At 37.7% G+C, this 144,179-nt stretch overlaps 1 protein-coding gene and 1 pseudogene across 3 annotated transcripts; one reads left to right on the top strand and one right to left on the bottom strand.

The window, feature by feature from the left end:
• The first annotated feature begins 56,135 nt into the window (after window positions 1-56,135).
• On the top strand, window positions 56,136-58,114 carry LOC101712181 (ubiquitin carboxyl-terminal hydrolase 44 pseudogene; annotated as a pseudogene).
• A 16,119-nt stretch (window positions 58,115-74,233) lies between these two features.
• On the bottom strand, window positions 74,234-143,706 carry Gmps (guanosine monophosphate synthase). Of its 3 annotated transcripts, none has more exons than XM_021253456.2 (16): window positions 143,629-143,706; window positions 118,576-118,757; window positions 114,929-115,043; window positions 111,751-111,848; window positions 107,803-107,906; window positions 103,630-103,823; window positions 103,210-103,375; window positions 100,528-100,679; window positions 99,788-99,961; window positions 97,363-97,468; window positions 87,510-87,625; window positions 84,786-84,911; window positions 80,789-80,904; window positions 76,667-76,797; window positions 75,492-75,664; window positions 74,234-74,353 (listed from the first exon to the last, which is right to left on the bottom strand). In XM_021253456.2, exons 1-16 carry the CDS (start codon window positions 143,671-143,673, stop codon window positions 74,252-74,254), a joined length of 2,100 nt encoding a protein of 699 aa, XP_021109115.1. In that variant the 5' UTR covers window positions 143,674-143,706; the 3' UTR covers window positions 74,234-74,251. The 3 variants fall into 3 exon arrangements, with proteins under 3 accessions (XP_021109115.1, XP_004834555.1, XP_021109125.1); XM_004834498.4 differs by lacking the exon at window positions 143,629-143,706 and adding an exon at window positions 141,881-142,267; XM_021253466.2 differs by lacking the exon at window positions 143,629-143,706 and adding an exon at window positions 127,401-127,448.
• Window positions 143,707-144,179: the final 473 nt, after the last annotated feature.

Raw genomic sequence — 144,179 nt, 5'->3', positions numbered from 1 at the left:
GTCCTCTTTTGGACTTTGTAGCCAGAAAGGACCCTGACCAAGTCCAGAAGGGTGGGTTCTAGCTCCAGCCTCTTCACTACTGTCTCTCTCTCTTCATCTCTTGGGAATTCAAGGCCCAAAATAAAAGGCCATAAACTAAGCAGTCTTTTCTCAGAGTCTGAGGATCATAACAAGTTAGCAATGTTCTGGTTTGGGGTGAGATTTTGCAAGGCTCAAATTCAATGACAGCTTAATAATATACTGGCCAGAGCAAACAGTGGCAAGATGTTTTGTTACCTATCAAGGTGAGATTGTTTTCTCTGATAGTACTTTGAATCTAATTATCACTTCTATAGACCTCTGGCTTTAAAAACCCCCAATTCAAGCCAGGTGTGGTGACACAGCATTCTGGGAGGCTGAGGCAGGAGGATTGCAAGTTCAAGCCCAGCCTGGTCAACTAGAGGAGTCGCATCAGAGATGCTTAGAGAAGATTCACAGAAGCCAGAGTTACTCCATGTAGACCAAACTTAATATCTAGATCATTGAAGAGGGGAAGTGGAGCTGCTACAGCTGTTCCTCACAGCTCAGCCCCTGCCTCTCCAGGGAGCAGCCAGTAGAGAGCATTCCAAATAGCCTGAGGGCATGAACAATAAAGGAGCACTGAGGAGGTTGGACTCCTGGGTCACACTCTGCATATACCAGCCCTTTCTCCCCAAGCCCTCTCCTCTAAACACCAGGGAATGCTGCAGCCCAGGGGCATCCTCTCCAGCATACATCCAGGGCAAGGGAAACTCCTACACATACACCCTGGGCAGAGTGGATAAATGGACAAATAGGGGCTCCCACAGGCACACATATTCCTGCCTGGGACTCTACCTACTCCCCACTGAGAGTGAATCACCTGCCCACTCCTGAAGTTCCAAGCCTATGAGTAAACATGTTGGCAGATTCCTGCAAACCCCCAACAGCATCCAAAGATGTCAGCAGATTCCCCAGGTCCTGGAGGAGCTGTGAGTAGGACCCATGACTCTGTGGACCCCTGCCAGCAAGTGAACCTGGTTGACTCCACCAACAAGCCTAGGGGAGGAGGTTTCCTAAGCCACAGCCATAGCATCAAATTCTTCAGGCGGGAAGGGGTTTATTCAGGTTTTGATTGCAAGGGAAAAGAGGTGAATTTGGTGTGGCTGCCTGCAATCAGACCACGACCAAGGGCAGAAAGGAATTGCGTGAACACTCAGACTTTTCGGTATAGCAGTTGTTATAAAAGGCATGTGTGAGGCCACTTGGAGACAGGCTTTGTGAGGAAAAAAAAAGCCTTATTGCTGTCCAGGTGTGAACAGATTTCAGCAGCTAGCTGGGATGAGCCAAATTTATGTGAGTGGGCTGATGAGAGAGAGAGAGAGAAATATAGTAGCTAGCTGCAAAGAAAACTAAGTTTATGTAGGATTTTAGGAAGGGGCAATGATAATAAGGAATGTTTATGACTGAGGGTCCAAGGACATCAGTACAGGTGTGCAGACAATCACTGGACTTCTTGGAGTCGGGAAGACTGTATATTCTGTCTTAAATTTGCTATGTGGCCATCTGTTCTGTTTAATGAGAATAACATGTTATCTGCTGAGAGCAGCCTGTTCCCTTGCAAAGGTCTCACTCAGGCCAGGCATGACAGCAGTCACATTTTCTTGTTAGAGTATTTCATCTAAGTTCCCACTGGATTTTATTTTTAGGTTTTTTTCTTTTTTTCTTTCTTTCTGCCTTTCTTTCTTTCTCTTTTCACTTCAATTTAGTTAGTGTTTATTTTCTCTCCCTCTTCTCAATACTATTTTCTTTTTTACTTGTTTCTCCCACTCTTATGGCTTGTATCTAGATATCCCCTAAAAGCTTCATGTACTCATAGGTGGGTATTTTCAGATGTGGCTGTTATTTGGCCTAGCCCCCAGTCTTCCCTGGCCTTTTTTCCACTTTAGAGGTACACAAATATATCATCAGGTTCCAACAACCTTGTAACTTACCTCAATCCCAAAGTACACCTTTCTCCTTCTACATAGCATCCTCCTCCTATACCCTACAAATATCTTCTTAAAATCCTCAACAATAACCCTTCAATCCAACTAAAAGACCTCCAACAGACTCTGACCCCATATCTAGATATAGATATAAATATAATCTTTTTTTTTGGTACCGGTGATCAAACTCAGGACCTTGCACTTGCGAGGCAGGTGGTGGAACACTGAGCTAAATCCCTGGCCCTATGTATAGATGAAGATATATATACACATACACAGAGGAACATGGGAAAACTAAGGAACAAAAGACCCCCAAGGTCTCCCAACCCTCCCAAGACAGATCCGGGGGACACTGATGGAAAAGAAAGCAAACACCAGGTAGTAGAGTTCTACAAATTGATAAAAGAGTTAAAGAAACTTGACACATTCAAAGAGGACCCAAAAGTATATGGAATTACAGTAGTATCTCAGTTCACAAACACTTTTGCTTGCAATTTGGTTCACAAATAGAATAGTGACAAAATTTTGTTTTGGTTTGCAAACTCAGAATCAGGTGACAAACATGTCTGCAGGCATCTTTCCCACACAAATGCAAACATGCCATCTTTTCCCAAATAGAACAAATAAAGTTTGTGAACTGAGGTACCACTGTATCATACAAAATGACCAATGTGGATTTGGGGGAAACAAATAAAAAAATTGGAAGAGCTGACCAAAAACTGTTCAAAACATGAAAGACAAATTTACCAAAGATATAGAATACACAAAAAGGTATCAGACAGAAATGCCATATATAAAAAAATTGCATAGAATTCATAAATTGCAGAAATAACCAGTGTGAAGACAGGGTTTCTGAAATTGAGAGCAAAATGGTAAATTACAACAAATTACTGAGAGAAGCCTTAAAAATGATAAGAAAACATGAAAAATTCATCCAATAGCTAGCTACTAGATGACACTAAGAAGACCAACCTAAAGCCAATTGGAGTTAGAGAGAAACTACAAGATAGTACACATGAAACAATAAATTTGTTTCCAGAAATCATAATAGAAAACTTCCCAAGTATGAAGAAAGGGTTCAACACACAAGTAAGCAAGGTTTACAGAACACCAAACAACTATAATGGTACCTTGACTCACGAATTTAATTTGTTCCATGATTCTGGTCACAAACTGAATCAAATTTCCTCATAAGTTCAATGTAAATAAGGTTACTCCATTCTGAATGCTATGAACGTGGTCGCGAACTGATTTTGGTCACAAACCAACTTTGGTCATGGACCGAATGAAATTTTCCCATGAAGTTCAATGTAAATAAGGTTAATCCATTCTGAATCATATGTATTTTTTAACCACAAAATATAAATCAAAGTACAGAGCAGTATGAAGACAGAGGACACTAACCTTGCTTGATGCAGCTTCTGGCATGGAGGATAGGAAGGTGGGTAGGGAAGAAGTTGTTTGGAGGGAGAGACCCCTCCATAAGGACACTGGAGAGATCTCCTTCAGGTGTTTCCTTTCTTCTTTGTCTCTGCAGGGTCAATTTTAATGAAAAATCTGTCTAATGTCACTTGTTTTTCCTGCGCTTCATAACCCTTCAGAAATGAGAAACCTCGTATCGTTTGTCAGATTCAACACTCTGTTACAGTTATGTTGGGGTGGTGCTTCTCAAAGAAATCCTGGCACTCATTCTAGTTTTCCATAAAGGACTTTATCACATCACTGCTAACCTCCTCCCTGTCTTCCTCTTCCTCAGTGGAATGCTCAACAAGCGCCTTCTGCTGCTCACTCTGGAGTTCAAGTTCTTGTATTATCAGCTCCTCTTAATGGTCTTCAAGAAGCTCCTTTATGTCTGCACCATCCATGTCCAGACCCATACTCTTGCCCATGGACACAATCTCCTCCACTAACTGTGCATCAGACTTTTTGAAGTCATGTTCAATGACACATTCTGGCCACAGTTTCCTCCAGGCTGAGTTTAAGGTCAAAGTCTGTGACATCTGCCCAAGCTTTGTCAATGAGGATGATGCTGCAGAGAAATTGAAATGTTTCTTCCAAAACTCTGTCAGAGTCAAGGATGTCTCTTCAGTGACACTAAAACACCTAGTGAAGAGCGCCTTTGTGTATAACTTCTTGAAGTTGCAGATCGCTTGCTGGTCCATGGGCTGCAGAAGAGGTGTCATGCTGGGGGGAAGAACTTGACCTTTATGAAATCATACTCAGCATCCATATCATCCACCAAAGCTGAAGGGTGTCCTAGGGTATTGTCCATCAGAAGAAGGCACCTTTCAGGCAGTTGGTGTCAGAAAGATATTTCTTAATGGTGGGTGCAAACACCCCATACAGCATTCCATGAACAATTACCTTGTGACCCAAGCTTTCTCATTGGCCCTCCACATGACAGGCAGTCTGGCCTTGTTCAAATTCTGATCCTTGAATGCAGGAAGGGTCCGGGAGTAGTACACCAATAGTGGTTTAATTTTCAGATTGGCACTTGTGTTCACACACAGTGAAAGGGTCAGTCTGTCCTTCATGGGCTTGTGCCCCAGCAGTGCCTTTTCCTCCTGCAGGATATAGGTTCCATTTAGCATCTTCTTCCAGAAGAGCCCTGTTTCATTGCAGTTGAATGCCGTGACCTGCACAGCACAGGGTCCGAAGCTGGGGAGAGCAGTGGGAGATGAGGAAAAGACGACAAAGAGACCAAGATTATTCTTGATAGCTGGGACCAGGTGGGACCATAGCCTGATGAGCTAATGGCCACCTGGCATCCAGTGCACTCTTTATTTATAGTGTAGGAAGGCAGGTAACTAGTGCCACATGGCCCACGTGGCCTAGGCTGAACATGATTATCTCGTGATTGAGGCATGCACAGAAAAGGAAGAAAGATACATAATGTAACTGTCTCCTGGGGCTATGCCATCCAGGATCTACAATCTTAGTCAAACAGATTGTGTCTGCTTGACTATCTAATCTATGGAGGAGAAAGGGAGTAGGGATAAGGCGAAAGGCCATCTTCAGGCTCAGCCTGCGGCAGTTGAACACTTGTTGAGTGACGCATCCTGCCTTCATGAATTCCGTGAATTTTTTCTTGAAGACTTCTGCAGCAGCCTTGTCAAAACTGGAAGCTTCACCATGTCTTATTACGCTGTAGATGCCACTTCTCTTGTAGAACTTATCATACCATCTTCTACTGACTTTAAATTCATCACTTGTTGCACTTATAGAGGGGTTCTCCTGCAGTAAATCACTGTGCAATTTCCTGGCTTTTTCACAGATCATAGCTTCGCTAATGCTGTCACCTGCTGTTTCTCATTCAACCACACTAACAAGTTTTTCTGCCTCTTCCAGCACTTGTGTCCCCTGCTTGGTTAACATCGTTACTCCTTTTGTCACATCAGCTCCTTCGATGGCATCTTTATCCTTCAAAATTTTCGAGATTGTTCACTTCACCATCATGTACTCTGAAGTCAGATCAGTCACATGAATACCACAGTCATGCTTTTCTGTTATTTCCTTCTTCAAGTCAATGGTTATTTTCTTCAAAACCTTCTTCTTAGCATTCTTGCTCTGCACTTTCTTGTTACCTTCATTATTGCTCTGCACATTCGTGTCACTTTCATTACCATTCTACACATTCTGGTTATCTTCATTATCTCTCTGCACATTCTTGACACCTTCATTTCTGCTCAGCACTTTCTTTTTACCACCATGCTTGCCCTGCACTCTCTTGGCAGCTATGTTGGATTGAATAATACTGTACAGTACTGTGTGTGCTAAAAAGCACTCAAAAAGGCTTCACAGCAAGTATGTCTGCAACTATGATCTTGACTAGAGGAAGCCTCGGCCACATGTCAGAGTAGGGAAGATGGTCACATTAGTATTTGTGCAGGGAAGATGGCCACAGTCATGTTTATCACTTGATAAGGAGTTTGAGAACAGAAACAAAATTTTGCTGAATGTTTTTGTTTGCAAACTAAATTGTTCACGAACAGAAGCATTTGTGAACCAAGGTATTACTATACAATAAAAAAAGAAGCACCCTGAGATACAGTATAATTAAAATGCCAGATGTCCAACAAAAACTAAAATTTTAAAACCTGTCAGAGAAAAGCAAAAAAATCATATATAAAGATAAACTCATTAGAATTATAGCAGACTTCCCAACACAAACTTTAAAGGCCTGAAGAGCTTAGAGGGAAACAACTTCCAAAGCAGATTAATATACTTGGCAAAACTTTCTCTCAAAATAGATAGAATACTAAGAACATTCCATTAAAAAGTACAACTCAAGAGATTTATAAATACCAAATCAGCACCCCAGAAAGTACTCAAGAATATGCGAGGCAGATAAAGCAAGCCCACAAAGACAAAAATCTAGATGGAATAAATACATCAGGCAAGATAACTAGATAACAAAAAGAGGGGACAAACGAGTTATGAAAAGAGAAAGAGTGCAACAACAAATTGGTCAACATCTCTTAGTAATAACTCTCAGTGTTAATGGTCTCAACTCCCCAATTGAAAGACACAGATTGGGGCCAGGGATTTAGATCGGTGATTCCGCCACCTGCCTTGCAACCGCAAGGTCCTGAGTTCAATCCCTGGTACAAAAAAAAAAAGACACAGATTGTAAGACTGGATCAAAAAACAGAATCCAGGGCCAGGGATTTAGCTCAGAGGTTCCACCACCTGCCTCGCAAGCACAAGGTCCCAAGTTCAACCCCCGGTACCAAAAAAAAACCAGAATCCAAAAGTCTGTTGCATTCAAGAAATTCATATCATCTAAAAAGATATCCATAACTAAAAATCAAAGGATGGAAAATAACATATGTACCAAGACCTTGAAAACAATCAGGGTAGCAATTTTACACTCAGACAAAATAAACTTCAAGCTAAAACTGATCAGAAGAGAGAAAGAAGGTTACTACATACTAGTAAAAGGAATAATCTAACAAGAAGAGATAACATTTGTAAATATATATATGCACTAAATGCTGGAGAACATATCTTCATAAAACAAATATTGCTGAACATAAAAGATAAAATAAACACTAACACAATTGTAGTAGGTAGGTTCAATATCCAACTTTTTTTTCAATACCCAACTTTTGCAAAGACATAGTTCATCTGAAAAATCAATAAAGAAATATCAAAGTTGAACCACACTTGGACATGTGAATAATTAATAGATATCTAAAGAGTGTTCTGTGCTACTGCAACAGAGTACACATTCTTCTCTGTGGCACATGAAACTTCCTCCAAAATAAACCATATACTAGTTCACGACACCTGCTTAACTAAATATAAAAGATAAAAATTATCCCAGTTTTACTATCAGATCATTGTGCAATGAAACTAGAAGTCAATCACAGAAGAAACCATTAAAAAATTTAGAAATATCTGGAAAATTAACACATTCCTGAGCACCCAATGGGTCACATAAGAAGCCAAAGAAGAAATTAAACAATTTCTCAAAGCAGATGAGAATTCCAGTACAACACACCAGAACCTATGGGACATAATGAAAGCAGTACTAAAAGGGAAGCTTATTGCAATCAATACTAGCATTAGAAAAACAGAGCAAGTTCAAATAAATAGAATAACTCAGTGAGGAATCTCAACTCACTTGAAAAATAACAATCTGAGCACAGATTGAAATTAAGAAGGGAAATCATGAAGATCAGCAACAAATCAAAGAGCTGGTTGATTGAAAAAATAAACAAAATAGATAAACCCTTAGCCAATAAAATAAAAGATAAACCCTTTTTATCAAAAGAAAAAAAGGGCTCTCATCAATGCAATTAGAAATGAAAAAGATGAAATCACAACAGACACTGTCAACATCCAGAAAATAATAAGTAACTACTATGAGAAATTATATTCCAATAAATTGGAAAATTTTGAAGAAATGGATAGATTCCTAGATGCACACAAATTACCAATACTAAACCAAGAAGACATAAAATTTTTGTTCAATCAGACATATGGATCAATCGAACGGGATATAAAATAAAAAACATCCCCAAACACATGCAGCTATTTGATCTTTGACTAAGGGGCCAAAAAAAGATAGATAAAACTGTTGAAGTCATGGGCATAGGAAGGACTTTCTGAACAGAACACCAGTTATACAGGAAATAGTACCAAGAATCAACAAATAGGATCATATCAAATTAAAAAGGTTCTACACAGCAAAAGAAACAACAGAGTGAAAAGACAACCTACAGAATGGGAAAAAATTTTTTCCAGTTATTACTCAGAAATGGGACTAATACATAAAATTAGACCCTCCTTAAAATAAAAGATCCAATCAAAAATGAGCAAGTGAAATGAATGGACTCTTCTCAGAAGAAGATGTACAATAGTCAGTAAACATATAAAATCTGGGGATGTAGCTCAGTGGCACCATGCCTGCCTTACAAGCACAAGGTTTTGGGTTCAATCCCTGTTACAAAATAAATAAATACATACATACATACATACATACATACATACATATAAAAAGAGTTCAACCTCTCTGGCCATTAGAGAAATGTAAATTAAAACAACACTAATATTGCACCTTATACCAGAAAGAATGGCAGTCATCAAGAAATCAAATAATACCAAATGCTGGCATGGTTTTGGTGAGAAAGGAATTTTCTACATTGTTGGTGGTGGGAAATGTAATCCAGTAACATTATTATGGAAATCATGGAGATTTCTCAGAGAACCACAACGAGAAATTCCATTTGACAGAAGTATACCTCTTCTAGATATCTCCTTAAAAGAGCAAAATACATCATGTTACAGTGATACATACATACCAATGTTTATAGCTGCACAATTCATAATAGCTAAATCCTGGAAGCAGTCTAAATGCCTATCCACAGACAAATGGATAAAGAAATCATGTTATCTATACATAATAGAATACTGCTTAGCTATAAAGGATAACTATGAGACATCTGTAGAAAAATTAGTACACCTGGAAAATACAATGTTAAGTGAAATAAATCAGACACATAAGCTTAAATACCATATGACATCTCTCATTTGAGTAAGCCAGAGTATAAATAAAGAGCAAAATAAAGGAAATGGAGATAGGTCTTTTGCAAATGGGAAGGGGTCCATTCTAAAGGAGAGGGAATAGGGGAGGAGAAGGGGACGTTAAAAAGATTTGAGATGCATCATGTACATGTACCAAATACCCACAGTGAATGTCAACATTATATATCATAAACATGTACTAAAAATAATTATAATAACAATAATAAAACTGGGAAAGGAGATCTAGAGACAGAGGGAAGGAGGGGAATGAGGAGGGGAATGGTTATAAAAAAGAATCAAGATGTTTTACATTCATGTACCTATTCTCTAAAATGACTGTGAACTTCATGAATTGCAAATATGTACTAATAAAATTTAAATGAATAGGTGAGGTGGGGGAATCTGAGGCTACCGCCACATACAGCCATTGAGGCAACGGCTTTCTCCCCACATGGCCTCTTTCAAAACTGCACTCAAGAAGTATTTATTAAGTGCCTACTGTAAAATAGCCACTAACTGGCATTGAGCACATTTTCCATCAGCAGTGATAGGAGCAGGTGCACACACATTGTGGTGCAGAGCCAGTGACCCTCTTCTCTGGGGCTTGGACTTTGGTGTTCTCCCCATGTAGACTGCCTGCCTTGTTGGATCCATTGGGTTAAGTGTCATGCAGCTATTCAGTCACATAAAATACTAATTTCCAGAAGACACTACTCCTTCCCCAGAGACTCCTTTCACAATGAGCATCTATAGTGTCCCAGTCAAGAGGACTGATGTCAACTTTCATCTGCCAGTGAATCTGTAGCACAATAAACATACAGCTCTCCTTGCTATAACCTTTACCAAATAATTATCATGAATATGACATTTGAGCTCAGCAGAAAAGTTAAGCCCAAAAGCAAACACCCCCACCCCCAAAACCAACCAATCAACCAAAAAACAACTGCAAAGTAAACAATAAACCCGTCGTGTTGACTCAAAAAAAAAAAAATGAATAGGTGGGGATGTAGTTCAGTGTTCAATCCCCAATACCAAGAACAAAACAAAAGTGATTCAGGCAAAAGGCACTAGATGAATGTTGGTGCAAATGGCCATGGGTTCTTCATCCTTGTGCGCACACCAAGACTCCTAGATCTGATGGTGAGCTGTATGTCTCCCCACTCTCACTTAGCCATGTTTGATCCTTGTAGTTCTCCAAGGGCCCTGGCCAAGGCCCTGACAACTCCCTTTCAGAAACAGTAACACTCTCTGTCCAGACTTGTCTTTGCCTTCAAGCAAAATAAAGTACTTGAGCTTATTAAGTTTCTGAGAACCATCTTATTAACAAGGGATGAGTATTTAAAGGTGCTTACATGGTTTCTAGGAAAAGCTCAGGCCCCAAATCCATGCAGTTAAACACATTGGCAGGCTTTTGACAAGCCCAACCATCACAGCCCTTGCAGTGAACTCACACTACACTACAGCCCTTAGGTCAGGCAGAGCTCGTCAGATGTCATTTGACTTCTATATTTCTCTAAGGCACCTCCTTGCTGTATAATCATGTAGGATCCTAGGTGATCCCCAGCCCATACCAACAGATGAATGAATATACTAATATACTCCATCTTCTTATTTTCTTATTATCCTTCTGAACAGTAGAGAAATTAACACAACACTTATTTATATGTCTTTAAATTTCTGTTTTTACTTAGAAAATGCACATGAGCTGTTTCAATGGATGTATCCAACAGTTAAAAACATTTGTAATATTATGGTATTATTAGTTTACATGTATCTTGATTGTGAGAAGAAAGGGAGAATAAAATAATTCAATTTTCCTAAGTATATTATTATGAAACTCAGGTTATTGATGAGAGGCCTCAGGGTGCTTAAGAGGTAGGCATTTGGATTTTTTAATACAGCAACACTATTTATTACAGAAGAGACCCCCTGTGTGTTTTAATGAAGGGAGCCTTCAACTATAGCTAAGGGAAAAGACACTCGAACACTGCAAGCTTAAACATTTTTTTAAACAGCTACTTTACTGAACTGAGCAAGCTATAGACTGCTACTTCTTCTGCCACATGTATTTTCAGGAAAACAATTTGGCAACCTGATTAATCCTCTGCCCCAAAAGTAGCCAACTGTTAGCACATAGAACCCAAACATGTGGCGTAACTGCAGTGTGCTGCAGTTATGATAAAAGTAATAAGCAATTGACCAGTGCTGGTAAATTATTACAATCCCAACCTTGTTGAGAATAAGCATCTATTTCTAATAGAACTTGAAAGAAGGAGAAATGGCTAAATTTAAATCTTACCTAAAAATTCAGCATGCCTGCCTGCCTGCCTCCAATTCTAGGGCCTTCCCACACTGAAGGAAAATTGACCGCATCGATCAACAAATCATTTTTAAAATTTTTTACACCTTTATGGAGATATAATTTACATCCCATAAAACAAGAACACTTACGGTGTATAACTTGATATTGTTTTTGGTATATTTACAGAGTTGTCCAACCACCACCCCCATCTAATTTCAGAACATTTCCATCATCTTGAAAAGGAAATCTCATTTTGCATTCCTTCCTCACTCTAAGCCCTAGGCAACCACTTAATCTATTTCTGTCCTATAGATTTGCCCGTTCTGGAAATTTCATTTAAATGGAATCATACAACATACAGTTTTTGTGCCTGGCTTTTTCTACATAGTGTATTGTTTTGAAGTTTATCGATATAATAGTATATATTTATTGGGGCCGAGGATTTAGCTCAGTGGTTTCGTCTCCTGCTGTGCAAGCGCAAGGACCTGAGTTCGATGCCCGGTTCAAAAAAAAAATAGTATATATTTATGCTTCATTTTTTAATATCTTTATTAAGATTCAAACCCAATAAAAAGTCTATTTAAAACACAGAATTTGATGTGTTTTAGTGTGTTTAAAGAGTCACAACCATCACTACAGAATAATTTTAGAGCTTTTTCATCACCCAAAAAGAAACACAACCCATAAGAAATCGCTCCCCACTCTGCCCCCCCCATCCCCAGCCCTAGATAACCATTGAATATTTCTCTGTTTGGGACATTTATATAAATGAGAGCATACAATATGTGGTCGTCTTTACTTGCTTCTCTTATTTAGCACATTTTCAAGTTTTGTGCATTTTTATACATGCATCAGCATTTTCTTTCTTATTCCTTTTGATTGACAAATAATATTCCATTGTATAGATCCATTACATTTTATTTACACATTTGTCAAGTTGATAGACATTTGGATGGTTTCTATTCTCTGGGAATTATAAGCAATGCTGTTTTGAACATTCTTGTATCTGTCATTGTGCAGACATAAGTTTTCAATTCTCTTGGGTACATACCAAAGAGCAGAATTACAAGGTCATATGATGACTCTGTCTTTAACATTTTGAGAAACTGTCAGATGTTTCCTGAAGTAGTTGCACAATTACATTTCCACTAGCAACATTAAAGCACCTTTTATCACATGCTTACCACCTCTTGTTACTGCATTTTTAAAAATAATTATAGCTATTCTAGTGCTTATAAAATGGTATCTTATTACGGTTTTCATTTTCATTTCCCTAATGACTAAATGAAATGTCTCAAAAAAGTTATATGTCATCTTCTACATATTTATAAATTTTAACTTACATTTAGATTTATGATCTACTTTGAGATGATTTTTTGAGTATAAGATAAATTTTAAGTATTTTTTTCTAATTTATAAATAACTAGGTTTCCCAGCATAACTTGTTGGAAAAAATAATTCTTTCCCCCATTGAATTACTGTGGCACCTTTGATAAAAATTAATTGGATTTATTATCTCAATTCTATTCCACTGGTTTATGTATCTATCCCTACACTGCCTTTATTACTGTAGTATTGTCATAAGCTGAAATCAAGAAATGTAAAATCCTCTTTCAAAATTGTTTTAATAATTCTGTATCCTTTCCATTTCCATGTGAATTTTAGGATCCACTTGCCAATTTCTGAATAAAATAGCCAGCTAGGATTTTGATAGGTATTGTGTTAAATTTGTAGATCAGTTTAGAAAGTATTGCCTATCTAACAATATTAAGCTCAGGTATCAGAAGACATAGGTCATTTTCAAGAGATCTGTATCTGCAGTAAAAATCAAATTCACCTATGATAGGTTTTATAAGGTCCATTCTAATCTCAGTCCATCCCCTAGTTAAATAACCAGCTTTCTCTTGCAGCACCCCTCCCCTTGTCACCTCAAAACATACCAGAAGCCACATCAACCCACCTTGATTTCTGAAAAGCTTGGTGCTCTCTCTTGGCTCAGCCCTTTTCCCACTCACATGTGCACTATACAGCCTCGCCCATGTCAAGAGCTTCCTCCCTCTGTCCTGTCCCCTAATTCACTTCATGTCCTTCACATCTCAGCTTCCCTTTCTCTTCCTCTGGGTCACAAACCCCCACAGCCCACCTTATTTGCCTCTCTTTGTACTTCCACGATAGACTTCAGGTTATTTAATGGAAAACATTAAGACTTGACTTGAAATTAGTTGAAATGTCATGGTTGAAATGAGTGTCACTGGTCTGTTTTAAACAATAGTAGAAATGTGGGCAACTGTTTGTGTGTCTTTAAACATTTTTATCACTTTTTGTAACATTTTCAGGACTTGGAAAAGATATTTTCCTTCTTTTCTTCCTAGTATGTTCCCAAACTATTGTGCCTGCTCAAAGCATTCGTAAGGGATTTTGTAGGATGAGTAATGACCCCCCTAAAATATCCATGTCTTAATCTCTGGAACCTGGGTATTATTACCTTATACGATAACAGACAGGACATTAGAGGTGTAATTAAGCTAAGGACTTTTTTTTTTTTTTTGGTACCGAGGATTGAACTCAGGACCTTGTGCTTGCGCAGCAAGCTAACTAAGGACTGTTTTGTCTTGGTTTTTTGGTACCGGCGATTAAACTCGGGTCCTTGCACTTGCGGGGCAGGCAGCAAACCACTGAGCTAAATCCCCAGCTAAGCTAAGGACTTTTAAATGAAAAGATAATCTTGGATTAACCAGGTGGATCTAATGATGCAAACACATGAATTGGGGGACAGGTCACAAGGGAAATGGAAGAGAAGACAATGTAAAGAAAGCAGACTAGGTTGCCTGCAGCCTCTCAAAGTTATGAAGGCAAAGAAATGGATTCTCCCTTCAGAGCCTCCAAAAGGAATACAATTCTGCTGATACCTTGACTTCAGCCCAGTGAAACTGATTTCAGACTTCTGATCTCCAGAATCCTAAGAAAATAAATTTATGTTCTTTTAAGCCACTAACTTTGTGGTCATCTGTTACAGAAGCAAAAAAGAATAGAATAGTAATGAGTTGGAAATAACCTGCTGTCCAACAGAAGGGGAAACAACATGGATATCCTAAATCAGAGTTTAGTTGGAAACAACCTAAATGTCTGTGGACCGAAATTGATTATATCATTTCTGGTAAGTTTAAAAATAGATGTAGTTTGGTCTTTTTTTAAATACATAAAAATGACCTGGGAAGCTGTCTACAAAGCTGTTAAGGTAGATAAGATAATAAGTATTCTTTGTGGTATTCTTTTTATTTGTTTTCATTTTTTATTTGAAGTGAGCTTAAGGATGCATTGATTGTGTAATAATAAAAGAAAAAAGACAACAAAAGAAATAAGTAACTAAAGAAATAATAAGAAAATACACCCTGGCATAGTGGCACACCTATATAATCCCAGCACTCAGGAGGCTGAGGCAGGAGGATTGGTCAGCCTGGACTAATAGTGAGTTCAAGGCCAGCCTGAATTACATAGTGAGATCCTGTCTCAAAAAACAAAACAAAAAGTAAAAAGAAAGAAAGTACAGGGAAAAGATTTATAATTTTTAATAGTTTGAATGGATTGTTTGATTTCATAATTTCTAATTTGCATACATTTCTAATTTGCATTAGTTTTCCCCTGTACTATTCAGTAATATTTTCAAGAATTTTTCTATCATATAAACTGGTTGATAATTAGTATTTCTAATCTCTAGTTTACATTTTTATAGCTTTTCCATGTACTATACATATCATATTAGAATCTCTGCTACAAGAATGTATAGTTATATTGGAAGACACAATTCCTGCCAAGAAATGATCATTTAGATGTTGAGAATCAACAAAAATAAGTAGAAAACGTGGCAATATAACAGAGAATGTTGAGTTCTACCATCTGTATTTTAAGAGAATGATATGCGGTAGTTCATAAAACCATTCAAAAGCTTTACATATGCTTAGTTTCTTTATTCACATCAAGGTCCCCAGCTATGAGTTCAAAATATACCAATTAAGAGTAGTAATAGCAATGGTAACAATATTAACAGTAAAAATAATAGTCATATACTTCACATTTAATTTGTCTAATCACTTGTCGACCCTTACAAAAGCTATGTGCAGTAAATGCTACTCTATTACTATTTACACTTTAAGCGTGAATAACCTGGAGCTTAGAAAAGTTAAGCAATATTCTCAGGTCACAAAGATCTTTAGTGGTTTAGATGACTTTTCTATTTATTGACCTGTCCATGAGAGGTACAAATAAATAACCCAGCTACCCATCAATATTTAAGAACAAAAGACACAGGACATTACCAGTAGCTCCCTCCCCTACTCCCTTGGAGATTTCCTGTGAAGAGGAAAATGTCAAAATTGCTGACTGACATTTACTCAAAGCTCAAAAGGACTTCTAGTTCTTAAGTATTATGTATCAAGTATTATGTATTAAGTATTATTAGTTTGTTTTTCTGGGGAGGTTTGTCATGTTTGTATGAGGTACGTGTGTTTAAGGTGTACAGCATGATGTTTTGACATTGTTTAGTTTCTTTTTAGGAGAAATAGGTTACTGCACAACTTGCCAGAAGTGACTTCCAATACTCGAGTCATACATCAATGTAAGGCAGTGGAATCAGAATGCATGATTCTGATGTGCACTGAAGCCTTTCTTTTCCAGTCACTATCATCTTGTTTCAGCTTGCTCCAGCTCCCATTCTGCAGATGTTCAAGACAGAGAAATCAGGGAGAAACATTTCATTCTAACAAAGAAAGGTAACTGCATTTTGAAATTCTGGCTAAATTAATTTACCTGGTTGTTCAGACACAGTTGAGTGAAACAGACTAAGAAATCAACCTGGTTCACAGTCCTCTTCTCTCAAAGTTTGTTAAAATAATAAATGCTATCAAATAACTGCCTTGAACCAAGTGCAACTCTTTACACACCACCATTAGGCAGAGATTTTTGGCATAAATGAAATTTTAAATTTAGTGAAAAAACATACAGTATCCCCTGCCTTGTTTGTTCATTAATTCAACTGTGATTTTGAGAGATCTCCAGGATAAGCTGGATTTGCAACTCAGTAACCCACACCAGAATGCAAAATTTTCTTCCTCTCAGAAGTTGCCAGTCTGAATAATGAATATGTGTTTAATTTAGCTAAATATCTAAATGATATTCTAAGATGCTAATATAGTTGCTTTTATAAATATGTCACTACTTTCCCATACATTACCAGTCATATTTCTCATGTTCATTTTCACTATCCATGAGAAAAGGGTTTGCAGAGAAAACCTCAGACTAGTTTCTGTAGAATTTAGAATGTGTAAAGCTCAAATTTATAGCATTTAGAACCAGAGGCAGATCTGTTCCCTGGGTTGGGGAGTGGAGGATCTCGGCCTTAAGAACTAACACTGCCTTCTTCATTGGTTTCACATTTGAGGGATGTGGACAAGATTCTACCTAATAACTAAAAGTTCTCTACAATGTGGGAAGTGACTTTCAAAGCAAAAGAAGAAACAGGGTCGCGGGGCGGGGTGGGGCACTTTTCTGTCCCTGTCATCGCCCCCTGTTGGGACATGTGAGTAGTGTCCTAGCACTACTAGCACAGCAGATTAAAATAAAGAATCAAATACTACCTCAAATGTGTCCTTTCTACTGTGTTTTAATTTCAATTGTATTTCTATAATCGAGAGGAGTGTGAGATTCCTCCTGCAAACATGTCTTGGTAATATGTGTATTTGGTTTGGTTTGGTGTGGGGGGAAAGGTAGCTATTGCTCCTCTTCTCAAAAATTATGAAATTTCTTCTCTGCCTTTCTTCCCTTTCTCATCTTCTTCCCCAGTTTTTACATTTTTCTTTTTCAAGTAATGCTCCAGTCATTTTCATTTTTGATGCAAATATTAGAGTACCCAATATACATTGCAGTGAAATGAAAAATAGCAAATAAAGAACAAGAAAGAAACAGGAAAAGCAGGTAAGAGATATCAGATGCTTTTTTTTTCCCCAAAGGTATTAGTTGAACATAAATGTTGTTTAGTGATCCCTTCTGTTATGGTTTGGGTCAAGCATGTTTTCCCAAAGCTTCATGCACTTATAGGCAGAGCTTCTCTTTAAAGGTTTTTTCTATTGAGAGAGAGAGAGAGAGAGAGAGAGAGAGTTTGTGTGTACCAACTTTAAAATCCAAGTGAACATATATGGATAATCTTCACATCTAGGGAAGAAATTAAATTCTTGTTGAATGGATCAGGTGACATAGGACTGTTGATTTGTTTTACTGGGTGTTACATCAACTTTTCTCTGAAAAAGATGCCCAGTGCAGTAAATGAAGAAACTATCATTTTTTTAAGTTGAGTTTTTAAAATATATTATTCTGTTTATCATAATAGATACTTTGCTTTCTGTCTCATGCCCCCCCAGAATAGAAAATAAAAATAAATTTAACATTATTCACTATAATTATGACATTAACATTTTCTGAAGTCAGTCAACATTTTTTATAATCATTTTGGGTTGGTCATTTATCACCTAAATCCTTAGAAAAAGACTATGATAGTTAACCAATTTATTATTTTATTTAACCATCTCTCTTTTCTCTTTTAACATACATAATCAAAAGTACAGGTTTCAGGTTTCAGCCAGAAAGACCTGAATTATAACAAATGTTACTCTGAGCTATCAGAAAAAAAATGTGAAAATCTTTTAAATAGGCAAATAACATTACTAGATGTTCAGTCTAGCCTATCTTTCTGGATTTTGTATGCCTTTAGGCCAGTGTTTTGAGATATTCTATATCTCTATAAATGTAGGTAACTGATAACAATGCAAATGACTCTTGTTTATACACTACAAATGGAATTTGTAGAAAATGTAGAATTTATAGACTACAAATGGAATTTGTATAGACTACAAATGGAATTTTTTAGGTAGAGTACAAATTGATATCCCCCTCTCACCAAGAAGCAGTTTTACATTTTATTAAGCAAATTCACTGCCTGTATACATGTCTGCTCTTTCAACTCTCTTGAACTGGTTGTACTCATACATCTTACTGGCTCCCCATTCATTAATGAATTAAATAAATCAGTAACACTTTCATTTTATATATATTTTATTGGTATATGTTTTCAGTACACAATGATTACATTTTTATGAGGAGTTAGCACATATGTATAACACATCTTAATTTTTTCCCTTCCCCACCCCCTAATTTTATATAATTGAATAAAATCTTGATTTTTTTTCTACCAGGGATCAAACTAACAACCTTGCACTTGCCAGGCTAGCGCATCACCACTGAGCTACATCCCTGACCCTCATGACTTTTAGCTTATACTCAAAACTATCTTTTAAATAGATCCAAGATCCCTACACCATTCCCTCCACAAGCAGGAATTTTGACGTTCCCTTCAAAAAAAAGGAAACATTAATTCTAAAATCATCCCTCAGGGTACATCACAAGCAAATATAACCATTCACTACCACAAATTTTTATGTTGTTTTAATTTTTCTTTTTAGTATAACTGAATTTTTAAAAATAAATTAGTACAAAGCCCAGTGTATGGTGCACATGTATAATCCCAGTCCTTGTGAGACTAAGGCCAGAGGATTGTCAATTTGATGACAGGCTGGGCTACATAATGAATTCAGTGCTGACTTGGACTACATAGCAAGAACTTGTCTCAAAACAATAATAAATTAGTCCATAAAATTTACATAAGAATTTAAATAAATGTATAAAGCAAAGAACAATGAATTCCAGTGGTAACCAATGTTAATAATTTAACCCTCCCATTGTTATCCAGATAAAATAAAGATTAAAGTGAACATTATGTATGGAGATATAGACTATAAGAAGGAATTCCTGAAAGGGAATAGGGAGATTTTTTTTTTAAATCATTTTTGCCTTAATATTGGAGAGATACCCTGGCTTCTGGATTTGAAGTCAGAAAAGAGGAATTTCATTCATTCTCCAGCTTTGCTTATGCACACCATGTGCAAACACGCTTCAGGAGGCGCTATGCTTAGCCTCTGGAATGGCCCAGGCCATCCACTGTTCATTCACCTTTCCTGGTATGTTCCACTCAGGTTTTGGATGTTGGGGTTGTTCCCTATTTTGGTCCTGTAGCTTAATTCTTATTCATTACACAATCCCTAAAACACATTTAGAGACTCTCTGTCTGTGTTCAGATTTAATCCTGCCTCAGAACATGACTTTCTTCTTTTCTTTCGAGAAAAGAAGATAGATACATATGCCAAAACCTGATAAGAAAGTGAAAAGCAGCCCTGCTGACAGCCAAACCATGAGGTTCCCAACTGCATGTCAGCCACACTCACAGAATAGAAGCAGCATCTAAGTGGGGCCACTCCATGCCCATATTTGGAAGGAGTCTCAGATAAGGCCACTCTGCAATGACAAAAATGATGAAACATCCCCCCCTTCTGTCCACCATTAGTGACTGCTGCTCCTTTACCTCAACAAGAACTTCCATCTTAGAGATAATTGTGATGAAGATACACCATCACAAAATTGTCCCTTCTTCCTGAAGCACCCAATCTTGAATTAGCTCCCACTTCCCTGACCACCCAATGCACCATCCAGCAGTCACACACATCCTATAAGAAGCTTCTCCCAGCTCCTCACAGTTCCTTTGGGTGCTTTCAGTCTAATTTCCTTGTACTATAATAAGTGTGTTCCTGATGATCTCAAACAATTAAGCTGTGCATTGGTTAGGGATAGTGGCTGTTGACACCTAAGCAATGGACAGTTCTGGATCAAGTGACAGGCTAGCCTAGTACATTGTTTCTCTCTCCTAGGTTCATACACACATCATGGATGATGAGACTAGAGAGACTATCAGAACTGCAGGCAGAACAAGACCTGCATCCAAGTCCCAATCTTGTTATTGATTAATCTGTTAATTGCTTCTCCAAGAAGTGTGGTTAGGAATCTCCAATCCCTAAGTCCTTTAGCACCCCCTCAATCCCCTTCTCTGGCTGTCACCATGCCTGGATTCACCTTCCATCCTCCCACCTCCATACACCCTGGCCCAACTTTATTAGAGAGGTTAAAACTCACAAATGCCACCTCAAGGCTTCAGAATAGTACTACCACCCTCAGAAGCTGACCCCTAAGAACCTGTAGCTACACTGGCTTTGCACAAGACCAGCAACTTTGTAAGGTGTAAAGTCAGCAAGACACTGGATCTGTCATTAAGAACTCTGAAGCACTGCTAAACTCATCACCAAAAAATAAACCTTGGGATTACAGATTCAGATCCAGACCATTTATATTTCCACCAGAAGCTGTCCAGAGCCATCTTCTTCTCAAGAATAAGTTAAGTTAAGGCTCTGGTATGGAGCTGAGATTCACCATTCTAGAAAGTGCCCCTTAGTGAGGTCCTGAATGGCTTTCCTTACACAGCTATCCATTTGGGGATGGTTTCAGTCAACAGAAATGTTTTAATAGCAGTTAGCATGAGAGTGGAAAGGTCTCTGTCTTGGATCACAGAAGATTCTGCATCCACTACTCAAATGTGACCACCCTACCTTAGCTAATCTTGAACACCTCACTGTTAGATATATGGACCAGAACCTAACTTTCACTAGCTTCAGAACCCTTGTTTTCCACTGAACCTGCTGGCATAAAATCAAAAAGGATTTTAAATGACTGTTTCAAAATGAGGCCCATTCTAGAGATCATGCCAGTGTTGACCAACCATTATCAAATAACACATTCATATTCTCCTGCCATGATCTGTACCTCAAATAGCATAAAGATATTATACAATTGCAAATGAAAATAAGGAAGGTCTTCAATTCTTTTAATATATAGTATGGTGAAAAAATTGCTTTTCAGTGCATACACATTAAATAGAATCTCTTCAAGCAGATTTCTATTGATGCTGTTATTTGCAAACCTTGGAAATAGCATGCTCTATAAGCTGTCACAGATGGAACAAACATTTGTACAACTTTCAGCTGAAGATCCTATTGGAGGCCTAATGTCACTATAATATTTGTGTACATGTGTGTGTGCTTTAAACCAATTTAAAAAACCCAGCATCTGATTTTTCCCAAAGAGAATAATTGTTGCTTTATAGAAAGGCTTCTGTACATCAAGTATAAATGCAGTTTCTAAGGAAAAGTCAATTTTCCTTTTCCAGAATTGGTGGTGATGCAGACAGAAAAAGTAAACTCATGCCACATCAGTTTCTTCTCAGAGGCATTTTCTCTGGTGGTTTTATGAGAGTCTGAATTTCATCCCCCTAGCTGGACTGCAAGCTCTTGAGGACTAGGACTAAGCTCTCTGTACTTCCTTTGTGTTCCTCAGAGGCAGCCATAGGGAGAGCCCAATATTTAATGGGCTTTTAAGGACCACCTACAGTACCTCCTTTAATTTTGTTAAGCGATTCCAAACACAAATATTCCTAATTCCATTAAGTAAACTGAGTCTCAAAAGTTTAAGACACTCACGACCACAAGGTTACTATACTATACTACCTCATACTACACTACATGGCACTGTGCCTTCCACACCTCACCACAGTTCAGTATGAACAGCAGATGATTCTTACTAAAATCTAACAGTTCATCCTACAGCAGGAAAGAATGTAGGTCAGAGTTGTAAGGCACTCATATTTTTTCTCTGTTTCTAAGACCATCAGCTCCCTATGAAACGAGTTTTAAAGCCATATAATAAATTGGTGAGAGACTGGCAGCTTACTTTCCAGCAACTACTCATCTCACAAAATCATGGTCAAAGCAGTCCAAAAAACACAAAATACATGAATTCATCACAAAAGGCCAACCTAATAATTACCTGGTGAGAAGTGGAGCCATATATCTTACATATATGTTCATAAAATACTCACTGAATGAGTAAGTGGCCCTAGACTAGGAAACAAATTTTGTTCTAAGTAGTATGAAATCCCTTCAGTTACTTCCAAACTAGAAACAGTAACATAACCAAAAGATAGTGGAGGGGATGAAAGATAAAGAGAGAAACAGTTTCTTTTTCTTCTTTCTTGCTTTTTTTTTCTTTTTTTCTTTTTCTTTTTCTTTACAAAATCCCAGCACTGTGATATGATCTCTTTGGCTGGAGGGGTGAGCACAGGAGACAGCAGATGCTGCTTTGCAGCCAAGTTGGAAGAGTTCTGCAGTTGTTCTTGGCTTTAAGGGCCTGAGGCTGCAGTGTTGCATTACATTTTGGCTGAATTTTTCTGCTTTAAAGACTGAACTAGCTAAACATATTTGGAAACCCAAAGGTTGAAGGAAAATGAAAAGTCTAATAAATCCAGCCTGCTGAGAGGCCCTCTGCTGTGAAGACTGGCAAGCATTGGATCCTCATCCTGTGTGTGTGTATTTTCTCTAAAGATCATGGTTGCTATAAAATTTTTATATGATAAAGGCCAGCAGGGGCCTCCAGGACTTGTAAATGAAAGGCAGTATGACTCTTCAGCAATCCACATTTCAGTTTAACATGAATGCCATTCCTTGGAGGGTGCTTCACACACTTAGCCAGATCAGCGCAGAGAGGATAATGTAAAGGCAGGCAGAAAATGAAGGAAGAGAGCAAAAGGGTCTTATAAAACCCAACCACCATCTGCTTCTTTAAATCCAGCAGCACTAGAGTAGTTTCATTTGCCAGAATTTTCCCTCAGGATTTCTAGAAAGAGACTGCTTAACAAAGGTGTTATAGGTCACCTAGCAGTTATGTGCGGGAGAACTTTATTGAGTGGAGATAAATTAACACGGTGAAAACAGCAAAATAGGGGGGCCACTAATGTGTCCCTGGGTACAGAAAACTACAAGTAGATTACTGTTTGGCAATGGAACCACTAAGGTCAGGCCACACCATGGAATTCATTCCATTTTCATAATTTTTTTTAAGAGGAGGAGGAAGAGGAGGGATAAAAAAGAAAGAGTTGTAGAGACACCCAGTCGTAAAGGAGAGAAAGGGGAAGAGAAGGAGGAGGCGAAGGAGAAGAAAAAAAGAGGAGGAGAAGAAGGGAGGAAGGATGATTAGAAGAGTTATGTTTGGCCAAAATATAAAGTAACTTTTCTTTTTTATTGGAGTCTGTGATAACTTTAGGTATACAGAATTTCATGGATCATACTCCCCAGTTCTTATTATGCTATCATGGATGACTCCTGGAAGGCTATAGTGTTCGGTTTTGATTTGTTTTTATTTTAATTCTCTTTGTTCTGTATTGCCAAGCCCAATATCTTTCCAGGTACAAATATCCAGTCCAGTGTAAAGTTTGATCTTCAAATCATCTTTAATACATATTTATTTAGATTGTTTATCTACATTATAATGTGTAAATCTTACTTTTTATCCAGCTCATCTCTTCATACAGTAGCATTCCATTACATGTGTGCACTACATTTTACTTGTACATTCACCCAAAGATGGACAGCCATGTTATTTCTAACCTTTCTTTGTTTGTACAATACTACCATGAGCATTGTTGTATGTCTTTTTAAGGGTATATTTTTGCAAAACTCTATGCAAATGGTTCTCCGGATGTTGAAATCTTTCCAGGAATGGAATTTCTAGGCAGGGTATTTGCACATACTTAATTTCACTGTGCACTGCCAAGAGAGGTCACTGTAATGGCTGTTTATACTTCTACCAGCAATAATATGAAGATTCTCTCGTTCTCACATCTTTGGAAAGTACTTCTTGTTACTTGACATTATAATTTTTGTCAGTTGGATTGTTAGAAAATGAAGTTGGCGGGCTGGGGATTTAGCTCAATGGTTCTGCTGCCTGCCTCACAAGTGGAAGGTCCCGAGTTTGATCCCTGGTACTCCCCCCTCCCCCCAAAAAAAGAAAATGAAGTTGATTTATTTTAAATTACATTTTTATTATATTCACAAAAGATATTTAGTGATTATACAACTTTCCTTTTCTATTAATTACTTGTTAATATTCTGCTTCCTGAGTTTTTCTTATTATAAATTTAAATTAAGTTCTAGAATTCCTTTAATGTCTAAATCTTTGTTGGTTTCATTCATTAAAAGTAGCTTTTCAAATCAGTTTTTTTATAGTTTGTCTATAATGATCTTTGTTGAATAAAAATCCTTACTTTTGAAAAATAAAATTTGAAAGCATAGTGACTACCATTTAGAACATTGTTTAAGGAATTTGTCCTCAAAAAGTATCCTTAAGGGCTGGGGATTTAGCTCAGTGGTTCTACCGTCTGCCTTACAAGCACAAGGTCCTGAGTTTGATCCCCACTACAAAAAAAAAGTATCCTTAAGATATTCTCCTATTCTGGCCAGCGTGATGGCGCATGCTTGGATGCTAGCACTAGGGAAGCTGAGTCAGGAAGGAGGATCACTGTGAGTTCAAGGCCAGCCTGAACTACATAGTGAGACCTTGTCTCAAAAAACAAAAGCAGAAACATATTCTCCTATTCTTTCTTCCATAAACTTTAAAGTTTTATTTTCATAACATGCTTTTTAATCCACCTTAATTCTGTGCAAAGAACTGAAGATTCATGCTCCCTCCCAAGGGGACAAGAATAATTTAGCTCTAGCCAAGTTTGCCAACTAGGAATTTGAATGATAATTGACAGATCTTCACATTTTCAAGAGAAGTTAGATATCCAGATTCTTTTCAGTGTGACACAGACGGATATTTAAAACATGGTGCTGCCCAAACAAAACATACATATATCCCAGATTTATCATCCTGTGAGCTGCCAACTTGTGACCTCTGTGTTGCAGGACTTCTGCTTAATATTGTATTTTGACCTAACTTCTGATGCTTTTTGTCCAGGTATTGCCAAAACAAGCAGTTTTTTACTTTTGCTACTTTGCATTTTCTCTTACCATGTATTTAATACTGCTTACTACACTTAACTTGCTCCTAATCATGCCTGCTTAGCAGTTTTATGCTCATCTCTGTAGGGATGAAATAACTGACCATCATTCTGTCAGTATATTTCCTTATCATTGCAGAAAAGCTACATGATGGCAACAGGGGTGACCACATGCTTCTCAATGGTCAAAATTGATATGGAATAGAAAGGAAGTAATTTTTCTGCCATCTGCCTCGCAATGCAGATTCCAGAACTATATGCTGACACCAAAAACTTCCAGGGTAGACCATGTTTTTAAAAGGTAGACTGTAAAGACCTTCAGAGCAATTGCTGTGTCTTTAACCTCACCAAATGCCCAAGAGCTTCTCCAAAATCATTTGTCAGAGAAACTCCTTTGCCATCTTATGCTCTAGCAAGTGAATGTAAAGGAACTCAACCTCAAAGTAGGTATGGAGGTAGTTAATAAAAATTTTTCACAGTAGTAATCACAGTCCTGGGAAGTCATGGATGATTCTAAGTAATAAGTTATAATAAACTGGGGAGGAACTTACCTATACGGTAAGTTGAATGAATATTCAATTTATCTGATCCTCCTTTCTGGGAGAGTAGTGTACTGCACCACACTGACTCCATGCTTGCCATGTTATCTGTAGTACCCTTTACTGTGGGATAGCATCTTCACCTCACCCTATGGAAAGGAGGATACCTTTCTATGAGTCAAGAAATGTGAGTATAGGTGCTGTGCCTTTTTTGAACAGAAGTTTCTCTTTTCTCTGACATGTCCAGGAGACTCACTCTTTCAATCTTAGTTGCAAAATAAAGATGACATAAAGCAGAGCCTCAATTGACCTACAATCAGTTTGTAGCATGAATAAAAAAATACACTTCTGCTGTCATAAACTACTTAGAACTTGGGACTATTTGCTTAACAACATAGCTCAACCTAAGCTAACAGATAAAATTTACTATAACAAATTCATGATATTCTGCATTTTGGATACACTTACTTTCCTTCCAAACTATTCATGCTGCTTTATATTCTCTGGCTTAGTCTCCCAAAAATAGTGGTGCTTTTGTATTGTTTTGACCTGGGGAGGGCTGCAGAGAACTGAACAGAGGGTGCTGTATATGCTAAGCAGGCTCTACCACTGAGCCACATTCCCTGTCCCTCATTTGGACATTTCTTTTAATAAACGCAATTACCATCATGATGCTTCTGTCTCTTAATACCAAGTACTCTTTGCACCAGACTACTAAGCACACTACGTAATATCTCTGCAAAGTGCTTTGAGAAATTAGGAGTTAACTTAAACCTTTTTAATGTTAAAGAGTTCTGTTACATACTAACCTCTTGTTTCCAGCCAGGTATATACAGAGCTTGGGATCAACCTAATAATAAGTAAAAATCTGAACAAATGGGAAAATCAACAACTCTTCTCAGATCCATCAGCAAAGAGATGTTCCAGAGCCACCACTGCCTCAAAAATTGAAAAGATTGATAGGTACAGAAAAATCACAATTTCCTGGATCAGAAACACAAAAATAGAAATTTCCCCAGGGATGACGGTGGGGAAAACTGAACTGTAATTGATGAAATGCTAGAAGTTCAGTATAGACAAGTCTGAGGTTAAAAATTCCAGGAGGCCCTCACATTTCTGTGAATTTCAGCCTCTAGGGCTTTACTAGGCTTCTACAGTGAATATTGAAGAAAAAATCCACTTATTTTTTACAGTGGAAGGAGGGAGAAAGTAACCATCTTGAAATACGATTGAGCATTTTGGGTTTTATTGTTTTTCTTTTTGGGGGTGTTGTTTTGGGGGTTGTTGTTGTTTGTTTTTTGAGTCAGGGTCTCACTGTGTAGTTCAGGCTGGACTTGAACTCACTATGTAGTCCAGGTTGATCTTTAACATACAGAAATCCTCCTGCCTCACCCTCCTGCGTGCTGAGATTATAGGCATGCGCCACCAAGCCCAGCAAGCATTTTGTTCTTAAGAAGATTCATCAGGTCCGGGGATATAGCTCAGTGGTTCCGGTGCCTGCCTTGCAAGCTCAAGGTCCCAAGTATGATCCCCAGTACCAAAAAAAAAAGAAGATTCATCAACAGGAGAAATTATTTTACCAGAGCCTCTCCTACTGGAGCCTTATCAGTATTCAACCAACCTGGGTAAAAGAAAATGGTCAATCCAGCTACCTCTACCCATCCTGTCCCACCTAAGATAATAGAGAGGAGAGATGGAGGAGAATGCATAAAGTTCACAGTTCAGTGATAAAAGCCTACTAAATGTTGAGCCTTCATTAGAGGACTGTAGGAAATTTTCCTTTCTCCACCAACACACACGCTTCGCTGCCAAATCACTTAAGATCTATTTTCTACAGTTTCTTTCACTTGAGTGAAAAGAAAAACTTTCGACAAAAAATTTCAACAAAAAATTACAAGGCACACTAAAGGCAAAAAAAAATTTTTTTTGAGGAGACAGCAAGCATCAGAAGCAATCTCAAATACGGCAATAGTGTTGGAATTATCCAACTAATACTTAAAACAGCTGTGTTTAATATGTTGAGAGCTCTAATGAAAAAGTAGACAACATGTAAAAACAAATAGATAACGAAAGCAGAGAGATGAAAATTCTGAGAAATAATTTTTTAAAAGCTAGAGATAAAAAACAAAAATGAAAAGCTTTGAGGGACTTATTTGTAGACTAGACATAGCTGAGGAAACAATCTCTGAGCTTGATAACATGGCAAGAGTTCTATTATTTGGGGCTTTCAAACATATAAATATATGAGATGGAAGGATCACTATTTGGAATCTTTAAGTTTCAAAGTTTTAGCTTTACAGACCATTTCTGTTTGAGCCTCATTCAAAGCTAAAATATGAAGGAAATCTGAAAGCATCACAGCCAGTTACAGCTCTGAACACACCAACATCTGTTGCTGACAACAGAGAAGTGAGATTTTTTTCCTCATTGTTGAATATGTCACCTTCTAAAGTAGAGAAGCAAGAGGCATGGTGAAAGTAAAGTATTGAAAACCCTAGTAAGTTATCTTATGATCTTACCTCCAACATCTATTTAGTCTGGAAGCTCTGAACACAATCCTGTCAACAAATAAAGGTTCAGTTTCTCTTTAACAGTTAGATTTGGTTTTTCTTGGACAGATAGGGCATGCACAATGGAAATCATGTGTAACTCAAGTAGTTAAATGTCTTTGGGATTTTCCCTTTAATTTGTATCTTTAAAAATTCTCCTTTATTTTCCATCTGGCTTCCTGGAGAGAAGGGATACTCTGTGGGCATCCAGTTACTGCAATAAACATCTTAACAGTCTATAGTTATTTTATGAGGCTACTGAATCATGTCTGTATTTTTGCACTGACTTTTTTTAAGGATTATACAGTCTACATTTGTGACAACACTGAAGACATTAAGAAAATTTAGAGCTCCAGAACTGTAGCCAGTTACATCATTCAATGTTGAGTAGAACCTGCCTATTTAAAGGCTTATAAGCAAGTAGTTTTTCTACACTTTAATGTAATATACCTTATCATATGGGGTTTCTGAAGAGGAATTGGAGTTCTGGAATACATGCTTACTGGCCTCATTCCAAATTATTCTTAGTATACCTAGGAATTGCAGCTATGTGAACCATCAACAGACATTCTGACACCTTAGGAACATAGGATGTTTATATTACACTATACCACACCATACCATATTGTATAACCATACCATATTATACTCTCCCATACATACCACACTACACTGTATTATGCTATGCTATATTATGCTACCTCTTTCACACACACACAAAAAAGAGAATGTACTCTCCTGATCCATTCTAGGAGGTAAAAAGGAAACTCAAGATCAAAACCAGGCAAATTCAGCATGAGAAAGAAATACAGTTGGTTCTACAGTATATTTCACAGAACTAGAGAAAACAATCCAAAAATTCATTTGGAACCAGAAGAGACCTAGAATATCAAAAGCAATTGTAGGCAACAAGGCCTGACAGGGGTATCACAATCCCCAACATGAAACTATACTTCAAAGCCACTGTGATAAAAACAGCATGGCAGTGGCAAAGAAACAGACCTGAGGATCAGAGGGGGTCTCATATTCATGGGTCCCATATCGTCAAATTTAATCAACTGAAAATCAAAACCATCAAAAAGAAAAAAAAAACTATCTGCACTGAACATGTGTAAATTTTTTTCTTGTCATTATTCCCTGAACTATGAGGTATAACTACTATTTACATAACATTTACATGGTATCAGGTATTATAAGTAGCCTAGAGATGATTTAAAGTATACCTGAGGATATGTATAGGCCATATGTTGATACTATGCTGTTTTATAAAACGAATTTGAGCATCAATGGATTTTGAAGCAATGGAGGTCCTAGAACCAGTCTTCCATAGATACCAAGGGACAAATGTATTACAAGCCAATCTCACTCATGAATTTTAATTTTAAAAAATTGTAAACAAAGCACTAACACAACAAGTCCAGTAAGACATAATGATTATATATCTTGTTGACCAAGTTGGGTTTATTTCAGAAATGCAAAGTTTCAAGAAAAACAACAACCCCTCACCAAACTAGGAATAAAACAAAACATGATACACTTGAAAAATACATCTCCTAAAGACCAAGCAAAAACATATTTCTTAGTGACAGAAGCATTCCCTTTAAAGACAACGCTGAGGCTGAGGCCGAGGCAAGAGGATCACAAGTCCCAGCCAATCCTGGGCAATTTAGCAACTTAGCAAGATCCTATCTCAATAAATAAATAAAATAATTTAAAAAATTTTAAAGGGCTGAGGTTGTTGTTCAATGAAAAGACCCTGCATTTAATCTCAAGTACTGCAAAAATTAAAATAAAGTAAAATAAAATAAAGGCAAGGCTTTCTGGATTGAATTCTACTCCCCAAAAAATTCATATAGTAAAGCCTTAATCCCCAATCTGACTATATTTAAAGATAGAGCCTTTAAGGAGATAATAAAGGTGAAATGAGGTCATAAGGGTAGAGTACTAGTCCCATAAAACTGAAGAGATTTGTTGTTGTTGTTGTTGTTTGTTTTGTTTTGTTTTATTTTGTTTGAGATTTTGAGACAGGACCTCACTGTGTAGTTCAGGCTGATCTTGATTTCACTATGTTGCCTAGGCTAACTTTGAACTTGCAATGATCCTCCTGCCTCAGCCTCCTGGGTGCTGGGATTACAGGGATGCACCAGTGCGCCCAGATGATGTTTTTGTAAGAGACATCAAACCTTCTATCCCTCCATGCTCACAGAGAAGAGGCAGGTGAGAATGCACCAAGGAGGCAGCCATCTGCAAGCCAGGAAGAGAGGTCTCACCAGAACCTGAATTTGCTGGCAATACAACGTGTCCTTATAAAAAGGAGAAATATGGACACAGAGACAAATAGGCACAGAGGGAGAACACCACATGAAGATAAAGGGAGTGCTGTAGGTGATGTTTCTTTGGCAGAAATGCCAAAGATTGCCAGCAAGGCACCAGAGGCCAGAGGACAGGCATGGCTCTCAAAGGAAAGCAACCTCACTACTTCTGGCCTCCAAAATTGTGAGATAATACATATCTGTTACCAATTTGTGATATTTTGTTCCAGCAGCCCCGGCAAACTAATAAAACATTAATTGTAAAGGTCAGTCGTTATTGACTCAAGTTACCAAATATCTCAAAGAAACTACTGCAGTATTAACGAAATGAGTCACTGCAGGCTCAGAGGGACAGAGAGGAGAGGGAGGAAAGAAGAGGAGGGGAAAAAAATCATAAAAATAATGATTGGGACTCCAAAGGTGAAAGAGGAAAAAGCTGAGAAGGAAACAGTTTGCATAAACAAGATTAAAATGCACAGAATCTTGCCCCTGCCTCTTTTAAGCTTCTGAGGGCTCCTCACCAGGGTTCACAATCAATGTCCTTATCTCTAACTAGGATCCACCAACTGTCTACTTCAGATGTTTAATCATTAGGTTTTTGCTTCTGTGCCATAATTTCTTTAGGGGAGGGAGGTGTCACTTCAATCTCCCTTTTCTCAAACCACCTTCTAACTTCTGTCCCCAGGCTTTGCCCAAAACAATTAATTGGACCCTATTCTTCCAGCAAGTGGCTCCCTTCTCTGCAGAATCAGAAGTTGAAACATTCCTTCTCATTCCACAACAGTACCAAATCTTATAACTCACAGCACATAAATAATAGATCATCGTCTAAGGTTTCCTTACAAGAAATATTTCTTATTTATTTTCATTGCAAATTTTCCCTGCACTTTAAATTCAAATGAGTAGGTCTGATGGAAGGAACTAGTATATTCACCTACATGGTTTTCAGTATTAAACTTACTTTTAATACAAACCTTTTTTCCCTGCAATTTCATAATGACTTCGATTCATTAACTTAACTAAGCCCAACCTGCATGCTAAATTTGCCCTTCTAAACAAATTTTAGGCTTCATCCTTTTAAAAGAACAGCTAGCAATAAGGCTTTCTTAGTGAGCCATATGGAAAATGGGAAGTAAATATTTGACATGATTATGTAGATGTTGGCAGCTTTTGTCTGTTCTATTAGAAGAAAGAGCCCTGAATGCCAAGTCACTTGCCTCAATGGTGCCACAGCAGTTATAGGATGTACAGACAGCAGTAGGGCTTGAAATAAATGTGTGCACTCTCCTCAGGCTTGGGGAAACAAATGGGTTGAGGAGAGACCAGAAGAAGGCAGATGTACATGCAAACCAAAACTTCAGCTCCAGTCATTATGGAGGCCAGGCTTCCAGCAGCTGAGATTCTGAGATGTGTTCACTTTAAGGTGAAAATATGAAAAGACCATTAGAAAATCATCAGCTCTCACAGCACCCAAAAAGCACCCATGCTTTCTACATGCTATGTCCTCTTCCCAGCACATTACATAGATTAACTCAGTTACGCACCAAAATTCCCTCTAAAGTAATTATATCTGATGAAGAAATGGAGTCAGAGGTGTTAAGTAACTTGCTGACATCCCAAAGCTACCAATAGCAAAACCAGAATTCAAACGAAGGCAACCTGGCTCTGGGATTTGTACTCTACACAGCTTTCCACTACCCTTAAAGCTCTCCCACAACCAGTTCACCTATCAACCCACCTTCCTAACATACCACCTGGTTCAGTTTTGTTTTCCTTCCAGATCTGGTCCACCACCATCCACATTTTCATCCAGACATGATGAAAGGATAAATATAGTTTTGATTTTTTTCATGTAATGCCCTGTAAGAATCTTTTTTTTTTTGCACAATTATAAAATCACATGGCATAATATAGAACAGTTTTGAATAAACAAGTGAGTACTTTTAAAGGAGCTACTCACTTTGGGTGGCTGCCAGTGAGATTTCCCTATGCTCAAGGGTGGAGCATAGAGACTGAGCATAGCTGGTGATTGACTGAATAACTCCCACATTCCTATACTTTGGAAAGCACTGTAGATACTAGTGTTCTATAATTTTTTTTTTTTTTGAGTCGGGTCTCTATAGGTAATTCAGGCTGGCCTTGAACTCACAACAATCCTCCTGCTTCAGCCTCCTGAGTCCTGGGATTACAGGCATCTGCCACCATACCTGGCAGTAATTTATTTTCTTGACGTGTACTGTATGGGCCCTGAAGGCAAGGATAATCTGAGAATTTTTACTCTTGGCTCAGACAATAGCAAAGGAAAGCTTAGAGGGAAACTTAAAAGATGATTCTTCCCTTAACACCTACTGAAGGACCCTAGTTAGCAAGACAGACTCCATATTGCTGCTTGACTCATCTGCCTGCCCTTTAGATGAACTCAGAAGGAGGAAGCTTAGAAACCTCCTCCCCTTAGAAAGTCTCTTTAGAAACAACAATTAATCAACTATTGTTTTACAAATGTTCTAACGGCAGGACGTTCTGCTTCTGTACCTTTTGCTTGCTTTGCTAGTTCTATCCCATAGAGGGTGCCTAGAAACTGCTGGCCTCAAAGGTGTATAAAATATGTTAATCTCCCCCAGTCGGGGCTCGAGTCCCGTGCTTGGCTCGGTCCCGGCCGGTAATAAACTCCTGTGTGGATTTAATATCGGTCTCTGGTTGGTTCTTTCTCACTGGGTGCAACACCTACCAGAAGGGACTCTATGAACTATCTGAAGGAGGCTGGACTAGGACCGATGCTGAGGAACACACTGGGAATTGCCCCAGCCATATAAGTCTAAAAGTGGAAGGCAGAGTTGTGGGCTCTGCTGGAACGTAGTAGCCCGAAAAATGCTGCATTCTGGGAACTGAAAATAGGCCCGTGTGTTGGAAAGCAACTCTTCTAGGAGAACTTCCTCTGAGAGGGGACTGATACCATACGCCACGGTTATCTTCTGGAACTGAACATGACACTACAGGCTTTGAGCCTGAAGCAATGAAGGTCTTGATATCTCAGGGGAGCTTTCTAGTTTTCTTTCCTATTGCGGTAACAAAAAAGTAAAGATTGGTTTCTTTTTTCTTAATTAATTGGGGAGAGGGCTCATATTCAACTAAGAAACATTCTAGAATTACAAATTATAAAGATGGTTGGAGGTAGGTACAACATGGCTGATCTGGACCAACAGAATGCAATGAAGACTGTCCTGGAAAAAGGCAATTTGTGGAAAATATTGAATTTATTACAAAATATTCTAATCTCTATTTGATCTATAATCTGGGATCTCTAAATAATGGTCAGCTCTTAAATTAGTTGCTTTGACTCTCATGGATATATATGATCTTTACCTGTGAGATTTGAAATTCCTAGGTTCCTCTTTTTCATGAAAAGAAGGCAAATTTTGAGGCTGAGCTGGACATTGAGACGTAAATAGAAATGAGACACTCTATGTGGTGTGAAAGAGTTCTCTCTCCAGGAGGAAAAACATTGCCAGACAGGGACAAGGACTGGTACCTCAGAATCTCTAAGGTTCTCCTTAAGAAGGCAGAGCTTCCCAGGCATCTAAGGCAATTCTGTGCAATGGAAGGGCATAGGATAATTGCAGGTGTGGCAGCAATAGGCTGGGTCTGAAGGGTGGATAGAGTAGGTAAAGGGAGTATGGGGTAGGAATAGGCCTGTGACTGTCAAAGAACCATAACAAACAGCTGAAACTTGAAATCATCCAAGACTAACTTTTGGAGATATGGCAATGTCCTTCCAGGGCTAGGATCAGAACATCAAGAACTACTCTGTTGAATTTGAGAGAGGTGGCACTCATTTCACTCCAATGGGAGGGATTCACTGGTGTCATTTCTGAGATCCATAGTGACAAAAATAGGGTGTCTTACTTTTCTCATATCTGAGAGAAATACCCAAGAAGGCAAAGAAATCAAAATAAAACTTTCTTTCCTTTTCTTTCATTCACTCCTGCCTTTCTTTTTCCTCTTTGCACAATTATAGAGCACCTGCTATGTATCAAGATAATTACTGAAGATAAATAAGACTCACTGTCTGCTCTGAAGCTCATTGCTTCGAACTAACACTAAGGAGACTACAACAGTTAATTGCCAGTAAGATGGACATCAAGCTTTTAAGAGGAATTAAGAAGAAAGGCAGAGTAGGAGGGATCATACAGCCAAAGGAGTTAGCAACCAGGATCTCAGCCCTGATGAAGATGAGAAAGTGAGCTTTCAGCGAAGAAAGGCTGAGTGACCTAGGCAGGTGAGTATGGAAGAAACCACATCCCAGGGCCTAGAGATTACCATAGGCCAGAGTCCAAAGAAGAGAGGAAGGAGCCCTTGTTTCTTCAGAGGAGCTCCAGTCTTCGCCTTTTCTTTAGACATCCATCTCCTGTCTTCCAACACAGACACTTCAGCCTTGCAGGACAGACCCTTCAGCTTCCTAATATGGACTCACACGGGACACTACAGCGAGTCCAGGCCTTCAACATTTGACTGGATCCTTCGGGTCTCCAGCAGGAAGACAGCCCTTTTATGCTTTTCTCCATCTGACTCTGCAGGCAGCTATTGTAAGCCTACCTTGTAAATTCATTCATATATGTACATATCTTATATTAAATCTGTTTCTCTAGTGAGCACTGAATGATACATCATTCAAATATACCTCCAGTTGTGTATATCATGGATAGGCACCTGAGAAGGCTAGAATAGGGAATGATTATGATAGAGTGGATTCAGGCATAAATCTACTATTCTTTCTTGCTAGTAAACTTATGCAGCAGGTTGAGAAAGCTACACCATTTCACACTACCATTAAATGCATACCAATAACTTAGAATAACCTGTGTATGAGTTCTGCAATGTCTTTATCTTCTTGACTCTCTTCTTTTCTACCCTCTCTCCCCTCTCCCTCTTTTTCACCCTCCCTCTCACCTCCTCTCCCTTCCTTCTGTTCCCTTCCCTTTTCTTCCTCTCCTCTCTCCCCCTTCCCTCCTCCCCTCCCCTCTCTCTCTCTCTCTCCCTGCCTTGATACTAGTAACATAAGGAATATATCTATTTGAATGCATGTTACTTCAATGCAGTTTATTTCTACTTTTTTACTTGACCCAAAGAAGCACCAATAGGACTCGAGTTAGCCTGTGTATTTTAGAAGCCTAAAGTCTTCAAGGGGAGATAGTTAAATTTTCCTAATTTTAAGAAATTTGAGTAGCAGTAAAAGGACATTTTGATGTATTATTTTGTTTTCAGAGAAATTTGTTAAAATTGACCTGTTTGAGTATTTCCTGGAAAAAAGAGAAACATTTTGATGGGAGAATGCAGCAATAAATCTGACATCATAGTGGGGAATTTTCAGAAACTATATGGGAAAAAGGACTTCAAGAGGAAAACAAATTTTTCTGCAGCTTGTGATATTGTAGCCACCTACACAAAAGGTAAGGAATATTGTACCCCCAGTGTGGACTTTTAAAAATAATAATACAGAAATAGAAGTAAAACATGGATTTATTCTCATAAAAGGTTCTGGTATACGGAATACAGAGTTAAATATTAAAGTCCCAATAAAGTTTATAGATTTTTCCATATTTTTCAAATATACATGATTATGCTATATGTTTTTCATATCAGCAGAAAGAATTTTTTAATTCTTTTAAATAGCTGCATTAGATTGTGCATGAGCACTGTTTCATTAAACCATTTTCCTCTGAATGGACAATGAGGTTTTTTTCTATCCTGTACTATTAAAAATATTCTTCCATGTAAGTCAGGGAGAGATTGTCTATGAATCATTACATAAACTTAAGAAAGGGTGATGAGGAAAACTTAATAACCAGTTTTCTTCAATAAGCATTGTGAAATGTTCCAAGAAAATTAAGACCAAGAAATATACTCTTCAATAAACATATGACAGTAATTTTCAATGTAGACATCATTTCTCTAATGTGCATAGGGAAGACAGTTCAGGAAAGCAAAACTAGAGAAGAGTAGTGAGAGAAAGAAAAAACAGGTAAAATCTTTGAAGGAACAGATAAAATGTTTATGTTTTCCGAAGCTCAACAGGCAAAGTATCAATAGTACATTTGTCAATACATTTTTTTATTTAATTTCTGTTTATTATAATAGTAAAACATAAAGCTACAAAAAGCCAAAAGTAACAAGAATGTCAAAAGTGTCTCCATATCACCTCCAGATGTTGTCATATTCCCATTCTCCCCCCTGTGATTCTCTTGCTTTGCTTCGTTTTGTTCCTTAGTTTGGCAAATGCAAGACTAAGGCATGAAGCACCACCCTCAACCCCATCCTCCAGGTGTTTCTTAAGCATCCGCATTTTGGGGAAGACCTGGTAGCAGCCCATGCACCTAAAGCCACTCTACAGGTCCTCCAGCACTGAATACTGGGCCAGATTCTCGGCCTCTTCCCTTTCCTCTTGGCCTTCCCTGTGCAAGCCATTTTCACTGTCAGTTAGGACATCTCTTAGGCACACAGAAGAGAGGCTGGCTTTTGAAGGGATCTTCTCAGGAAAGGTAATTTTTGCTATTCTTGTCATCTTTGCGGGGGGCTCCAAATCATCTTCTGTATCCCCCAAGGAAGCCATACCCCTTTTCATTGGGACAGGCTTATAGTAAACATTCAGGACTTTTTTCTTTTCAGTAGATGTTGCAGACTGTAAGGGGTTATTGGCCAAGAAGGAAGGTAAATGAGAATGTGCCATGAAGGAGAAATTCTCCTTCTCCATCAAATCATGATTTAAAAGCCTCTTGGACAATCCAGGACCATCCTCATCCATAGGAATGCACTTGCTTGAAGAAGAGATGCACGCCAAATGTTCTGAGACTGAGAAATTCTCTCCTGCATCCAGATTTGAACTTGGGACCATCTCATGTGTCTCAGCGGTATCCTCTGGAGAGTTGTGCAGTTCTGCATCCAAGAATTTGTCTTCATAGGAGAAGTCCCCTGAGGTTGAGGAAGAACTATCTGCCACTTCATGGCCTTGAGTATGGGCCAGTACCTTGGCTCTACCCTGCAGAACATCTTGTAAATCCAACTTTCCTCTTGTACCCCTTGACTTTTTCACAGGTCATTTTAAGGGTTTCTTCTTCTGGTGTTTTTTCTTCTCTTTATGTTTCATGGTTCAACTCTTTGCAGAATTGCTGATAGCAAGTAAGAGTCTGAGACTGTTATCAGAGAATTATTAGTAAAGGTAAGAAATTAAATGTATACACCCCCCAAAAAAGCAAATAAGACACTATCTGTTCACCAGATCACTGTCCTTCGTAACACTCAGTATGATACCCTGGTTGGTATGATACCAGTTATCACTAAGGCCTCAGCAGGGTTCTACGACCTATTGATGACATCCATGGTGTTCCAGGGCCCCACCAGTATTCACAGCACTGCAGGATTGCTTAATCTATTGCCTTCGTTCATCTGTCACTGACTTGAACTTTCATACCCAAAGTGTAATAGATGATATTGATTAAACAAAGGTAATCCTTTGATGTGTCTAGGGATACTGTCCTTCTGAATCTTCCCAACCCCAAGGATATGGCAGGACCAGAGAGGATTAGGCTTAGAACCATGCTTCTATCATGGAAATTAGTAAATATTACATCATAGTATTACTATTTAAATTATTTGGAAATACACGTCAGATACGTATTATAATAGAGGTGCCTATTTGAGAGTACCTCATAAATCCAAACAGTTCCAGCACTTATTAAATTTCTCCTGCTACTGCGTACATTCTCATGTGTCTTCCCAATCCAACCTGTCTCCTTTGCCGCTCTTCTTCATCACTTCCCTGATAGCTGGGAGAGACTCAGTTTTGACTACACCAAACCTGGTCTTCATCAGGAATTCTGTTCTTGTGGCTGGCAGTCTCATTCTTCATGATTTTGTGCCAGACCCCAGTCTGTCTTTTGGAACATCTGTGTCCTGCAGAGTTTGAACTCTGAGACAGCGTTATTTTACCTTCCATTGTGTGTAGAACATACCGCATCTTTTAAGGTCAAACTGTTTCCTCTCTAGTAATTACCATGAGTCCCAGGCAGTGGCTTATACTCCTGCAGCCTCCTTTACCCTATCACTTCTCTCTGTGGTTATCATTTTCCAGGGGCAGAGGTTTCTAGGTTTCAGCAGCTGCATGCAATCCTCATCTATTCTTCCCTTTCTTCAAGGAGTATCACTCTAACCTCTGCTTATACTGTCACATCTCCAGTCTGTCACCCACATAGCCCAGGATAATCTTTCACTTTCACACATTCTTTGGTTAATATACAAAGTAGCATATCCATGTTTCTGCAAGTAGGAGATTGACATTTTGTGGAGTGATGGAAAGAAAGGGTGCATTTCTGGCCTAGCCTACCCAGATAAAGTCAGAGAGAATCACAGATTCTATAGTAAAATACAGTAGTATAAGAATAGAATGCAAAAGGTGAATAAAAAAGGAAAAATGTCACAGCTACTATGAAACATACTGAATTAAAGTAGAATGAAATAAAAACTTCACTTTGAAATTAAACATTAACCAAGGGACAGAACAATTACACAAGACTATTTAATGCTATAAAACCTTGACAACAGCTGGGCATGGTTGTTCCTGCCTGTAACCCCAAGACTCAGGAGGCCGAGGCAGGAGGATGGTTGAGAGTTTGAGGCCAGCCTGGACAATGGTCAATACATTGACAGCCTGAACTACAAAATGTGACCCTGTCTCAAAAAACCAAGAAGACAAAAGATAAAACTTTGGCAGTTACAGTCAGTAAACAAGAATTCCAAGACAGGGATGATAAGGCAATGTAAAGAAATAAATATGAAAAATTCAGAGCTCTGAAAACTGAAGTGCTAAAATATTGACAGTAGGTTTGTCATAAATGGCTTCTATCAGTTTGAGGTAAAGATCTTTGTATACATATTTTCATTAAGTTTTTTTTAATCACAAAGGGATGTTTGGATTTTGTCAGAGGCCTTTTCTGCACCTATTGAAGTGATTATGTGACTTTTGCCCTTTTGTTTATGTGGTATTTTACATTTGTTGATTTACATATGTTGAGTGATCTTTTTAATGATTTGTTGTATTTTGTTTACAAGTATCTTTGTGAGGCTCAGGATTTAGCTCAGTGGCACTGTGCCTGCCTCCCAAGTGCAAGGTCCTGAGTTCGATCTCTGGTACCAAAAAAAAAAAAAAAATGTAGCTACAAGTATCTTTGTGATGATTTTCACAACTACATTCATTAATGATATTAGCCTGTAATTTTGTCTGTTTTGGTGTCATAGAAATGTTACATTTAAGAAATGATATTGGCAGTGTTCTCTTCCTTTCAGTCTCATGGAAGAGTTTGAATATTGGCAGTAGATCTTCCTGGAAGTCAAGATAAAATGCTGGGTTTTTGTTAATTGGGACGGATTTTATTACTGCCTCGATTTTATCACCTTTTAATTGTTTGTTCAGGATTTTTCTATCTTCTTGGTTAATTATTTGTAATTCTTATGTATGCATTAATTTATCCAATTCTTCTAGATTCTCCAATGTATTGGAATATTGGATTTCAAAAAGTTTTATAATCCTCTGGATTTCTGCAATGACTATGGTAATTTTATCTTTTTCATTTTTAATTCCATTGATGTAAATATTTTCTTTCCACTTTTGGTAAGTTAGGCTAAGTATTTACCAATCGTGTTTACCATTTCAAAGAATCAGCTGTGATTCATTGGTCCTTTTTGTTGTTTTTCCTTTTGTATGTCTCAATTTCATTAATTCCTGCTCTGATCTTTATAATATATTTCCTTCTCCAATTTTGGGTTTGGATTACTGTTCATTTTTTAGGACTTTCAAATGCATCTTTATGTTATTTATTATGCACCTCTCTTTTTCTAATGTGGGCATTCACAGGTTAAACTTTGCTCTTAGAAGAATTTTTGTTGTGCCCCATAGGTTTTGTTATATTGTAGTTCCAATATAATTTAATTCTATGAAATTTTAAACTTCAAATTTGTTCCTTGATTGATTATTCAACAGTGTATTAATGCCAGAGACTCCTGAAGTAAGTCTTTAGTCCTTATCTGCCCAGTGTGTGATGCAAGGTTGAAGAAAATCTTAACAGAGTTAAAGGGAAAGTGTGAACTGGGATGGCCAATGCTCCTTTGGCAAAAGGCACTGGCCCATCTCTTCCACCTAATTTTATTATCCATCAGTCAGGGTAAAGGTGCATGTATGGATGTGCAATATGTGAAATTATCATGAAAACTAATGCAGGCAAGGCTTTAAAGAAAAGTCAAAGCTTTTCCAAATTATAAGCAAGACAGACAAAATATATTGTTGTAGTTAGAGCATTGTCCTTTCAGCTATGAAGGCACTAATTGTGGGAATGGAATCTGGGTGTGATTATTCTGACCTCAGCTATGGATGTTATCTCATATTAGCCCCACAGATTCATAGGTCATTGCTCTGGCCTCAGCTGTGGCCGTTAATGGGGAGGTCATATTAATCTGCACGCTACCGCCATGCTCATGAGACACTTCTGTGAGTCACGTAGCTTCAGTCAGACTTGCTCCTTTTTTGTTTGTTTGTTTGGTACTGGGGATGGAACTCAGCACTGAGCTAAATCCCTAGCCCCCAGACTTGCTTCTTTAAGTAAGCCAATTGAGAAATTTAACTTTTTGAAGCCTACACTGCTTACAGCATGTTTTGGGCATAATCAATATTGAGGGCTCTGGCATCTCCCCATTCTGTCTTTAGAGGTTGCATCAGCTGCATCAAAGTGAACTGAAGTTGGAGTGCTTCCAGATGTTGGTTGATTCTTATTCCTTTATAGCAGGAGAAAGGATGATTGCCATTAATGTGATCAGTATATTCTCTGGGTTAATTGGTAGACCCTGGTGCCCCACTAGATGACAGGCCTCACTCACAGTACTCTCCAGATTGATCCATCTTATCACTTGAGCAGGATGATTGCTCTGGTCTGGGACCCATGGAACCCGCTGGCTCCTCAGTCTTGGTAGTGGAAGTGGGAGAGCCTCTGAGCAGATCTCTGCTGATATGTGTCTGTGGGCCTCGGGCTGCAAGGGGAGTTGCTTAGACTCAGCCTCTGCATGGCTCTCAGCGGGGGTGCCATGTGGTGCTGTTGTCTGGGGACCCATCTCGATCCATGGGCGCATGCTCCAGGTTGGCAGCCACAGCATTTCTCCATCATTTAATTCCATCATATTAGATCCTTCTCTGTGTTTCTTCATTCTGCTTTCCACACATTAGTTCCTCCATTCACTGCTGTGACACGCAAAACTGGTAAGCTGGCTGTCTACGGTTCCCTCTGCTTAAGTCCCTCTTTAGCTGGAACAGATGTTTTCACAATATCAATAGCCCACCACTGGTCAGCAAGGTAAAGAGCCACAGCTGTAAGCGAATCCTCAGGAGCAAAAAGAGCAAGAATTTTCTGGGTCTGACAGCCACTATAAAAAGGTACAAAGCCTACATTTGACAGACTAATAGGAATCGTAGTATTGGGAAGAAGAAAACACTCTGGTTTTTCAGGATCCCCACATCTTAAATCTGACATGTAGTCTTCAGCAGAATTTTCCAATTCCTCCTGACTGCAATTATCCAACAAATCCACAGGAAATGCCATCCTCTCCATTCTAAAAGCTGAAATGTTTAGTGTGCAAAAATGAAATAACTCAACAGACTGCTACAACTATCCAAATCTCCGGTGGCCTCAACACTCCTTGGCAATCCCTTTTCAACCTGTTCCCAGGTGGCTAAAGGCACGCGAGGCGTCAGGGCAGCGGGGACCGGGCCCTGCGGGTCGGCGAGCGAGCGGGCTGCGGCGGAGCGGGGGGCGGCAGCTGCAACGCGGTGGGGGGGTCCGCGGGGGTCCCTCCCAAGATGGAGGCGCCGCGCACCTAGCCTGCGCAGGCCTGAGTTGGGCGGGGGGCGCGGCAGACTCGGCCCAGGCCTCTCACCTCCGACGCAGCTCGCGAGCCGCTGCAGCTGCCGGGAGGCGGGCCCGCGCGAAGGCGAGGAGGCGCTGGCGGCTGCTCTCGGGCGACCCCGCCGTCCTAGCCGCGCCTCTCGGTTCAGGTGGGCCGCAACCCAGCGCTCGCTCGGTGACGCTTTGTCAATACCTTTTTGAACAAAGCATCTCACCTGTTGAAAATTAAAATGTATGGGTAGATTTCCCACGTTTAGGAATTTTTACTTAAAATACAGCAGCAGAAACTTTCCTCAGAACCAATATTTTCCAAATTTTCAGTGAAAAAAATTAGCTTTATGGACTAGAGAAAATAACTTCACAGATTTTAAGAACCAGGAGTTAAATGTAGAATAATACCCTTGTTCTGCATCCTTCTTATTTCTAGAATACTGTCACAAAATACTTTGAAGATAAAGTACATGTCTGTCTATATTTATGGACCAACTTACATTAAGCTAAAATAGAGATCAGATATGGAGATAAGTTCTTTCACTGTCATACCAGTCACCAAACTTGAAATTCTTTCAAGACTATCACCATGCCTGCCTCACAATTGCAAGGTCCTGAGTTCGATCTTGAGTACCAAAAAAAAAAAAAGACTATATTTACCAAAAATGTGAAGTAATCAAGACACAGTTGAGGATCTGAGTTTGATTATTAGTCTGAAAAATAATTCTTTTGTGTGTTTTTGAAGTGCTAGGGATTGAACCCAGGGCTATACACCCTACCACTGAGCCATACCCCAGCCCTCTGGAAAATAGCTTTAACCATCTGGGCTTCTTTAGAGGCTGAAAGTTTAAACCCATAGTTTCAAAGCACAAACTGGATCTTAGATACTATCTGGTCTCAACTTTTTCACTAAGTCTTTTGGTCCTTTTCATATGTATTTACGTAGCCAGCTCTTATGTAGAGCTTCCTATAGCCTAGGCACTACACTAAGGGCTTTGCACTCAGTGTAATTTCTCTTCTGCAAAGTGGGAATAATGATGTCATCTACTTCAGAGTTGTTGAGAGGTTATGTGAAGTTAAGCAGCTTTGTCTGAGGTTATGAACCTACTGCCTGGTGGAGTCACTTAACCATGCTTCATCTCTTCTAAAATTGGTTCAGCCTCATCTGTTTCCCTTAACTGCTGGTTCGTTCCACCTCCCAGTTTACTGCAAAGAATGATGGAGATGAGATGAGACCTAAAATTCCTATCCAATAACATCTTTACTAGGCTGCAAGTTTCCCAGAACTTGTTTTTTAAAGATATATTTACTATTAATTGACACATGGAAATTGTAAATCTGTATGGGGCATAGTGTGACATTTCAATACATGCATACAAGGTCTAATGATCAGAGCAGGGTAACTGACACTGCGGTCAACTCAGACGTTTATCATTTCTTTGTGTTGGGACATTCAAAAATTTCTCTGCTAGCTATTGTGAAATAGTTAATCATTGTCGATCATAGTTACCCTACTTTAGCACTTGTTCTTAATGAATCCCTCAATTGAAATTGATGAAACAAATATATTTTAAATATTCATTTAAATCTTGACTTTAAATATCATCATGAATATAAAACCTAATGAAGTACAAGGGCCAAAAGAAAATAAGGAATTTTAAAATAAGTTTGAGAAATTATAAATAAAAACATCACCCTTCCCTTTAATTCTTCTCTGCAGACAAAATTTGATAACTGGGATAGAATATGAGTTTTCCCAGGCTTAGGTTGATTTAGATTGCCTGCAAGCCAGTTTGTTTTTCTAAATTAGTTTCCCTGTTGTTAGTCAGCTTCCTATTGGTGTAACAAATACCTGAGATAAATAAACTTAAAAAGAGACAAGGTTTATTTTGGCTCATTTTGGAAGTTTCAGTCCATAGTTGACTACCTCATTGTTTTGGTGCCTGCTGTGAGGCAATACATGAATGAGAGTATCTGATAGAGGAAGCTGATCATCACATGATGGCCAGGAAGAGGGAAAAATAGGAAGAAGCTGTGCACACCCCTAGCGAACTAACTTCCTCCCTCTGGGCCTTCATAAGGGTTCCACAAGCTGTAAACTAATTCTACCACGTGAGTCTTTGGAGGACACTTATCCAAACCATAATACTTTTTCAGTACAACTATGGACCAAATGTTAATTAGTGACAATCACCCAATATTAAAAGTCAAAAAATAAACCAAATAAAAATGAAACAATGGCTGTCAAAGTTCATCATTACATATAAACCCATACGCATACAACCATTCCTTCTTAAGGGTACCTGTCAAGGATTAGTCGACTGAATATAAAGTAGACATTCAAGTCCCCTGAGCTCTCTCTCCCACTGACAGATAATTCATGATTTTCCTTTCTCTAATCTAGTCCCCTGGTTGTATAGCTTCTAGTTGTGGCTTCACATTTACAAAAATTAAATAAACATAAAGCCTACTGTACCTTAAAAAGTGCCCACTTCCCTAGGCATACTTAGCTGAAAATAGCCAGGCCAACAAGGACATCAGGTCAAACCCTAAGGCTGAAGTTTTCTTAAGCACCTGCCTTTCCATAATCTTTTCAGTTTTTATTAGGTGTTGGGAGAACTCATGCTCCCTTACAAGGTATCATAAAGTTTTGCTTTTATCAAGACTTGTCCTTTCCCATGTTCCCTAGCATTTACAAACTACTTTTAATCCATTAATTTTATCCAACTACTCTATTCTGGCTTCCTCAGGTAGCAGCTGAGCAAAATTAGGCTTTATTTTAAAGTATTGTTAGACCTTCCTCTTTAAAAAGTTTCTCTTGTGGGGGAAATTTTTTTCCCCTTACGAAAGTAGCTTCTGTTGAGGGGAATTTAGAAAATCAAAAGGGGAGGTGGAATTAAAAGCTCTCTAATCCCATTATCCCTAGATAAATCACCAATGACATTTTAGTGAACATTTTGATAATTTTTCTATGTGTACATTTTTGCAGAAACAAGTTCATTAGTTCAATTTGTATACAAAAATTTTCTTGTGATTGTAATTTTCTATAAAATCAATTTTAATGATTTATTTAGGGAAATGTCATTTAACTTGCTCATCCTGCTTACACTGTTATCTTAGGTTTCCAGATTATGAGGACTTGAACCTATAAAAGAATGGACATTGGACCAGGAATTTAGCTCAACTGGCACCATGCCTGCCTCACAAGCACAAGGTACTGAGTTCCATCCTGGTACCATAAATAAATAAATAAATAAATAAATAAATAAATAAAAGAATGGACATCAACAAGAGCCCCACTGCACGATGGGGACAAAAAGAGTATTCTTAGGGCTGAATGTAGAATAAGTACATGTCAGGCAGAAGGTTTTTTGGAATTGTTTCCATTTATAGAATAAACAGTCCTGTCCTGTGCTGAGATGCCATAGTGTTGAATCACTAAGCCTCTTTTGGGGTGTCTGTTTTTATCACAGTAACATTGTTGCATAGTTTCAAGTTGGGGATTGTGATACCCTCTGCCTTATCTTTGTTGCCTAGAATTGCTTTTGCTATTCTAGGTCTCTTATGGCTTCAAATGAATTTTTGGATTTTCTCAAGTTCTGTGAAGTATGCTGTTGTAATTTCAATTGGGATGGCATTGAATCTACATAGCAGTTTGAAAGTATGGCCATTTTCATTATATTGGTTCTTCCTACCCAGAAGCAAGAAATGTCTTTCCATTTTCTCATATCCTCTTTGATCTCTTTTTTTACAGTGCTATAGTTTTCAGAATAGAGGTCTTGATTTCTGTTGTTAGATTGATTCCTAGGCATTTCATTATTTTGGATGTTATTGTGAAAGGAGTTTTTTCTCTAGTTCCTCTCTCAGTGAGTCTGTTGTTTGTGTACAGGAAGGCTATTGATTTTGGTGGGTTGACTTTGTATCCAACTACTCTATTGAATTTGGTTATTGAATCTAGAAGACTTTTGGTGGAGTTCTTGGGGTCTTCTATATAAGGTTTCATGTCATCTGGAAATAATAACAATTTAACTTCTTAATTTCCTGTCTTTATTGCTTTTATTCCTTTCTCTTGTCTAATTGCTGTGGCTACTGTTTCCAGAACTATTGAACAGGAGTGGTGATATTAGACATCCTTGTCTTCTTGGTGATTTTAGCATAACCATTCAGGATGATGTTGGGCTGTTGGTTTTTCATATATGGCTTTTATCAGGTTGAGATAAAGACCATCTATTCCAATTTTCTGTAGGGTTTTTACCATGAATGGATGTTGGATTTTGTGGAATGCTTTTCCTGCATCTATTGAAATGATAATAGTGTATTACATATATGGATTTGCATATGTTGAACCATCATTGCATCCCTGGGATGAATCCCACTTGGTTAAGGTGTATGATCTTCTGGATGATCTTCTGCATTGTTTGAGAGTACCTTATTAGCAATTTTTGCATCTATGTTCATTAGTGAGATTGGCCTATAGTTCTCTTTCTCGGTTGGATCTTACTCTGCTTTTAGGATCAAGGTGATGCTTGCTTCCAGGAATGAATTGAGGAGTATTGCTCCCCTTTCAATTTCATTGAAGAGTTTAAACAGTAGTGGCAGTAATTCTTCACCAAATGTCTTGCAGAATTCAGCAGTGAAGGGCATTCCATGGCTCCCAGCCCAGAGAAAGGGGGTTCTGGACCACCATTCAACTGGTCCCAGCCCAGAGGTAGGGGCTTCCAGGCTGCTCTTCCACTGATCCCAGCCCAGAGGAGGTGAGCTGCACAGGCGCCAATAGTACCACGCCGCCCCCCGCCCCCGCAATCAAAATGAGAAGACACTTAAGTCTCAAAACCAGAATTCCAGGTGACCTAAAACAACCCCAAAGAGAAATGAGATGGAACACTGTGATACTCAACCACCTGGACTCCCTGAACTGGCAACAAAAGAAGACCTAGAAAAAAATGAAATCAGAAATAATTTCTCAGATAACAGCAGACATTGTGCCCATAGTGCAAGACATGATTAATAAATCTAGAGAGGACACAGATTAAAAAAATAGAGGAGCTGAGGATCATGATAGAATCCAGACATTGGAAGTAAATGGAATCCATAAAACAAATACAAACAGATTTCCAGAAGATTAAAAAATCCACTGAAAGTCTGCACAGCAGAGGGTCATCAATACCTACTTCCACAACCTATACACCAATAAGATGGAAAACACACAAGAAATGGACAGATTCCTAGATACATATGAATTACCAAAGTTGAACGAAGACCTAAAAATTCTAAACGACCCAATATCAATCAATGAAATTGAAAACGTAATTAAAAACTTACCAACTAAGAAAAGCCCAGGGCCAGATGGCTTCACTGTGGAATTCTGCAAAACATTTAGAAAGAACTACTGTCACTACTGTTTAAACTCTTCAATGAAATTGAAAGGGAAGCAATACTCCCAAATTCATTCCTGGAAGCAAGCATCACCTTGATCCCCAAAGCAGAGAAAGACCCAACCAAGAAAGAGAACCATAGGCCAATCTCACTAATGAACACAGATGCAAAAATCCTTAATAAGATACTGGCAAATAGAAAAGAAAGATGATCAAGAAGATCATACACCCTGATCCAGTGGGATTCATCCCAGGGATGCAGGGATGGTTCAACATACGCAAATCAATCAATGTGATATACTATATCAATAGAGCCAAGGTCAAAAACCATATGATTATCTCCATAGAGACAGAAAAAGCATTTGACAAAATCCAACATGCATTTATGATAAAAACCCTACAAAATATTGGAATAGAAGGTCTCTACCTCAATCTGATAAAAGCCATCTATAAAAACCAACAGCCAGTATCACACTAAATGGTCAAAAACTGAAAACCTTCGCACTAAAATCAGGAACAAGACAAGGATGTCCACTATCACCACTCCTGTTCAATATAGTTTTGGAAAAATTAGCCACAGCAATAAGACAAGGGAAAGAAATAAAAGGAATAAATATAGGAAATGAAGAAGTCAAATTGTCATTATTTGCAGATGACATGATACTGTATATAGAAGACCCCAAGAACTTCACCAAAAGTCTTCTAGACTTACTAACCAAATTCAGTAGAGTAGTGGGATACAAGGTCAACACACAAAAATCAATAGCTTTCCTCTACACGAATGACAGACTCACTGAGAGAGAAATAGGGCAAACAATTCTTTTCACAGTAGCATCCAAAAAACTGAAATACCTAGGAATCAACCTAATGAAAGAAATCAAAGACCTCTTCTCTGAAAAGTATAGCACTCTGAAAAGAGAGATTGAAGATGATATCAGAAAATGGAAAGACATCCCCTGCTCCTGGGTAGGAAGGATCAATATAGTGAAAATGGCCATACTTCCAAAACTGCTACATAGATTCGATGCAATCCCAATTGAAATCCCAGGAGCATACTTCACAGACCTTGAGAAAACAATCCAAAAATTCATTTGGAACAAGAAGAGACCCAGGATAGCAAAAGCAATTCTAGGTAACAGAGATATGGCAGGGGGTATCACAATCCCTGACCTGCAGCTATACCACAAAGCTACTGTGATAAAAACAGCATGGTGCTGGCAAAGAAAGAGACTTGAGGACCAGTGGAACAGATTAGAAGATGCAGAAACACCTCCAGACACACTCAGCCATCTCATCTTCGATAAAGGAGCCAAACACCCTCACTGGAGGAAAGATAGCCTCTTTAATAAATGGTGCTGGAAAAATAGGGTTTCAACTTGCCTCCCATTAAAACTACACCTATATCTTTCACCATGCACTAAACTAAAATTGAAATGGATTAAAGATCTAAATATTAAAATAGAAATGCTGAATCGCCTGGAACAGAGGTTAGGTAGAACCTTTGAAGACATTGCTGTAGGAAAAGATTTTATGAACAAAGCCTCAATTGCCCATGAACTAGCACAAACAATCAACAAGTGGGATCTCTTCTTATTAAAAAGCTTCTACACAGCAAGAGAAACCACCACCAGTGTGGAGAGACAACCCACAATATGGGAAAAAATCTTCACCTGCTGTTCCTCAGAGAAAGGTCTACTATCTAGAATCTATAAAGAACATTAAAAAATCAGACCTCCCATATTTAAAGACACAATCTGAAAATGGGCATCTAAAATGAACAGACATTTCTCACACAAAGAAGTAGAAAGAGCAAAAAAAATATGAAAAAATGCACAACATCACTGGTCATTCGAGAGATGCAAATGAAAACAATGCTGAGATTCCACCTAAATCCAGAAAGAATGGCTGCTATCATGTAATCAACCAATAACAAATGCTGGCGGGGCTGTGGGGAAAGAGGAACACTGCTCCACTGCTGGTGGGAGTGTAGACTGATGCAACCACTGTGGAAATAAGTATGGAAATACCTCAAAGAACTGGGACTGGAAGTCGCATTTGACCCAGCTATTCCCCTGCTGGGTATCCTCCCCAAAGAATTAAAAAGAATCATACCACAGTGATATATGTGCACCCACGTTCATAGCAGGACAATTTGTAATAGCTAAAACTTAGAAGCAGCCCAAATGCCCATAAACTGGAGACTGGATAAAGAAAATGTGATTTTTTAATAAAATAGAGTACTACTCAGGCATAAAAAATGAGAAATAAGAGATATTTATAGTAAATGGATGCACACTGAGGCCATACTCTTAAGTGAAATAAATAGGACACACATGTGTAAATACCAAATATTTTCTCTAGCATGAGAAACTGAAAGTGTAAATAAGGACTAAAAGGTATAATAACGTGAAATAGCATGAAAAGGGGCAAAGGGGAAGGGGAAGTGGGAGGGGTACGGGAAAGGAGAGAAAGGAATGGAATTAATATGAGAAAATGAAAAAATGGCAACAAAGTCTTTGTAAATAGGTATGGAGGGGTTGAAGGGAGGGCAGGGGAAAGGGAAAAAATAAGAACCAAGACAGAATATGTAAAGGTGTAAATTTCCAATGATGAATGTCATTATATTGTATACCTAAAATGTACCAATAAAATAATATTTTTTAAAAAACAAGAATTCATCAGTGAAGCCATCAGGACTTGGACTATTCTTCATTTGTAAATTTTTAAATACATTTTGAATTTTGCTGATTGAAGTGGGTTTTTAGAATTTTTATATCTTCTTTGTTCATCTTTCGTAATTCATATGTATCTAGAAATCAGTCCATTTCTTCTGTCTTTTCCATCTTTTTGGCCCATAGGTTCTCAGAAAGTATTGATGATCCTCTGGATTTCTGCTGGGTCTGTTGTAATTTCCGCCTTTTCATTCCTAATTGCTTGGATCTTTTCTTTCCTTTTATGATAAGGTTGGCTAAGGATTTGTCAATTTTGTTTATTCTTTAAAAGAACCAAATCTTTGGTTCAGTGATTTTTTTATATTGTTCTCTTAGCTTCCATTGCACTGATTTCTTCTCTGATCTTTATAATTTCCTCCATTGTTTAACCTTTGGGTTTGTCTTGCTCTTCTTTTTCTAGAAGCTTGAGGTTCAGCATTAGGTTGTTTATTTGAGCTTGCTCTGTTTTCCTAATATGAGTATTCACTGCTATGAATTTCCCTGTCAAGACTGCTTTCATTGTGTCCCATAAATTTCAATATGTTGTACTGGCATTGTCATTTAATTGTAGAAACTGTCTAATTTCTTTATTTTCCTCTGTGACACATTAGCTGTTCAGGAGTATGAGGTTCAATTTCCATGTGTTTATGAAGATCTTGTAGTTTCTTTTGCTATTAATCTCCAATTTCATCACGCTACTATCTGATAATATACAGGGAATAACTTCAGTTCCTTTGCATTTATTTAAACATGTTCTATGAGCAACTATGTGGTCTATTTTGCAGAATGACCCATGTGCAGCTGAAAAGAATATGTATTCTGATTTTGTGGGGTGGAACACTCTGTAAAGATCTGGTAAGTCCATTTGCTCAAGAGTTTGGATTCCACCGCTCCCAGGGCAGAGGAGGTGAGCCAATCCCAGTGCCCAGGAGGAGGCTCACTGGCTGCCATTCCACCGCTCCCAGGGCAGAGGAGGTGAGCCAATCCCAGGGCCCAGGAGGAGGCTCTCTGCCCACCATTCCACCACTCCTAGGGCAGAGGAGGTGAGCTGCGTGGGTGCCAGCAGTAACCCACCCCCCCGGGCTGCCACCTTGGAAATGAGAAAACACTTAAACAAGCCTCAAAAACAGACTTCTAGATCACCTACAGCAACTCCAAAGGGAAATGATACTCAACCACCTGAACTCCCTGAACTGGCAACAAAAGAGTATCCGGGAAAACTGAAATCAGAAATAATTTCTCAGATAACAGCAGAGATTGTGCTCATAGTGCATGACATGATTAATAAATCTAGAGAGGGCACAGATAAAAAAATACAGGAGCTGAGGAACACGATGGAATCCCAACATAGGAAACAAATGGAATCCATAAAACAGGTACAAAGAGATTTTCAGGACATTAAAAACTCCACTGAAAGTCTACACAGCAGAATGAACAAATGTGAGGACAGAATTTCAGATATGGTGGATAAGATTGCAATTAGTGACCAGGAAAAGAAAAATTTCTTTAAAATTGTAAGGACCATGAGAAATGAATCCAGCAGCTGATAGATGATGCAAAGAAGAATAACATAAAACTGATTGGAATCAATGAAGAAATAGGAGAGAGTGCAGATTACATAAAAAAGCTGTTCACAGAAGTGATGGCAGAAAACTTCCCAAGGAGGGGAAAAGAACTTGACATACAGATAAGTGAGGCATATAGGACTCCAACTAGCCTTGATAAAAAAAAAAAAATCTACACATAGGCATATAATAGCATTCCAGAAACCCAACAGAAGAACAAAATTCTACAAGCAGTGAGAGAAAAGAAACAAATCACATACAAAGGAAAGCCCATTAGAATTACAGCAGACTTCTCAATGCAAATCCTCAAGGCAAGAGGAGCTTGGAGTGATGTATTTCAAGCCCCAAAGAAAAACAGCCTCCAACCCAGACTAACCTACCCTGCAAAACTATCTTTCAAAAGATAGTTTTGATGGAGAAATAAGATACTTTTATGATAAAGAGCACCTTAGGAACTTCATGAATACCAAACCAGCACTCCAAAAAATTTTAGACAATATCCTAGGGAAAGACAATGAGGATCACAACCCCAGGAAGCCCAACAGAATGAATCTGTTGGGCATGACAAATTAAACACAAAGCGGGAGACTCCAACAGAAAGAAAAAGTCATAGCAAGGCTTTTACAACTTTTAACTTCAGCTCCCCAATGAGTGTATAATTCAATCTTGTTATTGTACTGATTAGTATTTTTCTGATTCTAGTGTTGCACACCTTTCCTTGTGCTGTCCTGGCTATTTATCATCTTCTTGTGTCTACTTTTTAATTGGGTTGTCTATTAATGAGCTATAAGAGTTCTTTATATATTCTGGTCATAGGTTATATGCCTTGTAAATATGGTCTGTTTAAGGACTACTTTTCATTTTAATGATGTCATTTAAAGTTCTAAATTTTGATGGAATCATATTTATCAATTTTTTCTTTTATACATCATGTTTTTTGTATCCTAGGAAGTTCTTGCCTACCCTAAATTCATAAATAATTTCCCTTATAATTTCTTCTTATACTTTTATAGTTTTCATCATTCATATTTAGGTTCATAGATCCTTTCAAGTTATTTTTAAGTATGGAAATAAAGGGTTGAGGTTAATTTTTTACATACAGATACCAGGTGTTCTAGTGCCATTTGCTGAAAACACTATCATTTCCTCTGCTCTTGAATTGAGTTTATATTCTATAAAAATGTTAATGTTAAATAATCTTTCAAAACTCAGTGGACCATATACGTGTGGTTCTATTTCTAGATTCTCTGTTTTTTTCCAATGATCTATATGTCTTTCCTTACTCCAACACTGCCTTGATTACTATAGCTTTAGAAGAAGTCTTAAAATTAAGTACTAAATGTCTTTCAACACTGTTATTTTTTTCTTTTTCTTTTTACTTTTCTAGGTCCTTTGTACTCCTATATAACTTTTAAATTTCAATATCCAATTCTTCATTTATAGCAAGTATACATAGACCTGAATTTTTATATATACCTTGTGTTTTCTAATCCTGCTAAATTCAAATACAAGTTCTAGGGGCTCCTAGAGATTTTAGTATTTTCTCTGTAGATGATCATTTCATCTACATATAAAGATTTTGCTTCTACTTTGCCAATCCTATCCTAATTGTGTCATTTTATTGCCAGACTATTTTGGTTTAGGCCTATGTTTAAAAGTTTAATGGGCAGATGAAGAGTAAGCATATCTGCCCTTGTTCCCCACCTTAGGGAAAAAGCATTGTATCTTCTCCATTCATATAAGGCGTTTTTGCTGGAACTATGGAGTACCTGTCTTTGATCTGTTGAGAAGGTTCTGTTCTACTTCTAGTCTCCTGGTAGCTTTTACCATGAACAGCTGTGGAATTTAGTCCAATACTTTTTCTCCAACTACTGACAGGATCATATGGCTTTTTCCTTTCCTCTGTTAAAATGATGACTTTTGGGGGTGGACCTTCCAATGCTGAACTAACATTGCCATCCTTATACTAAAACCACTTTCTACATACTGCCAGATCTGACTGCTAATAGTTTGTTTTGTTAGACAAATTTCTATCTATGTTCATATTTTTTTCTTCTATTATCTTTATCCAGTTTTAGGATTAGCACAATGTTGATTTCCTAAAATGAGGGGAGAAGTGTTCCTTCTTTTTTCTGCTTTAAATGTTTGATACAATTTATCAGTTAAAATGTATATGAGCCTGTTGTTGTCATATAGGTAGGTTTTCAAGCTAGGAATATACTTTCTTGAATAGGTGCTATTCAAATTTTATATTTCCTCCAGAATTAGTTTCATTAATTTGTCTTCCAAGGTACTTCTTAGAAGTTATCAAATTTATTTCAAAAAAGATTTTTGTAATATGCTTTCAATATCCTTTTAAATTCTGTAAAATCTGTGGCAATGCCTCCTAGGTCTTGATATTTTAATTTTAATAATGTATAAAAAAATGAAAGTTTGGGTTTTTTTGTTTGGTTTGATTTTTGGGTTTTGTTACTGGGGATTGAACTCAGGACCTTGTGCTTATGAGGTAGGCATGATGCCACTCAGCTAAATCCCCAGCTCTGGAGGTATGGTTTTGATATTTGTTTAGGAGTCTTCTCATTTCAACCCATGCAGTCTGCTGTGCCTTTATTGAGGTGACTCTTTGGTCTTCCAGTGGGCTTCAATTCTCAACAAACTTGGGAAATGTCTTCTCTCTCCTGTTCCCCACTTCACCAATTCCTGCATTCAGAATGATGGCCTTCTGGATCTTCCTGCTGGGCTGTTGTCACAGACTGCGGTCTGCGCTCCCTTACCAATAGTATCTGGGCAGGCCTGCCTGGGCAACTGTTGTCTGGGTGGGCTTCTGGTTGAGGCCTGTGTGCACTTATGATGGTATCTGGGTGGGCCTGTGGCTGGGGCCTGCATACCTGTGCAACTGTTACCCAGCCAGGCTTCTGGCTGGGGCCTCCACACACTTACCAATGATATCTGGGTAGGCCTGTGGCTGAGGCCTGCACCCCCAATCCACTGGTGTCTGGGTGGGGGCCTCAGTGGGGCCTGTGCAACCATGCTGCTGATGTCCAGGCAGGCTTCTGGCTGGGGCCTGCACTCACTTACCAATGGTATCTGGACGGGCTTCTGGCTGGGGGCTGCACACCTGCACAACTGTTCTTTTCTATTTTCATTTTTCTTTCTTCTTCCTTCCTTTTTCTCTCCCTCCTTGTTTCCCTTCCCACTTGAAGATTTTCTTCCCATTTCCCAACATCTATTATACATTTTAGTCCTTATTTCCACTTTTGGTTTCTTACACCAGAGAAACAATGCAGAATTTAAACCCAATTTATTTCACTTAATAGTATGGTTTCAAGGTCCATCCATTTAGCTATAAATGTCTGAAGCTCATCCTTATTTATGGGAGAGTAGTGCTCCATTGCATTAAAAAAACACATCTTTATCCATTTGTCAGTAGATGGGCATTTGGGCTGTTTCCAAGATTTAGCTATTACAAATTGTGCCACTAGAAACATGGGGGTGCATATATTTCTGTGGTATATGATGATTTTAACTCTTTTAGGAAGATATGAAGAAGAGGAATAGGTGGGTCAAATGGAACCTCTAGTTTTAGTTTTTTGAGAAATCTCCACACTGATTTCCACAGTGTTTGCACCAGTATGCACTCCCACCAACAGTAGAGAAGGGTTCCTTTTTCCCCACAGCTCCACCAGCATTTGTTATTGCTTGATTTCTTGATAGCAGCCATTCTTTCTGGATTTAGGTGGAATCTCAGCATTGTTTTCATTTGCATTTCATGAATGACCAGTGATGTTGAACATTTTTTTGTATATTTATTGCTGTTTCTACTTCATCTGAGAAATGTCTATACATTTCAGATGCCCATTTTTGGATTGGGACTTTAAATTTAGCAGGTCTGCTTTTTAAAAATTCTTTATATATTCTAGATAGTAGTCCTTTGTCTGATGAATAGGTGGTAAAAAATAATTTCTCACTCTGTGATGTCTTCAAGAGTTCTCAGCAATGTTGGTGAACTGGGTAGCAGGGCCTGTAGTTCTAAGATCTCACTCCATCTCTGGCCATTTTCCGATGCCTCAGGTGTTGTGAACAGAGACTTGTTTGGATTATGCGTTTCTCAGATGGACTTAGTAAATGTTGATGATTTATAAATGCAAACACACTGGGCAGTTGCAGCTTGCTCAAAACCAGCTTGCTCAGTCCTCAGAAATGGCATTGTGTGGACTGCAGTATAACTGAGTCCATCAGGGCCTGCCTCAACTGTCCCCACATGCCTTGTGGATGCTATATTAAAGAGCACTTTCAAGAAAGCAGTCATCCTGTTGGATTGGAAGTGAGACAATTCTCACTTCTTAAATGATGATGTCCAATCTCCCCTTCGGGATTAAGACCAAATGTGTCCTGCTCTTTGGCACAGGTGAAGGATGCTCATGGGGAAAAGAAAAAGGCAAGAGCAATTTCAGGAAAAAACAGTAGCAAAAAGAGAAGTGAAAAAAAGATAGCAAGAACTGTTAGAGTATCAAGAGAAAGCAGAATTGGAAAGTACGCCTCCCAGAAAGAGTTCACATTTGCAAAGTGCAGCTCAGTCTACCATGATGAAAATTGCTCCTGTTCAGCTTCCACCACAAACCACAGCATCACAGGAGAAAATCATGTCTACCTCAGAAGACAGAAGGTTGATGAAAACTAGTGATGCCTCAACTCAATGAAGGCCAGTAGTAACTCCTGTTGTAACAGGATCGAAAAATTTGGGAAATACTTGAAATTTGGAAATACTATATGAATTCTGTTCAAGTGTTGAGTCATTTACATATTTTTTGACAATGTTTTTTAAAGCTTAATCTGAACCAGTGGCTGGCTGTGACTGCTGCTAAGACAAGATCTTACAGTCATCTTTCCATGACAGAATGTATATCAAATGAGTGAATGCCAAGAAAGAAAACCAGGCTTTCTTTGCTCCAGACATCCAAGTATGTCATTAAAAAGTAGAAATATGGAACTTATTCAGCCAAGGGAGCCAAGTTCACAATATTTCTGTCATGAATTGCATGCCTTATTCCAGGTCATGTGGTCTGGAAAGTGGGCCCTAGTTTTTCCCTTTGCTATGTTACACTCTGTAGAGAGGGTGATTCCTGCTTTTCATGGTTATGCCCAACAAGATGCTTAGGAATTTCTTTCTGAACTCTTGGGTAAAATAAAAAATGAACTAGAGATAATGGATAGGGTGCCAGTGCTTGTCCCCACTTCTCAAAGGAAACTTATCAAGAAAGTTCTGAATGTTGTAAATAATATTTTTCATGGACAACTTCTTAGTCAGATTACATGTCTTGCATGTGACAACAAATCATATACCATAGAACCTTTCTGTGACTTGTCAGAATTTCCAGAAAGATACCAGTGCAGTGGGAAAGATGCTACTATGCAGCCATGTTTGATTACTGAAATGTTGGCCAAATTTAGAAACTGAAGCTTTAGAAGGAAAAATCTACATATGTGACCAGTGTAACTTGAAGTGTAGAAGGTTCTTCAAGCCAGTTACATTCACAGAAGCCCAGAAGCAGTTCCTTATCTGCCACCTGATGCAGGTTCTCAGGCTGCATCTCTATCGGTTCAGGTGGTCAGGATGTAATAACCAAGAGATCAGTGTTCATGTTGGCTGTGAGGAAATCTTAAACATGGAGCTCAATTGCTGCAGGGTGACTTTGAAATCGTTCTGACCCAAATGCTTTCTCTATGACTTGTCTGCCATAGTGATGCACCACAGGAAAGTGTTTGCTGGGGACACTATACTATATTCTGCTGTAATTCTGGAGGAGAGTTCTAGATGCACTGCAACGATTCCAAGCTGATCATGTGCACCATGGCCGAGGTGTGCCAGGCCCAGGCCTACATCCTGTTCTAGATCCAACACATCCCTGAGACCAGACACCCGGAGCTCCTAGTGGATGACCAGCACCCCAGTGAAGGTGCAGACACCCATTCTAGTGAAAGCCTTAGCTGATGCAGTTTGCTTCTTGAAATTTGTACAGACCTTTTTAAAGGGCTGAGTTAAAATTTTGAGCTTTTTAAAAATTTATGAATCAGTGCATACAACATTTATGCATTACGCATTTAATAAAACTTTACAGAGATGAAACAAATACATGTTTTTCAAGTGCTTGGTTGTTTTAAACTGTTTACCTTAGGGTCATGTTACTCCTTACACTGGATATGTTAATTGGCTCAGATCATGAATTTGTGCAATCTACTGAAGAAATGCAGGGAGGCATTTTATATGTTATTTATCTTTTATAGCTGCTTTCTATACAAATTGTAAATAGACGGAAAATTGGATAGTTTCTTCACAGTGTTAACCAAAAAAAGGAAAAGATATTTCTTGCAGGCCATTTGTATACTGAAGTCACCTTGGCCCTGTAAAGGGAGCTAAGCTAATGCACTGAAAATGAGCTATCAAAGCATCACTTGTACTCAGCAGTCATCCTCAGTGACATTCCCAAGACTTTGCACATGACAGGGCTCAGAAGACTTTAATTTGGTTAATGGAATTTGATTTAAACTTTTAACAATTGTTGGAGACTGAGGCAGGAGGATCACTGTAAGCTCAAGGTCATCCTGGGCTACATAGTGAATTCAAGGCCAGCCTGAGCTACATAGTGAGACCCTGTCTCAAAAACAACAGACTGGGGATTTAGTTCAGTGGTTTTGCAGCCTGCTGCGCAAGAGCAAGGACCTGAGTTCGATCCCCAGTACCAAGAAAAAAAAAATGTTAACAGTTGTTCTTTATTTGGCAAACTCAAACTATATCTAAATGAAAATGGCAGATTTACAAATGTATTTTTAAGTGAACTTTGGAACTATAGATATGAAAAGGATGGCTGGGACTTACTTGAATTTACTAAACCAGTAAATGATGTTTTACTGTTTATATTAGGTATGAGTTCATTCTCTATGTTTGATAACATATGATCTCTTAAAAGCTTTGTAATGGAATATGAGAAAATGAAAAAAAAGAAACAAAGTCTTTGTAAATAGGGAGGGATGGAGGGGTTGAAGGGAGGGCAGGGGAAGGGGGAAAAAATAAGAACCAAGAGTATGTAAAGGTGCATATCTCCAATGATGAATGTCATTATATTGTATACCTAAAATGTACCAATAAAAGGATATACAAAAAATAAATAAAATTACACTATCAAGATCTAGGAGACATTTAAAAAAAAGCTTTGTATAGCTTGAGATTGTTAATTCAAGGGAAAAAGTCTTGAACAAAAAACTTCATAGGCCAGAGAAGGCTGTTCAAGATTGGCAGCTGGGCTATATGTGTAGCATCTCATTTTTCTAAATAGCTGAGACTGGATTTGTTACTCTTGCTAGGATTATGTAAATACTGGGAACCTCTTAGATATCATGGGACCCTGGCTTTTAAAAAATACAGTAAAAAGTATCTAAATTTACATTAAGAGCACAGTGTGAGACACTCTTTTTGCTCATCCCTAACAACCTCAGTACATCTTCTTCAAGTCCTGCTGCTAACCGAAAAGGGAAGTGTCCACTCACCCAGATCAGCTACAGAAGATCACTGTTAATCAATGAAAGACCATTTGTCCCTTTTCTCTAAGTTTATTTGCAGCTCAAAATCTAATAAAAAATAATATTCTGTGACTCCTATTTGCCACTAGTGGTCACCTGTAAGTATAAATTTGAAAGGTACCTATTAGCACAGTTTTTAAGTTTCAGGAAACAAATCACCTGGAGCAGCTGATGGTGAAGCACAATGAGAATTTACCACCAAATAGCTTGTTTATTGAAAAAAACACAACAAAACAGCTAGGGTTAAACTGTTGGTTTACTGAATACCTACGCAGACTGTTACCTCCACTGTTATACACACTTATACCTCATTAAAGATGGGTATGGACAAGATACCTGTGTCTCACCTTACATTGCAAGGATTTTTCTTTTGAACCATATACTCCAGGCTGGCCTCCAACTCAGGACTCCCCTGTTCAAGGACTATTTTTAAAGTACTGAACATTTTAGCACCTAATTTTAATGGGATTTTAAAAAGAAAAAACTTGAAGCTGTGTTGCTTTTAATGGTGTAATTACTTGTATTTATTTCAGTGTAAAAATATACTAATAGCTGTGGGGAAGAGGGGGGGTGTTGCAGTGGCCACAGTATATGGGAAACGTGTTTTCCACTAAATTATGCACCTAACCTAAATGATTAACAGAAATTTATATTTCTTACTAAATATCCCAAGTCTCAACATGGACTTGTACATTCTGCTGTTGATCTAACAAAAAACAATGTGTTTTGGGTAAAATAATTTACCAAAGCCACTATTTTAAACATCAAACTAAAAAAAAAAAAAAGTTCTACCTGTTCCCTCTTCCAGGTTTCAGTGTTTAATATTTAGATCTTTGATCCATTTTTATTTTACTTTAGTGCATGGTGAGAAATAAGGGTCTAGTTTTAATCTTCAGTATGTGGAATGTCAGTTTTTCCAGCACCACTTTAATTAAAGAAGCTACCTTTCTTCCAGTGAAGGTGTTTGGCCCCTTTGTCAAAGATAAAATGGCTGAGAGTGTTTGGTGGTGTTTCTGGATCTTCAAATCTGTTCCATTGATCCTTGGGTCTGTTTGCCAGTACCATGCTGTTTTAATCACAGTAGCTTTGTAATATAATTTCAAGAAAGGGATTGTGATGCTCCCGGCCCTGCCTTTGTTGCCCAGAATTGTTTTTGTTATTCTAGGTCTCTTCCTTCCGGTTCCAAATGAATTTTAGGAATGTTTTCTCTAGTTCTGTGAAGTATGCTATTGGTATTTTGATAGAGATTCCATTAAATCTGTATAACAATTTTGGAAGTATGGCCATTTTCACTATATTCGTTCTTCCTACCCAAGAACAAGGGGTATCTCCCCATTTTCTGATATCCTCTTCAATCTTTTTCAGTAGTTTTCAATGTAGAGGTCTTTTCCTTTGTTAGATTGATTCCTAGGTATTTTGTTTTTTGGATGCTCACACCCTTAATCTATATACACACACCCTAGATCCAGCCACCTCTGAAAATCCGCACCTATGAGCAAATGAGGTTTCAGGGGCCATCTAGGTATAAACCATAACATGGAATCCTGCCATTTTCTCATCCTCTAAAAATTTAAATGAGAAGCCCCAAATAATCTTAAAGCCAATACTATTTTCTCCCCTACTTGTCTACACATAACTTATCAATAAACAAAATTAACTAGTTTATGTTTCTATGCCTTTCCCAGTGACAAAGATGAGCAATTCAATAGCTAAAGTCTAGGGCTGGGGGTTTAGCTCAGTGGTTCCACTGCCTGCCTCACAAGTGCAAGGTCCCGAGTTGAATGCCCAGTACAAAAAAAAAAAGCTAAAGTCAGGTGGTACCATATGAAGTTTGAGAGCAGAAGGCATAATTAGGCTTGCATAGCAGAGGTAAGGATAGATATTATAAACTTAGTACTTTAAACTTAACTTGTAAATGGGTCAAGTCACACTATGAGGTTTCATAGCCTGCACTTACCAATCTATACATCCCATTTTTATTTTTCCTAAGCCACAAAGCTCCAGAAGAATGACAATTTATTGTTTAATACAAAACAAAAACTGATGTTTCCCCCCAAATATCTGGCTGCAAATATGTTCCAAATTGAAACAGGCTGACTTTTGGTGCAACAAAGCATTGTGTCTCACTGGGTAGAGGAAAGCTGGGAATTTAGGGAGTGTTTAACCCTTATTGAACAAAAAGGAAGGTTCTCTACTAAAAGAAGTATAACTTATTTCTGAACTATTCAGCCAAGATGATTTTATTAGCCCTAAGTTTCACTGCCTACAATGCAAAACTGTACAAAGATTTTCTGTCATGTTTTCAACACTTGCAGCCTCGTTTTATTCATTTAACACCAAGTATAAATTGCATAAGCTATGGATCCCTGCTCTCTAGCTTGGTCACTTTGGGTACTAATGCCAAGCTCCTAGCCATCATAGGAGATGTGACTGGCGTCCACCAGCTCAGCACCCTCTACACTGATGCCCCATCTCCAAGCGTCCCCGGGAGAATACTGTTCCTGCCACACTGTCCAGCGTTAAAAGGATCAGGGTCCTAGAGTGGAAAAGAGATCACACTGCAGACAATTCCTCAGTACCAGTTTTACAGACACTGAGCTCGCCTGACTAGTTAAACTGTCACAGCCCTAGAAGAGGTAGGAGCAACAAAGGCTATATACCAATGATTCCACCTTTTGTCTTCTGGTGGCAAGAAATCTCTCTCCCTCTCCCCCTTAGCACCCCTGATCCTTTCTGTGCATCTCTGCTCTCAACTGACCACTGCACTCTGCTTACTCATAACCTCACCTGGCAGGGCCAACACAGCTTCTCAGACCATCTAACATTCCTAATGATCTAGTACTTTCCTCTATACAACTGTTTTCCAGAATCCCCTACTTTAAATTCCCAAGGCAGGAAATTATTGTCTCTACTTGGGTAGGACCCAGAGCAGTAGCCAGAATATGGCCAGTTACTGTCATTCTGGGCAGTGTGTATATGAAACAAAACCAGTCCATTGACAAAGAGACCTGAATGAAAAAGGCAGTGTTGTTTTTTTTAAAGCTTTTTTTGTAGCAGGGTAATACTAGTACACTTGTTACACGCTGCATTAACTTAAGGGTTTAGTGTTAGAAGGGCCTCATACTAGGCATTCTAAGTACTCAGAAATAAACCTCTGAAACACCAGTAATCTTTACTTTTGTAACCACTGAACCAGTATTCCCTTGTTTACAAAAGCTTAAAAAAACTTGAAGTTCTGAGATTTGTCTAACTTTTCAAAAATTATCCTTATTGCTGGATGTGGTGGTGCTCACCTGTAATCCCAGCACTCTGGGAAGCTAAGGAAGGAAGATCACAAATTCAAGCCCAGCTTGGATGACTTAGTGAGACTGCCTCTAAAAAGGGCTGGAGGATTAAAAAAAAAAATGTGGTATTTACACACCACGCAGTACTACTCTGCCATAAAGAACAGAAGAGTCATTTGTAGAAAAATGGATGCACCTTAAGATCATAATGTGAAGTGAAATAAATCCGACACACAAACCTAAATATTGCAGTTTTTCTTATATGAGAAACTCAGAATAAATATAAAGAGCAAAATAAAAGATAGTAAGTAGGGAGGCAGACTGTTCTCAGTGGGGAAAGGGATCAGGAGATGGAGGGGAGGAGGGAAGGCATAAGGGATGAAAAAAAGAAACTGGCATGTGTTATATACATGTACCAACTCCACAAAAGGAAGGTAAACATGTCCTGTAAACATATGCAAAAAAGAAAGGGATCAACAGATGGGTGGAGGGGAAGGGACATGGAGAAAAAAGAATTGAGATTTGTTATGTATATGAACCAATGACACAGAAGGAATGTAAACATTATGTACTACACAAGGCTATTAATAAACTAAGATTTAAAGGTGGGAGGCCTGGAGATGTAGTTCAGTGTGTTCAGTGAGAAGGCCCTAAGTTCAATCCCAGTACTGCCAAAAAGAACACCTCCAGCAACAATAAAACAACTCTGCTTAACTTTGTGAGAAACAGTACTAATTACAAATGTTCAGAGAATTAATGAAAGCCTAAAGTACTGCAAATTAACCTGTCAGAACATAAACACCATGGGAGTTGTTCAGACCTCCTGCAGTCTGCGCTACAGCCCCACCCTTGAATTCTGTCCTGTTCTGACCCCCTCATCAAACTAAGACTGAACAAACCACACTATAGGCAGTTTTCCATGCAATCCCACCACCACACCTGCCTAAACCTTGTCTCCTTATTGCATTTTTTTTTTTAAAGCACAAACTTCTAAAAGAGAAAATGAATTGGATCACTAATATCTGTCAACAAGCTCATTTGATTTTCACGTTTTGAACGAGGGCTTTGAGAATTCAAAGTAAATAACTGATCCTGCCTTCAAAGTATTTAATTTGGTTGAAGAAAATAAACAGAATTGGGCCAGGGATGTAGCTCAGTGGCCCAGTGCCTGCCTCAGAAGCATGAGGCCCTGAGTTCAATTCCTGATACCAAAGAAAGAAAAACAGGGGCCGGGGATTTAGCTCAGTGGTTTCGCCACCTGCTGCACAAGCAAAAGGACCCGAGTCCGATTCCCGGTACCAAAAAAAAAGAAAAATAAACAAAATATTGAAAACATACAATAAACAAAAGTCATGGAATTCAACAGGAAGTGGGAACATAGAAGGGTCTATTCCACAGGCATGAGGGGTGCCTGAGATTTCCTGGAGGAGCTGACTTGTCTGATGAGAAGCCTGGGCAGGCACTGCAGGAAGAGGAGTAATGGTGACAAAGGTGAGAAGTAAAACGGGTAGGAGGACCCACAAGTGGACTGTCATGGCTGCAGAAGGATAAGGAAGGCTAGATTGGTGGGAAAGAGCCAAGCTACAGAGGGCTTTAAAGGCCATACTGAAGACTTCTCCCCAACATTGTCACTTGAATCAGTCTCCATATAAATGGGGTCAGAAAGTTTAGTGTCTGGGGGGCTTGCTGCAGTTTATTACAGAGCTGTTGTCTGCAGCAAGGGAAAAGGCTGATAGCACTTTCTTATAGTGAGCTAGCTGACACAGCAAACCTCTGCCTCCTTTGGCTCTCACCCAGTGTACCCCAAGGCAAAACAACTCAACCCCTCAGATGAATCACAACCCTCCCCAACTTTGTACTTACTCTAGTCCTACTCTTTCACCTAAACAGATGGAATTTTATTAATTTCTGGCTCCTTCTGGTCTCCATATCGTAACTCCAACACCCAGGCCCAACCCCGGGGGTCATACAGTGCAATATCACATGAATTGGAAATATTCTACCTCTCAACATTTTATGGAAATTATTTCCTGAATATTTTATTCTACAATTACTTATGTTAATTTATTACATCAATTATTGACCTAAATTTCTTTCCCTGTTGAACTGGGAGAAATGCCTCCTTATTGCACACACTGCCAGGAACAGGTAAAAAGTAAAATGAACTTTCAATTTTAGTGCAAGTGCAGTTGGAAATGAGACGAGAGCCAAGGAGCTGTGTTCTGTCAGCTTTAATATCATGTGGCATAAGTTTCATAAACATACCTTTTTAGCTCCCACATGGTTCAAACCAAGTTACCCCATCTTCAAAATCTGGAGATCTGGCCTAGTGTAAGTTTATCTGAATCGAACTTAACTGAACACAATGGGATTATTAACCTCACTTCACTCATTCCATCTGCACTGCCATCTGCTTACAAAACAGACGATGCTTACACTAGCATTTTCACATAAAGCATATTCTCAGATATAATGTACAGATGAGGCACCTCTTCATACATTCTCTCACTTGACTCACACAGGCATATTCTTCCCACATTCCAAGGAGATGGCTGGTACTGAGGGGACTGGTACTGAGGGTTACAGAGCTCCAAGGACTCAAAGAGTCAGAAATAAGTCAGTTAAGTCAGGTTTATTGGATTTCAGGCCAATGCTGCTTTAACATAATTAGGAACAAGTATTTAAAAAACAAGTTCCTAAAATTAAATGTAACAACTACAAATCTTACTCTATGTCATGAAACTTTAAAAATTTCATGGCAAACTTATTCTTGCTTCTCAGAGAGAAAATTTTTATATTTCCTACAATCGTCCTTTTCAGAGACTCAGGACAAAGAAAGCATGCAAAAGTGAAAGCATAAAGATAGCCATTTCTTTAGCAAGCTTTTTAAATTCTACTTAGTTCCAAAGTAATGTGTGCAGCACTCATCTGCCTTATCCAATGGCACCTTTAATTCTAAAAACACATTCAGAGGATGGTCATCACAGTCTACTTAAATTTTTACTTGTTTGACAAAATGTGTTATGTGACTATTCTCTTGATTTTGCAAGAAATCGATATACTTGTTTTATACGTTACTCTTATTTCATAAAAACTAAGAAACCTGTAGCTACGTTTGTTGACATTTCCTAAATAGCCAGTAAATTAAAATACTTTTAGGTACGGGAAAGCAAAGAAGGGAAAGGAATAAACATGAAACAAGGAAAAAAATACTTTTCTAGTACACTTCTAAAAAATGTGCAATTTGGATAGTTTTAAGTCTCTAGTAGTAGGAATTACCTGATAAATTTAGTTCCAAAGTAAACACAAGGATGCTTTAAACCTGAATCTAGGCACATTTTTATATACTTATACTTCCTGATATATATTTCTTCACTCCTGGAAAGACACAATGACAGTCTTAAGTATCTGTACTTTTGCAAAATATTCCAAATTTGTATGTCATAATCAGAAAAGTCAACCCTAATTAAAGACAGCATATTTTAAGACATACCTTTCAAGTTTCAAAAAATTGATAAGGAAAACAATCAAAATACGCAGGCAACACGATTCTTAAAACTGAGCTCCAAAGTACTTCAAGCCACTGCAACAAACTCATATAGACACAACATGAACTACTAGCTCTTGTTGAACTGCTTCAACAGATGGTGCTTCATTCTTTTCATTGATGCCCCATCTTTGTAAAGCTAGGTTTTCAGTGGTTATTACGATAAAAAGTACTGTGCAAAAAATCAGTATGAATCACTAATGAAGCTGGCAGTGATTTGATAAATTGTTACAGTGCCTAACAGATCCACACATACCACTAGTAATTAATAGTTTTTAAGAATGAAAAGAATATACTTTTTTTTTTTTGAGACACGGTCTTGCTATGTAGTTCAGCTGGCCTTCAACTCAAAGTAAGCCTCCACCCCAGCCTCCCAGATTACAGGCGTATACCATCACGCCCAACAAAACACAAATACTTTAAAAACCTGACTGAAAAAAAAAGGAAAGAAAGTGAAAAAGATCCTTCAAAATCCAATGGTGAAGCCCCAACAGTTTCTCTTTAGGAAAAACTTGATAGTAAATAGGAGAAAGAGCAGCATAACTAATGCACCATTTAAGAACAAAAATTTCTAAGCCATGCCATTTAAAAACCTGAGTCCTTATCAATGTTTGGGTAATCTAATGTATTATATGGTTAACTCAGTCATTAAGGAATCATTCTAATTCTTGAATCTGAGAAATAGAAATACTGGGGTCTTAATTGCACTATTCTATTTTTGTGTATTGTTTGAAATTTCTCAAATATTTAAAAAGATCATTCAACAAAATCCTGATTATTGGTCTACCCATCTATATAATTCTTGGTACTTTTCCCCCCAAAGTAAGGAGTTTATTATATCCTCATCATCCACAGTGAAACAGAAGTTTCTTTTGGGGAGAGACAGAAGGAAAGAGAGAAATTGTCTTGGCTATTTTTTTATTCCACAAACTGCTTTCTTAAATATGATACTGCTCCACCATGCTAATTCAGAAAATTTAAGTCCAATTCAGGAAACTTAAATTACACATAGGAGATCTCTAGTTCTTTAAAGACTGATGGTCAGTAACACAATAATTGTTCCTTAATTTCATACCTACATGTTCTGACAGGGTTAGAATTCTCCTCTTTGAGGGAAAAGCAAAAGGAGTAGGAAGAAAGAAACAGAGAAGCCTGTGCAGTCGCTGCACAGATCTCAACATGGGTAACAATTACATCAGCTGCCCTAAATATTAGCAGACAGGCTGTTGCAGTGTCTGAAATTCAACAGCATAGGCAGAATTAGATCCAAAATCTGGACCCTGAACTAAACTATGTAGTTGTGAGACGTTCAGCAAGAGTATCTATGCCCTATACTTCTCACCTGTAAGTCTGAGTAGGATTTTATGGCTAGGTAGACCAGGTATGTCCCTTCCTAAGTTTATTCCAGGTAAGAGATTTAAAACTGTCAATGTCTGGGATCAACCGATTCAAGCCCCAGATTCTAATTTAACTACATATATGGGCATCATACTCCGTAACTGATTAGGAAGGAGTAACAGGTAACCAGGGTTGATACCCACTGACAAGAAGGTTAATTACAGAATACCTGGGACTCTAGCATATGAGACCAAGGCTGGGAGTTGGCATTTTGAGGCTATTTGGGAGATTACAAATCTGATTATTCAGGAATGTTAGAACTAATAATGTCACCATTTCTGTGGTTAAAGCTCTACCACTCTGGCTCCCTGGTGTAACTAAATCACCTCAGTAATGGAAAAGGAATTGTTTCCCAAGGATAGAAACACTTATCTTGTATTCACTTTCCAACTGCACTCTGGATTTGGATCAGTGAAAGGAGCATCTACTGAAGTAATTAAGAGGTAAGGAAAGTCTCACCACATTCCAAAGAAAATTCTGGGCATAGGGAGTATGAATACTCATGCAGAGATGTATGTGGGAAAGGTGGAAGTAGTAATTATAACAGTGGGCATGAGGATGTCACAATAGTGCTGCCCAAGAAATAACAATGGAATTGTCAAATCTAAAAACTTTAAGAACCAAAAAAAGTAAAAAAATTGGACCCCCAAAATAAAAGGCCCAAGTTTTAAAAATGGGCAACTGAAATGAATAAAGCTTCTCAAAAGAAGTATTAATAGTCAATAAGTACATGAAAAAATGTTTAGCATCTCTGGCCACTAGAGAAATGCAAATCACAACATTAAGATTCCATCTTATTCTAGAAAGAAATCAAGAAATCAAAAAACAGAGCATAACAAAAAACAAAATCAAATGTTAGTGCTGACAAGGTTATGGTGGAAAAGGAACACTTCTTTATTGTTGGTAGGAATGTAAACTAGTACAAAACACTATGGAAATTAGTATGGAGATTCCTCAAAAAATTAAAAATTGAAATTTCATTTGACCTAGCTCTACCTGAGTATCTTCCCAAAAGACTTAAAGATAGCACATTACAGTGATACATGCATAACCATGTTTATAGCAACATTCATAATACCAAAATCTTGGAATGTCCATTAACAGATGGATAAGCAGATGTCCATTAACAGGTGAGTAGATAAAAATGTATTTATACACAACAGAGTACTATTCAGCCACAAAGGATAAATATGAGTCATTTTTAAGAAAATGCACTTTGATACTGTAATACTAAGTGAAAAATAAATCACACACAGAGAAATTCAAAGTATATGAGAAGCCCAAAGTATAGAGTAAAATAATGATTATAGGGAAAGGAGGTAGGATTTTTGGAGATGAAAAGGAATGAGGGATGGGAAACAGGTACTGATAAAAAGGACAATGATGCAATATGTATATGCACCAACTCCTCAAAATTAATGTATTCATTATGTATTGCACACCTATACTTAAAAAAAAAAAACCACTGTCTCCAGAAACTCTAAGTGAGGAGACAGTAACACTTTGGAACTGTATTCATCCCAGATAACTGTGAACAGGTAATTTCCTTTTCAGTCCTGCCTTTAAGGGTCTTAGAGAATTACCCTGATTAAGAGAATCAGAAAGCTTGGGTTCTGGGCGGGAGAGGCAGCTCAGGGGCAGAGCACTTGCCCAGCACAAACAAGCCCCTGGGTCCAATCCACAGCACCACAAAGCCAAAAAAAAAGAAATGTGTGGATTCTGGCTCCAGCTCTACAAACAGCTGCAGGTAAATGATAAGGGGAGACCTTTCATTTGTTTCAAAGCCAAAGTGTGTTGTTGCCATTTCCAAAAACACAGTAAATAGCCTCCCCCCAGAACATTTTGAGGGGTATTTGTCAAGTATCTCATTACAGAAGATTCTGAAGTGGTCAAATCTTGCTAATCAATACCAGTTTTGAGAATGGAGGGGAGATATTATTTTATTTTTTACTTGGTTGGATCTGATGTTTAGAAAACAAAACTAACAAAATGATCAACTTTTTCCCTTCTGTCTCCTGTTGCTTTTTCTTATTTATAAAATAAGAATTTAGGGCTGAATTTAATGTCGGTGATTTAATCCAGTTGTCTCATCTTACAGGTAAAAGAACAGAAATGACTTGCCCACATTCACACAGCTTTTTAACGGCAACACAAAGCACTAAAAATGGACAGTCCTGCCTACTTCATCTGAACGCCCTGATCCTCTGGAGATCAGAGTCAAGTTATTCAGTAAAACATGCTATCAGGATGAAGGCCAAACACAGAAAGGAAACAAACTTTTTGAAGCTTGTTTCTTTGGCTACATGCACTCAACTATCCCAAGACTAAGTGAGACGAGAAAACAGTATAATCCTGTTTTGGATAAACACGTCTTCAGAAATTATGCCAGCTAATCATGTTCTGTTTAGCAGTGCTCATTATAGATGGAGCTCTTAAAGTAGTACTGAGTACCTCAATTTTGAAAACTCTTTTTTGTCTACCAATCTTAGGAATAAATTACATTTTCATTAATCTGACTTCTTTCCCATAGGTACAAAGAAACCGGATATAAACTTATAGATGATTGACACTAGATCCCTATCTCTCAAACTTACAAAAGTCAATTCAAAATGAATCAGTGACCTAGACAAGACCCAAAACTCTGAAACTGCTAGAAAACATAGGGGAAACACTTGAAGCCATAAGCACAAATAATGGCTTCCTGAATAGAACTCCAATAACAGAGAATATAATACAAGAATCAACAAATTGGACTACATCAAATTTAAAAAGTTCCCACATAGCAAGTGAAACAACAGAGTTAAAGAGACAGGCTACAGAACGGGAGAAAATCTTGCCAGCTACACTTCCAAAAGAGATTAATACCTAGAACATATAAAGAACTCAAAAATGCTAACTCCAAGAAAATACTCCAATTACTAGATGAGAAAGTGAACTTAATAGACACTTCTCAAAAACAGTAATACAAATGGCCAGTAAGTATTGAAAAACAAAAAATTCAATATATTCAGCCACTGGGGAAATGCAAACCAAAACTACACTGAGATTCCATCTCATCTCAATCAGAATGGCTATCATCAAGAATACACAAAACAGTAAATGCTGATGAGCATATTAGCAAAAAGGAACCCTTCTACACTGGTTGGTGGGGCTATCAATTAGTATAGCCACTAAGGAAATCAGTATGAAGGCTCCTCAAAAAAACTAAAAATAGAACTACTATATGACTCAGCTGTAACTGGTATATACCCAAAGCAAATAAAGTCAACATACTACAGGGATACTTGCATACTTGTGTTTACTGGAGCACAATTCACAACAGCCAAAAGAGGGAACCAGCATAGATGCCCATCAACAGATGAAAGGGTAAAGAAAATGAGATATAACACACACACACACACACACACACACACACACACACACAAATTGCAGTTACTATTTGGCTTTCAAGAACAGAATTACATCATTTACAGAAAAAAAGGATGGAATGGAGGTCACCATCTTAGTGAACTAAGCCAAACACAGAAAGGCAAATATTGCCATGTTTTCTCTAATATGCAGAATCTAAAAAAGACATAAAAGTAGAAGGAAGACTATTACTAGACAAGAGAAAGATAGTAAGGGGGAGAGGATGAGGGGTAGAAGAACGAATAATAGGGAAATGAAAAAAAGTAACTACTTTAATCATTCAGACCATGATGTTGACATAAATTTATTGATGAACAGGTGTCCACTACACTGTTAAGTGAAACAGGTTAGAAAATAGTATATATGGCATTGCCAGTTTTATTTTCAAAAATGCATTATGTATAGAGATGTTAAATAACCTAGAATGGAGTTCACATAAGTCTTTTAATCTGCCTCTGAGAGATGCTGAGCAATGTTTTTTGTTTAAATGTATTTTTATTTGCTATTAAATTGTTTCTAAGTGGAGGAAATTAACTGCCTAAAGTACATGAAGTGATGGGTATGTTAAATTAGCTTGAATGAATAATTTCACAGTGTATATGTATCTAAGAATATTGTATTTGTAAACTGTATTTTGTCAGTTATACTCAAAAAATTAAAAACCATTCCTTAAATTTATGTAGTTTAGGAATCAGAACACACTATAACAGGATTATGGGGATGGAGAAAACCTGACATTGAATTCTTAAATTCACTAGGTAACCATTCCTAAATTGAGCTTGTATCCTTAACTGTAAATGGAACTGCAATCTTCTCAGTAGCTCAGATGAAATAATATGAAGGTATGCGGGTAATTCTGTATGGCACAATGGAAAAAGTACTCTGCAGAGGAAGACAGGTACTAAATATTGGGAATCCAAGAAAATTTAATTTTTTAAAACCTGTATTATGTGAAGAGTTCTTTGAAGAAAGCTTTTCCCAGTATCAGGAATGACTAAACAGGTGTGTAACAAAAAAGATTAGAACAAACTTTAACAACTGTTTTTACCTTCAAACTTTTGAGCTTTCTATACAATAAATGTTCAGAATGCAAAGATCAATGAGCAACAATTCCAAACTTATATAATCACTTAACCATTTTTGCATCAACCATCTTACTCCAAGTGCTCCATACAAATTTCAGAAGAAAAAAAAGGAAAATATTCTTATTATATATTCTTCCCAAGTCCTATTATTTGAGAACAAACCCATAAGACAGTTACTGGAAGAGGAATTTTTTTCAAATAAGCATGTACTAATTTGTTGGTAAGCATTTTATAGGTCTAAAATAACATGACTTTAAATCTGCTTAAATCCATTAAGAACAGATCACTATCACATCCTCTTCCCAGGCCATTATGAGTCCCCACCCCCCCCAACAGGGACAGAGAAAGAACTCTTCACATTTTGTAGAATTTAAATACTGCTTTATCTTGGGTATAGCACTTACGGTGATACTTCTTTCCTTGCTGATCTAGCAGCACCTCCTGGTTGCCCCCTGGATCAGCCAGAAAGAAAAAATGCCTTCTGCCACACATCCTTTTCTAACATTATTTTCTAAATAAAAATTTGGACCTGATTAATATAAAAGATCTTCTCAACTAGGTATGAGGCAGCAATGTGAGGTGAAATTAATTGCTAAGAGAAAAACATAGTAACATTCTTACCTGAACTATGTAACAGTTGCAGAATTTTAGTCTACTACTGTCTATTTTATCATGCTTATATGAATGTTATAAAACATCTCAGAAACTGGTGGCAGTGGCAACAAGCCCTGCATCAGAGTTCTTGAATCCTGTTATAGCTGCTAGAAAAAAATTATTTTAAGGTTTGACAAATACCTTGATTGATAAAAGTGGTCATGGTCTTGATGGTCAGTCTAAGCAGCCAGTAACAGATCTGTCTATAACTTATAAGAGGTTAGTTTTTAACTTTTCACTACATGATATAAGCCTTGGGCATTTATTGAGGCTTTTGTGACCTCAAAGATACTCCTCTTACCATTCAAAGAAGAGACTGAGACTCTGCTCTTGAATTCTTATCTGCACTACACCAGACATGTCAGAAACAATGTCTTCTGGAGAAAAAAAAAGAAATTTCTATGCAAGGCTGTTGGAGCTGGTAATAGAAGGATGGGAAAATAAATCTCATTATTAATTAATAAGCTTACAGTGAATAATGTGGCATTGGTGTAGAATATGGTCTGAAAACATTGTGCGACCATTCAGATGTGTGTGCGATCATTCAGAACTTCTTCCTGCCATGGCTGTGGTTTCATGAAATTAAGTACTTCCAGAAATTCCTAGTACTTTTCCATCTTACAGTAGTTTACATTTTGTAGCCCCAATATCCTGCAAAAGTGGCTAGAAAAGCCCATCTATACCTTTATCAGATATGTTCACCTGTCCCTCACCCTTTATAAATAATGTTACTTATAGGAAAACTCAGGTTTTCTAAAAGGTAGACATAGTAAGTCACACCAATAATTAATAAGTTTTTTTTTTAACAGCTCTTAGAAACTGGCAAGGAGACAGAAGCCTATTACTTTGCTCAAACTCATTCACTTTCATTTATCTTCACAGAGAGACAGCAATAGCCACAATAAGTTTGTACATAAGACTAAGTAAGTGAGGCAAAGGCAAAAAGCAGCATCAATCTGAGTGGGCAATGGTACTTTGATTATCCATACAAACTCTTCAGTTCCTTTCAGTTATCCCCCACTCAGCTCTTAAGCTGTAAATTTTTTTGCTGGGCAGGACGAAGGTGTGATGTAGCTGCTCCAGTAACTTTCTTTTTTCACAGCACTGCATGTCAATAATGGAAATGGTTTCTAATCAACTTAAACTGCACACAGTACTTTAACAGAAGAAGTTTATTACTCCCACTCAGTAGTTCCTGGGGGCTTTGATGTTAAGTCATACATAATTCGAGAAATACCAGGAATCTTCTTAATCTCAGTGACCATCTTTAACACCACCTGTTATAAAAAAATAAATAAATAAAAGTTAGAGGATCTACTGTGTGTCCAACAGTCCTAAAATGCTTATATTTGCAATTTAAAATTAAAATGTGATTTATTTTCACTATTACCTTCCCTGTATATAGGATGGTCTCTGATTAATCTCATAGTGAACCTATTTCTCTCTATAATAGATACTAATGCCTTAAAACTGTACATATTCAAGTATGGAGCATAAACAGGTGCTAGTCTGCAGCACAAACAGGTGCTAGTCTGCAAGCTGTGCTTGTTACCAGCCCACAACAATTATTTTTCTTTTTCAAAATTTTATTTTATTGGTACATTTTGGGTTTACAATATAATAACATATACAACAAGTGTTTTTAAAACATTAACAAGCAATTAGATATGGCTACAGTATCCAAGCTAGTGAATTTATGAGTTTAAGACAATGCTTTGTACATTATCTGTGGCTTGAACATACAACTCTGAGGCCACCAAGGTGCTATATGATACACTCTAATAATTATCACTCTCAACAACATAGGAGGAGAGGATGGCCTGGTCACTTCACTAGCCAGATTGGCAAATTTGAGCATTAAAGAAAAATAGCTACCAGGCCACATTCGCCAACCCAGCTATCTACCTATAACCAGAGCCTCATAACAGTGTATTGGAAAACTGGACCAAATAGTAAAATTCTCAGTTTGACCTTCAGTTGCAATTATGTAAATAGCTCCTTTGGAACCCCTTTGCGGAGAAACAGGATGGAAGAAAGTGTTGAAAAATGAACTGGAATTGGTAACAGAACAATTCACGGATATTTGGCCATAATGCCAACAAATCTTAGCCTCATTTCTAACAGTCCTAGGATTTTCTTTTTAGGAAAAATTATAAGGTAGCAGGGTTAGATAAAATTATAGATTACAGTTAGTTACTTTCTATGCAGAAATCAGACATCTAGACAGTGTATTAAATTTAAGGGCTTTTTCTGCTTGCTAAGTGTATTAAGACAAAAGAAAAAAACAGTAAACCTATCTTATGAACAGAGAACCAACTCCAGAAATATCAACTTTGTCAGACCTTATTCTAGTTACTATATTATAAAATATATGAAGTACTGAAATGTACATTAACAATAAAGTACATAAATTACCTCCACAGGGATCTCATTACCAGGTGTTGCGGGTATACCAGTCATGAAGTCACTAGTAATAAAGGTTCGAATAACCACAGATCTCTGGCATGAAGGCTGCTTCTGAAGTGGGTCCCGATCAAAATGTAATGGTGTCAAAATCACTGGCATTTGGCTTATTTTCCCAGCAAACCCTAGAAAAAGGAACATGTAAAGAACCAATTACCACACCACAGAAAAATACTCTAACCCAATTCAAGTAAGTCCTCTCAGACAGTATCTAAAATCATATACACATGCACACCACAGTTAAGATGGCCTCCATGAGTTCAAGTGCTCCCACAGCATTCTAAGTGGATGCAACCACAAATACAAGTAATAGAATTTGATCAATGCAGTGATGTTTGTGATGTGATATATACAGGGAGAGTTAATTTTCATTATTCAAGGTAGTTATACCCTAGTCTATGTGGCAAACATTGAATTAGTAAACACTGACCCATTCGCCTAGGGCAGTAATGGCAAACCTTTGAGAGCTTTCAATGATATAAACAGTGGGCTGCAGCGCAGTGTCACAGGTTCACCACCACTGTCCTAGAGAGTATACAAGGTTACAAACGTATACAAGTATACATTTTCATAAACTGATCTGTACATAATCATGTTGTGTTTCTGTTTAAAGACACCTTATATAATATTTACTGTCAATTTATTAACCTTAAAACTCACAACCCACAGCACTACAACTCATGACTGAATAGTTTAATATAAAGATTTTTTTTCATAAGGTCTATCAGTCTTCCTGTGCTTATGAACCCAGACAGCACTGTAGCATTATGCCTGAGAATGACTTTAGCAAAATTAAAAAAAGCATGAGAATGCAAAAAACATAGCACTATGATAAGGACACTGAAAAGCCGATGAGAAAAGGACACTTATTTGTAATAGGAGAGCTAAAATAACAAAGAGCACTGCCTTGTTCACCCTCAGCTTGTGTGAGTGTGAGCAGAGTAACTCTACAAAGTATTGGAGGTATACCTGCTAACAGCCACATAGGTAAATAAATTTCATTTAGAAAGCAGTATTACAGAACCGTTCACAATTTAAAAAAAAGCATTTAAAAATCAAAAGCTATATCCTCCTGCTGGAAACCATAATGCTAAGGTTCCAAAAACTAAACAAAATGATCAACTTACCAGACTCCCTGAGAATGTTATGGGCCTCAAAATCAGCTTGGCGTAAAGTACTAAGCACCCCTGTTGTCAAGAAAGTGGGAGTAACATCTGTAGGAGGTTCTTTAACCGGTGGGCCAAAGATATAGACAACTCTAACAAGGTGAAATTATAAAGAAATCACATTTTAGTATACAAAACAAGGCGAAGGGTATAATATTCTTTCTATTTATTTTTAGGCCCCTTTCCTACTCACTTCAACTCCCTAAATAGGTACAACAGGATATATGATTACAGGAAGATCTGTATTTTATGTACCTCACTCAAAGTGTGTTCTCTGGCATACGAGTATCTCAGAATATGCAAAGGTATCAGTGATCACTACAACCTTTGTTTCACAAAATGTACTAATTGTACATCCCCCCAAATTCATATTCAACCAGAATCAGTGGAAATAGGGTCCCTTTGGATATAACAGAGTTAACCTGAAGTCACACTCAAGTAAGGTGATCCACAATCCAATGACCAGTGTCATTCTAAGAGCAGGAAATGTGTAAACACAAGAAAGAGGGCCACGCGAACATGAGGAAAGAAATCAGAATTATGTTGCCACAAGCTGAGGACTACAGGAATAGCCAGACACCAGAAAGAGGCAAGGGAGGATCCTTCCCCAGCGAGTTCAGAGAGAACATGGCCCTAACCAACACCTTGATTTTAAACTTCTGGACTTTAAAACTTATATATAAAAGAAGAAATTTCTGTGGCCTTAAGTCTCCCGGTTTGTAGTAATTTGTTATGGGTAGCCTCAAAGTAGTTCAACAAATAAGTAGGTTTCTTTTTTTTTTTTTTTTGCTACCAGGGATCGAACTCGGGTTCTTGCACTTGGGCAGCAGGTGGCGAAATCACTGAGCTAAGTCCCCGGCCCCGTAAATAGGTTTATGACAAGACTTTAGAAACTGTAATACACTAACATGCACCAGAAATCTCCAAGTGAAGCTAAAATGAATTTCCAAAACCTAGTCCACCAATTTTTTTCTCCTCACTTTGAGAAACAGTGGTCCTAGAGATTCTCATTTGCACTTTATTTAAAATGTCACTGAAATGCCAAGGGTGACATTCCCAGCACTCAGGAGGCTGAGGCAGGTCTGCCATGAGTTCCAGGCCAGCCTGGGTTACATGGTGAGGTCAAGGCCAGTCTAAACTACAAAGTGAGACCCTGTCTCAAAATACCCTCCCTGCCAAAAAGACACTGAAATAAGACTCAGTATCCTACTTTCTTCCAGATGGCATGTCTCACTAATGCTTTAAGTAAATGTCTGTTTCAAAGACATGAAGACACACTGCAAGAGTTAATAAAAGAGTTTGGAACATAACCTGAAGAAACTAAAATCAGACAATTATAAGAACTTGAGTTACACCTTGCCACTGGTTTGCAAGGATGTTTCTCAACCTTTACCCAGAAAATGAGAAAGTTAAAGGCAGAAATCCAAGTGCCACCTAGCTCTCTCTACTTCAACTACAGCCAGCAGATAACTGTAGTGTCCTTCAGCCCTTTTTGTCTTTTTACCACCCCAATACTAGGAATTGAACTCAGGGCCTTCACAATGAGCTACATTCCCAGCTCTTTTTTTATTTTGAGGCAAAGTCTCACTGAGTTACTAAACTGCCCAGGCTGGGCTTGACCTTTAGACACTCCTGCCTCAAAATCCCAGAGTGCTGGGATTACAAGTATGCACCACCAGACCAGGCATCCCTGTCTGCCTTTAGCAAAGAAAACAAAATCCCGGTGACTACCAAGGTAAAGTTTAATAATGTTTTTCGTCAATGTGTACTTGGAATAAGATATATAAAAGAAAACAGCATCAGAAAGTAGGTCACGCTTATAAACAATACAGTTCCTAGACTTCACAAATGACCTCAGCCGAGAAAGTGATTAGTTGAGAATACCACAAACTTGTGGCTGGGAGAGTGCACATGAACATGCTGTCATCCACACCACAGAACAGTAAAATCAGAACAGCCCCTACCTGTACAAATGTTCCCTCATTCAAACTGGGAGGTCGGGGGTAAAAATGAAAAATATTTTAAAACTTCAATCCCCAAAAAGGATAAAGAATCTAAAGTCTACCAAAATGCTTTTAAGGGCCTGCTATATTCTTATTTAAAAATCTAGTTTTTGCTGGGCGTGGTGGTACACACCTGTAACCCCAGCACTTGGGAGGCTGAGGCAGGAGGATCACTGCAAATTCCAGGTCAGCTTGGGCTACATACTGAGACTCTATTTCCAAAAGCCAAAAAAGAAAACTCTAGCTCTGGTTTTCTGACACTTAGACTTTTTATTTTTTATTTTATATATATTTTTGTTACCAGGGATCGAACTCAGGACCTTGAGCTTGCAAGGCAGGCAGCAGAACCACTGAGCTAAATCCCCCACCCTAGGCTTTTCATTTTTATTCTTTTTTCAGAAGGGAGGAAGGGCTGAGTTAGGAAGGAGAGGCAAACAAGGGGAAAAAAGAAAACAGCACAGCAAAATATCAGTTTTAAACAAGGGTGATTGTCCATTGGCAGAAGAAAATTAAAGAGAGCTAAAACTGAGAATGGCATAAAAATTTTTTTAAATACCAATAATATATTTAAAACAGTGGAAATAAATTTAGAGAAGGGAGAAGATGAAATATAAACTATTATTCTAATTAAGAATAATTCTAACAGTTATCTCCTTTCAAAACAGGCAATTATAAATCTACCATTATGTACACTAACAATTCTTCAGTATATTAATAGTGCTACTGTGTTTGGGTCTTTGGTTCATCTAAACACACTTTTTATTTTTTTATTGGTATACGTTTGCAGCACATGATTACATTCATCATAGTTAGCTGGTATGTGTATCTGACATTGTTTGAATCCCCTTTCCCTCCCTCCCCTTCCCTGCGTCTCTTGGACCCCTTCATTCATACATATACGATACCGTACACGTTTGTTAGCACATAATGACCAAGTTCCTCATAGCGGCTTGGTGCATGCACACAACACTTCACAACCACCACCCCCCCCCGGCCTTTAATCCTATTTCCCTTCCCTCCCTGCCCCCATGCTAAAGATCTGAGTACACTTTTTAGCGGTCCTGTTCCCATCAGTAAAAACTTGGCTTCCTTCTAACTTTTTAGCACTTCTTTAGCTATACAGATTCTTCTGGGTTCACAGTAATGCAGGGTTCCAATTTCTACAACAGACTTGAGTAAAATGAAGCCTCAAGTAATTATTTTTGGTTGTAATCTATCCAATCAATATTCATGAAGAAAATTCAAGAAAGTGAACAACTCTGAAATAACTAGCAATCTGATAATAAACAAGTGAGATTTTTGAACTGTAATTGGGACCATGCAATCGACTTACTCAAAATAGATTTAGAAGTATGTATCATCTGTTGATATATCTAAGAAATTAATGTACAATTAAAGGAAAATTAAGCCTGAAAATGAAAATTATATGTTTAAATACAGCTATTTTAATGATATACTTCTTTTTGTTGCCTATTTCTTCTTTGATTTTCCTTGGATTACTTTTTTTTTGGAGACAGGGTCTCACTACACAGGTTAAGCTGGCCTTGACCTCACTAGGTATCCCAACCTGGCTTTAAACTCATAGCTCCTCCCACCTCAGCCTCCCAAATGCTGGGATTAAAAGCATGTACCACCATGACCTGCTCCTTGGATTACTCTTAAATTCTCTATTCTGATCATTATTCGTAATTCTATAACCTGCATAACATTTTTTTCAGTCCTTTAGGAATAAAATATGTTACCATAAAACCAATAGTATAAATCTGCTAATCTGGAAGATATGCTTTAAAGCTACTTTTAATATTTTATAGTAAAATAAAAATCCCCTATTTCTACATTGAGTAATTTTTTAAACAGATGATTACACTGTGGTGAAAGATAAAAACCCAAGTTAATACTGAACATTTGCCAAACAATAGCCAAAGTACATATTTGAACAGAGCCACCTATCCTAACTATAATTTACCTCTGTCTACACTTAGGCTCTGGCTCTCTTATTGAAAGGAAGACCCTAAAAACCACATCTTTCCACTGTGCCTCACCCATGTCCCTCCCTCTACCCTGCCCCTGCAGAATGTACCTGTTAATATTGTGACACATCCTCGGTATAAGCCTAGCAAGGAAAACAAGAGACTCCCAGTCAGGCTCATCTTTACTGGAGATCCCACAAACATAACTGTAGGAACGACAGTCACCCTGAAAGTGGAAATACAAGCAATAGTTTTTTATAAAGTTTTACAGGGGTCAAAAGACAGGTGGAAAAATATGTTATAAATGGTGACAGTATTAATTTTTTTGTCTTAAATCTGAACATATTTTTTGAATAAAAGTATATTCTAGATGCTTCTCTGATATAAATAAATGCCTCTCTCAAGGCCCTGTACTCTACTTCTTTGAGTTGTACTTTTAAAATTCTGCTGAATACATCCCTGTATGCCTCTTAGTGACACATCCTGAAAATATTTTTTCTGTGATAGAAGTCAGTAAACTTCTATAAACTGCCCAGGAAGGTGGTGAGCCAAGGGTCCCATATCTGCTTTGAGGACCTCCTTGGACCCTGTTCAAGTAAATTTCTTTTGGTAAGCCAGTGGCAGGAGATAAATGAGGCCCTGAGACTATGGCTTTGACTGTCAAAGAATGATGGTTCATCTAATGACATAAATAAATTCCAAATTAAAATCCCATATTAAATCCCACCCAAATCAGTTCAGACAAAGAAAGCATCATGGTACAGTAATTTCAATAACTGATTTGACATATGCCAGACATCCACTGGGACTGCATTCCAAATACCTGCCCAGTCATGGACAGCTAGCATATTTAATTTGTCAGATAAGATCTTTTATTGGATAAAGGTTTCTTCAATTCATAAACGGGCTGGGGATTTAGCTCAGCAGCATGGCGCCAGACTTGCAAGTGCAAGGTCCTGAGTTTGATGCCCGGTACCAAAACAAACAAACAAACAAAAAAACAATTCATCAACTTTTACTTATCAATTTGCCTAGTAAGAAGCTAAAAAAGTTAACTTAAAAATAAGTAAATAAGCCAGGTGTGGTAGTTTATAATTATAATCCCAGCACTCAGGAGGCTGAGGCAGGAGGAACACCTTGAGTCTGAGGGCAGCCTGGGCTACACACTAAGTTCAGAGCCAGCCTGAATTACTGAATTGTCAAAATAAAACAAGAATAATGAAAACAACCTAAGCAACCATCAGTTAATGAATGGATAAAGAAAATGTGGTACATATAAACAATGAAACACTACTCAGCCATAAAAAAGGATGAAATTCTGTCATTTGTAACAATGTGGGTGGAACTGACAGTCATAAGCCAGGCACAGAAAGAGAGATACTATATGATATCATTCATGTGGAATCTAAGAAAGTCGATTTTATTGAAGTAGAGAATAGAATACTGGTTACTCACAGGCTGGTAGTTAAGGAATGGTTGACAAATGGGTATATACTACATTACAGTCAGATAAGAAAATAAATTCTGGCATTGTATCACACAGTCAGGTGATTACAAATAAGAGTAAAATACTGTTTTCAAAAAACTAGAACTTGAAGGTTTTCACCACACAGAAACGATATTTGAGATGACAGATATTTTCACCTGATTTGATTATAATATACATAATATATAATATGTAATATACATAATATATAATGTTACATATTATATATATCAATATACATGGTACTCAAGGACATAATTTTATGTCAAGTTTTAAAAATTAAAAAATTCTTAAAAACAGTGAATTAAGCTAATAACTGATTACTTTTCCTTTGTCCTGTTTAATCCAAGTAATTTGTTTTAAAATAATATCAAATTCCAAAAGCAATTTTAAAACTCAATAGATTTAGCTGTGTTTGGTGTCTTGTGCCTTTCCCTTTAGACCCAGCTACTTGGGAGGCTAAGGCAGAAGGACTGTTTGACTCCGTGAGCTGAAAGCCAGCCTGGGCAATACAGTGAGGCCCTGACTCAAAAATAATTACCAAATACCCAGTATACCAAAAGCTGAGAATATGAGAATTCAAATTATTTGACTGTAATTTGACAGTATCATAAAAGTATAAAATGTCTATATACTGTTCAGGATATAAGCCTAGAGAAATATATAAGTAACTATCAAAATGTCTATAATAGTGCAAAACTGCAAACAGTTTAAGTGCTCATTGGTAAAATAATAGTTTCACAAAGTATATGTGAAATATGAGGCAGCAGTTAAGAATAATCTACTTATAAAAACACACAAACTTATGAAATTCAGTTATAAAAATTTACACGCACCTATACTCCCTTCCTATTTTCTTTTTAAAATAAATGTTTCTGAAAACACAAAACTTAATAGTAGAAATAAGGAGGATTTTTTAAATGTATTTTAAATTTTTACTAGTATGGTTTATTTTTGGTATTTAGAAAATAACTCACTTTTATAGGTTTACAAGAGACTCCACTTCAGAGACCTCTGAGGCTAGAATAAGGAAACTTGTTTTGCTAAATACTAACAGAGCCTGAAAATAAGTTTCATTTTTGAAGAACAAGTCACTCATCCAACAAACTATATTATTTCAAAATCTATTATCTAGAAACCTATTATCTGTAACACAGTGCTTCTTTAAAAAGAAGAGTGGGAACTATTTCCACCCAACTCTGTCTATCAGGAATCGGTACACAGAGGTGTTCTCTGTAACATACCCACTGGGAAAGCTTTTGACTTTTCTTTTTAAACAGTGCTAGTAATCAAACCCAGGGACTTGGACAAACACTGGGAAAGCTTTTAAGAATTAAATAGTTGTCTACACTTCTATTTTTACATGGTAGGGTAATATACACCTGTAAATATCCTAACCAATCTCAAAATCAATCTGTATATAAATTCATAAATGAGATAATCCATAAAACAATGAAACAAAGAAAATTACTTCTATAATTCCAAGAAAGTTTAACAGTAATTTTAAAACAATATATGGGGCCAGGGATTTAGCTCAGTGGCACCACACCTGCCTCGCAAGCACAAGGTTCTGAGTTCAATCCCTGGTACCGAGAAAAAAAAAAAAAGATTATGGTCTCAACAATGTAATAAGCAGCTCACATATGCAGCTTTAAAAATGTCAGAAAGACAGGGCAAGTATTCTGTAGCCAAACTAGTTCGATCTGCTCTTTCCATGAATTATAATATTTTAGCTTAATTTAAAAGTAACAGTGAATTGTTATCCTGTTATAGATAGAACTGTATGAATTCGGAGCTAAGAATTTTACTCAAGAGAATATGCTTATGTTTCAGATGAATAATCTCTAGTGAATTTTTTCCATGCATAATTCTACTATAATGGGACATTATAAACATGTTAATCCAATAAATGGCATTCATGCCCTTTTTTAGTTCAATTACTAACACGTTTTCTAGTTTCCATTTAACCACAAACTCCAACCGAGAAACCTTCCTCTTTCCTACCAAGATTCACCCCCAGAAATTCATTTGAGAATCACATAAACGAGAATCTGATGTAGTTATTTCACAATAGCATTTCAAAACTGAGAACTCACATGCTTTTACAAATAAAAAGGCAGAAATCAAAAAAAAAAATAGTCATTATACACCATCCCACCCCTGAGAAAGAGAGACACCATGTTGAAAAGACAGAGAGCTTTGGTATTGGGTACACACAAGCTGAGAGCAAGACCTAAATGGTGTAACATGTTCCTCTGGGGGCATTCTTGTGGTGAAAGATTTCCAAAGCCTCAGTATATTTCATACTTATGAGGATAATCAAAGACATGACCACCTACTGATACCTGCCCCTCAAGAAAGAAACAACTTACACCTCTGTAGCAAATGATTCTTTTCATTTTCACCTTTGATTAGAGTTGACAAGGTGTTCCAAAACTACAAAATCTCTGCCTCTTGTTTAGTTCCTATAATGTTTGCTCCATAAATATTCTATTAAATTGCCTTTTAATTTTTCTAAATTTGGTGTACATACTTTCATATTTCATTTTCCTTTTAATTCCTAGTTCAGTATTAGCAAAAGAGAATGTCAGGAAGTTCATCAGTGAACTCATACAACTCACCTGCACACCTACAGTTTTGATCGGCAGCAAGAAAGCATTCAGTGAATGGAGACTCGTAATCTGCATCAGCTTCTCCTGATCCTCTTCTGTGGTGCAGGCTTTGACTCTTTGTAATAATGTATGAGGCTGAAAAAAACAAAGATAGTTGTTCAGGTGTCAAGAAATAAGGTATTCACTCTTGTTGTTGTTGTTGTTGTTTTTGAGACAGGGTCTCACTATGTAGTGTGGGCTGGCCTTGAACTCACCGATTTGGTTCTCAACTGGATGAGAACCAAATCAGATTCCATGGTTAGGTTCAATGTTGACCTTATGGGGAAATTTGATTCGGTTCTTATCAAGTTGGGTTTGTGATCAGAATTGTGGAGAGAATTGAGCTTGTGAACTGAGGCACCACTATATTCTGCAGTTTCTATCTGCCCTTTTTGTTTCTCCTTTTTTTGGCCATCTTTTGCTGGTGATTTCACCCAAGCTCATTTATTTGTCCTTTACTGATATTTTAAAGTTAAACCCTCTACCTTAATTCTTTTAGTAGTCCCTCTAAGTGTTAATATGGATACTTAATAAAAGAGAATTCTGTGTCCTTCTGTAAACAACAGAAGCATTTTTTGTTTTGTTTTTGAGAGAGGGCTCACTATGTAGTCCAGGCTGGCCTCAAACTTAAGATCTTCCTGCCTTCACCTCCCAAGTGCTGGGATTACAGGCATGTACCACCAAGTCCAGCCAACTGAAGCACTTTTGAATGCTTCATATGTTGTCATATAAACACCAAAAGGTAGAGATCATTATTTTTACTCTCTCTACAGTTTGTTTATTTCAATTTTCCTATTTACATTTTCTTCTTACCAATCCTTCATATCTAAGACCTTTCTATTTAAGTCAGTTCTTTAGAATAGTGGTTTCTCAACCACAGCTGAAGTCAAATTGTATAAGACATACAGGACCCATCCCAAACCAAATAAATAAAAAATCCTAGAGATGGGTCAAGAATAGTACACTTCAAAAGTTCCCTCACATGATTATAATATAAAGCCAGGGTTGAAAAAATTACTTTTTGTTTCTTAAGTAAGGGACTACTGGTGGTAAATTCTGTTTATCTGAAAACAACTTTATTCTGCCCTAGCTCTAAAAAGACAGCTTAACTGGTACTACAGATAACTATTTCTCTAGGTACTCTGAAGCCTTGCCTTTACTGTTGCTTTCAGTGTAAGTGTTTTCTTTGTAGATATTTGATCTTTTCTCTGCAGCTTCTTTGACTCTGGCAGTCTGTAAATTCACTACAATATGCCTACTAAGTGTCAAATTCTTTCCTTTGTCCTCCTTGAGAGGTATAATTATGTTTGCCAAATCTGAGGCATCATCATCTTTCATCAGTTTGGAAAAATTATTTTTCTCTATTATATCCTTCTGGACATTAAAACTTCCTTACTTTACCATAACCTCTTCTACTCATATTTCTTTTTGGTGATTTATAATTTCCTAACATCCATCTTTGAGTTCATGAATTCTCTATTTGTTGTTAATTTCACTTATAATTTTCATTTCTAGTTTTTCAAATAGGTCCCGTCATTTTTTGTAGTTACTTAAGTTTTGTTTTTCTTATTTCTAGCTTCTTTTATTTCTATTCACTTCATATACTGTTTGCCGATTTCAGTATCCAAAGTCTTTGAGACTCTTTTTCTGTTAATTATTTCTACTCTCATTCATGGTGCCTTATCTCTATATGTGTTCACTTTTTAAATGTAAACTGGTATTTGTTGGAACTCCTATCTATAGGAATTCTTTAGGGACAAGTTGAAAATTAGTCCTAAAGAACTATATATTGCTTCTTGTCTCACTTCTCAAAGCACTGCCATCCCAGGTTCACTTTAAAATTCTTAGCTTAACATTTTCAGACCACAGAGGTTTTCTGGTTTATTTTTGAGACAAGGTCTTGCTATGTAGTACAGGCTGGTCTTGAACTCACTATGCAGTCCAAGCTGCCCTTGAACTCACAGCAATCCTCCTGCCTCAGCCTTCCAAGTGCTGGGATGACAGGTGTGTACCACCATACCCAGCTATATAACACCCCAAATTTGCAAAATCAGGAGACTTTTCTATTCATCCTCAATTTGGAGCTTAAGCATTACTCAGTGTGCAAATCTCTAATCTGGTTCCCAGGTCTTCATGAATACAAGGTTTATACACCTACACATAAATGGAATTGTTAAAACCAAAAAGCCCTTTAATGCCAAGTGTGATGACATATGGGTAATGCCAGTACTCAGAAGACTGAGGCAGAAGGATAGTGATTTGAGACCAGACTAGGTTACATAGTGAGTTTGAGGACAGCCTTATCTACTCAGTGAGACCCTGTCTCAAAACAAATCCAAACACCACATGGGATTAGCAGCTGTCCCAGAGAAGAAGACAGCTTTCTTGGCATGTTGGACTATCTTCCAATTCATTGCTGACTCGAAGGATTTTCCCTATTTTCTTGCAAAACATACAAAGAGCATGTTTTAAAATACTTGACCTAGTATTGTTAAGGATTCCAGATGTCCAGTTTTATTTGGCTAGAAAGAAGTCTGTATCTTAGAAACTCTGCAGTATACTTTCTCACCATCATTTCAAAGCTTATATTACCCTAAATTTTCAAATAATGCAGCCCTAATAAAGTTTGTAAATATAAGAATACAATATAAATCCATTCAATTCTTGTACCAATCAGATATGTCAAATTATTACCTTCTTAACACTTGCAGAAAAATCAGCCACTATTTTCAAAATATTATTGGTTTCAGGAAAGTCCTTACAAATATAAGGTTCCTCAGCACATATTACTCTGATAGCCAAGCCAGGACCTAAAGACAAAGAGTAGAAACAGTATTTAGTGAAACTTCTATATTCATCATGAAAGTTTAATATAAAAAGGACACTAATTCAAAACTATAAAATCCCTATGTTAAAATTTTCTGCCATCATAAATTTTTGTTTAGTTTTTGCAGTGCTAGGGATCAAACCCAAAAACCACTCATGGTAGGCAAGTGCTCTACCACTGAGCTATATCCTCAGCCTAGGCTGAGTAGTGAGAGAGAGACTTGGGGGGAGGGTTAGTTTTTGAAACAGGGTCTCACTATGTAGCCCCAGGGTGGCCTTGAACTCTCAATCTTCCTGCTTTGACCTCCCAAGTGTTGGGATACCATGTCTAACTCAAGTTAACCATGTCTAACTCAAGTTAAGGTTTTAAAGTATTTAATTTCCGAGGTGAGAATCTAGCTCAAAGGTAGAGTGCATAGTTAGCATGAGCAAGGTACTAGATTTAACATCCAGCACCAAAACAAAGTATTTAATTTCAAACGTAGCTATTTGCCTCAGATCTAACTTATTTTTTTAGACTGCTTCTTTCTCTACATATTATTTTATTATTCATTTATGTGTTTTCTGCAATGCTAAGGACCAAAACCAAGGCCTCGTATTTTTACAGTCCACATATTAAGTGACACAAAATCTTCCAATAAATATTTTTAACCCACAAACATGTAATGTTTTAAAAATTTGTTAGTTTTCCAACATACACAAAATTAAAGAGAACAGCATAATAAACAACCTTATAGTCAACTAATAAAGAATAATATATTAAACAAAAAAGAAAGACTTTTTCATTCTAAAAGATGTGAACTAGTATTTCTATTTTACCAAATACTTAAGCTTTGATAAAAGTACAAGGCATGCATGGATCTCAGAAAAACGATCTGCTGCTTTGCCACAACAGAAAGAACATCACCTGAGATGCCTGGTTATCGGTAAACACTTAGCATATATATCCATTAATTGTCCTAGGCTCATTCCTCTGCTTACTTAAGACAGTTTGTAAAGTAGGAAAATTCTCTTTGCCAATAAAATTTTACATGATAGAAAAATCCAACATGTAAAGTACAGAGATTATAGCTGAAATGATGACCAAGAACACAGGACCAGTTGGCCTCCGTTCTTTAATATTCACAAACTTGCCTTTCATAGCACATAAGTTAGGGACTAAAAATCTTAAAATTCCTAGATATCATAGTAAGCGCTAATCACTACAAAGATTACACATGTGTAACACCGTTTATGGAGGGAAGCCGGTGGTTAAAGGTAGAAACTTTGGTGTAGAGATTACTGGTGGTATAATCCTGGTACTATACCTTCTATTCTGGATACCTTTTGGGAAATTAACCTCATCCCTAATTTTCCTCTTCTGTGGAACAGAATAATACTCATTTTTATCATGATCAAATTTGAAGACATTTTAAATATTTAGCAGACTGCTTAGCACATACCAAGTACTGAAGAAATGTTAACTAATGCTGTGCTTTTAATTAAATTAATTATTCTCCCCATTCATCACCTAAACACTATTATGGAGAGCGAAAACTGAGGTTCAAGATGTGCCCAAACTCAAAACAAAATGTTATGATTTTCAGTCCTGACTTTAAACAAGTATCACTTCTACCTCTAATTACTTTTTCTATATGACAGCAAACTGTTAGTATTTTGTTTTTGTATGGAAATTACTTACAGAGATCACTGAGCAATGAATGAAGTGGTTCATTCATTCAGACAAGTCAAAGGATAAAAATTTTAAGAGAGTCAACCCAGGTACAATGGCATATGCCTATAAATCCACCTCCTTAGGAAGCTGAGGCAGAATAATTATTTGAGCCTAGGTGTTCCAGGGCTGGGCAACATAATAAATTCTAGTCTCTAACAAAAAAACATTATTAGAGAACCAAGTTTTTATTGCTTCTCGGCCTTTTGGCTAAGATCAAGTGGAGAACCAAGTTTTAATCCTAACTACTTCTGAGGAGTACATCATGGTATGAAACAAAGAACAAATTCTAGCTTTACCATTAAGAATTATGTGGCAACAGGGGCCGGGGATTTAGCTTATTGGCACTGTGCCTGCCTCGTAGGCACAAGGTCCTGAGTTTGACCCCTGGTGCCGAATTAAAAAAAAAAAAAAAAAAAGAATCATGTGTCAGTGATTCAACACGTCTAAATACAGGAGGAGCCGTGTTGGAGCTACTCTGAGAAAATCAGCTAAAGACACAGGTAATTGGGAGAAAGGGAGGGACATACACCGATACCAAAATCAATGTGAAGTAAGAGACTTGCAGATCAAACAAAACATAGGCATAGGACTTCATAAAATGCTGCCACTGGTGTTAGGAACAGAAACCGCCATTCTAGGAAGTTCTCAATAACTAACGGACTGCAAAGGTGTGACAAACTCAATCCACACAGGATAGATCTGCAATATAAAGCCCCTCAACCCCTTTGCCTTCCTGCAAACAGAAGATGCTGCAGCCTGGAAACAAATTTCACCAGCACACACAGGTGTGAGTGACGAAGAAGCTGCTCCCTCCTCAATGGGCCACTAGGTTTTTTTTTTTTTTTTTTTTGTCCAGCCGTATAGCTGCTAACTGGAACCTCTAGCAACAAGATTAGGGACCACAGAGGTGATGAAATTAGTGAGTGGAACAGCATGACCCCTCCTGCCCTGCGACCAAGGGGCACAAAATAGAAATGCTGAAGTGCAGGATTTAAGCACCCTTGGCAGAGGTGGGACCAGACAATAAGCAGGAAGTCAGCACTCCCCCTCCTAGAGAGAAGATTGAAGAGGGACTGAGCAGCCTTGGACTGACCTGGCAGCAGTGGTGACACCAGTGCTTAGCCGACAGCACTCTGCCCAACCTGTGACAAGCAGCATGAGAGGAGATGTGCCAGTGGAGGCTGTGCAAGGACAAGGAGGGGCCAACTGTACACAGGACTAGGAGCAGCCTCGGGCTGTCTCTGTCTAAGGGCGCCACAGAAACTGGGACAGTGACACAGATGCACACAGAGTAAGGAGATGTGGGCAGGCCACCAAGGGACATACAGCAACTTCCTGGCTGAAGAATGGCCCCAGCTTCCACATCCAGAGGCCAAGATCAGCTCCACATCCACCTCTAATCCCACTGCAGACTTGGTGGGGTTACTCAATACAGTTTTTTGGACTCTGACTTGGACACTATGACACAACTGTGGACACCAGAGGAATTTTACTTTTTGTTTTTTGTTTCGTTTTCCTTTTTCTGTAAGGGTTTTTTTTTTTCTTCTTCTTTTTTTTGGTCATTTAGGTTTTTACCTTTATTGTTTGTTTTTGTTTTGCTTTTTTCATCTTGTTCCTCTATTTCAACTATCTTTCTTGATATTTTGACATTTTCAAGCACGTGAACATAAATAATCTCTAGTCTTTCTGATTTGCTTCAATATTCTTTTGCTTTCTCCTTCATTCTTTCTCTTGGGTCATATTCTCCAGTTTCCCAAAGCTTGGGTGATCATCCTTTATCCTTCAACCTTGCTTCTACCATATTTCTCTTCATTTATCTTTCTGTTTTGTCCCTAATCCCTCTTTACACCCCCCCCCACCTCCAGGTAAAATCATTCTACTAAGGAGAAATTCACTGCATTCAAGTTCTTAGCTTATGATAGATTTTGTTATATAACTGTACCTGTTGCTCCTATAGTTAAAGGTACCAAATTAATAGATACCAGTTTGTCAGTTTCTAGGGTATGCTTGATACTATTATTATGGGTAATTGTACTACTTTAACCAGGATGCCATACTTGTTTTAATTAGCTGTTCTCTGTTGTATGACAACACTGATTGGGTCATAACCATCACCATAGTCCAGTACCAAAGGACTGGGTATGGAGCCAAAGCACAACTTCTCATCCCTAATAACTTGAGGAGTTAGAATCTTGGAACAGACACAAAGACTAAATTAAGCCAGCTACACCTAGAAGACATCTATGAGGAATAGACACTTTCTAGGGAAGCCTCGATACTGGTGAGAAAGGTAATAAGAAAATTATAAGCATCAACACAGAAAACAAATTAGAATAAAAAAAACCCAGAAAATTACACGACACAGGAGCAAAATACAACTCCAGACCTCCAGTTTACTCAGGACAAGTCCAGGGGACAATGAGATAGAGAAAATCAGAACAAACCATCTGAATTTCCTCCAATGATAGGAGCACAAGTAAAAAAGAAAGATACCTGAGGCCACAGAGAAAGTCAGATCAGAAATAATTTCCCAGGTTAAAAAAAAGAGATGACAATCAAAATGAAGGACTTGCTCAGTGAATACAGAGTAGATACAGATTTAAAAAAAAAAAAAGAGGAGCTTAGGGAAATGATGGAAACCATGAATGCCCAACACAGGAAAGAAATGGAATCCATGAAACAGATTCAAACAGATCCAGGAGATTAAAAATTCCATTGAAAGTATATGCAACCATTTGAACCAAGGTGAAGATAGAATATTAGATCTAGAAGATAGGATTGCAATTAGTGACCACAAAAAGAAAGATTTCTTTAAAACAGCACGAGACCATGAAAAATCAATCCAATAGCTGAAGATGATACAAAGAACAACAATAAGATTGATCAGGGTTGATGAGAAAGCAGGGGACAGCACAAATGCCATAAAACACCTGTTAAGAGAAGTAATGGCAGAAAATGTACCAATATGGAAAAGGAATCTGACATACAAATAAGTAAGGCATATAGAATTCCAGTTAGCCATGATCAAAATAAATATACACCAATGCATATAATAATCAAGATTCCCAAAATTCAACACAAGAACAGAATATTAAAAGCTGTTAGAGAAATGAAAAAATCAACTATAAAGGAAAGCCTATCAAATCACAGCACACTTCTCAACACAAACCTGTAAGGTGAGAAGAGCTTGAAGTATTTCAACTCCTGAAAGAAAACCTCCAACTCAGATTTATGTACCCTGCACAACTATCTTTCAAAATCAATAGAGAAATAAGATACCTCCATGAAAGAAAAAAAAAAAACCCTGATGAAATCAATGACCACCAAATCAGCTCTACAAAATGCTCAGAAGGATATTTTAGAAAGAAATAACTAAGACTACAATTCCAAGAACACCATTAGAAAGAAGCTACCGAGCAAGGCCATGCAACTGAACAGAGGGGAAAGACAGGGAACACCAACAAAAGGAAAATAAATGAGAAGGATAAGTCAATACATATCATTTATAACCATTAATGTAAATGGTCTCAAATTCACCAATTAAAAGAAACAGATTTGCAGAATAGATCAAGAAACAAGATCCAACCATATGCTACATACAAGAAACACTCTTAACTATAATAGAAATTCATAGACTGAAAGTAAAGGATGGAAAACAATACCTCATGCAACGGGAACCTGGAAAAAAACAGGGGTAGCTATTCTATTTGGAGACAAAGTAAACTTCAAACCAAGACTGATCAAAAGAGATGAAGGTCACTACATACTTGTTAAGGGAAAATTCCAAGAGAAAGAGATAACAATCATAAATATATACACACCAAACAGTGGCACACTCAACTATATAAAACAAATATTAATGGACTTGAAAAATCAAATGAGCACAAACACAATTGTAATTGGGGACCTTAATATCCCACTGTCACAAACAGACAGATCAACTGGACAAAAAAAAATCAATAAAGAAACAGCAGAAGTTAACCAAACCTGTGAACAAATGGACTTAGTAGATTTCTCCAGTATTCCACTCTTCAACATCAGAATACACACTCTTCTCAGCTGCACGTTGGATGTTCTCCAAAATAGACCACATACTAGCCAATAGACCAAGCTTAAGTAAATGCAAAGGAACTGAAATTATCCCATGCATATTATCAGACCAGAGAGCAATGAACTGGAAATCAATGGAAAAAGAAATCATAAAAACTCCATAAACACATGGAAATTAAACAGCACCCTACTGCACAACAAATGGGTCACATATTAAATTAAAGAAGAAATTAAACAGTATCTATGATAAATGATAATACCAATACAACATACCAGAATTTACGGGACGCATTGAAAGCAGTCCTACAATGAAAATTTGTAACAGTGAACTTTCAAAAACAGTGAGCTCAAATAACCTAATGTTGAACCTAAAACTTTTAGAAAAAGAGTAAGTCAAGCACAAAGCTCATATGAGGGAGGAAATTATAAAGATCAGAACAGAAATTAATGCAATTGACACTAGGAAAACAATACAAAAAAAAAAAAAAAAAATCAACGAATTCGAGTTGGTTCTTTGAAAGACTAAATAAAATTGATACTCTTAGCCAACCTTAACAGGAAAAGGAAAGAAAACACTCAAATCCATGCCAATTAGGAAGGAAAAAGCTGAAATCTCAACAGATCCTACAGAAATCCAGAAGATCATCAATACCTACTTCGAGAACCTGTGTTCTAGTAAGATGGAAAACACAGAAGAAATGAACAAATTCCTAGATACATATTAATTACCAAAGTTGTATCAAGAAGATATAAAAATTCTAAATAATTACAATAATATTGTAAATTCTTCAATAAAATTGAAGATGTAATTAAAAATTTACCAACAAAGAAAAGCCCAGGTCCTTACGGATTCACTGCTGAATTTTATAAGAAATTTAGAGAAGACCTAATGCCATTACTCCTCAAACTCTTTAATAAAATTGAAAAGGATGCAATATTCTCAAACTCATTCCTGGAAGCAAGTATTACCCTGATAGCAAAACCAGAGAAGGATCCAACCAAAAAAGAGAACTACAGGCCAATCTCCCTAATGAACAGATGCAAAAATCCTCAATAAGATACTGGCAAACAGAATGCAGCAAATCATCAAGAAGATTATACATCATGACCAAGTAGGATTCATCCCAGGGATGCAGAGATGGTTTGACATACACAAATTAATAAATATAATACACCATATCAACAGAGCCAAGGACAAAAATCACATGATCATCTCAATAGACACAGAAAAAGCATTTGACAAAGTTCAACATCCATTCACAATTAAAAAAAAAAAACTATAGAAAATGGGAATAGACGGGCTTTATCTCAATGTGTCAAAAGGCATCTACAACAAACCAACAACCCACACGTACTAAATGGTCAAAAACTAAAAGCCAGGCTGGGGATTTAGCTCAGTGGTTCCGTCGCCTGCCTCACAAGCGCAAGGTCCCAAGTTCAATCCCCGGTACCAAAAAAGGAAAAGAAAACTGTTAATGAAAACTAAAAGCCTTTACTCTAAAATCAGGAAAAAGGCAAGGATGTCCACTATTACCACTCCTATTCAATATAGTGCTGGAAACATTAGCCAGACCAACTGGACAAAAGAAAGAAATAAAAAAAGTAAAAGTAGGAAAGGAAGAAATGAAACCATCAGTATTTGGGGATGCCATGTATAGAGGAGACCCCAAAAGCTCTACCAAAAGACTTCTAGATTTAATAACCAACTTCAGTCACATAGCTGGATACAAAGTCAACAATCAAAAATCAATAGCATTCCTGTATACTAATAACAAACTTAGTGAGAGAGCAATTAGGAAAACTATAGCATTGAAAAACGAAATACTTAGGAATCAATGTAACAAAAGAAGTAACACTGAAAACTACAGTACTCTGAAAAAGGAGATTGAGGAGGATATCAGTAAATGGGAAGATATGCTTGCTCATAGGTAGGAAGAAACAACAGTAAAAATGGCCATACTTCCAATTGCAATCAAAATATTAACAGCACACCTCACAGAACTAGAGAAAACATTCCTAAAATTCATTTGGAACCAGAAGAGACCTAGAATAACAAAAACAATTCTGAGCAACAAAGGCAGGGCCGGGAGCATCACAATTCTTTACTTGAAATTATAATACTGAGCTACTGTGATAAAAAACAGCATGGTACTGGCAAAAAAAACAGACCTAAGGATCAATGAAACAGATCAGAACAGGCAGAAATAACACCAAACACACTCAGCCATCTTATCTTTGACAAAGGAGCCAAACACCTTCACTCAAAGAAAGATAGCCTCTTCAATAAATGGTGCTGGAAAAACTAGCTTTCCACATACCAAAGATTAAAACTAGATACTTATCTCTCACCATGCACTAAAGCAAAATCAAAATGGATCAAAGATCTAAATATTAAAACAGAAACACTAAATCTGCTGGAAGAGAGAATAGTTGGAACTCTTAAAGACAGAGATGGAGACAGGCTTTATAAACAAAATCCCAATCGCATGAGAAATATTACAAAGACTCAACAACTGGGATCTCATCTTATTAAAAAGAAATCATCAAGAGTGAAGAGACAACCAACAGAATGGGAAAAAATTTTTGCCAGCTCTTCCTCAGACAAAAAACTAATATTAGACTATATTAAGAACTGAAAAAAAAATCAACCCCACAAATTTAAAGACCTGATCCAAAAATGGGCATCTGAAATGAATACACACTTCTCCGATGAAGTAGAAATGGCAAATAAATATAAGAAAAAATGGTCAACATCACTGATCATTCAAGAGATGTAAATTAAAACAACGCTGAGATTCCTTCTCATTCCAGCAAAAATGGCTTATTATCAAGAAATCAACCAATAACAAATGCTGGCAGGGCTGTGGAGAAAAAGAAACCCTTTTACACTGTTGTGGGGAGTGTAGACTGGTGCAACCACTGTGGAAATAAGTGTGAAGATTCCTAAAAAAAAAAACTAAAACTAGAGCTTCCATTTGACCCAGCTATCCCTCTTCTTGGTATCTTCACCAAAGAATTAAAAGCATCATACCACAGAGATATATGCACACCAATGTTTATAGTGGCACTGTTTGTTAATAGCTAAATCTTGGGAACAGCCCAAATGCCTATCAAATGATAAGTGGATAAAGATTTTTTTATACAATGGAGTACGTCTCAGCCATAAAGAAGGATAACCTTGAGACATTTCTAGGTAAATGGATATACTTTGAGACCATACTCTTAAGTGCAATAAATCGGACAAACGTGTGTAAATATCGCATTGTTTCTCTGGTACGAGAAAGTGAAAGTGGAAATGAGGACCAAAATGTATACTATATTGTGAAATAGGAAGAAAAAGTTTAAATGGAAAGGGGCACTAAGGAAGGGAGAGGGTGAAAGGAAGGAAGGGAAAAAGAAAAAAAATGAGAAAAGAAAGATAAAATGGAAACAAAGCTTTTGTAAATAAGAAGGAGGGCAGAAGGAAGAGGAGGGAAATGGAAAAAAAATAAGAATTAAGAAATATCATGTACAGGTACAGATTCTCTATCACAAATGTGATCATTATGTATATCTAAAATGTACCAAGAAACTTAATTAATTAAAAAGAATCAAGCTGGGGATTTAGCTCAGTGGCACCACGCCTGCCTTGCAAGCGCAAAGTCCTGAGTTTGATCCCTGGTACCCCCAAAAGTAAGAAAGAAAGAAACAAAGAAAGAAAGAGAGAGAGAGAATCATGTGGCAATATTATTAAAATATGAGACTCCCATAGACATTTAATATCTAAATGCAAACACTATGAAAAAATGAGTATTTAATAAAATGAAATAAATACAGTAGACACTCAAGAATTTGTTTCCTATCCTCCTTACCTTTCTGTCATGTTATCCCCAAGAATATAAATTATTTAGCATTGTCTGGATTGATTTTTCTTTACAGGAAGAACTAAAAACAAATCAAAATAAAATTTTTTTTTACCTGGAAATGGATGCCTGGAAACTAATTCTTCAGGAAGGCCAAGTTCTCTGCCTAAAATTCTCACTTCATCTTTATGAAAATCTTTCAGTGGTTCTATTACTTTTCCCTACAGAGAAGAAGAAAAGTCAATCAATACAAATTAGTAATCAAAATGGCATGAAAAGCAAAGGATAATAAGTAACTGGCCCTTCTATTGTCTTATTACTTAGCTTAAAAAATTGTCTTTAAAAATCCATTTCCAGTCAGCCATGGTAGTGCAATGCCTACAATCCCAGCACACAGGAAGCTGAGGAAGGAGGACAGCTGTGAGTTTGAAAGGCCAGCCTGAGCTCCACAGTGAATTCAAAACCAGCCTGAACTACATAGCAAGACCTTGTTTCCAAAAAAACCAAAAACAACCATCTCTGATTTAGCTCTCAAGACAATTAGAAAATATCATGTTAGTGTTTCAAAATTAAAACTTCTAATGACATCAAGAAAGAGAAATGACAACCAACAAAACAGAAGAAAATATTGACAAATTACATATATAGCAAGAATTTTAACTAGAATATATAAATCACTTGACAATTCTTAAAATAAGCCAATTAAAAAACAAGCAATGGATAGGAATAAATGTTTCTCCAACATGTACAAATGACCAATAAGCACATGAAAAGATACTCAAAATCATTATCTATCAGAATCACAGTGAGCTACCACTTGATATCCACTGATGCGACTAAAATTAAAAGCAACACACCCCTTGGGATGGAAACTACCAAAAAAAAGAAGCAGAAAATAACAGGGCCGGGGATTTAGCTCAGTGGTTCCACCGCCTGCCTCGCAAGCACAAGGACCCAAGTTCAATCCCCGGTACCAAAAAAAAAAAAACGAAAATAACTAATGTTGGTAAGGATGTGAGGAAATTAGAATCCTTGTGTTAATTTTTGCTGGATTATAAAATGGTACAACTGCTACAGAAAACAACATGGAGGTTCCTCAAAAACCTTTAAAGTACAATACCCTATAATCCAGCAATTACAATTCTGGGTACATATGCAAAAAAGAACTAAAAGCAGGGTCTTGAGATAAGTTACATATACATTTTCGTAACAGTAGTATTCAAAATATTCAAAAAATAGGGCTGGGGATTTAGCTCAGTGGTTCTGCCACCTGGCTCGCAAGCGCAAGGCTCTGAGTTCGATCTCTGGTACCAAAAAAAAGAAAACTCAAAAAAAATAGAAGTAACCCAAATGCACATCAATGAATAAACGCATTAACTGTAATATACAGATACAGTGTTATGGCATCTGGCTTAGAAAGTAAGGAAGTTCTGTCATATGCTACAACCATAGATAAATCTTAAGGACATTATGCTAAGTAATATAAACCAGTCAGAGACAAGACTATGATTTCAATTATGTGATGTACTTAAATTACTAAAATACACAGAAAGTGAAGGACAGATGATAGTCTTAGTGAAGATGTGGAGAAATTGGGACTCTCCTACACTGCTAGTGAGAAGACAAAATGCTTCAACCATCTTGGATAACAATTTGGCAGTTCATCAAAATGTCAAAATAGAGTTACTATGTGAGCTAGCGATTCTACTAAGTATACAATAAAAGAAATGAAAATACACATTCGCAAAAATGTAACCAAAGTTTATAGTAATACTATAACAGCCAAAAAGTGGAAACAATTCAAATATCCAATGCTGAATGAATAAATAAAATGTGATATACCCATAAACTGAATTGAACCCAGAGTCTTGACAATGAGCTACATCCTCACCCCGCCAACCCTGTTATTTTGAAACAGGATCTTGGTAAGTCATAAAATTGCCCAGGGTGAGCTCAAACTTGCAATCCTCCTGCCTCAGCCTCCCAGGGTGCTGGGATTACAGATAAGCACCATCACAACCAGCCATTAAAATGGATTATTTATCATTAAAAAAGAATCATGTTCTGACACATGCTACAGCATAAACCTTAAAAATATAGTAAGTAAAAGAAGCTAATCATAAGTAAGAGATAGTATACTGTATGATTCAATTACATAAAAATATTCAAAAAACATAAAACTAGAGACAGAAAATAAGTTAGTGGATTTCTAGGGCTGGCAGAGGGCTAGGGATTAAGACATAGGTAGAATGAGGGCTGACTGTAAAGGAATATGGGATTCCTTTGGAGGCAATGAAAATGTTCTAAAATTAAGACTGTGGTGGGGGCCAGAGATTTAGCTCAGCGGCACTACACCTGCCTTGCAAGTACAAGGTCCTGAGACTGATCCCTTGTACTGAGCAAAAAAAAAGAAAAGAAAAAAAATTAGACTGTGGTGACAGTTATAACAACTTGGTAAATATTGCAAGAGAAACAGGAAAGGAAGGAGACATTAGACTCTCCATGCATCTACTTTACTAAAAAGTTCTTATAAATTTTACCTCTTCTCTCAACTTTCTGATAAGTTCTGTGTCATTGTGATGAGTTTTAATGAGTTCAGCTTTGCCACTTGCAACAAGGGATGCACTTTCAATTAGATCAGGCCGTAAAGTACCTTGGGCAAGGAAAACCTCATCTGGTTTCAGATTCATTTCTCCAATTACTTCATTGGCAATCTATAACCAACAGGAGGAAAACAGCCTTAAAAGAGATTAATCTACTTAAAAAGACAGCAAAATTATATACTTTCAGCTAAATTTTTCAGTCTTTTTATAATACCAGCAAAGAAATTAAATCTGCAAATCTTCAAAATTCCTTAGAACATGTGCTTTCACATGATTCAAAAAGGGTGCAAACAGTCCCTCCAAGAGTTTGCAATCTACTAACATACCCAATATCAACCGAAAACAACTATTCTTTTTTTTTTCTTTTCATAGTACTGGGGATCAATCCAAGGGCCTTGTGCATGATAGGCAAGTGCTCTACCACTAAGCCACATTGCCTAGGCCTGGAAACATCTAGTTTTCTTAACCTTTAAAATAATAGCCTCGCAATATATATGTTTTTTAAATATAAAACAATTTCTACAGGTCAGTATACAAACAATATATCATATATGTGTCAACCACAAAAGAAAAAGAGATTCAAAATTAGCAATTTTTTTTACTTGATGTAATGACAAACATATATAAATACTAAGATTCACATCAAAACACGTTGAGGATATTAAAAAGAAAGGTACCTTAACAAAAGTATCACCAATGATTTTTCTTTTCTCTTCAGGACTTGTAGTCATATTTAATGTTTTGCTAATTCTTTTTCGTGGGGTTCTGTCTTCATCTGATATTGGTAAAGTAGTTGTTCCATTATAGAAGGAATGAGCAGCATTTATCACTGAGAGATACAGGAGATATGTTTTAACCTAATAGAGTTTTTAAAAATCTTAAGTAACAAGTTGAATTAGACAGAAAACCTAGATGATTCCTTTTTATCTCCCCTAAGTTTGCCTACATACTCAAGAACTATTAATATATTACAAGTAACAGACAGGGGAAATCATTAAATTTTGCTTTTATGAGAATCTCACTACATTTAGAGTGATCAAAGGCCATGGTACCACAAACTATGCTCGTCTGCTTTCTGTCTGTTTAGTGCTCTATCAGAGTAACAAGCAAAAGCCCTAGCCAAGATGCTTAGCCCTAAGGAAGTTAAAAGCAGTGATTCAAACATGGAGAATCAAAGTCCTTGGAACAGCCCCTGACTAGTGTCTTAAAAAACTGTTATTTATAAATATATATTTAGCAATCCTTATCTGTCCTTTATTTTATCTAAAAGCAATGAATCAAAAACTAAGATCTCTATTTAGTGCTAAAGCTTAGTAAGATGATAAGGCAGCTGGCTGTTTCACTGGGGGTCTACAAATAATCTGTGTTTTTCCTTGAAATTAGTCGATTATCCAGAGAAAACACAGCCAATCCTTCTATCAGTATTCTGGTACCTGAACAGAGAAAGTGGGGAAAGAAAGACAATCACCTTTCAGTATAATAGGTTTTAACTTAATTCTGTTAATGTAGAATTTTGTTTCCACCTTTAAGTATGCCTGAATTGGTCTGACCAAGTCCAAAGCCTCTCCTGTCTGAACTCTCTAGAGAATGAATTCTGTGATAAGAGAAGGAGAGCTGCAATTTGCTTGGGTGTTAAGCAAAAGAATCTGCTGCTCATATTTTCAAATGATTCCTGCTTTAGGGTTACCCAGAGACCCATGATTCAAAAAGGAACCAATGTTTCCAATTTCGGAGCCTCCACAGTAATCTGTAGAATAAATCAGCTTGCTTTTTATTAGCTTCCTTCCCTACTCTTCCCCAAAATTCTGAATTATTCCATTCCATACTGGTAACCAAGGACAAATCTAGGTTTTAGGGAGTTGGAACTTTGAAATACAGTATAGTTGGAAGGCCCCCTTCAAGAAACAGTGTAAGATATTTTAGAAATGTTATGCTGAGCTCACTAACAAGAACTTAAGTGTATACAGAAATGGTTACAAGTCATATATACACCATTAAACCCAAACAAAATGTATCTCCAGCTAAACTTTTCCTTAACTTCATCCCAGAATGCCCACAGGCCCTAGGCCAGAGAATGGTCCCAAGTTTGATGCCAGCCCAGCCTACATGGCAAGACCCCATCTTAAAAAAAAAAAAAAAAAGAACAAAAAAGTAAGTAAATAATTTTTAAAAACCAAAATGCCCACAGCCACTCTACCCTACCCGAGAACATAAATCAAGAATGGAAACAGAAGTTAATCAACCACAAACTATTAAAATATCTTCTTCACAATTATTTCACAAAAACATCCGACCAGGTGAAGACACTGCTGGGGTCCCTCCTAGGACTTTCTAAGAAGATTAACTAGTCAGGGACACTTAAGCTTAAATTCCATAGGCATATCAAAGAAAATCTACCTTAGGTATCTGTTTTCTTCCTCCAACATTTTGTTGAAACCATTTGCTGTCTTCTCCTTTTTTTGGTACCAGAGATTGAACTCGGGACCTTGCGTTTGCGAGGTAGGCGACGGAACCACTGAGCTAAATCCCTGGCCCCCTTCTCTTTCTTATCCTTGCATCACTGTACTTGTTTTTCATGCCTTTACTGACATTTCAGTGAAGTTTCAAACAAGAAACAGTTGTATTCACCGCAACCCTACCTACAAGTCTTCACCTTACATTCATTCTTTTGAATGCATCAATTTCAAATAATTCAGTAATACATACAATGGATTTTTTTTTTCCAGCACTAGGGATTGAGCCCAAGGCCTTCACAACAAGCTGCATCCCCAGTCATTTTTCATTTTTAACTTTGAGACAGGGTCTCCCTAAATTAACTGTCTCAAACTGGGCTTGAACTTGCAATCCTCCTGCCTCAGCCCCCCAGACTGCTGGGATTACAGGCACACACGATCATACCCAGCTTGGATTTCATTTTTTTAGAGATGGGGTCTTGCCATGCTGCCCAGACCACAGAGAGAATGACTAGATGATAACATTGATTTAAGTGTAACAATAGCTGTATCAATAGTTTAAAAATTTATACTGGGGCCTCTATTGCACCAGAGATAATTCTGCAAAACCAAAAGATGTTTTTCAACTTTGAGCTTATTTGAAAAACAAAAATGAAAAAACTACAACTGGTGAAGAAAATGTGCTCATTTAAAAAAGAGGGGAGAGCCGGGGATTTAGCTCAGTGGTTCCGGCACCTGCCTTACCAGTTCAAGGTCCTAAGTTCGATCCCCAGAACCAAAAAAAAAGGGGGGGGGGAATAAAATAAATAAAAAAGAGGGGGAAAAATGCTCATTAAACCATATGGGGCTTGATTTGATAAAACAAGTTTTGACATGTAAATTAACTTTTTGGTAGTTCATTAATACCTTTAACCTGAATTCCAAGCTTTTTGAGTGCTTCTTCAACAGACTGGCTTTCCCGTTTTCTCATAAAGCCATTATCAATGTGCACAGCAATGACTTGATCTTGATTCAAAGCACGATTTAGCAAAGCCGTACAAACTGTTGAGTCTACACCACCACTGAGTAAAACCTACAGAGTAAAATGAAAAATCAAACTGAGCAAAATAAGCCAAAAGAAAAAAAGCACTAAACCTTAGATCATTATCTACAAGTAAAGTTTACATCAAAAATACACATGGTAATTAGGAAAGCACTGTGAAACAATGCAATAAACAAAGCTTATCTTCATTGGTTAATGTTAAGGTGCTGTATTAAGAAACCTAGCTCTGGGATCCAATATCATTGACAAAAAAGTTGTGACCTGCCAGAGGATAGACTGCTTACCAAAACTTTTGATGTGCCTACTTGCTCTTTGATCTCTCGAATGCATTCAAGCTCTCTGTTCTGCACTGTAAAAGTCCCAGTGCACCCAGCTATATCATAAAGGAAATTCTTCAGTATTACTTTTCCATTTTCTGTAAGGCCAACTTCTGGGTGGAACTGTACTCCATACAACTTTTTAGATTCATTTGCTATACCTTTACAGAAAAAATAATCACAACATTTATTCATGTTGAAAAGACTCGACCAATACCCACAATTCAATCCTCAAAATTTCTCTCATGAATGTTTAAACTAAGATGGTTTAATTAATTTTTGATTACAGGTAAATAAACGATATTACACTGCCCTAATCTTTCTTTATAAAGATTTTTTCTTTTCATGGCAATTGATGAGCTATATGACAGTGCAAAAAGTCCTACAGAGAGATTATTTCAGGGCATTCTCACTTTTCCACTACTACTTTATATTTCTTTACCATTTAACACAGTAACTCAATTTTAGTTCTCAGTTCTATATGGCTTTTTCCTATAGTGTATCACAACTGACTCCCTATATTAAAAGAACCTTATATATATCAGCCTGGTCTGATATGTAAGAATACTCTAGGTGTTTGCTTCTCAAATACAATTAACTATAAATACAGGCCAAGTATCCCTTACCCAAAATGCCTACAACTAGGAGTAGCTTGGGGTTTTTTCCCCCAGATTTTGGAATATCTGCATATACATAATGAGATATCCTGGGGATGGGACCTAAGTCAGTATTTCATTCATATTTCATATGTAGTTTATAAATATAGCCTGAATAATTTTACAAAATGTTTTTTAGTGTTTCTGAGTTTTGGCTACCTCTTACCAAATGAGGGTATGTATGGAATTTGACAGTGGTGGTGTCATGTTGGAGCTCAAATAAGGATTTCAAATTTTCAGGCTAGGGATGCTCAACCTACAAAATTTCATTTACTTGACTAATGTGTTTCTCAAAAATTATCTACTAAGCAGCAGATGCTGGACTAGATGTTTTACATGTATATGTATTTTATGGTTTAGATATTAAGAAACTTGTCTGAACTCTTGGCCAATGAAGTAATAAATTGGGCAGGTGGGCTCCCAAACTCATACTCATTCTACTACACCAAGGTACCTCACACTTGCATTATTAGGCTTCCATGATACCACTCTCTTGGTTCACTTATTTCATGATTTGTTCCTTTGGACTCTTCCTTGCTGGTTACTTCTCATGTGGTTCACATGAAGCAATCCAGTACTCAACCCCTACTTCTCTTCTCTATACATTCTGAGTGATCTCAGATATCATCTCTAACTACTTTAAAATTCTACCCTCGCTGCCAAGTCCTCAAATTTATGTCTAGCACCATTTTCTCCTTGAAAGACTCCCCCCCCCACACACACACATCTGGCTACCCGACCCTTTTTTTTTAATAAGCTATCTTGAATTTAATATACAAACCCCAAATCCTAAGGTCTTTTCCATTTGGTAAACAGAAATTTTATTCTCTGGTTGCTCAGGCTGAAAAACTCAGAGAAGTTAAAACTATATTCCACTTTATTTTCCTCACTCCACACCAAAGCCAATAGAAAACGCTTTGTCTCTCCATTCAAAACACATCAGAATCCAATCATCTCTGACTACTTATATGTCTACCACCCTGGCCCAGACAATATTTGCTCCCTCCTGATTACTACAAGACTCCTAGATGGTTTTCTTGCTTCTTCTTTTTTTTTTGGTACCAGGGGTCGAACTCAAGTCCTTGCACTTGCAAGGCAGGCGGTGGAACCACTAAGCTAAATCCCCAGCCCACTTCTATTTTTTAACCTGACTCTTTTTCTTTTCATGGTAGCATAATCCTGCAGTTAAACCACATCTCTCCTTTATCCAAAACCACATCTGCAATCCCAGCACTCATGAGGCTAAAGCAGGAAGGCTGCCTTAAGTTTGAGGCCAGCCTGGGCTACTTAAAGAGACCCTGTCTCAAAAAACCAAAACAAACAAGTCTCACCTAACGATGAATAAAGTCAAAGTTTTATAGGCTCACATATCTTGTGTTTTGGACTCCAACTACCTCTATGTCTTCATTTACTACTCTCCTCCACACTTTTTTTTTTTAAACACAGGAAGGAATATTTAATGAGTATTTACTGAATGAATTTGATACACAAGGTTCTTAACTGAGCACTAGTCACTTTAGAGGCTATGTAATGCAGAGGTGCTGCCTTATAAGAGTTTAAAATTTTGTGAACCAACCTCTTGAGGCCAAAATGTGACATTGTTCATTTACGTGTTCTTACCCACATCACAGTGTTAGGTTTAAATGTATGAAGAAAAAAATCAGTGACTTTCATGTGTAATATAAATGTATAAAATATATGCCCACATACAGATTTTCCAGAATATGCTCTTTTGCGAACTTCATGTTGAAAGAGCTACCCAAGAGGTGTGCAGCTCCACACTTACTCTTCTCTAATCATGTAGTCTCCCTGAATTCCTTATACATGGCCCACCCTAAGACCTTTGCATTACTATTGCCTTTTTCCTCAAATATCCAGGAGAATCAGCATTCATCTTCTTCAAGTCCAATGTCATCTTACAGGAACACTTTCCCTGGGACATCTTAAATAAACAGTAACATTCCTAATCACACATATTCTATAACTACCTAACCTCCCATACCACTGATTTTTTCAATGTGAACATCATCTGACAATAGAAATATTCAATATTTGCGTACTGTCTACCCTCCTCACTCACAATGTTAAGAGATTTTGTCTATTTTCTTCATTCCTATGTCCTTGCCATCTGGTATTGTGCCTGATATTTGATAGGTACTCAGATATTTCTCAAAGGAATAAAAATATTAAGCTTATGTACCCCTGTTGATTTAAAGCCTTTTCAGTACAAAAACCACTGTTGAGGCCAGGCATGCTGGCACATGCCTGTAATCCCAGTACTTGGGAGGCTGATGCCAGAAGATTACCACAAGTTCAAGGCCAGCCTTGGCTACAGAGATCAAAGCCAGCCTGAACTACACAGCAAGACCTTGTCAAAAACAAAAGAGTGATCATTTCTATGTTCATGTATTAAGTCTTATAAGTAACTGCAAGCAGATTATTCAACTCAGTTTATCTACAACAAATCTTTTTTTCAACATTTTAGGTTTGGCATCTCAAACAGTTTTATTGCTAAAGCTTTTTTTCTTTGACTGATTTTCAGTGCTATTAGCAATTATTTATATTATTCAGATAAGCAAGTCCAAACCCCAAACTGCCAGAAAAATCACTTTTTCTTCAACAAAAAAGTAGAAAACAAAAATGGTTTCTCCAAAGGGCTAGATAGTAAATATTTTAGGACTTGTGAGACACACAGTCAACTGAATTGTTGTTGTTTTTGTCTTGTTTTGTCTTGTAAGACAGGGTCTTGCTATGCAGTTCAGGCTGGCCTCAAACATGTAGCAATTCTTATGCCTCAGTGTCCTGAGTGCTGGGATTATAGGCATGCCTCACCATAACCAGCCCTGTGTTTTATTATAGCCCTTTAATAATATAAAAGCCATTCTTAGTTCCTGAGCAAGAAAAAAACAGGCAATAGGCTAGATTTGACCTGCAGGTCATAATTTGTCAACTCTGGTTCAGAAAATTGTCCTTAATACTTAGTATGGTGTTTTGCAGACATCCAAGTCCAATAAAAAGCATGAAAAAACAAGCACGACAGGAAGATAAACACATCTCAAATTTTTCCTCAGTTATAAAACTATAGCATTTTACATTTGAAAAGCTTACATGAGAAGCACTTTATTGTGTGTGATATTGGGGATTGAACCAAGAACTTTCAAAATGAGCTACATAACCAGTTTTTTTTTCCCCCTTGTTTTTTATTTTGAGACAAGATCTCACTATGTCACTGAGTTACTGAGGCTGAATTTGACCTTGCAGTCCTTCTGTCTCAGCCTCCCAGAGCGCTAGGGTTGTAGGCATATACCACTGCAACCAAATAGGATGAACATTTTTTAAAGTATTTTAAGTAAACCATTATGTGACTTCTGGGTAATTCTTCTAATACTGAATTCTTTTCATTAACAACTGATCCCACCACATTTACAATGTTTTAAAAATAAGGAAGATAACAGTACTTCATACAGAAACACATAATTTTCACCTGCCACAATGTTCCCAGAACGTGCCACAACCTTGAATCCATCAGCTACTTTGTCTACACTATCTCCATGTGTAAGCAAAACAATTTCTTCCTTCTGAAGGCCCCTAAACATACAAAAAACAAAATATCACACACAAGAATCCTTAAAACATGATTATTAAGTTCTTTTGCTTTAGAAATATAAACTTGAAGAAAATAGATAAAAATAGATTACAATGCAACAGTGCTAGAATTTAAATGTTAATTTAAATTAAATTATAATTATAAATTAGTAAATTATAAAAATTATAAATTTAAATGTTAATTTAATTATACATAAAGCCAATAATTTAGGATACTAAATCTCGAAGTCTATACATGAAGTTGATAATATAATTACACACACACAAAAATAATTTCCAGAGATTAATAAATCAGTAATTACATCTATTAGGATTCATCTTAAGAACACAGGTGCATCAAAGACATTAACACTTTGTCCTGTATTGTAGTCTTATGTCACTAGTAACAGTACTAATGACATTACTCCTATATTTACATAGACATGTGTATAATAGGTTGAAACAATGATAAAATTAGTTATCAAAGTTTCTAGCTTGAGTAAGGAGATACAAAAATCAAAGAAGTGAAAAACTTGATCATCTTTCATTTTAATAGGAAATAATTTATACTAATGATTTAATTTTCTCTTTCTAAAAGAATAGGTATTACCTACCTCTCCACTGAAAGGTCTTAAAAAATAATGACAGTCCAGTAGCAATGAGAATGTCTAATACCAAACAAATCAATGACATTTAATAATAAAGGGGGGAGCCAAACATGGTTGTATATGCCTATAATCCCATCTCTCTGAGAGGCTGAGTCAGGAGAATCAAAAGGTCAAGCCCAGCCTGGGTAACTTAGTAATACTCCATCTCAAATTAAAAAATAAAAAGGTGCTAAGGATATAGCAAAGGCCCTGGGTTCAATCCCCAGTAACACAAAATAAGGTGGAGGGGGTATGTACAACTATTACAGATTTGAGTAACAATTATACACGTATAAAGTGTAACTTTCTCTGGTCCTAGAAAAACTATCATAAGATTCTGCTTATATTGCAAGAAAATCTGAATAAGGACTTGCTATTAAATATTAAGGAATAAGAACATAAAATAAGCTGGGCATGGTGTCACATTTGGGAGGCTGAGGCAGGAGGATCGCCCCAAGTTAAAGGCCAGCCTGGGCTACATAGTGAGTTCAAAGCCAGCTGGAACTACATAGCAAGAACCTATCTAGGGCCGGGGATTTAGCTCAGTGGTTCCACCACTTGCCTCGCAAGTGCAAGGTCCTGAGTTTGATCCCTGGTACCAAAAAAAAAGGAACCTATCTAAAAACTAAAACGAAAAAGAACATTGAAAAAAAAGCAAGACTGGGCCGGGCTCAGTGGTTCTGCTGCCTGCCTCACAAGCCCAAGGACCTGAGTTCAATTCCTGGTACCAAAAAATAAAAAATAAAAAAGCATGACAAAGTACATCAATGTCAAAAGATGTTCCAGAGATTTTGTTGTGGCTATCACTGCTGTATAGGAACAGTGTAGGCTTTAATGGATTCCTAGAATTTTAGAACTAGAAAAACAGAAAAATATTAAATATTAATCAGATCTTTATGATTAAAATCTCTTGTATACAGTGAGACTCCTGAAACAGTCCTCAAGACTAATCACCTCAAATAAAGATGAATGCTAGCAGCAACATCTCTCTGTTAGAAAGTGAAACAAGGACTGGATTTCAAACACATTTTGGTAATGATAAGTTTTAATTTGTAAGATTATTTTGAACATTAGCTTTTTAAATTAATCTTTCTTTAAAAAAGAATTTTTTTGTTTTTGTTTTGTGGCCTTGGGGATTAAACCCAGGGTCTCACGTATGACAGGCAACTGAGACACAATATACTCCCAGCCACTAAAAAATGAGAATTTTTGAAAACAGATCATCTACTTATTTTTGCCTTTCCTAAATAATAATGAAGAAACAGCTGCAGCGAGTCTTATATAAAAACTAGGATTCTATCTTCACTTCAGATAACAACTCATGACTTAATTTTTAAATTTTTAATCTATACAAGTTGGAACAGACTAAGTCAACGGAGTCTAAGAATTATTAATAAACAAAATAAAAACTAGAAACTAGAAATAGTACAGTTAAAAAAGGTAATAAAAAAAGAAAAGAAACAGTGAAAAATAAATTTTTATCACTATTAGATATAAAACTAAAAAGCGTAACACTAATTAAGAGCCTGAATCTTACAGATTTAATGTAGCTAAGGGGAAATATGGTTTTAAAATAAAACTGAAATTTAGTTTAAAAAAAGTACATAAGTGTACCAATAGTCCACCATCTGAGCTTTATACAAAGAACAAAAACCTCCCAAAAAAGAAATAAAGGGACCAAAATGTTGTTTCCAGTCTTCTCAAAAAACATAATGAAAATTATTATTTTCAACTTTTACCCAAGTCAATCAATAATTCAAGGAAGCTTGGAATCAGCTGATTCATCTATTTTCTTTCTTTTTCCATTTTTTAAACTTTCTTTTTGATGTGGGGCATGGCGGGGGAGTACTGGGGTTTGAACTAAGTACACATTCTACTACTGACCTGTACCCCTGACCCACATTTACCAATTTTTAAATAGATTAGAGCTACATCATCTTTATTAACTAGCAATAAAAGCAAGTAATACATTCACTGTATTAAAATGGGGCCATAATTCATGTCTCACTACCAGGTGGTTCTGATTTGAATTGGATCATTCCAACCAGCTTGAACCACCAGTGGTACATGCATGACTGCCCCAATGGGGACTCGTATCACTTCTTAGAGGGTCTTTCATTACAATAATGCAAAGAAAGGTGTTGAGTTAGCAGACCAGGTATCATCATACTACAGTTCCTTAAGGAAAAACACTGAAATGGTATAAAAAAAATTACAATACAGCTAATTTGTGGTACAGCAATTGTAAATGTTTATTACATACAACAGCAATGGGGTACTGGTAAGATTTCCATGCTAAAATTTAGAGAATTAATTATTGATAAACTATTTACAAATATAAATTTAATTTAATGAAATAAATAAAACTGCTAATTATTACAATAATTTTAATCAGTATAAATACTACTGATATTCATATTTGAGGGGCCAGGGATTTAGCTCAGTGGTTCCAGTGCCTGCCTTGCAAGTGCAAGGTCCCGAGAGTCTGATCCCCAGTACCAAAAAAACCCAAAAAACAAAAACAAAAATATTCATATTTGAACAGTAATTATTCAAATTCAAAGCAACTAACCGGATTTGGTCCATTTACAGACAAGTGATTAGATCCACTTTTGAACCAACAAGTACAAGACACCCAATGAGACAGTCATGCATATACCACCAGTAGTTCAGTTGGCAGGAACATGTTAAAAATATTGAAGACCAAACTACATTTCCACCTCAATGTAAAGGTAAGGGGAAGGGAAATAAAAACTATCTAATAACGAATCCAGCAAGTGGATGGCTTAGTAAGTGCTCAAAAAAAAAAACCTAATGAAAGAGAAATGCACATGCGTATAGTTAATGCAGGATAGTTTAAATCTTTATTCATTTGCCACATCTGGCACAGTAATATATAAAATCACTCCAAAGAGTGAAAAAGGAAAACTACAAATGTTGGCATCTTAAGACACACGGTTCCCGACTACACAAGGTCTCCCCAAGTCACTTCCTAAGTGCCTTCCTTATTCCTAATTAGCTTCGCATCATCTTCACTGTACTGACATACAAATGGAAGGCAAATGTGGCAAATATACCTGCATGGCTACTACTGATCATTAATTTTATAAACTACTGAACCTCTAATTTTGAAAAATTAACAGTACTGATTTTAAACTCATTTATCTACTACCATTCTTAGTCATCTAAGAATGTAATACCTGAATAATGAACATGTATTATCCACACTGATGTTGAAGACTCCATCTTCTCTAACACTTTTTTTGTGCACAGTACCTCCAAATACCTTATTCATCATCTGCTCAAAGAGAAAACAGATAATATGAATCAAAAGAAAAATCTTCATTTGTTATGATGGTTTTATCATTTATATTTCCTGTTTTCAAAATGTTATATTTGTACCCAAAAAAGGGAGTTTGATAAATATAACTTTATATTATTATAATTATATAGTTATTAACAAGCATGATTATAAAACAAAATTGAATCAGAAATTTGACCTAAAGTTAACTTCTGTTAAAACACTGGCATAGTTTCTATTCAATGTATTTTAGTTCATCTGTTACAAATAGGAATTTAATACTTAAATCAGTTTAATTTTATTTTTTTAATTAATTTTACTGGTACATTTTAGGTATAGAATATAATGACAAAATTGGAAAATTTTGGAAATTTGCACCTTTACATAATCTCTCTTGGTTCCTATTTTTTTCCCCATTCACCCGCCCTCCCTATTTATAAAGACTTTGTTTCCATTTTTTCATTTTCTGATATTAATTCCATTCCCTTCTTTCCTTTCCCCTACCCCTCCCACTTCCCCTTCGCCCCTTTTCTTCCTATTTCACATTATCTATTATATCTTTTAGTCCTTATTTACACTTTCAGTTTCTCACACTAGAAAAACTTTGGTATTTACACGTGTGTCCTATTTATTTCACTTAAGAGTATTGCCTCAATGTGCATCCATTTAGCTATAAATGTCTCTAATTTTTCATTTTTTATGGCTGAGTAGTACTCCCTTTTATTTTAAAAACCCACTTTCTTTATCCAGTCTCCAGTTGATAGGCAATTGGGCTGTTTCCAAGTTTTAAAATGGTCTATTTTGATAATCATACTAGTTTGAATGTCTGAATTAGAGAATGTGGGAGAAGATGAAGGGTGAAACAAAAATTAGACAAGGGCTGTGTAAATTAGATAAGTGGTCATTCAAGAGATACAAATGAAAACAATGCTAAGATTCCACCTCACCCCAGAAAGAATGGCTGCTATCATGAAATCAACCAATAACAAATGCTGGTGGGGCTGTGGGGAAAGAGGAACACTGCTCCACTGCTGGTGGGAGTATAGACTGGTGCAACCACTGTGGCAATCAGTATGGAGATACCTCAAAGAACTAGGACTGGAAGTCCCATTTGACCCAGCTATTCCCCTGCTGGGGATCTTCCCCAAAGAATTAAAAGAATCATACCACAGTGATATATGTGTACCCACATATAACTCATAGCAGAGTTTAATTTTAAAGCATTTAAAAAGATACTTTGGTCTTAGAAAAAAGTCAGACAAGAAAAGAACTGCAGTACTAAGACAGGAATTCAGCCAAATACAAATTCCTCCAAGCTATTTAATCTTTGGCCCCACAAGAACAGGCTAAAAGACTGCAAGAAGGATGTGATGAAGAGATAGGATAAGTAAGAAAATCTGGCCTTTTAATTAAGCTCATCTGTTCAAATCCCATATGCCTATACTCTTATTTTAAATGGCCTCTTCATTCTACTCCTGCTAGTGTTCTTTTTCTTATTGTTTGTATATGCCCCAAAGCTCCACCCACAGCAGGTAATATACACAGAACAGTGTTGAAAACATTAAATCTGATATAATCATTCCAACTCAACTTATATGTCTGTTCCACAATAGAAGTCATGTCTGAACACTGTATGATGTGCGGTGGGACCAGGGATTTAGCTCAGTGGTTCCGGCGCCTGCTCCCCAAGCGCAAGGTCCCAAGTTCCATCCCCGGTACCAAAAAAAAAAAATTGATATATCAACTTATACATCAACTGAGAATTATGTAATTATGGATTAAATGTATGATGTGAGGTGGCCCAGGCCCCAACAGAAAAGCTGTTATTCTTTTAATTCATAGTAGCATATGCCAGGTGTGGTGGTGCATGCCTGTAATCCCAGACTTAGGAGGCCGAAGCAGGAAAATCGCCACAAATTTGAGGCTAGCTTAGGGTACACAGTGAGTTCAAAACCAGCCTGAACCATATAGCAAGACCCTGTCTCAAAGAAATAATAAATATATAAATAAATTCATAGTAGCACATTCTTCAAAAACCATTAGTAAATGCAGTCATCTCATTTTCTTCTTAGGCATTCATACTAAACCTTCCCATAATAAAGGTTTGGAAACAACTTGCTAATTTTTAAGCCAATATTTTTCTAACTAAATCTCAGACATAAAATGTATTCTATGGTACATTAACTAACATGCAACCTAGGAAACAGTCCTACAAACTAACAGTTCCCTGGCCTCTAGATTGTCCATCTTCCAATCTATATTCTAGAGATCTACCAATGATAGCTACTAAAATGTGAATATGACTGTGTTAGTCCATAATTAAATTCTCAATGGCTCTCTAGCAACTAGAGTAGGGATTGGTAAAGGCCAGAGTAAATATTTAGCCTCTGAAGCCTTTGCTGCATCTATTGTAACTATTCAACTTTTGCCATCATAGCCCAAAAGTATCCACAGACAATACTTAAAGGAGACATATGGATGTATTCCAATAAAACTTTATTCATGGACATAGAACTTCAATTTTCATTTCATTTTCACATATCACAAAATATAATTTTTTAATTTTCCCAAAATAAAAACCATTCTTTACTTGAAGGTGTTCAGAAAACAAGTAGGGGCCCATATTTGGTGTAAAGACCACAGTTTGCTGACTCCTGGTCTACAGGATAAAGTCTAAGCCCCTATATCAAAACTTTTCATTACACAGCCCTTATCTAATTTTTGTTTTACCCTTCATCTTCTCTCACATTCTCTAATCTAGACATTCAAACTAGTATGATTATCAAAATAGACCATGTTCTAACACATGCTTTCTCCGAAATATTCAGGTATCTTCACAGCCCCAGGGGCTTAACAAAGTGTGTGATCCAGAGTAGTCATTCATATTTGCTAAATGAAAAATGAATGCTTTCTTCCTTATTCTTAATGAACATCATATATTTCTGCTTCACATAATGTACAGTTCATAACTATAAGAGAGCTGAAAGATCAACATAAACAAAACTGTTGGAACTTTACACAATTTGAGTCTTAAAAGTCTAAAAAAAGTTTCTACAAAGTTAATTTTACAGATGTACCTGCATGCCATAGCAAATCCCAAGGATAGGCTTGCCAATAGTGAATATTGCTGGATCAAACCAGGGAGCATCTTCCGCATACACAGAATTAGGTCCTCCAGAGATGATAATAGCACTGTGGATTTAAGTAAGAAATTCAGTGAAAAACTAATCCCTAACTGCTAGTTTAGGAACTGAGGAGAAGGGGTTTGCTAGGGATTGAACCCAGAGCCTGTACATGCTAGTTAAGTGTTCTATTATAGCCCCTGCCCTCTGACAATGTTTTAATATCCTCAACAATTTCCCCTGGGAGGCAGGAAAGAGAGCTAACATCAACTTTGTACCATACTGTCAGCTCTCAGAACTCACACCAATATTGTAATTTAGCTAATTACAATCTGCAGAGGATTCTATCGGTTAACTTAGGAGAGGAGCTATTAAAGGAGATGTACAAACTGAGGCGTACATTCCTCACCTAGCCACTGACACACCTTATTCAGCCCTCAACATTAACTCAAAAAATTAAATATTTTAATAGCAGGAATATCACATGAAAATTCTTATTTGTGGATTTTCTTTAGGAAAAAAAATATAGCACTAGTAGGCCTTCACTCTTAGCATGGCTACAATTACAGCTAGACTCACAGAGAGGCATGCCCTCCTTTCTTGCATCCCTTCAGACTCCACATGTTCTCCAGTTTGCTCTCTATGCCAACTCACAATAAAGGCATACTTACCTTTATTACTCAGTTTAAGGTACCCCATCCTCATTTTAAGTTTGAGTTTGCAGATAAAACTAATTTACCTAATTTCAAAGAAAAATGAATTACAAGATCCAAACAAAATGTACTTAAAAATAAATTCAGATTAAATTTATTTAGTGGCTACTTGCCATGTAAAAACATACAAAGTATACTGGTAGGCTATAATACATCCCAAATAATAACAAAAAGTCAAATTTATAAAAATAACTCAGCAAGATAGGGCACTGTAAAATATGTAATTATCTTACTAAAAACAAAAAAATAAAAAAATCTTAGTAAGCTCAAAAGCACCCTTTAAACTTTATAGTGATAACATTAAATATGATATATGTTTGATATTCTATCTCCTACAAAAGAGTTGGAAGACCACCTACTCAGAAAACAAATTGGTATCTTTAAGATAACAATTCTAAAGGGTAGAGGGCTCCCCACAGATATGTAACCTAGCTCCTCAAAATAACAGAAGCTTGTGGGCTGGGGATTTAGCTCAGTGGTTCAGCCATCTGCCTTGCAAGCGCAAGGTCCTGAGTTCGATCCCCGGTACCTCCCCCAAAAAAAGATCTGCCTGAAAATAACAGAAGCTAAAATTCTATTAAACATACTAAATAATCAAGACCTCTTAAAATCTCATTACACTGCATCATGTTTCATTTTATGAAGGGTAACCACCATGGGACTGCTTGGCATCCCTCATTAACCTACTAAACAACTTAAGGAAGTCTCCTAACACTATTAAAAAAATATGTGATGGACTCAGTCAAGGATTAAACTCAAAGAGTACTTAAACCAATTATGAAGTCTTTTATCTCACTGAGTCTTGGGAACAGTTAATCTTGAGTTAATCAGTCTTCCTAAGGCTTCTATTTCTACCCTGCTTTTCTGAAACTTGTAATTACAAGGCCCAACAACCCCAAGCCATTCCAAATAATAATTACCAAGGTTCTACACACACACACACACACACACACACACACACACACTCACTCACAAACACACACACACTCACAAACACACCCTTTCCTTTTGCAGTGCAGGGGATTGAACCTAGGACAATGATGGTAAACCTTTTAGCTTTCAATGATAACAAACAGTCAGCTGAGGCATGCGTGCCACAGGTTCATCACCTATGACCTAGGATCTCACACATACTAGGCAACATCCCTAGCCCTGGGCCAAGGTTCTAAAAACAAGTACATGCCTATAATCCCAGCACTCGAGAGGCTGAGGCAAGAGGATTGCTGCAAATGTGAGGCAAGCCTGTGGGCTACAAAGTTAGTTCAAGGTCAGCCTGAACTACCTAGTGAAACCCTGTCTCAAAAAACTAAGAAGGCTATCTCTCATATCACAAAACTAACATTTATTGCAGAAAAAAATGTAGCCAAATAGATGTTTCAGCAGAAAGGATTAGCATACTACAGAAGCTGCAGTGCTATAATGGTCATTACTACAGAAAACTCTAGACACAAGTATTGTATCCAGTTACTGTATTTTAAAACATTTAGTTTGGATTAGTTTGATGGGTAAAAAAAACTTTCGTTGTTTTAGGTGAGGGGAATAATTAGAGCTTGGATTTGACACATAGCCATTCAGATTTGAGTTCGCTGATCTAAAACTAGCTCTTGGTGGTAAATCATGACAGCTGAATTAGATAAACTCAAGAGTATTTTCTTAATCTAAAATTCTACACTAAAAGAGTAAACTGTTTTGAATTTTATCCTCAGACAAGAACAGAGTTAAATTTAAAACTGGCTTTTTTTTTTTTAACTTCCAATTCACTCTATCTTAGAAAACAAGAAATCACACAATAATGTATAAATGTCGGTTAAGTCTTTGAACAGTCTTTTAACTATTTTGTCATTGGAAAAATGTTATTTAAAACATTCTGCCTAGGGCCGGGGATGCAGCTCAGTGGCACCACACCTGCCTGGCAAGCACAAGGTCCTGAGGTTTGATCCCCAGTACCGGGAAAAAAAAAATTCTAATAAACCCCTTTATGCCTCTTTAAAAAGAATCTGAGTGGGCCAGGGATTTAGCCTAGTGGTTCCGCCGCTTGGCTCACAAGCGCAAGGTCCTGAGTTTGATCCTCGGTACCAAAAAAAAAGAATCTGAGAAGTACAGCATACAAAACACTAAAGTTTAAGAACCAATTTAGCACATAAACTACAGCTGCTTGCCTTCTAGATGACACTCTCTTTTAGCAGAGAACATACTCCATGAGAAAAGGCATGGCACTAACCAGAAATGCTGAAGAAAGAAACATAGAAACTGGCTGTTGTTTTGACTATGCTAAGTGTACAAGCTGTTTGAATTTGCCCTTAAACAAAAATTTTTTCATGCTTTTAAAACTAGACTATCGGGATAGGAAGCAAAATAGACTTACAGTATACATATTTCCACCTTTGGGTAGCCTATCCAACTTTCTGTGTACCTTTCTTTGACTAAATGCTGTAGGGTGAATGACTAAAATCACCATAATCGCTAAAAGTAACTGTGACCCACAAATCCTGTAAAACATAAAAGTTAAATTAAGGTTTTAACTATACAGTTAAAATTAATGTAATCTTTTTTACTGAAAGTGTATATTTTTTCCTTTGCTTTTATACCCAATCAAGCCATGAAAATTTTCTTACAAAATCATTCTGTTTCCATTTTTTCCTTTTCTCATAATTTTTCCTTTCCCCTTCCTACAAAATCATTCTGTATTTTTCTTTCTTAAAAAAATAAAATCAGGGACCAGTGGTATAGCTCTAGTGGTAAAGCACTTACTTGCTCAGTATGCACAAGGCTGTAGGTTAGATCCACCACACCACACGAAACAATTCAGTCAGTGCCCAAGCAAATTAGTAATAAATATTCAACAAACTAAATTCAATCTTCCCATAAAAACATTAGTGAAAATTCTACCGGAATCCTTGTTCTTTTATGGCAAATGCTGGCGTTTCCAGGGGGAAGATTTCAGATTGCACAAATAGTTCCCTCACTCTTCGGTCTATGACTTTCCCGTACTGAGCACCAGCATCCAAAATGACAACAGCTTCTTCATAGTGTTGGCGGCCATCCTTAAGGTCTCCTCCAGCATTCTCCAGCTACAAATATTAATACAAATACAAATTCTTAATTGCAAAAATTAGAACTGCTTAAAAAAATAGGGAGCACTGTCAGCTTCTTTTAAGAGGAAGACTTACTACATAATGCATACAAGAGCATTCATAAACACTGAAATTTAGTAACACCGACCATTTATTGACTGTGATATAGTCACTGCATGTATTTGCACCTTATAGAAGCCCTAATGCTGGGATAAGTCGACAGTTCTGTGCTCCCGATAGTTTTGATTTATTCCTGTTACACTGTACTAGCATTATTATGCCTCTTTTTAATCCCAACAATGCCACAGTTGGACAATAAATTATACGATCACCCTAACAGTCACAGCATTCCTAAAAGGGATATACTGATAAGGAAACTAAAGTTTCTTGCTAAAGTATATGCATAGCCAAATTCATTATGTTAGATGTTTTTTATTACCTGAGCAAAATGAAGTAAGATACACATCTAACCCATTAAGATTAACATTAACCCATTAACATTAAGATTTTTAAAAACATTTTAAAAATCATCTCTGTCAAATATTGATTAACACATTTCTGGAAAGCAATGAGGCAAAATTAAAATTGTTAACTATGTACACTAAAATATTTACCTGAAAGTGACCTCAAAATAATGCAAAAGTAGGTGGCTTTGATGAAACAATACTGCCCATATACTGAAATCAATTGAAGTTGGGCAATGGGTACATTAAGTTCTCTATATCAGTATAGTCTCTATCTTAATTTTTTAAAATATTTTAAATTTTGCATTTGGAAAAACTTTAAAAATGTGTCTGTACCCTAAAAGTCCACTCTGAGGATTCATTTACAATATGATGCCATTTTAACGCATTTTCAAAGTCCAAAACCGTGTGCATACATGAAAAAGTATGGGTTGATATGCACTAAAATATTACCACAGGCTTTATCTGAGTGATAGAACTAGAGGCAACATTTTTTTGTTTTGTTTTGTTTTATTCTTTAAGACAGGGTCTCGCTATGTAGTTCAGGCTATCCTTGAACTCATTATGTAGCCCAGGCTGGCCTCGAACTCACAGCAATCCTCCTGCCTCAACCTCCCAAGTCCTGGGATTACAGCTGTGTGCCACCATGCCCAGCAAGAGACAATTTTAAATTCCTTTCTTTATGGTCTTCAAAATGTTACAAATGTTTACAACAGAAGTATTTTGGAAGGCGTTTTTCCCTCCAGTTGTAAAATCTGCATTTTTTTTTTTAAAAGATAAATTTGCATCATTTATAGAAAAACAGATTGATCTTGGGACCATAATGCTAAGTGAAATAAATCAGACACAGGTTAAATATCACCCGGTTAGAAACCCAAAATATAAATAAAGAGTAAAATAAAAGCAAGCTGATAGAAAACGGGGAGGCAGACTGTGGAGATGGGCAGGGGACTGGGGATGGGAGGAAAGGGAAGGGCCAGAAAGGGGAGTGGAAGTAACAATCATTAAGATTCGATATGTTGGGGCCGGGGATTTAGCTCAGTGGTTCCACTGCCTGCCTCACAAGCTAAGGACACGAGTTCAATCCCCCGTACCAAAAAAAAAAAAAAAAAAGGTTTGATATGTACATTTACCAACTCCCCAATATAAATATTATACATCACAAACATATATCAATAAAAAAACTACAGCCTTTTTTATTTTCTGGTACTGCGGATTGAACTTAGGACCTTGCACTTACAAGGAAGGTGTGGCGCCACTGAGCTAAATCCCCTGCCCACGTACAGTTTTTCTTTTTTTTCTTTTTTTTGGTAACCACTGAGCTATCAACTACAGTCTTTTTAAAAAATGCCAATCCTTTTACCACTTGCATGTTCCTTTCTACCTCTCCTTCCTCTTTTCATTAATCTGGGAAAAATTAACACATATCTTACCTACAGCACCACTATCCCTTCTGCTACAGTAATAAAGCAGTAATGGTCACAGCCCTCTAGAGAGAAGGATCTGTGAGAGGGACTACTGCTAAAAAGAATTAATCAGTTCCCCAAAACAAAGGAGTGAGTCACATGAATGTTTAACAATGCAGAAAAATAAGATTACCAGCCAGGTGCAGTGATGTTAATCCCTGCACTCTGGGAAACTGAGGCAGGAGGATGGAAAGGTTGAGCCCAGCCTGGGCTGCTCTGCCACTTAGCAAGTCCCTATCTCAAAATAAGTAACTTCTTAAAGGGGATGGGGGAGTGTCAGGGGGCACTGATGGGGATGTAGCTCACTGTGAAGGTCTTGGGTTCTAGCTCCAGTATCACCAAAGTGGGAGTATAGAAACAAGTTTTAACTTTGTACTTTCAGACCTTTATCCTTAGTATGTACGCATGCACACACACAAATTTCTCCAAAATTTCTTAGTTTCTTTTAAATCAAAATATTTTTACAAGACTGTATGTTATTGTATAAATTTCTCACTCAATCCCATTAACATCTTCATAATTTTTCCATATCTAAATACAACTTGGTAGAGTTCCTGTTTTGCATGCTTTTGATATGCAGAAATTTGTCACCATGGTTTATGACAAGGTTTTAGTTAATTAACCCATGAAGCATAACACTAATTCTATCATAAAGGTGCATATTTCTACTGATCAATTTTAATTTTATGAGTTTTATTATATTAAACACTGAGTACTTAACAGGAAAAAAAATCACAAAATAAAATATTGAATTTTTAGTATATTTTGAGTGTTTATAAAAAAAGCATCACAATTTTCAACATCAACTGTGTTTTGGTGTACAAAGTCTAAAAAAGAACAATACAAATTCTTATGTGAACTAGAATGAAAATACCAGTAGCACATTACAAAAAAAAAAAATACTCTTTACTTCACTTATCACACCTAAGGCAGTCTGCACACATGACAAAAGCACGTTCCACACATACATATTGCTTACACTGATAGCACATATGTTCTGCTTTCTTGGCCTTTTTGTAGGACATACTTGACATCTCACTTATCTTGCTGTTTTGTCAGAAGTTTCTTATACAGAGTGCAGTCAATATAAACATAAAATAAAGCATGAAATTCTTAGTATGTATTGTGCATTTAGAATAGACATAAACATTTTCACATCAGTTGTGTACTTACTTACAAAACCTAAAAGGTAACATCAGAAATAAATTCCTATATGAACAATGAAAATATTAATAGAACTCTATAACAAAAACAAGCTTTGCTTCAATGGTCACACCCAAGGCAGTCTTGACACATGACAACTGCATGTTCCATGTACACATCTTGCTTATACTGACAGCACATGTGCTTAGTCTTCCTTTCCTGTGTGGCAGTGTTGTCACTAATCTTCCTGTTTTGTCAGGAACTTCCTATTATACTGTACAATATGCATTTAGCATGGAAATAAGATATCAATAAAACATCAAATATGTATTGAGTGCTTAGACTAGACATCAACATTTTCACATCAGCTGTTTACTTGCTTAAAAAACCCAAGAGATAACATCAGAAATAAAAACCTATGTGAACTACAATGTAAACACAAAAGTTTACCACAGAAATAATCTTTGCTTCAACTGTCACACCCAAACTGTCACACATGAAAATGGCATGTTCCATACACAAGTATCACTTACACTGATATCACATAAGTTTTGTTTTCCTGTCCTTTCTTGTAAGACAGAGTTGACATCTTTTTGGTTTTCCTGCTGTCATAATAGGTCTTTGTGATGTCACACCTGTCAGTTCAGCTGTCAGCTCACCAGTGTGCTCCACAATTTTTTTGTATAGTTCCCTGGGCAGAAACATTTTGTTTTTCCTCTGCTGTAAATGATCTCTTATGAGTTCCAGTTCCAATTCTCTAAGAAAATTTCTCCGTGATATTTTGCACTTGCTATTTTCTTTTTAAACTATCAAACTATCATGCCACATGTTTTAGTAAAACACAACCACTGGTCAATGCTTGGTGTTTCGAGTTACATTACAGTTGCTGCACAACTAATCAAACAACATCTACTCCACCTTTGGTTTTGCTGTAAAAAGTTTCCATCTCAGGCTTCCATTTTGTCGAGGTTACCCATAAATATTTCCACCATGGTGTAATATTGACATCAGTAGTACCAGTTTTTCTTTGCCATATATGAGGCCAATGTAAATCTTTCTGAAATCCAAAGACTGTACTATACAATTCTCTGTTTTGAAATTGTAACATTTCATTTGGAATTTCTGCTTTGTTCCTACATACAGTTCCTGTGCTGGTCAACTTGTGCTCTGTTAGCAAAAGTAACATCAGTTGGTAAACCAACTGTCAAATGTCACATTCCAATTAGTTTGGGAGATGGGAGCAACAAGTCTGTTCACATCATTCAGTTTATTACTATACAAATAAGGACCTGATGGCTAAGTTCCAGAATAAATGTCTAAATTGAAAGCATAAGTGGGAAAACACATAGATTGCTTCCTGTATCCTTCAGGGAAAGGTACTGAGACAAACAGCCACCTACTATTACACTAAAGTACAAATTTGAAGTAGAAAAGGGATGGATCCACTAGACTCAGTGTCATGCTCACCAGGCTAACACCAGTTCCCCGACAACATGGCTCAAATTTCAGTTGTTATATATTAACTAAGAGTAATTACATAAAGTAGAAACTTTACTGTCAGTTCTTCAGTTCCATAAATCAGCACATAAATAACTGATGAACATCACGACCAGTGACAAATCATATCCTTTCAGTCTTTTGTTAAATGGTTACTGTACAACAAACATCCCTAAATGCAGTTGTATTTCCTCTGTCTCTTAGAGATAACCTAGGTACTTTACAAATATGGACAATCCAAAGAGGGGACTGACCAAAAAAGATAAAAGTGCAAGCCAGGGGTGGTGCCACACATCTGTAATTCCAGCAGTAAGGAGGCTAAGGCAGGAAGATTGTCATGAGTTTGAGGTCAGCCTGTGCTGCATAGTGAAACCCTGAGGAAAGGAAAGGGGAGGGAGGGGAGGAAGGAAAAGGACAGCAAAATGAAAAGTGATAATGCTGGAGGTGAAATTCAAGACCTGTATAAATGGAGCCACAGGAGACAGAGCTGTGACCACTTTGACAATGGTGGGGTTTCTGCCCCATCCCATCTGCATCCCATACTCCTGTGGACTGAACCCAGCACTAATCTACATCCCTATCCCTTTTTAGACAGAAACCAGAGGTACTGACAATAGGATATGTAGAACTTTCAAGGGCCACATCTTGATGCCCACCATTAATTATGGGAGCAACAAGAAAACAAAGCACATGCTGCTGCTAGTGGGCTTCCTGAAGCTCCAGGCCCACAACTCAAGACGATGAAAGTGCTAGATGTGTAACAAATCTTACTCTACTGAGTTAGCTCACAGAACCTCAAAGCCATCATGAAAAGAGCAGTCCAGCTGGCCATCAAAGTCACCAGTGCCAGGCTGCACAACAAAGGAAATGAATAGTACATGAACACATTTTATTTGTGCTTAAATAAAACCACAAAACTGCCATCTGGCATTTTCATCCTTCCACCCCCCAAAAAATTACAAAGGACAAATAAAGTGTTGGATGCCACAAAACATGGAAAAGATATGAAGGGTGTTGGAAGCCACCAAGAAATGGAAAAGATAAGAAAAATGCTATTAAACAACTCTTAGTGGGAGCAGTGGTACAAACCTATAATCCCAGGTACTCAGGAAGCTGAGGCAGATGAATTGCAAGTACAAGACCAGCCTAAGCAACTTAGTGAAACCTTGTCTCATGGTAAAAAATAAAAGTGACTGAGGATGTGGCCAGTGGAAGAGCACTCCAGGATTCCTCAGTACACACGTAGAGAGAGACAGAGAGAGACACACAGACACACACAGACACACAGACACACAGACACACAGACACACACACACATACCTCTTGATAAGTCCAACCAAAAGGCAAGACAAAACTGTAATTCTCAATGTTATGTTTTAAGTCTTAGTCTCATTAATTTTTATTTCTCTATAATTTTCTAATAGTAAGAGTCTTTAATGTTTTTAAGTCACAAGATAACCATAATTTCCCCATTGATAATGAAAACTGCTTTGCAGAGTTTCAAATCGTATGATCATTTTGTTTTGTTTCTATTGTTTTTTGAGATAATGTCCCACTATGTAGTTCAGACTGGCCTCAAATTCAAGTGATCCTCCTGCCTCAGCCTCCTGAATGCTGGGATTACAAGAGTGCGCCACCACACCCAGATGCATGATCATTTTCTCTTTTTTTGGTACCGGGGATCAAACTCGGGACCTTCCGCGTCTGAGGCAGGCGGCGGTACCAAGCTAAATCAAATCCCCAGCCCTGCATGATCATTTTTATGGTCATTTTACTATCATGTACCGTATCATGTATGTATTTTTTATGTATTTCTTTAAATCAACTCATTTTTACTCAGGTAAATGCGTTTTAAAGAAAAATTTTTCATGTTGTTTAGCAATTTTTTAAACTGTTAAATCATATGATACCAGAAGCCACGAAGAAACTGAATCCTTGTCTCATTTCTATTTCAGGTATCAATCAACTTGCCTATTCAACATGTATGTCCAGCTGCAAACACTGAGGGTAAAGCAAGAGCCCCCAGTAATAACAGTAAAGTTCCTTTCCATCAAAACCCCTGTATTATTAACTCTCAGTTCAATACAATGGTAAAGTTTGATAACTAAGATTTCCAAACTCTCAACAGATTAGAAAAACTGCCCTCATGAGAAAAGAAGCTGTAACATCAATAGTAAAGACAAATGAAGTTTGTCACTATCATAAAATAGGAAAACCATTTACATCTAGTTATACAATCTATTTAAAAAACAAAAGCCTAAAGCAGAAATGGCAAACCTTTTAGAGACCAAGTGCCCAACTGCAACCTAAACCTACTTATTTATCACAAAATGCCAACACTGCAATTAAACCTGAATACTGGCCTGGGAATGTAGTTCAGTGGCACAGTGCCTGCCTGGCAAGTGACGGGTCCTGAGTTCAAGTCCTGGTACAAAAACAAAACAACAACCACCTGAATTCTGAGGTTTTAGAAAAATAATAGTTTAGAAAAATAACTGCTATCAGATGCTGGGCTGCTGGGGCAACTTGGCTTGTGTGCCATACGTTCGCCACCATTAGCCTGAAGGTTTGAGCCAGGCATGGTGGCATAGGCCTGTAATCCCAGCTCAGAAAAAAGGACCTTTGTAAGTTTGAAGCCATCTGTACCACATAGTGAGATCCTGTCTCAAAAAACTAAAGAAAAATAAAAACCTAAAGGTTTAAGCCTAACATCCTTCAAGTGCCCTAAAGTCATCATAATAGAGCAAATAAGATACAGTTTAAGTTATCAAGGAAAAATAGTAAGGGGAGAACTAAACCATCTTTAGTAACCTATTTATGAATACAGCAGGGGAACTTAGCAGATTCTGGAAAAATGAAGATAGCACTGTTTGGGAATTTCCCTCAATGCCCACATAATCACTGAACAAATAGCAAAACCAAAACCCAAGAAATTCACCATGTAACATGGTATATCTACTATGTACACGTGACAAGTTATTCCTCAAGAACCCCAAAATACAAGTTGGTGGAAACATACTATCTACCACACCCTCAAACGCTGGTGCTACATAGCACCTCTGTGAAAAGCAACCTGGCCTCTCATCAAAGAAACTGAGTACAGAAATCCAAAACACCCAATATGTATGAGCTAAAAAGCACAGGAGCCACCAGTTAAGAGAACAACAGCTTCAGCAGGAGGTTTACCCATTCGAAAAACATCCAGGTGGCATGGACTAGACTATAGCAGAGGAGGAAAAACAAGCAGGAATCCCTAGAAAACAAGCTGCCATAAGATCAAGAAGAGGAAGTTCTATACAGTAAGAGGTCACCTGAGCCAAGGGTCCTTCTAACATTCAGGAAAAATTAAATTCATAAAACTTAAAATGTTTCAGGGGCCGGGGATTTAGCTCAGTGGTTTCGCCGTCTACTGCGCAAGCACAAGGACCCGAGTTCGACCCTGGTATCAAAAAAAAAAAAAAAAAAAAAACCTTAAAATGTTTCATTTATTAAAATGAAAACAAAGTACAGTAGCTAAATCCCATTCAGTTACTAAAATTAAAAAGATACAAGGAATGGACTAACATCTCTACAAAGAGAAAGCCAGAAAGATATACTCAACAGATCAAAACTGGAATGTGCTATTTCTGTATGAGCTAAGATAATAGGAAAATGACACAAGGCATGAAAGACCATGAATCAAAAATTAGACTGAGTTCAGAATGACTACCCCCCAGATGTACTCCATCAAAATTACTAGGCTTGGGGCGGGGGGGGGGGGGGGGGGCTCTGGATATTTTGAATAAAAAGTATGCACATGACTTAGAATCTACTCAATGATGCATATTCTGTGTAGTTTTCTGTGTTTTTTTATTTTACAAAAAAAGATTTTGGCTGCTCGTGGGGGTGCACATCTGTAATCCCAGCACTCAAGAGAGGCCCAAGTAGGAGGATCACAGACTTGTCCTTCAAGGTCAGCCTGAGCTACATAGTGAATTTAAGACCACCTTGAACTACATACCAAAACCTGTCTCAAAAAAAAGACAAGGAAAAAAAAAAGACGAGGAAACTAACATTTGTCTTGTACTTACTATTTCAGGTTCTTCATATACTCTTTTATTCATAACAATGTGTGTATTTCTATAAAGATAAGGAAAATGAGATTCAGATGTCACCTGCCAAGGTACACACTGGCAAAGACACAATGAAAACCTACATCTTTCAAGCCCTCAAATAATTAGTACTACCGAAGGCAAGTACAAGCTGGCTGTGGTGCCACATGCCAGTAATCCTAGCACTCAGGAGGCTGAGACAGGAGGATCACTGCAAGTTCAAGGCCAGCCTGACTACATAGTGAATTCAAGGCCAGCCTAAACTACACAGCAAGACCCTGTCTCAAAAAAACAAAAAAGAAGTAGACAATTAAGGATAATATTTTAGGAAGAATACTTTCAAAGTTGCAATACTTTACTTTTCAATACTTGTAAAGTTTCACTACTTTACAGTTTGTTGTGTAGGTGAAATAATATTCTGTTGATATCAAAGGAAAGTATATAAGTGATTTTGGAAATTGAATTTCATAATTACTAAACTTGTTCAGCTATCTACCCTTTTGAAAAAAATCCTTTCACTTTACAAATCTTTAGTTGTCAAAATAAAGTAAGTTTTAAGAGTTAGAAGAGATTTTTAAAACCCCAGCTCACACGTTTTTGTGATACGGGATAATCAAACTACCAGAATACTCTTTTCTTCATTATTGGAAGACTACTAAAGTTTCACCATACTTACTTAGCTAGTCACACCTACCATTCTGAAAAAATAGTAATTTTGTTCACAAAATTATCTAACAGTTGAGCTACTTTAGAAGTACCAATCAACTTCACTGAGGTTTTTCATAAAAGACCATTAACTCACATAATGTTGAATGAAATTTGATTCTACCAACTCAAAAGTTAAACCAGATGAGGGTTGGGGATTTAGCTTAGTGGTTCCACTGCCTGCCTCGAAATCACAAGGTCCCGAGTTCAATCCCTGGTACCAAAAAAAAAAACAAACAAAAAACCAGAGTTAAATCAGATGCACTGGCACAGACCTGCAATCCTGGCTGCTGAGGCAGGAGGATCACAAATTAAAGACAGTGGAGGCAACTTACAAGACCCTGTCTCAAAAATAAAAACAGCTGGGAGGTGAGTGCAGTGGCACACATCTGTCTGTAATCCCAGCACTGAGGAAGGCTGAGGCAGGAAGATCACAAGTTCCAGCCCAGCTGGGCAACAACCATTTAGCAAGACCCTTTCTCAAAATAAAAAAGGGCGGGGGATATAGTTCAGTGTGAGGTCCTGGGTTCAATCCCTAGGACCACCAAAAAAGAGGGACAGGGTGCGGGAGGGCGCTAGGGAAGAATCTCAGCAGTAGAGCTCTTGGCCAAGCATGCAGAAGCCCTGGGCTCTATCTCTGGAGATGGGAGGGGGCGGGATGGTTAAATCAAACAGACTCTCCAGTTCTGTTGCCTTGTCCTGTGCTTAATTCACTTTCCCCCTCTTATTGTGAAGGGTTTTAATCTACAGAAAAGTTTAAAGTATGTTACAATGAATACCATTCTTTATCTAAATTTTTTTACTTTCTTCATCTAAAATTAACAATTAGTAACATTTTTGTACATTTCCTTTTTTTCCATATGCACCAACTTTATTCTCTGAACTAGTGGAAAATAAACTACACAATTCACTCAGAAAACATTTTGTCTTTTCCTAAAAAGTTTTGATTGACATGGGTACAATGTTACATAAGAGAAATAAATTCTAGTGTTCTATTGCACAGGAAGGTGATCATAGTTAACAATAATATAGGATTGAATGTTTTCACTACAATGTCTTTATGCCTATTTTTTGAATTCCAGAACACCATCAAGGACTTTTCGCACACACTGTCCTACCTTTGCCTCCTTTAGTCTAATCTATGCACCTCCTCATCTTTTGTCTTTTATAACTTTTTTTAAAAGTTTAGGCCAGTTTTTTGTGTAATGTCTCACAAGACTTCTTGTGACACAATCAGATTCTAGATAAACAATGGACAATTTCACATTGGTGATATCATCATGCCTCTTCCTAATGTGCTAAAATGGTGGGTTAGTTACTTTTCTCTCACTGAGACAAAATTCCTGACACCCAAAGTTAAAGGAGGAAAGGTTTATTTAGCTCACAGTTTGTAGAGGGTTCAGTCCATAAATCAGCTGGCTCCAAGGGAGGATGGCTTGGCAGACAGGCATCAAAGAGGAGAACAGTTCATGGCGCCCACCCAGTAGCAAAAGTAACAAGGGAGCAAGGGGCCCGACAAGCCTTTTTCTGCCCCTTATATGGTATCCAGGCTACTAGGATTTAGGGTGATACCAAACCAATCAGTGGACTGATTTAGTAATCACACACTCTTAATCCTAGCATTGTACCATGAATCAATCACACCCTCTAGATTCAGATTAAAAGCCCCACCTAGGACTGCATGAGGCTTTGGGGGGGACATCTAGACCCAACCATAACATTCCACTCCTGGACCCCCAAATACTCATGTACATCCTTGTATGCAAAAAGCATTTAGTCCATCTCTAAGAGTTACCAAAGTCCTAACAGTTTCAGCACTGCTGAAAAGTCCAACTCTCAAGTTTTCTCTGAGATTTAAGACAAACTCTTAGCTGTGAGCGCCTGTACAAATGAAAAGAAAGTTAAACACTTCCAACATACAAAACCACAAGATAGGGCCGGGGATTTAGCTCAGTGGTTTCACCACCTGCTGTGCAAGCACAAGGACCCAAGTTCAATCCGCAGTACCAAAAAAAAAAAAAAACCCACAAAAAACGCAAGATAAACATTACCATTCCAAAACGTACAAATGGGGGGGGGCGGCGGAGTTACAAAGGAATAGGACCAAAGCAAGTCCAAAATCCAGCAGGGCAAAACCCTATAGTTACATGTGCAGCATCCGAGGGAATCTGTGGCAAGATGTGAATTCCAAAGGTCTTGGGTGGCCCCGACCCTACAGCACTTGTGGGGGTAGCTCCCATGGCTTTTCTCTTGGGCTGGCTCTCCTCCCTCCTTGCAGTTTTCCTCAGATGATCCATGTTCCTTGCTTCTCTAAACTTCTGGGATCTCCAATGAACCTTTGGCTTCACACTCATAGTTTCACACACTGCCTTCTCAGGTACACACTGCCTTGCTTCAACTTTCTTCTGAAATCTGGGTGGGGAATAACCCCACAACTCTTGCATACTGCAAGCAGCTAAAATAAGCACCATGCGGATGATGCCAAGGTTTGCCACCAGCTACAGCAGTAGCCAGGCTTCCTTCTCTCTTGGCTGTAGGGGTCGAGTGCCTATGAACCAAATCCAGCGGAACAACTTCCCTAGGCCACCACCATTCTTGCCAAACATCATACTGGCCAGGGATAGTGGTGCACGCCTGTAATCCCACCACTCAGGAGGCTGAGGGAGGAGGATTACTGCAAGTTCAAGGCTAATTTAGACTACATAGCAAGACCCTGTCTCAAACACCCCCCCAAAAAAACAAATTATCATACTGTACTCCTTAAGCATATATAATTAATTTTTATTCTCCTTTACCTTGATATCTATATCTATCTATATCTATCTATATGGCAGAAATATGAGAACATACATAGATAACAAAATGACTACAATCATGGATAGCTTTCCAACCTTATCTTCATGATATATATCACACTGATGCATGAGCTTAGATATTAAAATGTAAGTGCATACTTATCTTTTTCTGCCTTTTTTTTTTCAATAAGGGGGTAATCAATGAAGCAAAGACATGAGAGAAATCACTTAGAAACACTATTAACTAGCCTCTAGAGAGCCAGGCCTGGTAAACCCATGATGTACCATAACAGCTAAGTAATAACTCTAACAGACAAACTTACAGAAATTTTCTTATTAAATAACTGAAAATAACTTTTATTTGAAAGTACAGCAACAGTAGCAAGTTTAAACTTATTAAAAATCTGACTTTGTAAAAAAAAAAAAAAAAAAAAAAATCTGACTTTGTGGCCAGGCATGGTGGTACATGGCTGTAATCCTAGTACTTGGGATGCTAAAGCAGGAAGATCACCACAAGTTCAAGGCCAGGATGGGGTGTACAGTGAGTTCAAGGACAGCCTGAACTACATAGTGAATCTCTGTCTCAAAAAAAAAAAAGACAAAACAAAAAACAAGCCTTGTTAAATCCAGTTATTTTGTGTATTTCTCATAAGCTTTACTGTCAAGTTATTTTTAATTTAAAATTAATTCAGATTGCTACTATCAAATAAAAAAAAGGCTAAATAAAAAAATTTGCACAGGTCCATGCTTTTATTTGTAAAGTCAAGCCAGAAGTAGCTTGTGTGCCCACAAACCACAAGCTATTTCCACTAAAATATGTCTGAATAGATACCTTTTAAAACTCCTTAAAAATAAAATATTATACTGGCTAGGCATGCTGGCACACACCTGTAATCCCACCACTCAAGAGGCTAAGGCAGAAAGATTGCTACAAGGTCGAGGCCACCCTGGACTACATAGCAAGACTCTGTCTCAAAAAAAGAATGAAATATTATACAACTTTTTAAAAAGTTTATGTCAAGGTTTATCTCTTCTAGGTATCAAGTATCCTGTATAATATCCTAAATATCAATCTAAGAAAAAGGAAATACCAAAGCTATTTATGGCTATCCTGACCCAGCAATTCAACTCCTAAGCTAGTGGTGGCAAACCTATATGGCATGTGTGTCAAAGCAGGCTGTTTGCATCACTGAAAGCTCTAAAAGGTTCACCATCACTGTCTAGGCTTTTATCAAAGAGAAATGAAAGCCTATGTCCATGAAAACTAAAAAAAAAAAATTCAAATAGGGCTGGGGATTTAGCTCAGTGGTTCCAAAACAAAAACAAAAACAAAAAAATCCAAATAGCCATCAACAACTAAATGAATAAACAAATTCTCATATATCCATATACTGGAGTGCCACAATAATAAAAAGGAACAAACTACCAATACATAAAACAGAAATAAATCTCAAAAACATTATGTTGAGTGAAAGAAGCCAGAATCACTGCATGATTCTATTTATATAAAGTTCAAAAACAGGCAAAATTAATTTACAGTTATAGAAATCTGAACAGTTGCTGCTCTACCAGTAGAGAGACAGGCTGCCAAGGGACACAAGGGAGCTTTGGGAGTGATGGAAATGTTCTGTATTTTGACGAGGGTAGAGATTACACAAGTACATATATTTGTCAAAACTCAAAATAGTAAACTTAAGATACACGTATGTACAGCTCACTGAATGAACATTTTACCTCAAAAACCAAACCAAACAAAAATACCCATTAGTGGTCCTTTTCAAACTACCACCTCTCCCCACAAATTAAAAGATACTGCCACAATGAGCATCTGTCACCCTTGTATCTGCCACAGTGTAAGGTCAGCACTCATCCAAATCTAAGACTCTGTCTGGTACGAAATCACAAATCTTAGAGGCATGGTGGTGCACACCTGTAATTCCAGCACTTGGGAGGTGAAGGCAGGAGGATTTCAAGTTTGAGGCCAGCCTGGGCTACATGAGTTCAGGGGCAGCCTTAATTAATTAGAGAGACCCCATTCCAAAAAAATTAATCTAATATACCACATAGCAATAAAGGACAAATAACACCACATGATTAGCAGAATAAATACAAAAAAACCCATTTAATACTTTTCTAAATCTAATGTTTTTTCATAATAAAAATACCCAGTAAACTAGAGACAGGAACCTTCTTAACACAACAAAGGGCATCTGCAAAAAACTCATGACAAATATCATACTAAATGATGAAACACTGAATGTTAGCCATCTACGTTGATTCAAGGGACTCAGACAGCCAAAACAATTTTGTGAAAGAAGAACGTTGGAAGACTCACACTTCTGTATTTCAAAACTTTCTACAAAGCTACAGATTCAAGACAACTGGCATAAGGACAGACACATAGACTTAACATAGATTAACAGAATAGAGACCAAAAATAAATGGTTTTAGGGTCAGGGATTTAGCTCAGTGGCACTGCGCCTGCCTGGCAAGCCCAAGTTCTGAGTTTGATTCTCAGTATATACATATATACATACATACATACGCACACATAAATGGTTTCGATTTTCAACCATCAAAAGGGTGTTAAGGCCATTCAAAAGGAAAGAACAATCTTTTCATTAATAAATGGAGCTAGGATAAAATAGCCTCATGCGAAAGATGAAGTTCTGGCATATACAAAAATTCTCAAAATCGAACAAAGACCTAAATACAAGAACTAAAACTACAAAACACTCAGAAAACACAGGCAATCACACATTTTTGTGATCTTGACGGGGAACATGAGATCTCATCAAGCAAAGGGGGTGAGTTTGGAGATGTAGCTCAGTGGTAGAGTATATATCCTATGCATGAGCCCTTGGATTCAATACCAACACAGTAAAACAAGAGGACATCCCATGTTCACAGACTGGAAGAATTATATTGTTAAAATATCCATACTCTCTGGCTTCAAAGTGTACTACAAAGCTACAGGAACTAAAGCACCATGGTATTGGCATAAAAACAGACACACAGACCAACAGGGCAAAGAGCCTGGAAGAAAGCCTATGCACATACAGCCAATTGATTTTCAATAAAGGTATAAAAAACACACACACTAGGCTATCTACATACAGAAGAATGAAACTAGATCCCATCTCTCCCTAGTTACAAAAATCAATTCAAAATGAATTAAGACCTGAAATTGAAACTACTAGAAAAAAGAAAAAGAAATGGTTCAGGACATTGGAATATGAACAGTTAAAAAAAAAAAAAAAAAAGCTGAAAGCACGGGAAACAAAAATACACAAGTGGAGGGCCGGGAATTTAGCTCAGTGGTTCTGCTGCCTGCCTCGCAAGTGCAAGGACCCCAGTTCGATCCTCAGTACCAAAAAAAAAAAAAAAAATACAAATGGAAATATATCAAACTAAAAAGCTTCTGCACAGAAAAGAAAACAATCACCAGAGTGAAAGAAAAATCTACAGAATGAGTTAAAGAATCTGCAAGTTGGGGCCGGGGATTTAGCTTTAGTGGTTCAGGCGCCTGCTTGCAAGGAACTCCAAAACTTTAAATAGCAAAGACAAAAATTTTTAGGGTTAGGTGTTAACTAAAATTTCCTTTAACTTGCTTGCCAAAAATGTCACAGCATAAAAGTATCACTGCTGTCAATGACATCAAAACAACCTACAATTTTATTCATCTAAAATTTCCCCAAAATTGGTGCAAAGCAGGACTGTAGAAATCTTAAGTCCTAGACTTATGCTCATAATGACACTCTGAGGAAAACTACTGATGCTAGTTCTCCAAATTACAGAGGAGGTGGTAGTGATTTAAATTTACTATGTGGCTTTCCCTGGGTTGTAAAAGATAAAAAGGTGTTTTCTCCTGGGCAAATAGGTGTGGATAGCACTTTCCTGTAACTGCAGCTAGTCAGGAGGCTGAGACAAGAAAACTGCAAATTCTAGGCAAGCATGGGAATTTAGCAAGACCTTTTGGTATCAAAGTAAAATAAAAATTTAAAAAGGGATTGAGAATGTAGCTCAGTGGTAGAATGCTTCCCTACCATGCTCCAGGCCCTGCATTCAAGCACCAATACAGGGAAAAACAAAAAACAACACACAAGACAGGAGTAACACAGAACATTATATGACCAGACAATTTAAAGGTTTGAGCAACATTCTTTACAAATACTATGGCAGAATAGAGAAGATTATTTTAGAATTTAATCAGTTTCAACATGACTGGCTCTCATCTTTCAAAAATGAGGTGATGATAGTTTTCAAGAATTTTTGAATAACTTATTAGCATAATTGAGAAAATAACCCTAACATACATACTAGGCTTAAATTTTAAATATCATCACTAAAGAAATGAGTGTCACACTCAGAACAAAAGGTGCTCTGCAACTGCAGTGTACACAAATATGGCGCAGTTTGCCAGGACCATCCTAATTTGTATCTGCTGTTCCAGTACCCATCCTAACTGTACACTGGTCTCAGAGTCTTCATTTTCAAACAATGTATTATAAAAAATTGCATTGCATGGGCCAGGGATTTAGCTCAGTGGTTCCGCTGCCTGCCTTGCAAGCGCAAGGACCTGAGTTCGATCCCCAGTACCAAAAAAAAAAAAAATTGCATCGCAGTAGTATAGGATAAGCTACTAGATTTTCACTTTATATTTCCACTTTTTGTCATGGCTTTGTCTAGTATTGTGTGGGCTGCAAATGCTATGAGCAGAATTCTTACTTTAACTTCTGGTTCAGTCTGAAAGCCAAACACAGATAATATCTCTTTTCCTGATGAAAGAAAGCCCATCTGGACACTGGCAGTACACATAGGGTAGTTCTGGGTGATGATGGGCAATATATCTGAAGTTGCTGCTCCTACTAGCCACTTGGTATACCTCCAAACTGTGCCAAAAGCCTCTATCAGTCTAGGCCACCACAAGCTGGGTAAAGTGTGAGTGTACGCTATTTGTGAAATACATGCAGGAAAGAGATAGCATACATCCCTGAGCAATATATGCAAGAGAGTAATCTGAACATTCTTGCTTCACCAATTTTGTCATTTTCATTCTTTCCTCTATTGTGTTTATTCACAAGTATGTATTTTGTTTGGTAATATTTATTTTCAGCAATTATTACAAATTATTCTTCACATTTCCTTTTATGTTCAACATCCCAGTTTAGGCAGATAAAGTACATATGGTCATGCTCCTATAACCAAATATCTTTTATTCCCTATCACATTATTTCAACAGATGATTTTAGGGAGTGCAAAGACTTAACAAAATAAAGCATCTCCTGGATTTTCAACATCATGAACCTGAGTGAAACCATGGCAAGGGTTGACCTGAAGTAGAGAACAGGGATGGAGCAAACTGGACAACTAATTGGGCAAAGTGTACAAGGTCCTGAAAACCCAGGGGAAACACAGGACCCAAATGACTTCACAGCTCCCAAGCACTGTACACTGAACTAATCAGAAAACCCTATTTTCAATCCGTTGTTTCAATCTGGTGGTATTTGCAGGACCAATCAGAAAAATGCTATTTTCAATCTTTCATTAACATCCGGGAAGGAGCCAAGCAAGTCCTTCCACAGAGGTTTAATTTTTACACCACGCCAACTGAGTTCTTGACAGGAAGACTGTCCCAATGCCTTACTCACATGAAGAGGTAGCCAATCCAGGAATTTTAGATACAAAAGACTTTTCACTTTCCCTTATCCTCAGGACACTGTGAGCCTATTCACTGGCCTGCTCTTGCCCTGTGAAGTGGACCTCTTTTCTGCTTTCAATAAAATGTACACTTTTGCTCCCTTTTCTGTGTTTTGGCTAATTCTTTGTTCAAGACATCAAGAACCTAGAAAGAAGTCCCATGGCACATTCTTTCCAGTAACACACTAACAAGAAAACCAACTGTCAGGATATTACTACAGCAAAACTATTTTTTAAATCACTATGATTCTTTAGCAAATACAGAAATGTCTTTATTCCACAATGGCATGGAAAAATATATTCTGCCAGAATTACATATATACAGTATAATATATTATATATATACAGAATTATATATATACAGTATAAAGATTCAAAATTCTACCATCTAGAATATATATATAAAAGTATATAGGGCTTTAGCTGAGTGGTTCCGCTGCCTGCCTCGCAAGCACAAGGACCTGAGTTCGATCCCTGGTACCAAAAAAAAAAAAAAAAAAAGTATATATAAAATATATAATATCTCAAATTTAAAGACCTAATCCAAAAATGGGCATCTGAAATGAACAGAGATTTCTCAGACAACGAAGTAGAAATGGCAAATAACCATAAGAAAAAATGTTCAACACCACTGGTCATTCAAAAGATGCAAATGAAAACAATGCTGAGATTCTACCTCACCCCAAAAAGAACGGTTGCTATCATGAAATCAACCAGTAACAAATGCTGGTGGGGCTGTGGGGAAAAGGGAAGCCTGCTCCACTGTTGGTGGGAGCACAGATTGGTGCAGCCACTGTGAAAATCAAAGAAAGAGGATTAGAGGTCCCATTTGACCTAGCTATTCCCCTGCTGGGTATCTTCCCCAAAGAATTGAAAGAATCATACCACAGCGATATATGTGCACCCATGTACATAGCAGCACAGTTTGTAATAGCTAAAACTTGGAAACAGCTCAAATGCCCATCAACTGGAGACTAGATAAAGAAAATGTGTTTTTTAAATAAAATGGGGTACTACTCAGCCATAAAGAATGAGAAACTTAGAGACATTTATAGCTAAATGGATGCACATTGAGGCGATACTCTTAAGTGACATAAATAGGACATGTGTAAATACCAAATAGTTTCTCTAGTGTGAGAAACAATAGAAAGTGTAAATAAGGATCAAAAGGCATAACAGGTATTGTGAAATAGTAAGAAAAGGTCCAAAGGGGAAGGGGAAGTGGGAGTGATTGGGGAAAGGAAAGAAGGGAATGGAATTAACATGAGAAAAGGAAAAAATGGAAACAAAGTCTTTGTAAATAGGGAGGGGTGGAAGGGTTGAAGGGGGAGGGGTGGAAGGGTTGAAGGGAGAGCAGGGGAATGGGTAAAAATAAGAACAAGATATATTATGTAAAGGTACAAATTTCCAATGATGAATGTCATTATATTGTATATCTTAAATGTACCAATAAAATTAATTTTAAAATTCTATGAAAAATTATTTCTTTGCTGGTTCAAAGTGCTTCAAAATCATAAATAACATTGAGGACTTTGTTCATTTTAAGCATCAAAATAATTTAGGTAAAAGCATGAAAACAAAATAAGTACCTTAACAAGGAAAATTTTAGATTTCTTCAAGCCAAATAATTACTCCTTAAACAGAATCCTCTGGAATGCAGTATAATTCATCGAACAATCTTAAAAATAAGTATCACATTTTTCAACAAGTATATATTTTTAAAAAGCAATTTTTGGGGTGAGGATAAAGCTCAGTGGTAGACCACCTAGTTAGCGTGTATGAGCCCCTGGGTTCACATGGAAGCAACATACACACACACACACACACACACACACGCGCGCGCGCGTAACATTTTAAGGAAACAACTATTTTCCTTAGATAACAAACTATCCTACTCTAAAGGCTATGTCATCTGAGGTTCCTGGAAAACTTTCAAAACCTTTCTCTCAGAACATACCACAATAAAAATGATTCCTTTTGCCTGTAGTGGCATTTCCATTCTAGATGACAGTATCAGAACAAAATCTAAAGCAAAAAATCCGTTCTGAATTTCGAAAATCTTTTCATAAAACATTTTAATATAAATTAACAATTAATTTTGAATACATCTCAGATAAAAGTTCCAGGTTATATTTTCATTAAATTCAAAAGCTTTATTTTAGAAGTTTCAACTTTAAAACTAACATTAGACACTATTAAAGATTTTATATTATGTACAAGAAATATTAATAAGGCACATTTAATCTAAATATCCAAGTAAGATATATCTTAGTCATAGTATCTCAGGGAAGGTGGTAGGACAGGTACACCTCTATCCCAACCAAAAGTCTGGAGCTTGCATAGGTAGGGACAGTGGGAAATTTGATTAAGTCACCCAAAGAACAATACTGATAATGACACCTTAATAAAAAAACTGGAGAAAGTTATCTCACAAATAACCCTGACATGGTGTAAAAAGTTTTTAAAGAAAAACTATATGCTGTAGTTCTCATTAAGTTTTTGTTTTTTTATTTTTTTGAGACAGGGTTTCTCTACGTAGCCCAGGGTGGTCTCGAACTCACAGCAATCCTCCTCTCTCAGCCTCCTAAGCGCTGGGACTGCAGGCATGTGCCACCACAACTGGCTTAAATAAGATCTTTAGCTATTTAAACATTACCAATTTCAGCCGGGGATTTAGCTCAGTGGTTCCGGCACCTGCCTCGAAACCACAAGGTCCTGAGTTTGATCCCCGGTACCAAAAATAAATAAATAAATAAACACTACCAGTTCCTTAACTATGCAAACAATCTGCCTTAGATAAATAAAAAGAAAAGCAAGGTGCTAAACCCAGCTATGCGTTTTCAGTTTAGGAAGCTAGGATACACACCGGTCCTTCCAGCTCTAAAATGTTATGTATTAAACTAATGAAAATAGCCCAAGTGCTTTTACAGCTTCTAGGTCACTCACTAGTTTCTACCATGCAAAAATGTCATTTTAGAAAGTCCTGATCATCATGTTTACAAAAACAGAGCATCACGGTGCATGCCTGTAATCCCAGCACTCAGGAGGCTGAAGCAGGATTGTCACTTGTTCATGGCCAGCCTGGCCTACATAGTGGGCTTAGAAAATTCTGATAAATGAAATGTACCAGAAAGGATTCAAAACTAGTCCATTCCCAACTTTTAATTTATGAATTAGGATTTACGCCCAACAGAGAGACAATGAATGTACAAAATAAGCTTGCCTACAGCACTTGTACTTTATTCCCAAGGGAAAGTTGGTTAGTTCACTTGCAGGCTACAGAAAAGGCTCAGATTTCCAGGTGGACCTCTGAGAAATCTTTTATTTCAAGTATTTACTGAGCATATTTCCCAGTGCTTAAACATCTTCACTTCATTTTTGTTTCATCTTCACTTTAAATACTTCTTATAATCAATGGCATGTCATGGCTTGTCATTTTTCCCCGCTTAGGAGTATATACAGTAATCACAGACTTGATTAAATATGTCAATTCCCTAGATTACATCCCTTGAAAATGCTTCCAATTGCATCTACTGTAGTTTTTCACGATAAGTATTATGCTAAAGAGCATAAAAGACCTTGAAATAAAGTTAATTCACCTTAGGCTCAAATGTATCAAACTGATCAAGAGTCTCTTTAAAACTCCAAGTCGAGTAAAATAAATACCAGTTAGGGAGAAAAAAAACTGGAAAGTGAATCTTGGACTTTCTGATGTCACTACATTTTGTGAAAATACTCTTTTTCAAATGCACTGTGCATTTTTCAAAGCACGTAAATTAGGTTGTTCTTCTAATACCACACTTGATTCACCCACCAGGATAAACATGAATCTTTTCAGTAACCTGTGAGATTTAAAATTAGCGAAGATAAATGCTTCACAAGTCTAGTAGTAGTACGCAGAAAAGAGTCGTACAGAAGTTACATTCGTTTCTGAGGTCAGAGACTAAGGTCTGCATGTCTTGCTCGACTTTACAAGGCAAGAGCCCCAGCTAATAGTCTGAGCATCACACGTGCTTCCGTTTGAGTGTATCTGCTATCTCTAACAATCTACACTATAATCTTTACTCATTTGTTCAACAAACAATTCTTGAATGAATACCTGGTACTAAGCAACTGCTCATAGAGAGTACCACTAAGATGTGACACTTGCGCGTCACTTTTCTGAGTATTAAAATTCTACCTGAATAAACCACTCGTCCTACCTGATGCAGAACACCGATCTCCACCAGGAGTGTAGAACTCTACACACCGGAACAAAATGTAACCAAGTCGCTTCCTAAAGCTGGGCCAGACAAGAGTACACGAGGCATCCCTTACTCAAGACAATCGCAACTCACAACTGTGCACTTTTCCCACAAAATCGACTTCGTGAGACTCTAAAAGAACTACAGCCCAATGAGAGTTTTAATACAGACACGAAAGCGAAGGTGCCCCGTTCTGCAGCGGGACGGAAGACGCAGCGTCTGAAGGAAAACGCGAGGCGACGGCGAGGAGAAGCGCTAGGCAGGCCCACGCTCCGCACGTCCCGGCCGCCAACTTCCGCGGCCCTAGGGCCTGCCCAGCCCTCTGCGTGTAGCAGCCGCTCGCGCCTGGGACCCAAAGGCGGGGAAGCGGTCCCGCCAAGCGCGCGAGTGAGGAGCACGCTGGACGGGAGCGGAGCGTGGACGCTCGCCTGCTGCCCCCCCGAGGACGGGGAGGGGGCGACCGTGGGGCCGCCGTCCTGGACGCGAGCCCGACCAGGATGGGGGGGGCGGGGGGCGGAAGAGGGCGGCCACCTGGACTCGCCTAGGAGTCCGCGGCCAGTGCAGGGGGACGGAGAGGGCCTCCCCGAGGACAGGCGGGAAACGCGGTGGCGGGAAGGCGCGAGGGCGGCCCAGCGCTCGAGGCCCCGACCCTGCGCCGCCTCCAGCTGGCCTGGCGACCCCCGCTACAGGCCCAGCCTCGCGGGGGACTGCAGGGGGAGGGCGCCCCACCTGTGTTTGCGCTCGGAAGGCGCTGCGCCCCACGGACGCGCGGAGGAGGCGGAGGCCGGTGGCGCGGCTGCGGGGAGCTGACGCCCGCTCCGACACCCCGACTGCGACACGCACACAAAATCAACAAAGCCCCGCCGCTCCCGAGGAGAGACGCCACAGGCCCGGCCGGGGACGATCGGGGGCGGCGCGAACGGGCCAGGAAGGAGGCGGAAAGGGACCCCGCCGCGGCTCTGTGGCCTCGTTCCACCCGGGCAGCGGGAAGACGGGGCCCCCAAGCCAGACTGACCTTGGAGTCTCCGTTGCACAGAGCCATCGGGGCTGGGGCCGCGACCCGGCAAGAGTACGAGACGGGGCAGGAGCGTCCCAGAAGGGTCCGGGCTGCGGGCCGAGGTCGAGAGGGAGGCCTGGTCGAGGAGCAGCCGGGAGCGGAGAAGACTCGGCTGCCCGCAGAGCGCGGAACAGAGCAGCACCCTCAGAGCGAGGGCCCCTGCGCCGCGGGAGAGAAGACCAGCAGCGCGCACGCTACCCCCGCCTCCTGCTTCCGCCCCGGCCAACCACTGGGAGGAGCCAGAGCCCGTTCGGCTTCTCCCGCTGCCGCCGCCAAACCCGCGGCTCTTGGGCTAGGGACCCCCGTCAGGCCCCGCCCCCGCCAGGCCCCGCCCCCGGGGAAGAAGCCGCGGCCCTGTGGGCCCGCCCCTGAAGGAGGGGCCTGCGTCTTCCCCGCCCCCAAGCCGGAAGCCCGCCCTGAGGGACCGGCCCGGTCCGCCCTCAACCAGAAGCTCGCTCTGGAAGGAGGGGCCGGCCCCCGGCCCCGCCCCGAGCCCGAGACCGCCCCGCCCACTCACGAGACCGCCCACAGACAAACCCAAGTGCGAGCCCACCGTCCCCGGCCGGCGGTCTGCGGTCTTTGGCGGTTGTGGAGGATTCGCGGCTTTCGCGAGGCCTCCCGCGCACTACGCCTCTCGGTAATTCTTACCGCTGGCGCGTCCTTATCTCCAGTTTCCTGATGTGGAGAGGCCCGGGCTGCTTTCTGCTTTGAAAAAGTTTCATGGCCTCAGCTCAAGGGACGTCAGTGTGGGATTTGATCTTTTTAGGTGCAGCAAAAGTTCTACAGCGTGTGCAGTACTTCCAGAGAGAAGAGAGGATGGGAGCAGCAATGTGAGAGGCAGGTGAGCCAGGGGACTTGGTCCTGAAGCTGTGCTTCTGTAGAACCCTTTGGAGGAAGCAACTGCAGTCCCTCCAGCTACCCCTTGGCGCCTGTCAAGACAGCCTGGTGTAGTGACAAACACCTAAAATCCTAGCTAGCAGTCTGGTAGGGTGAGGCAGAAAGATTGCAAATTCGACCCTGGCTTGGGCAATTTAGTGACTTAGGGAGACACTGTCCCGAAATAAAAACTTTTAGAAGAGCTGGAGATGTAGCTCAGGGCAAAACATGACACGTATTAATTGAATCTTGAATTTGATTACTTGGGGTCTAAATAGTTGGGGAATAATAATGACGCTTAGCTTGGAACACTTCCCCTTTTAACAAATACTCAGCTATTCTAATGCAGACGACATTTGCTGTGTCAGGCTCTAGTTCAGATATCAAGGATCCAGAATGAGCCAATCCTGACTTCCAAAACTCGCCTTATTCTAACCGATCCCATGAGAGGAGTGAGGATTGATGTTTTTATCCACCTTTTACAAATGAGAAAATTTAGGCTCAGTGAATTAATGTGCTACAATATAGTTTTGGTTTTGGTTTTTTGGCAGGGTCAAGGTTTGAACCTAGTTAGTACTGAACTACATCACGAGTCCCGTTTTTATGTTTTCATAACTCTAAGTTGCCCAGACTGAGCTGGAACTTGCAATACACCTGCCTCAGCCTCTTAGAAAGCTGAGGTTATAGGCAAGAGTCACAGTGCCTGGCTTCACTATAGAATTTAAAGCCTTCCCAATCTGGGGAAGGTTAAGCAATTTGTTAGTAAAATATTTACCAGAACAAAAAGCTCAAAACCCTAGTGGGCTTTGGACTCTGAATACTTTCCTTACCTTTCTTTGAACTGAAAAATGCATGTTTGAACTTTCTAAAGCCATGGATACTGGCTCATCTTGGTAGGTCTGTCTGAACAATCCAGAGAATAGTGAAGTAACCAATAGGAGAGCCTGAACTTGCATACACATCCATTCCTAATGAAATAAAATGTGTTGTGATGTATCGGCATCAAGGATTGGCTAAATTTCGACTATACTACAGAATAGCTAGCTTAAATATGTTCTAGTGGTCATTTGTGTTTATGATTAAGAATTTTAGCATGTACTAGGATCCTTACAGGTTGGGGAAATGTAGCTCAGCGTTGGAGTATTTGCCTAGTATGTGCAAGGCCCTGGGTTCAATCCGCAGCAGTACTGGGAAAAAAATGTAGCTTAAGAGCCTTGTATTGAAGTCTTCAACTTCTGACTCTATTGACCCCTTCCCCTATCTTGAAAGTGTATTTCCCTACATCTCTGCTGTATAGTGGCATCTTTTTATCTCTACGGCTTTTGATTGCCTTTTCTTGCTCTTTACATATCTATCATTCCTAGTTTTCAATGTTAGGTTT

This window comes from Heterocephalus glaber, unplaced genomic scaffold (genome assembly GCF_053883595.1).
Source record: "Heterocephalus glaber isolate CG9 unplaced genomic scaffold, H.glaber_assembly_v1.0 deba00001504, whole genome shotgun sequence".
Classification (NCBI taxonomy): Eukaryota; Metazoa; Chordata; class Mammalia; order Rodentia; family Bathyergidae; genus Heterocephalus; species Heterocephalus glaber.
This window is presented reverse-complemented; position numbering and strand designations above follow the sequence as displayed.

Excerpts from the sequence above, each read along its gene's own strand:
- Gmps (XM_021253456.2), bottom strand. The coding sequence starts at position 143,673 with ATGGCTTTAGAAAGTTCAAACATGCATTTTTCAGTTCAAAGAAAG. Across the intron at positions 115,044-118,575 it reads ATAAAAGAACAAGGATTCCG|TGCTATTATCATCTCTGGAG; the intron begins GTAGAATTTTCA and ends TTAAATCCACAG. Across the intron at positions 103,376-103,629 it reads TAGGCACATCAAAAGTTTTG|GTTTTACTCAGTGGTGGTGT; the intron begins GTAAGCAGTCTA and ends TTTACTCTGTAG.